The sequence below is a fragment of the Lytechinus variegatus genome, chromosome 17 (genome assembly GCF_018143015.1).
Source record: "Lytechinus variegatus isolate NC3 chromosome 17, Lvar_3.0, whole genome shotgun sequence".
NCBI classification, from domain to species: domain Eukaryota; kingdom Metazoa; phylum Echinodermata; class Echinoidea; order Temnopleuroida; family Toxopneustidae; genus Lytechinus; species Lytechinus variegatus.
This window is the reverse complement of record NC_054756.1, coordinates 23,678,337-23,815,990: the sequence shown is the minus strand read 5'-3', so window position 1 is coordinate 23,815,990 and position 137,654 is coordinate 23,678,337. Positions and strand designations below refer to the sequence as shown.

At 35.9% G+C, this 137,654-nt stretch overlaps 5 protein-coding genes across 5 annotated transcripts; 2 read left to right on the top strand and 3 right to left on the bottom strand.

Moving 5' to 3' along the window:
• Nucleotides 1-24,360: 24,360 nt before the first annotated feature.
• Nucleotides 24,361-38,549, bottom strand: LOC121430457. Its single transcript, XM_041627725.1, has 2 exons — nt 38,181-38,549; nt 24,361-27,039 (listed from the first exon to the last, which is right to left on the bottom strand). Exon 2 carries the CDS (start codon nt 25,942-25,944, stop codon nt 25,102-25,104), a length of 843 nt encoding a protein of 280 aa, XP_041483659.1. The 5' UTR covers nt 25,945-27,039; nt 38,181-38,549; the 3' UTR covers nt 24,361-25,101.
• Nucleotides 38,550-43,626: 5,077 nt separating this feature from the next.
• LOC121431318 (deleted in malignant brain tumors 1 protein-like) lies at nt 43,627-62,554 on the bottom strand. The gene is made up of 9 exons (XM_041628831.1): nt 62,205-62,554; nt 53,525-53,878; nt 52,369-52,677; nt 51,150-51,464; nt 50,280-50,606; nt 49,289-49,615; nt 48,635-48,727; nt 47,194-47,275; nt 43,627-44,779 (listed from the first exon to the last, which is right to left on the bottom strand). Exons 1-9 carry the CDS (start codon nt 62,287-62,289, stop codon nt 44,371-44,373), a joined length of 2,301 nt encoding a protein of 766 aa, XP_041484765.1. The 5' UTR covers nt 62,290-62,554; the 3' UTR covers nt 43,627-44,370.
• A 6,211-nt stretch (nt 62,555-68,765) lies between these two features.
• Nucleotides 68,766-77,096, top strand: LOC121430938 (deleted in malignant brain tumors 1 protein-like). The gene is made up of 9 exons (XM_041628374.1): nt 68,766-69,353; nt 69,859-70,218; nt 70,525-70,848; nt 70,948-71,262; nt 72,434-72,772; nt 73,170-73,517; nt 74,887-74,970; nt 75,321-75,402; nt 77,015-77,096. Exons 1-9 carry the CDS (start codon nt 69,287-69,289, stop codon nt 77,037-77,039), a joined length of 1,944 nt encoding a protein of 647 aa, XP_041484308.1. The 5' UTR covers nt 68,766-69,286; the 3' UTR covers nt 77,040-77,096.
• Nucleotides 77,097-77,746: 650 nt separating this feature from the next.
• On the bottom strand, nt 77,747-93,147 carry LOC121430940 (alpha-glucosidase-like). Its single transcript, XM_041628376.1, has 10 exons — nt 92,874-93,147; nt 91,756-91,935; nt 90,186-90,361; nt 89,098-89,223; nt 87,563-87,701; nt 85,158-85,269; nt 81,001-81,199; nt 79,948-80,130; nt 78,999-79,136; nt 77,747-78,154 (listed from the first exon to the last, which is right to left on the bottom strand). The coding sequence occupies exons 1-10, from the start codon at nt 93,073-93,075 to the stop codon at nt 77,759-77,761; spliced, it is 1,851 nt and encodes a 616-aa protein (XP_041484310.1). The 5' UTR covers nt 93,076-93,147; the 3' UTR covers nt 77,747-77,758.
• On the top strand, nt 93,135-105,244 carry LOC121430939 (neurogenic locus notch homolog protein 4-like). Its single transcript, XM_041628375.1, has 7 exons — nt 93,135-93,222; nt 98,259-98,310; nt 99,622-99,780; nt 100,295-100,399; nt 100,979-101,086; nt 102,293-102,601; nt 104,604-105,244. Exons 2-7 carry the CDS (start codon nt 98,304-98,306, stop codon nt 104,753-104,755), a joined length of 840 nt encoding a protein of 279 aa, XP_041484309.1. The 5' UTR covers nt 93,135-93,222; nt 98,259-98,303; the 3' UTR covers nt 104,756-105,244.
• Nucleotides 105,245-137,654: the final 32,410 nt, after the last annotated feature.

The window sequence follows — 137,654 nt, the reverse complement described above, 5'->3', positions numbered from 1 at the left end:
AAATTTAGGGATGGGGACGCAGGATACTAAACTAACAAGCAAAACGAAAGGTTATCAACCAAAATTTAAGGTGGGACCATCAAAATTTCTTGACAAGCAAAAAAAAAAGAGAAAAGGTTATCAATCAAATTTAAGGGGGGGGGGGGACAGGTCCCCCGCCCCCCGCTTCTGATCCCCTCTACGAGTGCACACGTACAACGTTATTAAAAGATTATGAACTATCTAATAATAGTAATAATAATAAATTATCTCATTTTCTGTTAAAAAATGATGACATTGCTTCTCTTCCGGAAGAGAACCGGATAGTAAAATAAGTGTGCTGTTGGATAAGTGCAGTCCTCTATGATACATCTACAGTTTGACCACTTGATTAAGACCGATGATGGTATTTGGAGACTCATTCACTTGTATCCAGGTGCTGGTTGCACGAAAGTGTCCTTTCTATCTTGGCTATTAGGATCTTCTTTTGTGTCGCGGAATAATAATATGCCATCATGAGGCGTATTTTGTCGAATCATTATCATTCAGTAGAAATCTCTAGCTCAGTATAAAAATATATTTTTATGAATGACCTAATTCATCGTGATTATTACGTCTTCCATTGACAACTACATGTATTTTGGTTTATGTGAATGGATAAATAGAAAAGGTTGCAAATTTAATTCTTATTTCAAAAGGTGTATCATACAGTATATCAAAATAAATCGACTATACGAAATATACTCCTTGCAAAGTCTTAGAATTCATTACATTCGATATGGAAATGACAAATTAGTCTTTATCTTTATGAATCCATTGATCTTTTTTTTCAAATATCATATTGATCAATACCTTGGCATAATTATAATCGCGAATGCATAATCAATTAATGAGGTTGAATATTATCTGCAATACTAGAGTTCTTGCAAACATTATGTGCTTTTTTCCTGATTTTACAAAAAATCAAATAAAATTTTCAATTTTTTAAATACAAAAATGCATTCTTTCAGCTTTTGTTGTTACAGATATAATTATACAGTATTAGAAGAAAGTGTTTTCCGCCAAAATATATCAGACAATTTTCCATACTCCCGTGGGCATCATTATCCCGGGTGTTGCTGATCATGAGTATTTCTACATGTATTATCTCTTATGGTTTTACTTACGAAATATATCATTTTCTTGAAGTATAATTTGTCATTATCATCATTACAGTTATCATTACCAATAGCATCATCATACTACTACTACTACTAATATGGCAAATATAGGTTTCCCGTCCAATTTCGTCAAAATGTCAACTTATTTTATGATGCAATGATTCAATTTGCAACTAATTTTAATGACCTATAAGATCAACATGTAAGTGGCCAAATACTTAATTCAATTTAATGTTATCATTCATGGTTATCTCATTTAAACATATGTAAAGAACGATCAACTTAAAAAAGCTGAAGAAGTGTTTTCAAATTCGCACCGGTACCCTCCTTGCGAGCGTATAGGAATTCAAAACCATAGTATGCAATCACTTATAGGATACAGACAGTGTTTTTCATTGGTGTGTTTTTTTAACTTCTTTTGAATAATTATGGAAATGGGTTTTACTTTGGAATTGGATACTTACCATTTTACTGAAATTTATTATCCATCTGACAACCCATCATCGGAACAACAACTCGTTTTTGTTCACCAGTCACTAAAAGAATAACCGTCTACATATCCTATAAGTGTTACATGAATTACTCTATCAAGCATAATCGAATAAAATGAATCTAACTATAAAAAAAATCATAAAAAATAGAAAATGAGATAAAGTTTGAACAAATATTGTATAACGTGGTTAAAAAATGAACACAGAACATACTATCTGAATTTGGACGTTTTTAAAGTACAAATATGTGTGTAGATAAAGGAAATTGAACAATGGTATTAAAGGCAAAATTAAACGATCAGTCCGTCGTAGCGAAATTAATTGACAATTTTGGGCCATTAATTTGAACGAATTTCTCTCTAAATTGAATTTCTACAAAATTCAAAGGAATGATATAGAACGGAATTGAAGGCTGAATGAATGGAAATGAACCATGTGTGCAGAGGGTGGACAAAAATCTTTCGAATTGAACGTCCTTTCATTAATTTAAATGCAACTCTGATGAAATTGGACTGGAAAAGCTATAGTACTAACGGTATATTTACCCAAGGTAGCCACGTCAGTTCCGAAAACTGTTCTCCTAGCGGGCCCTGCTATTATCATTTCAGTTATTATTATTGCAGCTATTATTATTACTGCAATTATTCTTGTTTTAATTACATCTAAAAGTAATTGAAAATATCTCTATAAAATTAACACAATCATCGTCAACAACCATATTATCCTTATCAATATCACTTCATTATCTTTTTGAATACACTGTTTTTTATCAAAATTATTTGACAGTTATTTCTTTTACATTCTAAAACATATTGGGTGAAAATGCTCCATGAGGGTAATTTTGTGTCCAACCAACATTGGGCATTTCTTTTGGGCATTATTATTTATCCAATGTAATGAAAAATTAGCCCATTCTAAAGTATTTGCTGCTTATTCTTTAACCTTACCATGCTTACTGCTTCCCGCATTGGGTAAAACACTGCTCCTAATAATTTGGTTGGACACATAATTACCCTCCTCGTGCTTTTTGAAACTTTGCCTAATATTTTCTTTACAGTATACAAGCAACCACAATTGGCTTTGAAATATTTTTCAATCGCAATTAATAAACGAAAATAAAATTGAACATTTTAAAATACTGTACATATCGGAAACTATGAACATGGACAACTTTCATTTCTCCTCTTCGGTTTTCCCCCTCTTTGACCCATAACCTTGTTTTGTTTGGCATGTTTTTGAAAACATTCATATGAATATTGAATGATAACAGAAATGATGAAACTAGGTTCAACAAATGTAGGGATCATTACCCCCAAAAGGGATACACGAATCTGTAATTTGATTTTAATTGGGAGAACGATCAAATTTCACCTTCCTTGTTCGCACTTGAGACATACCCGGGAATATAAAAGCCAGCGCGCATATGACATTAATTTTGCAGAGACCGTTGAACATGGGTAATTTGATATTTTCCTCCGTCTGTCCTCTCCAGATGTCGTACGATTTAAAATTTTCTTTAATATTTTTTTGGCGGGGCACATCGGTAATTATTCTTTGTTAATTGCTGTCATTGTGTGTCTCATTTACGTCAACATATAATTGTAGCATTGTAGGCTTGGGGTGTGTTAATTAGGAAATATCAAAAGAGATACTTGGACCACTCTGTAAATTACATGGGCATGGTTGATAGAAAATAGCAGACAATTTTCTTTCTGTTCACTGAAATCATTAAAATGATAAATTTGATACGACATTGATTTACTGTAAGGATTAAAAGATCAAATTGATTTGATTTTGTAAGTACCCCCATAAAAGCTTCTTCTATCAACTGTTTTTCGTATCTTGAAATTCTAAATCGTTCATATAAATTCATCAAATTCAAAGAAAGTTTGACAGATATATTTATTTCAGAAAAAAATATCTTCAATCACTGACTACCAATTTTATGAAATTCGAATCGGGGTAACAACCCATTCCGCTCAGCTTTATTTATCTACCATTGACCATTGCATAGACATGACAGAAAGGTAAATGTTGATTAGTTCTTTGCAAGAAATTACTTTCATATTCTAGTTTTAGAACTTGCACAACAAGTCAATCACTATTTTTCAGAACATATGTATATTTAGAGCATGCAAAAAGGAGTGGACGTAGACTGGGTCTTTGTTAGCCAATTTTGAGCAGAATCATGCTATAATGATGCAAATCATGTAAACAACATATCTTTTTTCAAAAGAGAGTAATTCGTGAATCTAATACCTGTATGTAAGAAAAAAATCCCTGAACCATACACAAGCCAATAAACAATGCACATGTTCCTTCACGTACATAGCACACACACCCTCCCCTCAACATACCGTGCACATATGAACACACGCACACATACACATGTACCCCACATGCTCGGTCACATGCACCGTCACACACCAATACATATTTCCCCCACTACAAAACAATCTTCATCTACACACACACTCACATACCCTCACACACCCATACACACACACACACTAAATTATCCTGATTGTGAGATAAAACTCACTTCCCGCCGAATAAAAGCGATACACTCGTAAATAAATTATAAAACAGTTTACCATATCGAAAGAGTTGGTATTCATTATCGCTATTCATCATTACAATAAGCAATCCTGTAAGTGCAACCAGGGTGGCGGATAGAATTGTAGATTGCAGATGATTGAGGAGTTTATCCCTTATGAATATTTCCCATTGAAATGACGATTAAACCGAAATGATAATAGCGTAATCGTACAGGCTTCCTCCACTGTTTATACCTTCGGGCGATAAAAGGAGCCCTGGATATGAAATTATACCGATGAGGTAGCAATGACAATGCAGAAGCTGAAACCAACAGAAAAAATGGTTATTGAACATTTCATGATATTCATTTACGATAATTCATTATACTGCAATTTTTTTTCATACCGACAATCATCTCCGTCGAACAAAGGCTACACTTGTGAATAAATAAGGATTTAAGTCGAATTCATTTCTTTCCAACAATATGAATTAATGAAAAATAAGGATAAAGAGTAAGATTAAAGTAAGATAAAGGACGAGAGATAGGCAGGAAATGAGAAGGAGGATGAAGGGAGAGGAAAAAGGAGAAATAAAAAGAGATAGGAAACGTGAAAAATTGGGGTTGTTTTATTAAAAGTATTTAAAAACAAGAATATTCACACCAATATGGAAACGTCTTTTCCACACCCCACACGCACGCACACGCGCGAATCCAAACAAGCATACATACATCCAAACGCCCACACCACATTAAGCAACATGCACGTTTATAGAAAACTTACAAAACCTGAAGACGAATATGAAAAGCAGGGTGAACAGAAATAAAAGATAATAAGAGGAGAGAAAACTAAATACCGGAAGAGAAAAAAAAACCGATTATGAAACGAATGAGAAATCCATGTTCACATTGTACACCTTTATTCGCTCACTGCCGAAGATACAGTAGATTACGAAGCGAGACAAAACAAAATGCTAGCAAAGAACAAAGGAATCGAAACTGATACATTCTTGCACTAAAACGGCACCAAAGTGATATCAACTACGGCAAAAAAACAAAAAAAAGCAAAATTAAAAGAAACTAAAGATAACTGAAACAAAAAACCTTGAGGTATCGAAGTTGTAGAGTTTCAATAACCAGTTTTCCCATTAGCCTGAAAAAGAGGTATCATACTTCGCACCTGCTCTCTGCTGATATTGAAACAAGAAACATGAAACGACTCCAAAATTTCACTACCCTAGAGTACATCATCTGGATATGTTGGAAAACAACCCGCCATAATCATGATAACGGTGATAAAATAGCGCATATGAAATAGCAAATGGTTGATGTAAGCATTTTACTACTGTTTTCCGCTTATCAACATTTATCATGTTTATAAGAACCAGCTATCGCTACCTAGGTATCTTTTGTTGGGTCTAAGGAGTACTATATCATCTTTAAGCTCTGCTTTAGGTAAAAAGTATGCCTATAGTGAAATCAATCACGCAAACTAGTTGAAACATCTAAACTTTAATGGTTTTAAAAATCGTCAATCGGGGATGTTTCTCACGCAAGGGGATTTATTATGATAAATACGACGATGACATCCCAGTCCTTGCATTCTTTACTACTTCAAAATAACATTCAATATTCCAACATCTTTTCTGCAACTTGAAGAATTTTATTTAGAAACATTATTTGAGTTCTTACAGAATTAAGATTCACCGACGCACTTTTACATCTATGAAAAATGGAAATCCACCCAAATTAAACAGTGATTATATCTTTAGCTCATTTAACCATCTGTTCATCATCATCCTCTCCCTAAGATTGAAATGAATACAAATTTTCCATAAACATACATTTCTTTAATCTCAAGATCCTTTGATGTTAAAAGTGAAGTCCATCCTGACGAAAAGTTTGTTCTAAAAATAACAGAAAATGTTTATGATGAAATTTTGGTGAAGGTTTTAAGAAAAGTCCATTCAATTTAAAGAAAGTTATTAGAATGTCAAGTCTTTGATTTGGTGATGCCATAAACAAGCAGCTGTCCCCATATGCTATGTTATATAAAATGCATAAATTTAATTTTGTAATGGTTCGTGATAACTTATTTCTCCACGTTCTTATTAGGAGCGCGTGTGAAAAAACTTGTGTTTTTTATATAATGACGGTACAATAAAAAACGTTTTCACTTTTTTGAGAAAATGACATTTCAAAAATTTGTTTTGGTCAGACGATTTGTAAAATAGCTACTCGCACATGACATCACAAATCAAATAATTGAAATTCTAATACCCTTTTTTTTAATTCTTTGATATATTTCCCAAAATATTTGCCAATGATGTTTCTGATTTTTTTTTGGCGATTTTTTTTCAGTAGAGTATTTTGCCAGGGTGAACATTCCCTTTAGTTATTTAGTGTCTTTGATGGAATACCCTTACTCATCTCACTGGTAATGCCATTCCTAATTTGCAATTATTTTTAAAATGAAAATCCACCTGACGATGGACCGTGTGTTTCCGTTCAGAAGACACGCCTTTTCCTCTCCAATCATCTTATCATAATATCCATGGGGAAATATACCTTGATAACTGGTTTGCCCTCGAGATAAAGCCATATCACAAATTTCTTGACAGGACTTTTTTCCCCCTAAACTTATATCTTCAGACAAGCATAAAGCATTGTACAAGTTCGCTCTTGTATATCAATCCATTTTCCCGAAGTAAACAAGGTTACTTCTTTGTATTTCAAATGACAAACCGCCCTTTCACAAGGTACCAAAAGCGTAATTTGAATGATGTTTCTAGTGAAAAATAAGGCTAATGAAGAATGTCTACATGTAGCATGTGTGTTAAACCAAACTAGAACATGATTAGAATCATAAACGCTAATCACATTCAAGATAACAATTGCAATCATTATTACAATTATGATTCACGTGTGAAAAGGCCAATAGACAGGACATGATATAAGATTAGCTCCTTGTTTGTAAAAAGACCCTACAAGTCAGCATTGCAAGGTGCACGTGATAAGATGCGCTAAGAACATGGAGGTATGTTAAAATTCCTCTCTCACACGATCCAGCGTTGCTTTGTAGTCTGTAGATTATTTTAATTATTTTCCATAGTTGATAACCCTTCACGATGATGATTTACTGGAGAACCCAATTTCCAATTTTTTTATTCTTGTGTACTAACCGATCGGAACCTTCAAATAATTGGACATTTTAATGTTTGAAGAAGCAACCGCGAATAGTTCATTGTTCCGATTATACATGTATAACCTTTCCATACTCAATCTAGGGCCCATTTCTTTTCAAAACATATGCATGCAGGATTTTTCTCCTGGACCCCGGTTCATCTGTTTTCGCCCCTGCTGTTTTCAAACAACCTTTGATATATTAAAAACAAAAAATGGCGTCAAGATCAAATGTACTGTTAATGCCATTGGTGCGTCTAAAAGGACATTTTCCCCTCTTCTTTTCCTTCATCTCACCCACTGCTCTCTCCACTTTCTTCGATTCTTTGTTTCTGTCTTTCTTTCTTTCTTTCTGTTGTTCTTCCTTTTTTCTTGTTTTCTTTCTTTCATGCTTTGTTTCTTTCTTTTTTTCTTTCTTTTTCTTTCCATCTTTCTTTTCTTTCCTTTTATCATCATCCTTCTTGTGCCTTTTAAAAATAATTTTTATTTCAATCTTTGTTTTTTTATTCTCGCAACTTTTTAACATCAGGTTTTCTCCTTTATCTTATTCCTTCCCTCTTTCTTACTTTTTTCTATTCCTTTCCTTCTTTTTCCCCCATGTTTAGCTGTCTTTCTTTCCCTTTAACCCTTTTTCTTTCTTCTTTCCTTTTTTCTTCCCTTCTTATTTCTATCATCATCCTTCTTTATCTAAAGGCTTTTTTTCTCGCAACTCTTCTCATTTTTCTCTTTCTTTCTTCCTTCCGTTCCTATTTCTTATCCTTTTTAATTCATTTATCTAGTTATTATTTATTTATTTCATTTATTTATTCATAGAGGACAATGTGATGATGTACTAAGAGAAATAATGCATGATCGATGTGGGGGATATTCAAGTTAATCTAAAAAGCAATGTATTCAATAAAATCAATTGCATGTCAGGGAATAACAATCAGCCGTCTTGTATGATTCGATCTGATATTAAAATCATTGCATGTACTAGTCGAACCAAATTTACATTTTTAAAATTATTTTTCATGTGGGGATAAGCAGCCCTGATTTAAAATCATGTTGAAATTGAAAATGTCTAGAAAGATTGGTAATTCTTTCCCTTTAATGTGACTTTGTTTATCATCTTGTTTTTCATTTTTAGTTTCTTTGTATACACTCTTCAGAGTGGCAAAATTCTTAAAGAGAAGATTAATTTTACCTACGTATACCATGCTTATGCCATGTTTATTATGTATTTTTGATCTCGCATGTGATGCATAATTGCTCCATAATATTGACAAATTATAGTTAATCTTTTTTTTTAAAGAGGGAACGACAACAACTGCAATTTTGGCGGGATATTTCCACAAAATCAAAGAAGTGATCTTAAACCCACAACATTGAGATAAACTTCGCCATATGATCTAAACATGGTTGTAAAAACGATACTCTCCCAATACCTTAGAATTATAACAATTTCATCACGTTAAACTTCCATATTTGATATGTTTGATGTCATCAGCTAACACCATTTCGTCAGTAAAGACATGCATGGACTGCTAACCTAACGGCGAAAATAAGAATGAACAATCCATGAGAAGTCTATCCTTGTGACCTTCCTGACACTTGACTTGTTTACAGGGACACTAATATGAAATGAATGAAGAACGACAGGCAATCCAAACACATAAATAATACCGCAAGTGTAAATAGTATTATATGACCCAATATTCTCATCGCACTTGTCTCCGTGGTGATATTCATTTCGCAACCTAATCTCAAACCCGGGAGACGAGCTCCAATGTCTTGAGATCGCACAAACCGATATATTTCATGGGTTTGTTTTTCTAACATCGGTGATAGACATTGCGTCTCTTTAAATCTTAAATAAGGACATTATCATTACCATCCTAATTTTGTCAGTAACAACTTGCAAACTTGAAAATGGATGATTGGAAATTTTGATATGTACATAAATTTGTACATGATGATGCAATTTGACAGAAATGCAGCTATAAGCTTAGTTTATTCAGTATATGTACACTTACCAGATGCACAAACTCGACGCACAACTCCCGATATTCCACATACACATCCACACACACGTCTGCGCATGCACACAGTCACAATTACAAATCACTGAATTAGTTTTTCACTATTTTGATAATCTTTTTGAAAAAGCAAACAGGATATCTGTCGTGATTTGGTTTTAAAGACCCACAATTTTCAGGAACATAAAAAAAAAATTGGGCATGCCGGTGGCTTAGTGGTAGAGTGTGCGCCTCAAGGACGGAGGTCATGGGTTCGGGATTCCCTGTCGAGGCATATCAACGACCTCCCTCCTTCCTGCAAGGTGCTTTAAAGCGTTTTGATTGGAGAAAGTTACTGATGACGTTTTATGCTACGCAGGGACTGTTGTTTTTGTTACTCTTTATTCGTTGCACGAATCTCGAAAAAAAGTCCCCTGGAAGCTACACCGCGATTTAGAGCAGTTTCATAACACGGCTACCCTGGGTGTGTGTGATACACTATAAGTATGGTAAATGGCAGTGATTTTTACCTGATTGCTAAGAAAGAATGAATGCTTGTGAGCAAGCAACCAGAGGACCGACGACTTGAGGTCCTCTCCGAAGGAACTGGTAAAGAAGATTTAAATGCCTCACCAAAGGGCATTAACGCACCAATTGGGAATCAAACCCGGGTCACCGGAATACAGAACTCCCACTCTACCGATTGAGCTATCGCGCATCATTTTATTGTAAAATATGGCTCGAAACGAGAAAGAATTGACTACGTGTGTTTCCATCCCCAAACATCAACATTGGTGCTATTTGGTGGTGGTCGTGGTGACGGTAGTGGTGATGACGATGACGATGATGATGAATGAGAGATGGGTGCGGGGACGGGGTGAAGCATAAGACCCGAACCGGTTGGGCTCATCCTATTTTTCATCCACCCCTTTTCTCGTATACATGTACCATCCGTCTAGTTGACCGTATTTTCCTCCTAGCTATCAGGCACGGATTACTCCATTGCAAATATCATTAGGATATTCAAGGGAAGATACCAATAAGATTATCATCACGTTACCTTACTAAGCATTTCAGATGGCCCGCACTGTTTTCTACCTCAGGGCATTATCATACTCTCCTTTTTTGGAACCAAAATATGCATTGCTTGGGAAGGTTACACAGTCAATATAGTCAGGTCAGTTAGCGGAATTATGTGGACACGGTGGACAAAAGCCTGATTTTTTCTCCAGACCTTTGTTTATGTATAAGAATTAAGAATGGGGTATGCTCCAAAAAATCTGGCTGCAGGAACAGTGAAAAAATGGGTGAAAATGTCAGAATTTATGAGTTCAGATTTGTCTGATATATAGACTAGCGCTAGTGCAAAACTCAATAGCAGTGCATTATTTTGCATTGGATTAGTTCTTGAATTCAGACCCTTTTTGAACAGATCTTCTGTTTGTCCTCGCATCTCAATGCACCAAGTATCTGAATGAAGATGCTAACCAAGCCGAAGGGTGACGGTGGAGGGGGTTGAATGTTGGTGTGTGTGTACATATTTTGGTCTTGGGGTAAAGGTGTGCAAGACACATTTTTTGCATGTGTTGGAAATTGTGTTGCCATGGTAACAGTGTATTATTGCAAAAATAAGGTAAAAATCTTGCAGTTAGAACCAGTTCCTCTGTTTTTAACCGATTCTCATGAAATTTGGCACACATATTGGTCTTGAGGTGAAGATGTCTAAGACACACTTTTGTGTGTCTTTCAGAAATCTTGTTGCCATGGTAACAACATATTATCTGGTGAAAATTGGGAAAAAATCTTACAATTCAAACTGCTTCATCAGTTTTCAATCAATTTTCATGAAATTTGGCACACACATTGGTATTGAAGTAAAGATGTACAAGGCACTTTTTGTGTGTGTTTCCAAAATTGTGTTGCCATGGGAACAACATACTATATGGCAAAATTTAGGTAAAAAACTTGCAATTTGAACTACTTCATCAGTTTTGAACCAATTCTCGTGAAATTTGGCTCACACATTGGCCTTGGGGTAAAGATGTGCAAGAACCTTTTTTTTGCATTTGTCAGAGAGTGCATTACCAGGGTAGCCACATATGATAGCCAGAAATGTAGGAAAACTTGTGGATCAAACTTCTTCCCCTGTTTTTAGTCAGTGCTCATAAAAATTGGAAGAAATATTCATCTTAGGGTAAAGATTCATATTAAATTCTAAATGTCTTCTCTGCATTAGAATGTGGGGGTATTAATCACCTTCATTAATATTTCTGGGTTTGGGGGGAAGGGGCAGGATTAGTCCTTTAAATCTGACATCAAAGAAGGTTAAAGGCAGTGGCCATTAGAAACATAAAAATGATAAACACTCTTAAAAAAACGCATCCCCTTAAGGGCATATAGGCTGGAGGTACACTGGGTGAATATGAAACCTTCTGCTGAAGCAGAGGAGTTCCAACACTGGCAAGCAAAACAAAATGTGTACCCCTTCTACTTTCAACAGCTGATTTTCCAAACCTTAGTTCCATCTCCCCAAGATGTGCACCCCTCCCCTGGGTATCCTGCCATACCACTTTTAGTTCTACTTCCCCATGCTCAAACCAGTCTACACCTTTGTCCCTCAGGGGTCAATGCATTTTTAAAGCTAGACATTACTCTTTTTTTTTGGGGGGGTGGGTCTTTAGAAAATGACCTCATTAAAATTACAGTTAAAGAATTATGACTAGGAAATTAACCACCCCCCCCCCCGAAAAAATAGGGGGCTGATAATACTTTTTAGCAGAAAATGCCCCCCCCCCCCCTCCAAAGGTAAGAAGAGTCCTTTGTACTTCAGACCATTCATTTGAAGCTTAATGCATTCTGATTTGATAAAAAAAATTGTTTACAGTACCCAATTAACAATTGTTTATTTATATTCTCCTACTCAGTCTTTTATCCATATTCCGTTCCTACTCTTTCTTTTTAACTTTCACATCACTCTTGATTTCGAGCTTCACCATGCCATCTCCTTCTGTTTCCTGTCTCTCTTTAAGTATATTTTTTCTAACAACATATTTTAAAGTGTACCTTTAATCATGCAACTTATTATTATAGAAATATAAATATATACAAAAATATCTGCACTTGTTTTAGAAATTCTCCGTCCCCCCAAAAAAAAAAAACCTATAAATATTATTGAAGGTGATTAATACCCTGCACTATTATATGACATTATAAAGGGGAATCAAACCCAAATAAACACTTGTTTTTAGAGGAAAATGAAAAATCAGACAAGTTTATATGTCAAAGTTTGAACAATATCGGACAAACCATAACAAAGTTGTGAACATATTCAACTTATAAACATTGGTAATCACTATACCCATGAAGACTTCAAATTTACCGCATATGTGATGTCACAGTGATTTAAGAAGGCAAGGACCACTCTTCCATGTACTGGAATAATTAATTAGCTAAAATTTTTTTTTTTTTCAAAAGTTTTACTTCAAATTATATCTTTCTTTCATGAGGACATAAAACAAAATACCGGGTTTATACTACGGCCCCAATGGAATAGGGATTTAGGAGAAAACCAAAAATCCTGATAACTACTAGTCTTATAATAATAATAATAATAATAATAGACAGTTCTTGTATAGCGCATAACACATTATAAATAACGTCTCTATGCGCTTCCAAAGGACTTGGATATTATTACCCTGGCTTTAGCCCCGCAGCCTTTTACAGCGCGGTGGCATTTCAAGGAATAAATTCCTGCCAGGTACCCATTCACCTCACCTGGGTTGAGTGCAGCACAATGTGGATAAATTTCTTGCTGAAGGAAACTACCCCATGGCTGGGATTTGAACCCACGACCCTCTGTTTCAAAGTCCGGAGACTAATCCACTGGGCCACAACGCTCCACTTATGGGAAAGTTGTCCTTGCGGCCCCACCCCTTGTCATAATTTACTTACCCAGTTGCCAATTTGAATTCTACATACTTGTAGCCTTAGGGATCTTAATTTTAAAGCAGCCATAACTATATTTTGCCTGTCCGATTTCTTTAAAACTTTCACCATTCTTATTTTTCTCCTTTTCCATGCACACAACATTATGACCAAGGCTTGATTCCCTTTTAATACTGAATATGAATCTTTACCCAAAATGAATATTTGTGTCAACTTTTATGAGCACAGGCTGAAAACTGAGAGGTAGACTGATCCACAATGAGTTTTCCCCATATTTCTGGCTAAATGTGGTTACCAAGGCAATGCACTCTCTGATGAAAGGTTCTTGCACATCTTTACCTCAAGGCCAATGTGTGAGCCATAATTATTTCATGAGAATTGGTTAAAAAAAAAAACTGATGAAATAGTTCAAATTGCAAGGTTTTTACCTAAATTTTGCCATATAATATGTTGTTCCCATGGCAACACAATTTTGGAAACACACACAAAAAGTGCCTTGTACATCTTTACTTCAATACCAATGTGTGTGCCAAATTTCATGAAAATTGATTGAAAACTGATGAAACAGTTTGAATTGTAAGGTTTTTTTCCCCAATTTTCACCAGATAATATGTTGTTACCATGGCAACAAGATTTCTGAAAGACACACAAAAGTGTGTCTTAGACATCTTCACCTCAAGACCGATGTGTGTGCCAAATTTCATGAGAATCGGTTAAAAACAGAGGAACTGGTTCTAACTGCAAGATTTTTACCTTATTTTTGCAATAATACACTGTTACCATGGCAACACAATTTCCAACACATGCAAAAAATGTGTCTTGCACACCTTTACCCCAAGACCAAAATATGTACATACACACCAACATTCAACCCCCTCCACCGTCACCCTTCGGCTTGGTTAGCATCTTCATTCAGATACTTGGTGCATTGAGATGCAAGGACAAACAGAAGATCTGTTCAAAAAGGGTCTGAATTCAAGAACTAATCCAATGCAAAATAATGCACTGCTATTGAGTTTTGCACTAGCGCTAGTCTATATATCAGACAAATCTGAACTCATAAATTCTGACATTTTCACCCATTTTTTCACTGTTCCTGCAGCCAGATTTTTTGGAGCATACCCCATTCTTAATTCTTATACATAAACAAAGGTCTGGAGAAAAAATCATGCTTTTGTCCACCGTGTCCACAAGTAGGGCATTTTTTACGCTAACAGACCAGACTAATATTCAAGAATCCGAAGCAACAAAAAAGGGACCTTGATGTATTGAAAAACAACGTACAGGTTCGTGCTAGTGAATGCATCGATTGAACAAGTAAAATGCAGGGGCTTTGTCGCGAAAGGAAAATTGCAATGAGGCATGGAATTGCATTCGGGTGAAGGGTATGAAATTTTTTGTTGTGAATTTCAATTGATTTGCATGAGCTGCAGTTAATTTCTAGCTGCAGGTAAGATATCAATCAATGATGATGTATTGGAGATTCTTTTCGATGGGATTCAGACTTGGATTATATTTGAGATACCTCTTCTTGTATCCATTCACCCGAGTTCAATCTCGTAATTTGTGATAGATTTTGGGACAATTGCATGTTTTCATACTTACACAACATGTTTTTATTATTCAGTTAAGCTATATTGCTTTTATGCTTTGGAAGTTATCTGAAAAGATATAATAGTGGAGAAAATGTGAAGTGGTCAAACTCGATTTCGACGATTGTGATAAATTTGTGAAGGAAAATGAGCTTTGGATGAGGAAAAAGAAGCAGGCGAACGATATAAACTCTCACAACAAGAGCTATCAGAAGGAGGAGAGGAGCAGAAGAAGAAGCAAAGGAGGAGGAGGAGGAAGAAGAAGAAAAAGAAAAAGAAGAACAACAACAAATGAAGAAGAAAAGGAGGGAGGAATATAAGAGGAAAAAGAAGAAGAAAAAAAAGGAGGGGGAGGATCAGAACAAAGTGAAGAAGAAAAGAGACACAATGATATCTTACATTCCATATTTACGGCATATATGCTCTAGCAAATCACTAGAGACCATGGCTTTCATAACGCGCAGGCAATCTTTTCTCGGTTTTAGTTTTCTAGAGTTTTAGAATGGCTAACCACAGTCTACTGTACGGATAACCACTTGTATTTCTATAGAGGGGCCTCCGCTTTCCCGAAGACGAAAACAGAAGGAAATGAACCCTCTGGGGTAAACTAAATTACCCTTTAATCATCCTTGAAATAAGCAGGTGTCTCTACGCCACATTTTAAACCGAAATGCACTCTAATAATTACCCTCGCTTCTGATATGTATATATTTTTTATGTGGGATATCGTGTTATATTTTTATGCTTTTACTGTTTAGTTCGACTACGGCTTGGATTGGTTTTGAATGTAATAGATGCTATTTATTGTAATCAATCATGCTTTCGTAAAAGTAGATAACACCGCACTTTCGAGTTTGATAAAACGAATGTTATCATCGTATATGTTGAACGTGCTGAATTACCTTATTCTCATTGTGTATGCTTTGAGGGGGAGTGGGTTTCGTATGCGTTCTTGCGTCTTAGATGAGCTGGATGAATGTGTGTTCGTGGTGGTTTTCTATTAATATTGAGGTCTCTAAAAATATATACATTTTTAACGAGCACTGTTTTCTAAATTTGTTTGATATTCATATTGCACATTTAGCAGTAAATTAAGAAATATTATTATTGTAAACAAAATATTTTTTTACATTCCAAATTTCAGAAAAAAATATTGTTGACATTTGTAGTATATATCACTCGTTTTACCACTTCGAAAAAAAGATATTCAACATATTTGAAAAAAAGCATATTTGAAATTAAACATGTTACCTACTTGTAAAAAGTAAGTGAATGGAACATAATGATGAAAATCCTTATAGTGTTCACGTTGCTCAAATTTATCTTTTGTTGCAGTTTGCCTGAGACCCGAATAGTACTGGCATTATCAATCGCATGAATAAAAGTAGGCACTTTAGTTTGAAATAAAAATTAACTCAACATGAGAATATCACATAAGATCCTCATTCCTATCATTCCATGATATACATTCAAGTGTTTTTTGCGGAGTCTGCCACAATACAACTTAGCGTTTCAACAATATTTGCTCAATTTTATCTGATATTGTCGCATCATTTGACAGATGATGATGTAAATAACATGATAAACGTCTTTCGAAAATACGACTTTAAAACGGTTGTCATTTACATGTATCTCATTACACATGGTAGAATAAACGAGAGATAAGAATCCTTCATCCTTAGACTGCCACGAATCAAGGAAAGAAGGATTCAATGAAGGGAAATGGTGATCTTATCAAGGACAGTGCAACGAGATTATTTTTTTTCGATTCTTAAAAAAAAAACACTGTCTTATGTGGAATATTAAAGCATGTAGTAGAACGGAAATCTTGTAACAGGCTTAGACGAATTGTAACAGGTGTACGATCATGACGATGGGGCATCCTTTTAAAAGATTATCGCGCACTTCAAACTTTGTCTGGTTTACTTTCCACTTTCCTTTCGAGGCATCCATCAATTTCAAGCTCTAAACTTTAGATGGAGGTCTCATACATTATCAAATATATTATGTAGATAATATATATATATAGCGCTTACTACATCGAGACGACGTATATATATATATATAATTTTATATACATATATTTCTGCTATTTGTTTTGAAAATAAAAAAGGGAATTTTTTCAGGTATAATTATATTTCAATCAAAGTGTTAGAAAAAAAAGTGGACACGAGTTAGCAATTCCCCAATCCGTATTCACACGCTTTGAAAAGAGTCTCGATACTTATTTATAAAGATGCTTATAAAGAAATGAACGATCCCCATAATAATAATGATAATCCGCTTTCATCTTGCGCTTAATACATCGGAACGACGTGTCTGAGCGCTTTACAGACTATTATCACGTCGGTCTTCGGATCCAATCGGTCATTCCCGCACACAATGTGTGCACATCCTCTACTTCCTGGGGTGCATTACAGTCTGTCGCCGGTGAGGCGCATACAGTACTGGACAAGCTGCAATGACATTCACATCCTGTGGATTAACGCCTTGCCAAAGGACGCCAGACGGTGGTGGGATTCGAACACACAACCTTCTGTTTACAAGGCAAGAGTCAGAATCACTTCACCACGGCTCCGCAACAAATTGATCGAAAAACTTGAAGAATTGCAACCTGTTCAATGGCCCTGCAAGAGGTAAGCATGAAATGGATCTAAACCCCAAGTATATTGTTATGACTGTGTCCCTTTTGCGAAGTCAAAGTAACGTGTCATAATGATCGTCTTGGACCCTTTTTTCCTGTTTGCACGCATTCCGTCAAAGAAAGTTGAGCGCTTTATATTTTAGAAATTATCAGTCGCCGTTTGAACAATGAAACCCTATACCCTTGTCATAACCCGTTCAGTGGTTGGTGTCTCGTGTCATGGTGCTTTGCTATTGATAGTTTAATATCGATCTGTCGGTCGATGAATAAAGTGCTTGTCATCAACAAGAGTACAAGCCTCCACGAACGCTGAGACATTGTTTATTAGATACGGACATAATCACGAAACAGGTGTGATTAAAGGAACGAATACACCAGTTAAAGCTCCAAGACAATGGAGCAAAATCAAGTGTTTCACGGAGATCGTGAAGAGTGTTCAGCATTCCTACTGGTATTAAAGAATACAGTGTCCCACAGTGTCAACCACATGTAGTGTGTTCAAAGTGCCGAACACAATGTGAAATCTCCTTCACACTGGTAAATCTGAGCGTTTCATTTAGTGCGAATCACACGCTCTGAACAGTAACACTGTCGAGGTGTCCACCGTGTGAACAAATCTTCACGCCTTTGAATTCGATCATTCTAAAAGTGTGAATTAACATGTTCACATTAGGTGAACACACTGTTTGATCACACTATATGACTGACGCTGTGCTGTTAATGACAGCTATAGTGGCAAGTGCATATAACTATAAAAATTAACGAATGAGAATATGAAAGAGAGAGTAAGACAGAGAAATAGAGGTGATCGAGACATAGATAGAGAAGGGGTAGGCTGATTTCGAAGGGTTTTTTTTGTTGTTGTTGTTGGCCTGCGTCATTTTCACATTGCTGAAATCTCATGTTCATTGGTATGCTTTATCACCAAAGTGATTAAAGCATAGTGAGATATGAACAAGAGAGGAGAAGGAGAGACAGAGAGGGATAGAAAGATAGAATGAAAAAAGGGGGTGCGTTGGTTGCGTCTTTCTTTCGTTATTTATATTGCTCTACCTTTTGTTTGAATTGTACATCATCAGAAGATGTAAACATAGTGGTATATGAAAGAGAGGGAGAGAGAAAAAACATACATAGAACGAGAGAGATTATAATTTATAGAAGGCAAAATGATACATGTAGTACGTTGATTGCACCTGTGATGCTCTTAGTTACTGCTCTAGTTTTATGTTTTTCGGTATATCATCAGTAGATGTAGAAATAGTGAGATGTGAGAGAGAAGGGGGAGGGGGATAAGCCGAGAAATAAAGAGGGAAAGGGAGATTCTTTAGGTCGATTTCACAGCGTTTTTGTTGCTCTTTGATATTTTCACCGATTTATTTTCATGTTCGTCGGTACATCGTCAGTAGATGTAGACACAGTGAGATATGAAAAATATAGAGGGGGGGGGTGAAGCAAATGGAGAAACATAAAGAGAGATAGAGAGATTGAAATTTATCCACACTGTGCTGCACTCGACCCGGGTGAGGTGAATGGATACACGGCAAGATTATTTTCCTTGAATGCACAAAGCCCCTGTAGCAGCTAGAGCTACAGCCGGGGTAATGATATAGTGCGCCACTGAATAGGCAACTAGATAAATCGGCGCCTCATAAATGCTATATATTATCATTATTATCCTTATTATTATTATTATTAGATAAAAGGGAAAAAGGTGTTCTTTGATTTTGTGTATTAGTTGTTCTTGGTTGTTTTCATTGCTCTCCCTTTTTATCATCAGTAGATATGAACATATATCAAAGAGAGAAAGAGAGAGATTGGGAGAGGGGGGAGGAAGCAGAGACGATGAAAGAAAGAAGGGTAGGGAGATAATAGGAAGAGGGATACGTTGATCCCGTATTTGATCTCTTGGCTCTTCTTGTTTGATATGTGTATAGAGCATCAGTAGCTATGAACATAGTCAAATTTGACAAACGCATCAAGCATGGCCATCTCATAGCTTAATAAGCAATTTCAAGCAGAAAAGAGATAAACATACCAAATATGGCTGTTTCTTGACCCATAATCTAACATTCTGAGTAATGTTAGTCTTGTAAAAAAAGGGCTCGCTTGAAATGATAACACACTGATTCACTACCCTATGTATTTGTATCTCAGGAACTATGTGACTTTGAAGAAAAAACCCAAGTACTTTCCAAAGATTTCTATTAAATTCATCCAAACAAATGAAATTATATTCTAATTAATTCACTGTATCATTCTCTGAATTATTTTCCTTCATTATGTATTTTAGTACCTTTTGGATTTGAGTGGACGACCTAATTAATTTTAGGTATGTCCATGTGTGGGTGTGCGTGTGGATATGTGCGTATATGTGTGTTGGTGAAAAGCTCTCTATTCTAGTTAAGCATCTTAACCTTATTATGTAATTACGTTCCTCTCTTTTTGTATTCTACAGATTAGTATATCCTATATTTTATGTTATTAATCAGTTAATCAAGTTATTCCAGGCCCCACTCACAAGCCTTGCTTTTAAAGGGGTCCTTAAACCAATTCGTCTATGTAATAATCTAAACTTGAACTTGATAGTAATCCGAAAAGCAAAGATATAGATTAATAACAAGGAGTCCATGAAAGACCTCAAAAAGTGTAGGTTAATTTTAAAGGGAAGTGGGGTGATTACGTAGCGTCCTTGTCGTTTTCTGTTATATCCATCGCTCTACTTAATGTTTTTTTGTGTTGATCATTAGTAATTAAGTCATATTTGATCAACTAATCAGACACTGTCATTTCACCCAATATAGTAAGACTTTGTTATACTTTGCGTATGACAGGAGCATTGCTCGGCAAACGACTTAATCTAATTTGAAATGTTTCCGCGCAAATTAAAACAAAACTTCCAAAATGTGACCAACAATGTATATTCAATTATTTCTTTATTTATTTCAATTGGAATGATGATAGAAACAATAAATGCCACAATGAAACATTTTGTGAAACACATATGATACTGTACATTCAATATCTCATAACACGTCTACATACACAATTGACATTTTGACATTCAAGTTGAATAATGATTTAAAAAAGAGTGAGAATGAAGAACAGTCGTGATAGTCGCGTGGTCAGAGATTATCAACCAAAACACGGGTAACATATCATGCGAAACATGCTTTTCCTTTCACAGCACTTTCTCATTTGAATAAATTGCCATTACATTTATAACATCATCAGATACTTTATTTTTGTTCTAACAATACCAGATATTCGCACTTTCACACCCATCCAAACTCTTTTATAGTTCATATTTGTATTATGCTCCTGTTAATAGAATATTTCAAGAAAGACGCCAATATTTCAATTATTATTTTTCATCATTATCTATAGTAATATTATCATTATTCTCATTACAACTATGATAAGAGTAAGTCTTCGGAATAGCACCAGAAAAGCGAAAAACCAACAAAAGCAACAATAATTCATGGAATATATATATTCATAAGATGAACTTTATCCGTTTACTGAACATGCATTATGGACGTGCTTCTTCTCGGAATGCAGGAAATTAATTTCATGTTCTAATGCTTGATGCCATTTTTCAATAACAACAACCATGTAAAAACGAGGACCACATTTCCGTTATTTCCATGGCAACATGAATAATTATGAATAGAACCCGGAGAATATGTTAAAAAACTGCAGGGAAGCTGCTTGAAGAAGCGATAACAATGAATAAATCACAAAGCCTTACATGTCTTGAGAAAACAAACGAGAAGATGGGTTGCCCTTCGAGCTCTACATGGTTTGATGTCAATAATCTGTTATGTTTCCAGGGAAATAATCGAATAGCATATACTACAACTTATATTCACACGTATTCTCCTAAATCACATTCGAGTTGGATATGCCTTGTTACAATATTTGAATGGATGATCGTTAATGATTGTAGGGAGTTAATTTCAATAAAAGTGTGAACTTTCATTTAATCTAAGAATAGACACAACTCCAACAAATAAAAACATTAATCGTACAAAATGCTCAAAACATGGATATGATGAACGATTTAAAATTATATGGGAATTCGATTGTATTGATATAAAGTAAAGATGTTGGTGTATTTAAAAATGAGGCTTTAATATTGAAAATCGATGACAGAAATCCGTTTCGTATACTACCTTGCAAAGTAAATCAGCACAGGGATGTATTTAAGAAATATTGGCATTACGTTTATCAAAAGGTAGAGTATTGTTTTTGCTTTAGGTACCTTGCGTTATACCGTATGACTGATTGCAATGCAAACTAGTCCCAAAAATAAATGGTATAAAGAAAAAGGATCGAATCCAAAGGCAGGGAAAACAATGTCATGCTACATAACCGAATCCCATGAAACAATAATAATGTTACCATCATTACGCCTCCAGCATCCTCCTTGACAACAACGAGTAGATACCCACTTGTCGATCTCGAAATTTCCCATCTCTACTTGCTCCAAAGAGCTCTTCGACATAACCATGGAAACCGAGAAAGAGAACGCGGATGACGGTTCTCCCCGCATTTTTCGTTCGCTGGCGCCCACGACATGAAGTCATCCATGGACCCCTCGACTGAGCACAAGCGATGACAGGATACGAAGGTCCTATGGATGATTTAAAGTGTAGTTGGCCGTTGAATGCAGAGATTTTAATCAATAGATTTTGGATGCCAAGCTGTGTTTTTCTTCGTCCATTATAATTGCTAGCGTAAACAAACCGCTAGCGCCGAAACGACAATCGTGACAAAATGTGAATTTAGAGAGAGAGTAAGAGATTGAAAAGACAGAGGGAGAGAGAGAGAGAGTGAGAGTGAGAGGGGGGGGGGCATGGGAAGGTAAAACAGTGTTCCTTTCATCGTTTATCGTCCATCGTATAGTCATGGTATTACATACATGTGGCCCAAAGAGGTAGAACGCCATATTGCCACAGGCATAGAGTTTGCTCATCGAAGCATTCCTTTTCTTTCCCCTGTTTTAAAGTATGAACAGCTCAGTCAGATTAACGTGTTTGGGGAATAAACGTGGTCGATTTTAATATAGATCATTAAGAGAAGCTCATTTGCACTGCAAAAAGTGCCCAGCTAATAACCAACCCTGGGCAACATACTGTCCACACAACTACTGATTAAAATCTGCCTTACTTGGGATATAAAAACTGATAATTGGGTAATGAATTTGTTCGATTGGATAATAATTGCCCAGAGTATATAAATATATATATTTACCAACATACATTACTCGACACAGTGGACAGTATGTTGCCCAACATTTTAAGTGTGTAAGTAGATGAGAGTTGAGTCATTATATTTATTTGCAGAAATAAAGTGATTGCCAGTACCTAACATCACATTGACATTACCTTGTTCAATTTGGATTCCCCGTAGGGGATTAGAAATAAAAAAACATAGAAATAAAAGAAATCATAGCAGTTTTGTTAGAAAAAAACAGTCATAACTCCGTGCATTCATTTTAATTTCGGTAATTGTATCGACAATAATAATACCCAATTTTTATAAAGCGCTTTTCCCAGAATGGCCCAAGGCGCGTTACAGCATATTATTACAATTCGCAATAACAGATCACTCGCACTAACGAAACTGAATGATCAAAGCTATAACGTTATTTCCAGTGAGAAAGTGCCCCCATTGGTCGTTGCTGTAAAGGTAGCAAAAGTTATTCCATTTCATGATCACATCTTCAGCTTATTGTCCAGTCGTTTTCATTTAATCCATGGACCTTAGTAACAGCATCTCTGCTCTAACAATCGATAAATCAATACTGGTGTATATCATAGCAAATAATAAGCATGGAGAGTGCTTGATGAAACATATGAAACAGTCAATAATATGCAAAGAAAACTGTTATAAGCTACTGTAATCTGTGTATCTGATTGGCTCACAGGAGATTATGTAGTGAAAATCCCTGACTATTTTCTTCATTAAACATTTTCCGAGAGGCACTCGCCCCTAGGATTCATCAACCTGACAACCTTCCATGGCAGCAAGCAACTTGATGATGAAATGATCTTCTATGGACGGTGTTCGAGTTGCAGATAAATTTCCTAGGGGGTCTAATTAAAGAAACATATTGCCATCTGAACAATCACACTAATCGTCAAAAAGACCATGAAATTTATGATTGTTCCATTTACCAATGGACCAGTGAACATTGTGCTATACTCATAAGAAGTTGCAAGTGAAACCCTTTTAGCCACCAGTGTTTGATAACCTTTTGTTTGAAATATGATATATTTGTTTGAAAGAAATGCCCCATCCACGATTAGATTAATTGCATATCTCTGAGAATGTTCGCAACAACATGGTTCTTATTGTTGAAACCGAAATCAAATGCTCGCTTGAGGTGAGTTGGAAGCAAAATGTTAAATATAAGCTACTTATAAAAATGCATTGCTTCGTGAATACTTGTATGAATGTTCGCTTTGTCTTAATAAGAGACAGTTTGGACTTCACTCAACATACTGTGGCAGATATGTTGATGGAGACAGGATCATAGGCTGTCCTCATTTTAAAGAACACTTTCTTTGCTTGCCCACCAATATCAAACGATCTTTCTTAAAGTCTAACATGATCAGAAAGAAGAACGTATGCTCTAAAACACATTTTTGAGCAACCTCTAAAATATCAACACCTTTTATTTTTTGACTGTTAGCTTCAACATTCACTATCTTCTGATTCGCGTTTGAAGTAGACATTTTGGAATAAGCAACAAATCGTGCTTACTTTTGGGTACATGACCAGAAAAGCATTTTTAGAACATTGATTCTATAGGATTGTGTGCAATTCGTAAGCACAAACTTTAAAAAAAAACACTGTGTGCCTCTGCTAAGAGAAAATCCTGGAAACCATCGACATTGTTTTGCATTCAGCCAAACGTCACAACTGGCGTAAGCATATGCCGACATATCTTACTTCAATAAGTGACACGGGTCGTGTGGTCAAGTGATTAGAGCATTGAACTCATAATCGCAAGGTTGTGAGTTCAAATCCCCATTCTGCAATTATATCCGCTTTGATAAAAAGACCCAGAGTAATATCTGTCGTCTACAAGGCCAACCAATCTGACTGATTAACCTGGATGTAAAATGTTTCCGAGGTAATTTGTTATATACCAGCTTGGCGTTTACTAGCAAAATGCTGTCGTGCCGAGTTCCTACGAGAGTTACCATAAACTGAAACTGATTAAGATCCTTCCAAAAGGTTTCCGAAGTTTTGCTAAATCAACCCCAGTCATTTTACAAGACAAAATACATTACCAACAATTTTAAAACACTTTGAATTCAATAATACGTAATGGTTTTAAAAGTAATACTGTATAAAAGCGATTGTACACATTTTCAGATCATTTTGAGATATGAAATTCTATTCAGAATGAAATGAAGAATATACTTTAAAGGAATGTTTTGAACATTCTGGGAATCTCTGACCAATTTCAATGATTCATCGTAATGACAACACTTCTTTACTATAAGCTTAACTTAATCTTTAGCCATGTAGGCCTGTTTCAGCTCTCACAATACAGCAAGGTTTCAACTGGCCTGAACTTTAATCATTCCTTTACCGGCTACTACTGATTCTGTCCCTGACCTTTGCGGTTGAACGTTGGACAGTTCGGAAGTATAAGGTATCCCATCCTCGGCCATGGGGTCGTCTGTAGTCTTCAAGGGCAAGTACGGTGGGAAGTTGTCATCAGGATCAATATTTATCCCGCTTGGATGCCCGGCACTCTCGGACGCAGAGGTTAGCACACTAGGTATCAGCAGGGAGACAGCGACAATGAATCCTCCAACACATAGCATGATCAGCCCTGCGAGTTTCGCTGCTTCGAGTTTGCGATTGAATGCTGCGTCCTCCTGATCTACCACGGCGACGTCAGCCCGATAGTCCACGATATCCTGTCTGGGTTTTACCAGGTAACCAATCAACAGAGCAAGCACCGCTAGGATTAGAATATTCACACCGACAAAGACACCCGCTTTCCACCAATGTGCAGCACAGGCACACCGTCTTCTCCAACACTGTGTAGAGCAGGAATCATGGCGACTATCCTTCATGGAGGATTGGTGATCAGCCCCAAGGAACAGATCGTCCTTGCTTCGCATCCCTCTCTCGGGCTCGTAGAAATTATGAAGGTAGGACCTGACACCCCACTCTGAACTTGACGATGGGGATTCGACATTTGAGCTGACCTCGCTCTCTGACACGCTCTCAAGACGTGGTGGGCGTGTTATCTTCCGTCTAGCTACGACTGGACTTTCCTTTGACGTTGAAGGCACATGTCGCGGGGCTTTGTTCGGACCATGCGATCCGCTGCTTCCATCGCCACGGGATGTTCCCGGACTATCTTTGCTACTTTCGTCGTTGCCTTCCATCTTGACTTTTTAAACTTGGTTGCTTCCACTTGGAAGAAAATTTCCTATATTCCGCAGATAATCCAGACTAAAATACAAAGGCACGGAATAATATTTTGAATGAATCGATGTATCCTGCGATACGAAGCAAGATATTGTGAAGAATAAAAAATCACACACAGTTCTTGCGTGGGTTGCCTACAAATCAGTTCAGAATTTCAAATTATGTTCCAGCGAGCAAAATGACATCGGTGAGTGACGTACACAAGAGATGGCACTTGAAGTATGGATAGTGGGGCCTTGCTTCTGGTCAAGTAATCACAAATAAATTCCAGTTAAGTAATTGCTAATACTGCACTTAAATTGCATCAAGCACCATGGTAATACCTTAAAGTTGAATATGGAATCAGCATAATCAGGTTTCGATCATATCTAGGTAGATTGATGAATATGAAGGAAAGCAATCAATAACAACTCCTAGCAATCGAAGAGAATCGTTTTAGATTACGAAATTACAATTTGTATTCATCTGAAAATCGGTAGAACGCATAATGTAGGGAAATGGCCCCTACTCTCATGAATAACAATCACACATGGAAAGTAGATCCGGGAAGAATACAGTGCTCTCATTTCGAATGCTCTCACCACATCCGAAAGTATTGTAAAGGAGATAAATGACGTGAAGTATTCAGCATAATCGAGGTCAGTTTGTTTTCAGAATGAGACTAGCTTTCTATAACTGAGGTTTCTTGTTATCCCATGACACACGATGAAGCGGCAATCTTACATCTGATGTGTCGAGGCGCCAATTTCATAAACCACTGCAAGCAGACGATAAATACATCGTTTTTTATCCCTTTACGTCAGTCCTTTCCGTAAATCACTTCACTTGTGTGGAGATAAACCACACTCTTCCTCCATCTAGTGTCTTTAGTCAGACCACAGTTATTTCAGAGTCGTGTTGATGTAGACGACTTCGGGTGGTGTATGCTTAAAGGATGATGTGCGACTCGTTTTCTGGAAGTGCGAGGGTGGATGACGTAAGTATCGTCCTGATCAATAGTGAGGATGATTAACGACCAGCAGTGCATCCCGGTAAGATGTGTGAATGGAGATCTGCAATCAATGAGGGAAAGAGAAGGAATAGGAATGGTGAATTACAGAGAAAGGAGATTTCGTCTTCGAGGTTATTACCAACCATTTGATACACGGTATGCATTCACATAATTTACCAAGTCAACTAACTAAAGACTGTCCGAAACTATTATATGACGTGATATCGGTTGATGAGGAGTCTGTTTCATTCGAGTGATTTATATATACTTACTACAAATATTCACTACTGGCCTATGCTATAAACTTTATCGGAGACATGACATTTTGAGGCATGTATATCCTGTACATTATTTCAATAATGCATTTTGGCGCATTTAAGATATAAAACCATACAAATAATCATCGCACTGGAAATGACAGAAGAACTTGGAACATCTAATCCTAGACATGTCGCCCCCACTTCAGGGTGCCTTATGATTTACAGAGTAACGACTATTTAGTATATCATGTATAACCAGAAATGCATTTGCAGAGATTACCAGTTTTAATACTACTCTGAAAATAAATGAGAAGAAAATAAAACGTTCTTTTCATTAAGAATGAGGTTCTTATATCATTTATCCAGTTCATTCTCTAATATACCCTCCCACATATTCTTCAGGAGAGAGAAGACAGGTGAAGTAGCACATGTCGCATTTATTACCTAAAAGGGAATATTTACGAATACTCACGAATTACCCATGCTTTTAGACGTGGCCTTGGAGCTTAAAACGCCCTACAATGAGCGCATAAACTGATAGACAAGGACTGAGAGTACGATATGACATTTCTCAAAGTGTGTTCATTTTTAGTGCGGTATGCAAACGTGGAAGATTTCTATGAAGGGTCAGCGAAAGTGAGAAAGAGAGAGAGAAAAGGAATTTGCATTGTCTACACCACCCTTTCATTTCTGAATATTCAGAAAAGAGTATGTATATCATTCAAAAAGGGTATATTACAAGTATTCACTTTCAAATTTCAATTTCAATTCAATTCAAATTTAGTTCATTTCCATTTTCAGGTAATAAACATAAACAACAAATATACATACGTAATATGCAAAGCAAAATAAACGTCATAACAGTTAACTTAACTCTAATTCTCCGGGGGGGGGGGCCATTATGCCCCCCCCCCCGGAGAATTTTTCGAACAATTTTCGCGATTTATCTGCTGCGCGAAATTTTTTCACCTCGCAGCTCACTGACTTTTTACATTCAAGTCTCGCGCAAATTTTGAGACCAAATTTGTGACGCCCGGGTACGCGGTTACGACATTACGCAACATTATGCAAGTGCATGTCAGACCCAAATTGCTCATAAACGTGATTTCATGTACAAATCCAATGCAAATTGCGTATTTAGCCAAAATTCATAAATGTATCATTATTTTTACTTTTACTGATTAAACTTAATTAATTTTGCCTTGTTTATGATCAGAATTATGTCTGGAACAATTTCCATTGAAAAAACAATAAAAAACAAAAAGTAAAAAAACAGAGAAATACATAAGAAATTCATAAAACAATAAAATACATAAGAAATTTATTTCCAAACCAAAGTTTTTTTGAATTACGATTGTTAAGAATGCTACAAAGAAAATTTTTACCAAAAATTAGCATTCTAGGAGCTTTATTTAGTGAATTAGAGCAAAAAGTATGATTTATGCATAAATTAGCATAATTAATTCATATAAAATAAAATCTCATTATTTTGGAAAATTTTACCATACAGCCTTGTAGATTACATCGCACACTACCAGCGTGCAAATTTTTGCGTCGGTGCGATTGGCGGCCGAGATCTTAAGGGGGGGGGCCATAATGGCCCCCCCCCGGGAATGACAAGAATCAAAATACCCCGGGAGATTTAGGGTTAATTTAGTTACAAATGATATACAGAAGTGATGGCTTAGATTACCAAGTATGTACTGTATGGCTCATACAGTAAATAGCGTTTTTTTTTTTTAAATAAAATACCATATTTAATAAAGGTCTATGTTTCTATGGCAACCCATGCAACGTGTTTGAAAATCCATCTCATGGCCATTATCATTTGAAAATAAATTCCCATTTGTCTTTATAGGTATTGCTGATGGATCGTCTAATATATGTTTTCGAACATCATGCACGACAGCTTCATTGCTAATGACCAAGCCACACCGTCGAAATGGACTCCAGACAAACAAAAGCTACTACATTACCAATGATAGATTATGTCGGCTTGCTTTAAAACTTTATTATGAAATGGAAAATATATTATTTTATGAAACAAATTTCAGAGCAAATAAGTTCAGAAAGAAATTTTCGAACAAGGTGGCAATCTGTCATATTAGCAAACATAATTATTATCAGTGTTTATTTCTTAGATATAAGTATCAGATCTCTTATTTTTCTTGCCAAATTTAATTTGGCTGAAACAACTTGATTGTATAATACGTTAGTTTGACTACATGTCTATGTATTGTGAATTATGTATCTACCATGTTGATTTACGGTTTATCTGAAAAATTGCAAATGTTGTACAGTGTAACTATGCTTTATGAAAATAAAGAATCCCGTGGAAGGGGGAAAATGGAAAATAAGTAAATAATAGATTATCGGTTGATTTGGAGTTGGATTCGTTGGTGTGGCTGCGTGAGGCATTGGGCTGCGATCAACTCCTTTTGATAACGTAGCATATCCTCCACAGACTCTAATAGCTTCATTATCCCGAGAAGCTGAATCTCTCTTTATCGAGGAAAATTGAGTCCTTGGGTTCACTCAGAAAACGTCTCCAGCCGTATTTCACAGCAATTATTACTCAGCTCAGGTGTCATGAGAAATCCATTATGCTGAGGTCCATGGGAATCAAAGCTAACAGAAACTCTAAAGCCATAATAACTAAGTACTGAAGGTAACTGACTCGTTTGATTGTCAACGGCCATGACGGTTAGGACATGGCCGGAATTGGAGAAGTGGACACATGGGGGCCTGCCTACCTGGTAAGAGCGAGAGAGGAAGGAATGGGGAAAATCTGCAGCCCCCTTGCAAAGGGAAGGGTGAACATCCTACACAGGTATGGAGAAACTGGGAAAAGAAAATCGTATTTTTTTACTAATAGTTTTCGACAATTGAACTAATTTCATACTGTTAAAAAATCCGGTATGTTTACGAGAGAAGCAGTATTTTTCGGGTACAATTGCAATGAAAATACCGTAAAAAATAGTGAAATTTAGCTTTAAAGAGTAACCAGTAAAGTGGCGGCGGAAAGTCTTCCAGCACTTGCAATGCATTTACAGTGTCTGCAACTTTATTTCCAATGTTCATGATAAAATACCTTTGAGGTACGTAAGCTATCGTAACCATTAAACTAGGACTTTAGTGCTTTTAATGATTTTACCCCTTAATATTAGGCTAGAAAACGTACAGTTCTCCTTTTAAAAATACGGTATTTTTTACAACGCAAGTTAAAGTTTTGAAAGCTGTTTCTAAAAAATGTAATGCATGCCTGAGTATAAGAAAATGTTGATCAGACTGGGGTCTCTCAGTAAGTACCCGTGTCGTGGAGGAATATGACAATAGAGGAAAGAGGACAGATTTTTCAAAAGAGTTAACATGGGAATGATGTCAGAAATAAACGGGTGAAGGTAAATGGAAAGATTAAAAGAAATGAGCTTATTGGGGTTTTTTTTTGGAATTGCATTTCCGGGTTATTTGTTATATACTCTTATGTATGTCGTGTACATTGCTTTGTTTTTAATTGCATCATGGCGGTACCCCATCCACTTTTTTTTCAAATAAAAGCTTCCAGGGGTTCCCAATGCCATGTTTTTATCAGATTTGTATAAACCTGTATTTTTATGACTGGTTGATTGATTGAAATAAATTTTGAATTGAATTGAATAAAGAATGAAGAAGAAAGAGCGAGGAATTCAAAAAGGAGAATGACAAAAAATTAGACAAAGAAGAATGAAAAAATAATAACCGAAAATAAAAATAAGAAGAATTGAAAGAAGCATATATAACGGAGGGGCTAATCTTTACCAAATTTCAAGAGATTTGTTGGCAAGTAAAGATGACATTCTGTCATTGACAACGAAGGAATGACAATTGAAATGGTCATTATATTCTAAGATGAAGGATGGATTATTTGCAAGTTGCAAATAGGTAATGGAGCATAGATAGATCAAGATGAAGATAGAGAAATGAGAAGGAGAAGAAGAAAAAATTGAGATAGAGAGACAGAGAGAGAGATAGAAAGAAAGAAAAACAGAGGGATCATTGTTGTATGCAGTGTGGAGGGGACAGTTCCTTCCTAGTAATTTTGAAAACTTACATTTCTAACTGAAAATTTTCACAAAATACTTCAATATCACTTTTGAATGTTTAAAGCGCCCCTATGGCAAGTTCGGTCGCTTCGCTTTTTCTAGTTTCTCCGATTTTGTTAAACGTCTCGTCCCCTAAGAATGACTATTTACGTATAAGGTCACGTTTGTTGTGTGTGTTTGTGTATGTGTGTGACGGAGAGAGAGAGAAAGAGGAGACGAGCGAATACTCGTGGTAGTGGAGGCCTGGGGTGGGGGTACTGACTTTGTTGCAAGAGAATAAATAGTTTGAGAGGTATTACTAATATGTGTTGCTTTTAAAACAAATATACATTAAAACTATTTAAAGTATTTACAAAAGTGATGAGTCAAGTGTAATTTTAAATATTGATAGAACTAAGCCACAAGAGTGGTCACTATCGTTGTTTAGTTATATGATCATTTGTAAGCCCTTATTCTCGTTTATCCTGATCAAGCTGAAAATCAGATCACAAAAAAAATCACGAAAAAGTGTATCACAGGGTACACAAAAGAGAGGATGATCTTTGATAAACTACTCATATTGGTTTTAAAATATCTGGGGGATCTTAACATCACGACAAAGCGCCACCGAATAAAGCAAATATGACTTCGATCTCGTAAGGGCGGATATTAAAAGCGACCGGGGCAAAGTAATTAATCTGCGACGACCAGTAAACCTTCCTCCATATTTAAAGGGAAAGAAAACCATGATAATAAGCTTTAATACAGGTCCAATAGTCAGAGAGACATTCGATTAAAAGCATAGTTACATTTGATTAAGCTAGAATCATATGTGCGTATGCCAATATGAATACAACAACAACTCAAGTCTATGATAGTCAATTTCGACTAAAACAAAAAAATAAAATGATTTTGTTTATTCATTTTTGGCCATTGGCAATTTCTGATGGAATAAGAAACAATATTCCATGTTTGACGCGATTTGATCTACGGTTGGTTCTTTAATTCATAAAACAGATAAACTTACAGATCAAATCGCAAACACATGTACTAATTTTCAAACAAGACACGAGAAACTTCAACAATTGGGATTTATCGCTTCGGCGATACACGACGGATGGAAAAAAAAAATAGAAAACGTATTGTCATATATCGTGCATGACAAAGTACAACTAAGAAGTTTTAGTCGATGATTGGTGAATCAAAACAGCAGTTTCGTCGTACCCTCTGGACAAAAAAAAATATTTGTATCTTGTTTTCTTTAGCACCGAAACTTAGGACGTAGCTGCTGTCGCTCACAAATTTTCGACAAACACATCCCGCATGTTCTTTGTCAGTTGACGGACAATTTAAATGTATTTACAGTGTTTATGAATCAGTTTCCGTTTTGTTTGCAAAAAAATCCTAATATGACAGCCGGGGCTCATAAGCATTTCACAGAAGATACATTAAAAAATACATAAGGATGTGTACATGACAAAATTACGGGTTGTGGATCTAATTACACACGTTAGCCCTCTGGATACACACGCCCATGCGTTACTCCAGAGATATTAAGATAAAAGCAGATTTGTAAACTTTATTGGCTTGAAGTGAGTGTGTGAGAGGGGGCGTGCGCGAGTGTGGGTGTGTTTACGTTTGGGTGTGTGTGGGGGGGGGCGGGTTAAGAAGGGTGTTTGTTTATATGTATGTAGAGCAGAGGGGTGGGGGAGGAAAAGAAGTTTGGGATAATAATAATAATAATAATAAAGGTATATTTACCCAGGGTAGCCACTTCAGTTCCGAAAACTGTTCTCCCAGCGGGCCCTGCTATTATTACCCGGCTAAGCTAGGCTACCTTCTCGGTGCACACAGCTTTTTGAGGAATTACTTCCTGCCGGGATTACAAATGACGGCGAACAGTCATTCGGTTTGTGTTTGCCTAAAAGCCCCATCATACCTGACCGAATGTAGGCGGACGAATGGGAAAAATGTACGAAATCCACACGAATTCAACGAATTCAAATAGAATTTCCGTCAAATCATGCGATCAGTAACTATTGTCAAATTTTATCAACGAAGGGTTGATAGAACCCAATAAGACGAAGGAACAGTGAGCAATGGTTTGATATGGCGTGCGATTAGAAACGAAGACGAGGGAATAGATCAGGCAAACCTGTTCGTTCTGTCATCGTGTTGCTTCGTTACGGGTTCTTTCGAGATCGGTCAACTTTGGCAAAGCGCGAAGAGGTACTATGCGCGGCAAAAACACACGAACGATAAACGAACGTTTACCGCAGACCAAATAAGAGATGCGAATTCAAACAGATGACCACGATTTTTCAATTCGTCAGGATATTTCAAACATGTTCAAAATTTCCGCGCGAATTCGAATAATCGCAGCTGTTAGTGCAGAAGATGTATGAACCCAAACACGAAGGGAAGATATTAATTACTATCAGTTACCATTGAAAACGATTTTTAAATGCCTTTCGCCAGCCATCGCAAGGCATATTCCAGGCAATTTGGTTAGGTGTGGGGGGGGGGCCTTATATTCAGTGTTTTGGCTCAGATTAATGCTTAAACGTTTGTTTTCTTATATATAAATTTATTGCTAAACTATTTACTAAAGGCATTGCCTTTCATTTCATATGAAAGCACAACTCTGGGATGGACAGTATTTATCTGAAGCGACGAAACTACAGTCCGGATAAACGCACACTGTTCATCCCTATAAAAAATAGAACTATCATCCATTACAATGCTCAGCTGCATTTTATTCACCTTACATGACCATCCAAGGTGAACTTAGCAACATCCCCTACGGATCCCCATTTATCCCCAAATCCTCTAAATTGCTTTTACTTCCTGTGTTTTCTTATTACAATATTGGCATTTGCTCCTTTTGAGGGGGTTGAATCAATATTCATTAAATTTCTCTCCGACCGCGACGTCCATCTCGGGCCCATGGCAACGTGCATCTATGTAATTCGTTGCTCCCAACTCCCCGAAGGTTTACGAGATATACATGACAATAAATTAGAAATAGATTGGGAATATTGCATGGAGTAGTATTTGATATTGGCCCCTCGATTCGAAACGAACCTTTGCTTGAGTAGATGGAGAAATTGTCGAGACTTTTCAATCACAAGAATCACGAGGATTATTGGCATGATTGGTGTATCTTTCAAAGCCAACTTTGCTATCATCAATCTTTCAGATTCATCGAGTGGTGATTCCAGTAATACAATCTAAAAATACCACCGTTGTCCTGATGATATAACTACGGTACAATTATACAATTATGCAATTATTGTATTGGAATTAGGCTTAGGGGCTCGGTCTTTTTACAAGCTCCGCTTTCCTTAGCAAGTCCCTCCGTTCAGATAATTTATCTTCAATATTTGTTATGAAATGTTATAGAACTGTATATGTATTATATTTAACAGGTATTTACACTGTTACTTCGATTATATCATATGTTTGAAAGGAAACAAATCATTCTAAATCTAAATCTTATACAGATATGATAGTTATGGATAGAGACATTTAAGTCTTTGAAGTAGAGACTATTCGCATAATTGGACACGGTCTTCCATGATTACCACATCATTGCTTAAGTGTGTCTTCTTGATTGATTGTTTAATGCAGTAGTCATGGGGGATTACATTACCAATACGTTTCACATCTGAAAAATAGCTTTAACATCATATTTCTTATTATAGGGTTAACAAAAAGATGCATTTGTGAAAATGAATTCAGGTGTGTGTAAAAGTGACATCAACATTACAGTATATTTTCATGGGTATTCTTAAGCTATTCCTGTCAAAGTTGACCCCGAAAAGGGAAATGTCAAAATGTGATCATAATAATTCAAGAGGAAAATGATCGATTCATATCATTCTATGTAAGATTATGGGAATGTCAGATACAATTTCCTAGGATGTGAACAAGGGGGATATTTAATTTGATTAGGATCAACATTTGAACCAGTAGGCATTAGCTTTATCCGGGCATGTACACTATACTGTAATACATGTAGGTTAATGCGATGACAGTCGTGATACATGCATATAAAATGCATCCCAGTCAACCGATTGCAAATTGGTTAATTGAGAGCTCAAATTAAAGCCTAAGTGAAATTAACTGTGTTTGAAATTCAGCAATATGTAGCATTAGCTCCGATGAATAATTCAGGGACTTCCTCATGTTCAACATGTTCAACGTCAGTTTGAGAAATGCGAGACACTGTTCTTTTATCGATCGATAAAGGTACCTTCGAGGGTTCTTGTGAGTAGAAGACCAAGATTCCGGTGAGAGGTTGTTGTGTTCTGCATTGAACGTTCAAGTTGGGTACAATGGCAAATTCGGGATGTACACCAATACGGTAAAGGTGTCCCGAAGGCGACACACGAAAACCCTCTCTACAGTCAAAGCCAGCTAAGGTTTTTCAGTCAAAGAAGGGTTGACTGATATAAGGGGTTTGTTACCTTTCAAGTTAAAAAAAAATAAGACGACATGAAATACAACACTATGGAGGTGAAAAAGGAACTTCCTGAAAAGCATAGCTTGTAAATGGGGGTTCTAGAGCCTATAAAGGGTTTTAAATAAGCTCGTGCATTGCTTAATGTGGGTTCATTGGTGGCCTAGCCGAATGTGCCCATTTCCTGGGGATAGAATAAAACGCAAACGAGGAGTTCTTTGCAGTCTTCATACTTTCACCCCTAAAGCAATTTGTATATTCAATCGTTTTTAGGAAATGTGAAAATCGATTGATGTCATAATATTTTAGCATAGGTGCAATTAAACCATATACTTTTGTTTCTGTTTATGGTAACTTCCGTAGGTACTCGGCAGGACAGCGTTTTGCTGGCAAACGCCAAGCTGGTATATAACCAATTACCTAGGAAACATTTTACGTCTAGGTTAATCGGTCATAATGGCTGACCTTATAGTGTTATAGACGACAGACATTACTCTCGGGCCTTTTTTAACAAAGTGGAGACAATGGCAGAGTGGGGATCGAACTCACAATCTTCCGATTATGAGTCCAGTGCTCTAACCTCTGAACCACACGACACGACTTAGCATAGATTAGCAAGAAATGGCATAAACGGAACTTCATATCCCCAAATATGCAATGATTTATTGTATGATAAAACGAAGCTATACCGTTGGCCAATCTCATCAAGTGCTCGCCATTATCAAAATAGAACTAAACCAGTTAATGTACGCATTTCGTGATGAAACAGTACGAAGCCGAATTTCTATCAAAATTGAAATGGCCTCAGGTGGCCAGACGTATTTACCTGAGAGGAGATTTCACCTTGCAAGAAAATTATCCAGCGGTCGGCGACACAGTTTAGCAACCAATCTCCACAAAACGATGACCAATCAAGATCAATGTTACATGCTTGTTTTATTCAGAACACTAACCAGAAACCAATCAGAATTGTTCTCTGATATTACCTATCCATCTCAAACCTTTTTACGGGATCTGGGGATCTGATTTCGTATTCAAAGATAATTCACCAGGTACATGTTCCCTCCATTTTCCATGGAAATTGAATTTTGATGAGGGGGCCTCGCGAAGAGAGGTTCGATGTGTAAACACAGCGTGGGCGGATTAAGCATGCTTTGAAGATTGTGAATTCGATTATCAACTTCGTCACAAACATGTTCTGTACCTGATTCTCGGAAAGATGTTTTGCATTTGCCTAGCTTTCGTTGTTTTCATGGTTTTGGTAAATCCTTCCAACATGCTCTACGGTACAAATCACTATTGCATTTCTGTATCAGATGATATTTATGCATGCGCCCCGAAACAACTGTTATGGGGGATATAATCTTAAAATGTGCTCTATTTAATAAATTTACCTATATTTCACAAAATGTATTTTTTTTCAACGAGACCACACATCGGTATTCATAACTTATATATTGTTTTCATTTATTTGATGCTCGATAAAACAATGGATAAAATGCCTTGCTCAAAGGCATAGGTGCCGACCCAGGGATTCGAACCCTCGATCCTCGGATCGCCAATCAAGAGCCGCGCCTTAGACCACTCGGCGACGGCACCTTCTTTGGATCAGGTGCCCTATCAAACTAAATGGGCGATATATGTCATTTTGAATTTAAATGACTTTGCATTATAAGGATCCATTTGGATACAATAATCCTCTCGTTCTATTCATAGACCCTCTTGATTTAAATCATTTTATATCCTATATATTAGGAGTGTTGATGCAACACAAAATTTAAGAAAGTCGCAGCTCAATGAAGATGGATTATAATAGAATTTGAACATACATTTATAGGGTTTATGACGTCAATCATTCATGGAACTGGCTACGGAGGATTATGTATTGTTACTGGGGGTGCTGAACATTGTCACAGCACTAGTAACAATAGAATAATCCTCCGTGGACAGAGCCCAGCATTCATTCCACTGCTTGCAAAACATGCAAAATGTGATTAATCAGGAAATATTAGAAAATATTTTTTTTTAAAGGAGAATGTATTTAAATGATGATTCTGCCTGCATAAATTTATCATGAAAGAAATGCACTTACAGGAATCCTGGATAAATTTAGATAAAACTTAGAAAAAAATGTTTGAAAATGAAAATATAAAGGAAAGAATATATTCAAATGATGAATCAACCCGCACAAATTTATCTTGAAAGAAATGCACATAAAAATTCCGAATAAATTTAGTTAAAACTAAACAACAAGCCTGTAAAATAAGGAGGGTGACTATACACGGATTACACACGAGTGGGTTCAATCAACTCCCCTATTGGCAACGATTTTACCCCTGACCTTGAAATGATAGAACGTTCGTCCTTCACATTGAGATTGTATCTTCTTCAAAATGCAATAGGATCTTCAAAAACTTACCTATATGGCATCAGCGGTTTCTGTGTGCACTGGCCTCAAATGGCAATACCTGATGTTTAAAACAACTCTAAAATGTTGATGAATCAAATACTAGTTCACCGTGTTCTATCTGCGCTCAGACGATGATTAGTAATGCCCCAGGAGGATTTTTAAAGCGCTCTGCCAATGGCACTGTACAACCCAGATGCTGATCAAACGCGGGAGCACCGAGGGATGATGGTTGCCCGCATCAGTGAACGATAATGATCCCTATGTTTATCATCCAAGCTCTTTCTCCCGTCTCTCGTCTTGTCTCTCTGATTCGGAGGATGGTTCACGCAGATTGCTGGGGAAACTGATGAAGAATCACCATGATTACTCCTGCGTGAGTACGTGGGAGCGCGGTGTCTTCATTAAAGCGCGCGCCTTGTGTGGTGCATTTGATGGGCGATGAGAGAGACGGAGACAGGATGAGGGAAGTAGGTTAAATGTAGTATTGTGTGTGTGGGTGTGTGTACTTGTATAGACGCGAGCGTGAGGATGTGTGACTTTATATGTGTGTGTTAGCTGATGTGTATGTGTTTGGGGGGTGGGAGAGAGAGAGGAGAGAGATAAAGAGAGAATGTGGTGTATAACGGAATTCGTGAGAAAGAAAATAGGACAACGAAGAAGATCGCCTGAAACATTTTTGTTTAAACATTGAAAAAATCATGATAGTAGGACAAGAATCTGGGTATAGGCCTATCAGAAAAAAAATGCTTTCAAGAATTTCATTTATAGAATCCCTCTAGGAAAAAGAAATCAATAGCAATAATATTCTCGAGTAGTACATTTTACTAGAATTCGAAATCTTATTTTTTCCCTAAAAAATATCTTAGGATGAAGCATAAATAAACCCGATTGTTTTGAAAATATCATTCAAGATTTCTCTTTCCTCGCTTGCTTGCCAAACACGTAAGATACAATTTTGCTTCATTTTACTTCGTTCGGTCTCATTTTCTATATTTACTTATTAAAAAACTCCTGGGCCCCGTCTTACAAAGACGGAAATCCAACAATGTCATAATTTTTTTTCTTTCGGAGATTTGTTTGTTGTCCTTTGAAAACAAAAAGAAGCAAAGTGAATTGTCAAGAACACAGATAGTGCATGAGTATACATCATTCTAGTAATAATTTTGAACAAACATGTATTTTAGATGTTGACATTGCTGGCCACCCATAGTTGCGATAGCGTGGAAGCGTCGTGGTGTAGCGGTTCTAACTCTCGCCTTGTAATCAGAGGGTCGTGTGTTCGAATCCCACCATGGCCTAGCGTCCTTTGGCAAGGCGTTAATCCACACTCCACCCAGGTGTTAAATGGGTACCCGGTAGCATGTGAAAGCCTATATATATAGTATGCCTAGCAATTGAGTCTTGGAACTCTTGTTGGAATGCTGCCCAGGGAGTGGAGATGGTGCATACATTGTATGCGGGCATGCAAAGATCCGATGACCGGGGTTATAATATGTCTGTAAAGCGCTTAGAGACGTCGTTCCGATGTTTTAAGCGCTACATAAATGCGGAATATTATCATTATTATCAGATCAATCGCAACTCTTTGTAAGGAGGGCCCCTGGTTTGAACATATCAGGATTAAAATCAAATTTGAATGCATCAATATGTAGTCTTTCGATGCAAGTTGAAATAGTAATTTACCATGTTTCCGAAATAATAATTTATTCAAGAAAATGCAAGAATTTTTATCCGAACACATATCTCGTGTTTTCTGTAATCATGACAAGAAATACTGAAAATTGCAGAGCCTGTTTATAGACACACAGAAATATGCTATACTCTTTTTACCAGCTACGTCATTATGATATCGTTTCATGACCGTTATCATCATCATCATCACCACCACCACCATCACCATCATCATCATTGCTATCATCATCATCATCATCATTATCATCATCAACGTCAAAATCATCATCGTCCCTACTCTTCTTGTGACTGCTAAAGTAACTTTCTGTCGTTGTGTTGAGTATGTTTTAATTGCATTTGCTTTTTTTCGTTTAAGACACAAATGCATTAGAATTGTCAGATTCTTTTTTTTTCATTTCTACATAAAAAATGTGTATTCAACTGCCATTGTTTACAAATCTCGCTTTTACTTGAACATGTTGAGTATGCTGCAAAATGTCTTCTAAGGTTTCTGGCGGATGTTGTGACGAACTTGCTCGATTCAATACTGAATGAAACAATTCGTTTGATCTGTTTTTACCTACAAAGCAATCATACATATAAATAAATATTCTCTTTTTTGTCATTCACATCATTGACACTGACGAACAGTGTGACTTTACCTTTCATTTTTAAGAGCTATGTTCCTTTTAAAATCTATGATTTTATTTTCTAAACTATTTGTGAGTATTTTATTCCATATGTCGAAGCAGACTATTCCTATCATGCATATGTATATATATATATTTGTGTGTATACATATTATATATATATATATGAACCAAAAATGAACATGCAGCAATTTTATTTCATTATCACTGCCTTAAAATGAGAAACAACCTACGACAAACTTGTACATTCCCAGCACATATTATTTTTTCTCGAGTGAATGATATTTTAGGTGTTTACTATAGAGCTAAAATTTCTACCAAAATATTAATGTAGAACAAGGAAACACATTCATAAACCCATCGACTGTCATTAGTGGACAGACATGATACCCGTGATGAAATTAAAATAACAGGGAAGTGATCATGGCATTTATTTATACTTTGTTGCTTTATTGGATCTCTCTAGGTCACCACGTAAATTACATGATACACGAGCAAATAATATATCGAATGATAACTTAAACACATGCACACAATATGCCTAGTTACCATTTCTTAAGCAGTGACGAAGCTTGTGAAAAATTAGGCTTGCGCCCGGTCACCGCTGTCAGGAGGAACAAAAAGGATGAGAAAAAAAGAAAGTAAATAATCTATAAGAACGAAAAAGAAATATAAAGAAAGTCAATAAAAGGAGATTAAAGAAAATGAAGTAAATAGAAAGAAAAAAAAGGGGGGGATATATTGAAAGGCCCGAAAGTTATAAGCAAACATTCGATTTCAGATTTAAGAACAGGTGCAATCTAAGCACTTTGCTTCCAGCACCTCCGTTTCCGATGCTATTCGTCCTTAACTTTACGTTACATCTTGATTAACCAACATAGCATCGATCGGTGACAATCATTAGTTTGCATAGTATAATTGTTTTATTTCACAAGGAAAATTTGAAAAATACGTTTTTGTTCAAAATGTCCGCAAAGCTAGGTTATACATGAACGTTTCACACATAAAAGGCTGTGCATTTTATGACTTCAAATTGTGTAATGCTTTTTAACAAATGTGACAAATGTGTTTTTCCTTGTGTTTCTGTGTGTGTGTATGTATGGTTATATTCTTTGAATCAAATCATCAACAAAAGAAGTATAAATTGAATATTTTTCAATGTTTACATGAAAATCAAAGTAGAGTCCGTGCACACATCTTCACAATACAATGATTTTTTTGTACATGCAATGTCTGAAATAAAAATGCAAAGGAGAAAAGACTTAAGCTTTATTTATGTTGGCGGAGCATTATAGACGTCTGCTGGAAATTTACATAAATTCGAATAACCCATGTGCATGTTATGTATAAACAAAGTACATATAAAGAGAAGGGTATTATATTAAAAGTAAGATAGTTGTGATGTATTGCTTACTGCAAAAAAAATCATTACACAAACCTTAGAATCACCTATTTCAGGTTATGATGCAAGCTTAATATGATAAATCAATAGTTGAAAGGTTGGAGGAGTATATACATTTTGCAAATGTCATATCCAACCTTGAATGATACTGGATCCAATAATTTACGTGTTGAATCGAACCATTTAAAATGGTAAATGCAACATTTAGCAAAGGTTGTCACTTCTCAAACCTCTCAGCTGTGATTTAAAATATCGTCTTTTTGCAGGTATCACTTTTTACGGCGAGCTGAATGTAATCATTATATTTCCCCTACAGTACGTCCGGAAAATAGCCAAATAAATACATCCAGGTACCTTAAAAGTTACACTTTGTCCATCACCTTTAACGGTGATTTATTATTTAGTAATAAGCATACTAAACTGACTACAGTCAGACAGTAGCATGAAGTTGTTCACAACCCACAAGTCTCTCTTGTAACATAAAGGTAAATAATCTAAATTGAGGGTTGACAATTTTAGAATACATGTATAAAAACCATTACACATGATATAAAAGGGCGATGAATGTAGGCTAATCATGGGGTCCCAGTCCCCCCCCCCTTCCCTTTAAAAACATATTGGGTGAAAATGCTCCATGAGGGTAATCATGTGTCCAACAAACATTGGGCATCTCCTTTGGGCATTTTTAATTATCCAGTGTGATGAAAGTTTTGCCAATTCTATAGTAATTGCTGCCTATTTGTTTTTTAACCTTACTGGACTGTATGCTTCCCGCATTGGGCAAAATACTCCCCCAAATTGGTTGGACACATAATTACCCTCGTGCTGTTATAAATTTTACCCAATATTTTTTACAGTGCCCCGGCAAGAAATGTGAAACTAAATCCGTTTAGATATATCAATATAGCAATGACAAAATACGTTTTTATTACAGATTCTACACTAATAATAGAAGTAATATAGCTTCATTGATTTAAAGGCCATAAAGCTTTTGACGAACAAAATCATTGAAGCATGGCGGATTACAAATGATAAATACTACGGCATGTAAGGAGATAGTTTTTCACGGCGCACGACGCCTTCGGGAACATAGGGAATGTATTGGCAAGTGCCTTTCACAACAAAGCAGTCTTTGTCGAGAGTTGGTAAATCAGAGCAGCAGATTCGTCGTGACCCTAGACAAATGACATACATAATATTTGCAAGTTCTGGTCAGCTCAGTAACCGCTGTTCTAGTTCATCGATTTTCGACAAAGACCTCCCAGCCGTTTATTGTTATTTGACGGGCATTTTCAACGCAATTCCTGTGCTCTTGAGCCTGTCCCCGTTGTAGCTGCGAAAAGTTCCTTATAACTACTGGATACTATTTTGCGCGCGCACTCACGTGTGAATCCAGATCCACCCTCAATTCGAGATTAGTTGAACTCTAAACTAAGAATACGAAATAAATGCTAATTACGCACCCCTTTCTGACGCCAGGTCGTCGTATCCTTACTACTCAAGGACCAATTTTTCTGCCCAAATTAATTTGAAATTGAAATTTTCAAACAATTCTTGGTCATCTATGCGCCAACCTTTCATATAATAAATAACTATCAGAATAAAGAAGAAGAATAAAAAATATCATGATGCAAATTAAAATTTTAAAATCATTTAAAAAGCTTTAAATAAATAAAAGATCTGGGTCCCGTGACACAAAGCTTAGCAATGATCGTAGGGCATTTTTCTACGTTTGATTCCATTGACTACAATGTACAATCAATCGTGAAAATCAAGCATATGATTAATTGCTAACCATTGTGTTACGGAACCCAGGTGCCTCAATTCCCTTTCTTGGGACACATTAATTTCAACTGCCTGTAAATATAACATTGGATAACGGTATAACCAATATACATGATCTAATGGAAATATTGATTAAATTTATATCAAACAGTGTCCAATTTAATTTAATCTGGTTATAGATATATTGCCTTTACGGGTAACGTAAGGTCGTTATCTGGATTATTCATTAGTGTACAATAACGCCGTTTATACAAAACTGACGATTCTTCAATAATATTATAAGCAAGAACTATAGACAAACTGCATATGAACCACGTAAATTTTGTATTAAGAATTTCCCAGCAAATTTAAATGAAGTTTCATTTAGCCCTATATGCGGGAGACGTTGCGTTGTCTAGTGCACCTCTGTCATTTGATTTGTATGCCTAAAAGGCTATTTAAAAATACAAGCACATTGCCTGTCAGTTCTAAACAGGTTGTTTAAAGAAGACTAAAAAAAACACCATAAAATGAAAGAACTTGTTGTTAGAGTTACATACTGTATCAACTTGCTTAAAATCTTAAACAGTGTTTTCAGGCATTGACATCACATGACAGAGATATCATGCATCGAAGCAAGTATTCGTTTAATGCTGCTCAATGCAGTATTAGAAATCAATTGTATAGATAAATATCCTAGAAGGATATTTATCTAGACAATTGTTTTACACGTAGCAGTCAAGACGTCTTCATAGTCCGAAGGAGGCTCGTAAACATCCAGAGGACACTCGTAGGTTGCTGGTGAGTCAGGTCGTGGTGGCACTGCTGCAGGCGGATCCCTCTTGGGAAGCTCCGGTGGAGATGGGTCTACATTAGATGTGACAGAAAGGAGCTTTTCAACCTCCTTGTCGGTGCTGTCAACCTCGTACACGGTATGATTGGTTTGTCCGTTGGCGGAGGCCGAAGCCTCTATAGCCTGGCTGCAGCTCGGACCAACACTGGTTTCCGTCCGGTCACGGTGACTTCCGGTGAAGGATTTGGCGTAGCTATTGGTTGACGACTCCCCCTTCCGTGATAGAGGTTGGAGATTCAGATCCCTTTGCGCCATTTTCATCATTTTCCTGAAGAAAAAAAAATCGGCAATTTGCAATAGAAATGAACCATAAAAGCCAATCAATTGACACTACAGAGAATACTCGCAACATGTAGCATGTCTGCAAAGACGTAACAGGAATAGGTTACTTCCCTCTGAGCCATGGCTCAGAGAGAACGGGGGAAAAATTACTGCCAGTACTACCAATTGCTCAATCGTTGCCCCCAGAAATCTAAAAAAAAAAATTAAAATGGAGAGTTAGTTTGTAAACAGTAGTATAATTATGATTAGGATTACTATAGTACCCGCCATAGCAGGCGCATGGATTAATCACTTTTGGAGAAATTGCGTTTCGTCCCGGAATTAATTTATAAATCATCAATTAAAACTTTGATTACGATGAAACATATTCTGTAAGAATATTTAAGTAATGAAAATTGAATTTCTTGTGAGAACTCTTTACGCATGGGTGAATGTGAAAAAAAGATAAAAAGAAATTCAATGAAAATTTAGTTGTTTATTTTCTGCGCAATGACTACCAAAAAGTTTGGATCTTGATGCATTGTACATGATTCCAACATGTTATCTTTAAAAAAAAATATTATAATATCATGTTATGTTTATACAGAACAGGCAATGTTTTTAAAGGGGATTTTCCTTATTTTCAAAGGCATTTTTTACTTGTTTTGCGATTGACCATTTCGACAGATCAAATTATGGATTTGTTTTTGTTCTGGATTCAATGACAAGCGTGTGCGAATGTCAAATTTCGGTTTGTTTCTTTACGGGAATATTCATGGTATTGTTTTCTACCACAAAACGAAATAGAACAATAAAGCAAAATAACACATGCAATACCTAAGTTGAAGTGTTTATTTCCTCTTGAATGACAGAGAAGAGTGACTCTGTTTGTTTAAATATACCACTTAATGACAGGAAATTGTAAGTATCTGACATAATCATTTCGTGTGATGTTCCACTTGAAATATATATCATTTATGTTGAGGTAATATTTTCAAAATGAGCATATACATGAGCGTTTTGCAACTTGATGCTATATATATATATGTCTTTAAAGAATAGGCAAGACTTCCATTTGCCTTATACATATAATACTTCGTAGCTAGCCCACATACCATTTATATAATGTAATTAATATTCGGACAGAACAAACTGACTTCGTCTTCGCTCTATATAGTTCCGAACATGTACTGTAGTGATCAATGAAAAGTTATGCAAATGTGTAGCTAAATTTCCATGTTCATATACCCGCTCATTTGCATGAATCTTGTTCGATAATTTCAGATCATAACGAAACTAGTGCTAGCACACGTGTGACCAAGCATTTGACATGTTTAAAAAAAATGACGTCGAAATCGTAGTAGATCTGTTCCCGATGCCACAAGTGACTGAAAAACAGGAGATCATTCTGGACAATTTGGCTGAAATAGCTCAGTTACAATGAGACAGAAATGACCCAAATATTAGTTTAACAAAATGGATAACATACCAGTTAGGTATTATCTCATGGGCAATTTTGGTTAAATTACCTTTCATTTTTGCTGGCATTATGATAGGCAGATTTCAAAGCAAGATATTATGTAACCATGCCTTACATAGCAGGATGCATAAATTGTATATACAAGGTAACTAGAATAGCACACTAATGAACATTCTATAAATGTATTTGTTGCATTTTCACTTTGAATGCTTTAACAAGTTGCTATAACAATGTCCTTGGCCAAATGTGAAATACCAGTCGCTAGTGGACGCATTGTTGTTGTTTTTTGTGGATATAATGAAAAAAAAATATTTGAATAATCGAGACATCAAAGTTGGCGCTTATTTTATTAGATATTAAATCACTATTTCACTTTTAGTCCGAATGACATTCTGAACATGCGCAGAATGGAACTCCGTACTGGCTTATTGGGCTGGTTTCGAAGGTCTATGAGCGCCCTCTTTCCTTCTCCGATAGATGGAAAGGAAGTGAACAAAGTTTAAACACAATCATTCTTATATCTTAGGATGTGAGGTTTCCAGTGCTTTGTTTCAACCAATTAAACTTTGTAATACTGTTATTTCCCATGCATGTGATAGTGCAGAGACCTTTTGATACCCTGTTCGATTTTCAGAAACTTTTTCTCGAAAGATGCAAGAGACTTGAACATAAATTCCCATATAGAGGCGTGTCCACTTCAAAAAGAAAAAAAATAATTATTCGTAAATTATGTTAAAACATAAGGACGTTTAGAATGAAAAAAAATATTACCATAAGTCTACAAATCTATGGTAAATACTCAAGCCAGCTACTAACGAAGTATCGTTCTTTATGCATTTACAATGATCACACTTTACTAGATTCCTGAAATCCAACGAGTCAGTGGTATGATTAATAAATGAGTTCGATGGCATAATAAGGAAGTTAAAAATGAGTCTTACTTGTAATGTAATTCTCTGGACCTCTCATAGACCAAACCAGCGAGGGCAATCAGGAAAAGCAATAAAAATAATACAACAGTACCTAGATGAAATGAAAATAGAAATGACTTATTTTAAATGACTGAATGTGCAGGAAGATTAATTTCCTCAATGTCATTCTCTGAAATAGGATCCTAATTTATTTACAATGAAATTAGTTTGTTTACGAAATAAAAAGTTCAAAATCCGAGAACAAAGTTCAAATTACGATGGTGATCTTCAACAATTGCAAGTGTAAACTTAGTCAAGTATCCTACAGTATTATAAGGAGAAGGGGTGAGAAGAGCGTCATCACAAATTAATGAAAAGATGCCCGCATATTTTCTTTTGTTGGGAGTAACATCACCATACTATCAACATGATTATCATGATAATGATTCCCAATTTATGATCGTTATTTGTATTATTTACTGGGTCCACGATATACCAAGTAATGATAATAATGATAGAAATACATGTTATACTAGCAACATTGGGATTGTACAATCATATCGGGTTATTGCGTGAGGTCAAGAGAATGTGCAACCCGAACATTCGCACCCATGCAAACCTGAAAGGTCTTGTCCAATTTTTGTGAAAGCTATAGGCCCAATATACAAAGGGTAGGATAGACAGGACCCGACGTTTCGGGTTTTCCGGAAACCCGTTTATGAATGGTCGGATATTATGCGATTACCCGACCTGACGCAATATCGCGATGTGATGGCAAAAGTGAAGGTGCTGTGGCCGAGTGGTCTATAGGCACCTGGCTATACATAAAAAGTCCGGAGTTCGATCCCCGGCCGCGGCACCTATGCCCGTGAGCTAGGCATTTAATCTACAATGCTCTTTTATCCTGCTTTCAATTAAATGGAAATGCTATATGCATTATTGGTAACTAGGTGTGCACTTGTTAAAAAAAAGTCGTAGTAATGTTAGTGATAAGACCCACCAAGACAACCATATCACCGATAATGGTGAATTATCATACCGGTTATAAAGATTATTATTATTATACTAACACTAGCAGTAATGATGATCCGGACCCCATTAATGGGTTGGACTTTGAAAGCAGAGCTGCATGGATCTTCCTGGACTAAATTCAGGTGCGGATCCATGAAGGGCAGGAGAGGGGGCGTGTGGCCATTGCTTGCCCCTTCTACAGTGTGATCTTCAACTTTGTGGGGTTTTTTGTTTGGGGGGCGGAATTGTTCCATATAGAGGTCGTGGGCTTGCCTGTTAAAAAGAACAAAATGAGCTCCCCAACTTCTTCAGAGATCCATAATCCACCCCTAGGTAACAATTCGGGAAAACATGGGTATCAGCATTGGCAACTGTCGTGTGCTTTATTTACGATGTTTTTTTATCAATGCCAGAAATATATTGCGGAGACTTCGAAATATGAGTGACTAAAGTATATTACCTATCAAGAGTGACGATAGGGCCGTCGAGTGTTCGCTCACGCGAGGTTCAGCTGAAGGCGTATTTTGGACATCTTGTAACGGGGTGGTCGATTCTAAAAAAAAAGAGAATACAGTGTCGAAAAATAAGGTTTTAATACTTACTTCTAATACAACTCTACTCCATCACTACTTTTTTTTGACTGCTACACATGATGATAAAAATGATGGTATAGTTTGAATTAATAGAATAAAAAACGCTAATTATTAGAAAATAATAATGATGATAAATAATAACAAAAAACAACAACAATGATAATGATAGCAACAACATAAATAATATCAACTTCAGAAAATACTCCCGCTGCCTGATACTACTATTGCTACTACTACTACTACTACGACTGCTACTACTACTACTATTCAGGGGCCGCGGAAGCGGGGGTTGCTGGGGGCTTCAGCCCCCCCCCCCCCTTTTCAATTACCGTGTACAGAAACGTAAAAATGACCATACGATTGTGGTTTTTGGCATGGCCAGCCCCCCCCCCCCCTCCCCTTCACTTGGAAAACCGTTCCGCGGCCCGTGCTACAATATACTTTATACTGCTTGGTAGTGCACTACTTCTTATACCACTAGTCATCATAATATCTATGACGTCAGGGTAACCAAAACTAACCATAACTTATACAGGAAACCCCAACATCCTCCGAATGGTCGCAGTCGTGGGCCCCGTAGTCCTGCCGCATGCAGTGTCCAATGTTCTCTTCTGCTCCGCTGCACTGCACTTCATCCAAGAGAATGTACTTGTGCTCTGAACCCTCATCGTAATGTCCGCAGCAAGAGTATTCCCTTGCTGCACTGTAGCCGAGCATCCTGCACACGACGTGCGAGTCCAGGATATCCCAGCTGTCATCACAAACGGTCCCCCAATGACCCCGGTGTTTCACCTCGACACGCCCTTCGTCAGGAGAAGATCCGCCGACAAGACGCACTTCAAGGTTTTCTGTGGTATTGGTAGGACAGTTCTAAAACATGAATGTCTGTCAGTGGGGTGAAATGCATCGAAATAACACCCCCAACAAAAGATCAGAAGGAACTACGCCATATCTCTTAAAAAAATTATTTAGTTTGACATCCTAAGTCCTTTCCTCAACTTCCAAGACCCATAAGGAATAAAAAGAGAACACACAAGGTGATCAAATACATTTATTACCTGTTATGCAGACAACTATTACAGCGAAAGACATCAAAATAAGACTAAAAAAATAACGCCCAAATCTTTGTATGTTTCAGTTTCTTGCTGTAAGTCTACATTGTTAAAAAGCTCTGATTTTACAGGGAAAAAAGGTGTTGCAGAAAGCAATAACAGAATCATTCTGCAAATTCATAAAACAGGATTTTTCTGCAATATACAGGTCAAAGGATAGGTCTGTTTAAAAAGGGGAAAGTGTCTTTTCTTTTAAGAAATTTGTACGGTTCAATACACCAAATACCAATTTCCTGTCATATTACGCAATCTGGTAAAATTACAGGGGTTGTTGCTAGAACTTCTTTTATTTAAGGATAAATTATCTTACAGTGTAGCTAGTTTGACAACTTGAGTCCTTTGCTCAACTTCCCTGCGCCAAATGAGTAAGAATGTTTAACAGATTAAATGCATGTTTTACCTTTTTGCAGACAGCTAATCCAAACATCATCGCCATGCGTGCAGCCGGTGACGCCTATGGGGTAAGAAACATTACACTGCATGAGATCTTCTTCCTTGCCCTTGCAGCGGGGTTCCCGTAGCAGCACCATTCCCGTCCCATTCCCGTAGGTAGTTGGTGGCGATAAAGTGTCCGCAGCACCGAAGTAGCCAAGCTTGCGACACGCCACGGAAGAGTCGATGTGTGTCCAGTCCTTCCGGCAGGCAGTGCCCCAGGCCCCCAACAGGTACAGTTCGAGACGACCCTGGTTCGGAGTTGGCCCATCGACAAGTCGTATATTTGCTGTAGCTTTGGTTTTAACATTATAAGGTATGGTTGATAAAAATAAACGATCCAGGAACTGGTGTCAGTAACCATTGACCCACCTTTTTTTCAATACAATAGGAAATTTTAAAATGCATGGTTTGAATAATTGTGATATGAATGTTGATGTGTACGTAATAAGTCATCACAATACCATTAAAGTAATTTTAAAGAATACGATTATTCATTTTAAAAAAGTTCTTTGCCAAAGGCGGAAATGCTTTGTTTATTACGTTGACGTTAGTTAAGCTGTGTTTTGCTTTTGATTTCATTTCATAATTTACTTAGTTTATTGATTCTTCGAGAATCTACAAACTGTTCATACTTTTTATTTTGCAATGTGTACATCACTTTCTCTAGGTTCAGTGTCTGTACCATTATGATATAAATGTGTTTATTTCTTCATCAGTCAATTACTTTTCATCTCTAGACCTCTTCTCGACTTTGGAAAGCAGTACTCAATATGGTGTCGAACATAATTTGAAATAGATTTGTATATATCTAAAAATGATCAAATCAAATTAGTACCTTTTCCAGAGCAGTCTACACCGGCGTCTTCATTATGTTCACAGTTATGACTCAAATATTTCGGATTTCCGCAGAGAGCGATGTGCCTTTCATCCCCGCTGCACTGGGAGTTGTCGAGGACAATATCGCCCTGCCCTTCCCCGAAAAACGCCAAGCCGTAGGACCTGTATACCTCCGGATAACCGAGCATTCGGCAGACGACTTCGGCGCTTTCCATATCCCATTCATCGTCGCAAACAGTACCCCATGCATCATCGTAGTACACCTCAACGCGACCCTCATTGGGTGAATACCCGTCTTCAAGGCGAACAGGAACTGAAATGACAAGAATATTTGTGACCATTGGCTAAAACGAATGAACGTATAACATTATATATATGTGTGTGTGTGTGTTTGTGTGTGTGTATGGGTGTGTCTGCATATTTACATACATATATATATGTATTTTTATATAATATTGAAAGAAATGAGAAAGGAATGCATGTATTTAGGCTTGTACTAGCTCAGATCTAACTTCGGCAAGCGTCTACTCATTGTTCATAAACTCATCTGCACCAAAGACAAAATAATCAAAAGTTGGTAATCTGTTTGCCGGTCAGTTAAACTCGGTGTCGCTTATCTGCTGGCACGCCTCCGTGGTCAAGTCTTTAAAGCGTTCAGAGCCAGGAACCCGGATTCAATTCCCGGCGGAGGCATTTTTTCCAACCTTGGATTCAGAATGGATGACAGCTCTGAGGGAGCTAGAGTGAAGCTACGCATCTCTCATATTTTTTTTCACTATATAAGTCATACCAAAGAGAGGTTGAAACCAATGGGTAGAAAAAAATTGTGCACGTGAACGCAATATTCATTCTTTGTAGCCAATGGTCATAATATATATATTCATATTACCATGATTACCAGACTACTATCGCGGTATTCGTATGACGTCGAAACAAAGGGCGCTTCAAGGTCTTATCGTGCCAAACACGCATTACAGTTTGGGTCATGGTCTGTGGTAAATGCTAAATCCATCGAAAGTGACCTTCTTTTATCGTATTTATCACGCTCCCATCTTTTCAATGCTCTGTCAAGGCCACATTGAGTAGGAAGCATCTTTAGAGACTGATATTGTCTCTGAATTATTTTCACAACGGTGTTGGTCGGTGGAATTACATTTTTAGTTGATAACTCGTATCGATTTTTTTTTAGGTGGGGTATAATTTTAAGAAATACTTACGTGCTACACAGCTTACGCCAACATCATTCTGGTGAGTGCAGTTTTCGACTCCAGATTCAGTAGGTGAACAATGACCAATGTTCACTTCATCTCCCGAGCAATCGAGATCACCAATCACAATGTATCCGGCACCCGCACCGAACTTCTCTGCTCCGTAGAAGCGTTCGGCGAACCCGAACCCAAGCATTCGGCACACGACGTTGGCTTCGGACACCCCGAAGTTATTCACACAGACGGTACCCCAAGAACCCTTGTGGAACACCTCGACTCTTCCCTCTCTAAAGGTACCGTCCTGCAAGCGAACGTTTGCTAAGAAGAAGGAGAAGGAGAAGTAGAAATACCAAGATAAGATCTCACGAGATCATGCATAGTAGGTTCATGGTGGAATGGAGTAGATATTAGATATGAAATTTCTCTTTATTGAGAATAAAGCCACATTTCACTTCCTTTTCGAGGTAAAATCGGATCAGACAAGGAACCTTCTCAAACGTCAGATAAGCATTTTTCACGAAGCAACCATGGATGCAGCCTTTGAGTATTGATCCGTACAGCCACCATAGACACAATAACCATGGCAATGGGGACTACAGGGAAGGTGCAATGGAAAAACACATTGCATCCGTTTAGTAAGATTCTGGCAAAAGGTGGCATTGATTGAGATTGTATATGTTAATCTACATTATGCCGTGCATATTTAAGATAATTTGATACAAATGTTTAAATCATATATAAAAGCTATGAGGAACATTTCAGGACTGTTGATATATACCAATCGTTAATGTCGTATATGAACCCATTCAGAACTGAGTTCTCTCATGTTTTTATAAAGGGGTCATTCTGATTCTAGTGGGCAATTAACCCAACAGTCTTTATAGACAGTGTCTGCCAGTGAGATCCTGCCTCACATACGCATGAGATAATACTTGTTGCTAGTGCCCCTCGCCTATTGTTTTCGTTAAAATAGAGATAATAAATATCATTCGATCAAAGAAAAAAGAAAGAAACTTACACCGAAAAGACATCTTTACGGGAACGGTTATTGGAATGCTGTTACACCTATGACATAGTACTTTGCATTTGAAACTTAACAAGATAAGAAGGTGCTGAATAAACTAGCGTCATTACCTGATCAATGATTTTTAAAAAAAAATCCTACCTTTTCCTTTACACTTGACTGTGACACTTTCGTTCCTATCGCAGTATTCGTGAATGCCGATATTCTTGTAGGGGCAGAAAGCCAGGTTCGTCTCATTTCCAGTGCATTTCAAAGAAGGTACTCGTCTATCATCAGTAAAATCAAAGTCGATGTCGCCGCTTCCGCTGCCTTCGACATCACTGGCATCGGTAGCTTGGCGAACACCCTCCGCGTAGCCGAGGGTCCGACAGACAACTTTGGCATCCGCGTCGGTCAAGTCGTCATCGCACAATGGCACCCATTTGTCATCGTTAATGAAGATCTCAACTGGACCCTTGTTTTCGCGGTTACCTTGGAACCGAATTTCGAGAGGTTCTGCAAGTAGGGAAAATTGTTTTAAAATCAATTATTCGTGTTTATTAGAAGGCTTATAAAATAAAGGGTTGATGATAGAAAAAGAGAATTAGCATGCCAATTTCATTTTCATTATGCGATAAAAAAAGGAAAACAAACAAATTGGACAAGACGACTCCGGTTATAGGTTAGAAAGCTGCTTGCTTATCAAACCTGAACCCATTATGAAAACTCACAATACTGTTTCTGTTAATAATAAAATTGGTTTTCATGTTTCAAAAGGTACATAGGGGTTCGGTGCAGCATATAATGCTAACCCACCTAACATTAATTTTGTGATAATCGCTTTTGAAAGTTTGAAAAAAAAAAATCTATAAATCAAATTAATGATACAAGAATGCCAACTTTTGCTACACACACTTCTAAATACTCGACATTAAAAAGCAAGTTGAAGAAACATACTAGTCAACATTTGGGTGGATTATGAGAGAACATTTTAAATTACCTTTTGAATTTGTGGCTTAGCACTTATTACACATAACATAAATGAAGATTTATCTTTTCAATATGTTTCATCATTTAACTTCCTACTAATATTAACAAGATTAAGGAAATTTCATTTTTTGAATAAATATCTTGACAGCAATCATAATTGTGTAAAATACTATTAAGAAGTAAAGTCATGTCCAACATAGAAACCTCTTCACACATGATAATTGCTAAGATAAAGATTCATGAACATGGTGAAGATGATGAAAATATATGTCGAAACATTCGGTTACTCGTCATAAAAAGGTCAGCAAAGACAATACTTATGCCATGGTCACATTTGTTCTACGGCGGCCGTACGGCGAGTCGAAAACAGCCGTTTTATCAATTTTGATTCAAACCACCTATATGTATTTGGACAAAAAAATGTTAAAACGGCTGTTTTCGACTCGCCGTACGGCCGCCGTAGAACAAATGTGACCATGGCATTAGGGTCCGTTAAAGAGAGAATTACACCTGTTGTTACTTTGCCATAATGGCAACTACCATGGTGATTTTGATTGGGACTGGCTGCTGAGCCATGTTACCATGGTAGTTGCCATTATGGCAAAGTTACGACGGTTGCAGGTCCTTTATGAAACAGGCCCTTGGTATAACATAAACGTTTTTTAATGCATGATAAATGCTTAGGTTAAGATTCATGAAGGCAAAAACACATGCCTTAACAAACAGCTGTCTGTCATTTACATTAATTCTATTCCAGACACCCTGCTCTCTGTTGCTATGGTGGATATCATCTTGGAAAGTGTGGTTCAGCACTATGAACCTGCATAAAGATGTATTTTTGCGGGGAAAAGCATGCCTGCCTCAGGAGGCCTACTTATTGATTGAATTTTTAAATGACATTTCTTATGGATTATAGAGAAGTGATTCAGGATGGCGGATTTTTACAAAAGTGTGGATTATTAACACTATGCTACACTGACCCCTTCAATAAGACTTAAAGGGCAATTAATTAGATCGGAAAGGGATGATTGTACTTGATAAGTTACTTATAAAATATTGTATTCATCAGATTAAATCGCGGGTAGCTTCCATGAATATAAAAAGACGACTTTTTTTAATTGATAAAGCGGGGGTTCCCTTCGTGTGTTTGAAAAGTGTGAATGTGTCGCATGCCATCTCCGATCTTGAGTTCAAAAAAATTGTTTTCTCATATAAGATGGATAGATTAATTTTATGTTCACACATTTAAAACCCCTGAAGATATGCATTGTCTGATTTGCATTGAGGCAGTGCCATATATGAATAAAGTAACGATAATTTACTAAGAATTGCCCTTTCTTGTTTGCAACTGTTAAGCCTTGCATCCTTGTGTAAAAAACATGTATCCATCCATCCATGTATGCAATTACTTGAGTTAAATCGCAATACATGCAGTCGAGTCAGCTGAATGCTTCCGTGTGCCCTTATTCTTTTTAGACAAACGGTTGCTAATGTCATTCATGAGATGCAGATGGTTTATTGGATGAATGAGCCAGTTCCCAATGATGCATTTTTTTTCCTTCATTTTATTACAATGCTTACAATTTCGATAAACGAACTTTGAATCTATTATCGCTTTCACTATACGTTTCTGTAGCGATAGCAATTTTCTTTGGCATCTTTCCCTGCTCCAGATTCTCAAGCATGCATTGTGTCAGCTGCACATTCACCAATTGCCATTCTGCGTTATGTCAGTAGTAGCCTATATACTTTAAAAAAAAAAAAAAATTCCAATCATTATTGATGTACTGATTTTTTGCACTCATTCCTGACTAGTTGCAATTGCATACACTCTAAGAATTCTGATGTTGAATCAGCGTTAGAGGGGTTGGAGGGGTGCCGGCCTTTTCCAGATGTTGCGTCCACCCTTGTTTAAAGCTGAACCCAACAGTTTTGGGTTTTGGGTTGACGCAGCATTTGGAAGATGTCGTCGCTCCTCCGGCCTTTCAACTGTTAAGTTGGCATTTTCTTTTTTTAGAGTGTAACGACGGAAAGATTGATCTCGATCTTGCATAATATGATAGCAATTTGAAAGCTTTTAGTAACTGGATAAGACCCCCCCCCCCCCCGAAAACGAATCTGGTTTGAGTTACCATCGATTTGGTGACATTGTATGAAAAAATACTTGTCAATTCACACGCTGTTCAAAACGTGTGAAAGTACTTTTTTGTGGGCACAGACTTTATATACCTTTGTTGCTGATGTTAACGTTTATACCAACACAACTTTTTTTGGTCTCGCTCCACTGACATTTGTAAACAAATAATTGCAATAACTGGTATAATCAACGACTGTATAATTCCTAAGGGAGAAATGCAAATCATTCTTATTTCCCCCTTATCACGTGGATTGGTCTGTAGCATTCTCAGTTACATCCGTTTTTTATTTTTTTCTTCTTTAATTTTTTAATTATCTTGTTTTCTTTTCTTTCTTTTTTTTGTTTATTCTTTTATTATTATTATTTCATTCACATTGTACATTAGTAATGATCGTTCTCGTATTTGGTCTGGTTCGTTTTTTTTTTGTCTCTTTTCTTCCCATTTTACTTGTCTTCCTTCAAACTTGTATTGTCTTTTTCTCTTGCACAGCACACTCTCATTTTCGTTTCCCTCTTCTTGCACAGCAACAGGAGCAGGAGCATGGCGGCGTGTCTACTCTTTTAGCGTATCTAGTGTAATTCTTCCCGGCTCCGACGTCTGATTTGTCTGACTTTCCATTCAGCTCGTTATGCAACGATGACCTGTTGTCCCTTTCATCACAACACGGCGCTTCGTCAGAAAACCTCTATTTTGATACTGACATAAAAAACTACCTGAATGATAATACTGCTGATCTTAACTCAAACTTTGACCCAAATGACCCATGTGGGCAGCTTGTTACTTGTTACAGTATTTTACAGAACAACATTTTAAATCTTTAATTAATTCTAGCAGTCTTCAAGAAGATATTTTTCTTCTCCATCTGAATATTCGTAGTGCCAATAAAAATTTCGATAAGCTAAAATTATTTCTTGATAGAAATCAGTTTCCGAAACATTCAATCATTGGATTAACTGAAACGTGGTTTTCGGAAAATCCTTGTTCTCTTTTTGCACTCTCCGATTTTAATCTAGTTGGTAATAACAGAACTCTTAGACCTGGTGGTGGTGTTGCACTTTATATACCCCAGCAATACGAATATAATCTTATAAATAATATGACTTTATCCAATGACGCTTTAGAATCACTCTTTGTTAAAATCATCAATCCAAAAGGAAAAATCTGATACTGGGAGTCTTATACCGACCTCCTAATTCTCGATACTCGACATTTTCTGGAAACCCTCAATGACTATTTACTCAATCCTTTTCTGAAAAACAAAGATTGTTTTTTTATGGGGGATTTCAACATCAATTTAATGAATTGCAACAATAACAATATCTCGCAAGAGTTTCTCGAAACGTTTTTGACTAATTCTTTCTTACCACTAATCACTAAACCAACGAGAGTGACTAACACTTCTGCAACTATTATAGATAATATTTTTAGTAATGTAACTTTTCCTACCCCCCAAGCTGGTATAGTTCTTAGTGATATTTCTGATCACTTTTCAATTTTTGCGAAGCTGTCTAAAAATAAACTTTTTAAGAATGAATCATATAATACTTCCTATCGTAAAATAACCGATGATAACATTTCTCATTTAATTAATGATTTAGACAATACAGACTGGTCGACCATTTTTGACTCCACAGAGGTTGATGTAGCTTACGACATTTTTATTACCAAATTAACATCTTGTCTAGACACCAATGTCCCTCTTATCACCCACCGAAAGTCAAATTATAAAAAAATCCCAATACATCCGTGGATCACTAAATCTATTTTACGATCTATTAATCGTAAAAATAATCTTTATTATAAATATATTTCTAAACCTAACGAAAACTCTCGTTCTAAGTACACTTGTTATAAAAACACCCTTACCACATTATTACGTATTGCCAAAAGGGAATACTACACTTCCCAATTGAACATTTACAAAAATGATATGAAAAATACTTGGAAGATTATTAATAATGTACTGAACAAAAAGAAAAAAAGCTCTACAATCACAAAAATAAAGTCAAATAATACTATTACAGACGACGCTAATAAAATCACAGGAGAGTTTAATTCATATTTTTCAAATGTTGGCAACAACTTGGCTAAAAATATACCTCGAACTAACAAATCCTTTTCTGATTTCCTTGACGACCCTAACCCCAATTCTATGTTTTTCAGCCCTACTAATTCTATGGAAATCATAAACATTGTTAGCAATCTACAGAATAAGAAAAGCCCGGGGTATGACGGTATACCAAACTTTCTTCTAAAAAAAATCATTGCAGCCATCGTTGATCCATTGGTACATATTTTTAATATCTCTCTTACCACTGGACGGGTCCCCAATAAAATGAAAATCTCCAAAGTCATCCCACTGTTCAAAAAAGGTGATAGCCAACTCGTTTCTAACTATCGTCCAATATCCTTACTAACTTCACTATCTAAAATTCTAGAAAAACTGGTCCATACCAGAACTAGTGATTTCTTCAAATTACATAACATTTTTTCAAACTTCCAATTTGGATTTCGTAAAAATCACAGTACTTCCCATGCAATTTTGTCATTTATAAATAAAGTCACCACTTCCATCGATAATAGTTGTCATACTGTCGGTATCTTCCTGGACTTCTCCAAGGCCTTCGACACTATAAATCATGAAATTCTCCTTCATAAACTATGTCATTATGGAGTTAGAGGGAAGGCCTTGGAGTGGTTCAGGAGTTACCTCACTGATAGGACCCAATTTGTATCAGTGAATAATTGCAATTCGACTACTCTTCCAATTACTTGCGGTGTCCCCCAGGGTAGCCTACTAGGCCCACTTCTTTTTATTACTTACATCAATGATATTAAAAATACATCAAATTTACTTTCATTTATACTTTTTGCTGACGATTCCAATATTTTCTTTTCCCATGATGATATTAACCAACTCGTTAGAACCTTAAACTTTGAACTAACAAATGTTACAGATTGGATCAAGGCCAACAAACTTTCACTTAATCACCAGAAGACAAACTACATGCTTTTCAGTAATAAAGTCAATACTCTAACTGACAGGATTTTCTTTGATAATTTTGTTCTTAATAATGTTTCCACTACTAGATTCTTGGGTGTCCTTATTGACGACAAATTATCCTGGAAGCCTCATATCGATAGTATATGTAAAACAATTTCAAGAAACATTGGAATTATTAATAAACTTAAACATTTTCTCCCTTCCCGCACTTTGTTAACATTATATTACACACTTATTTTACCATATATTATTTATGGAATTATTGCGTGGGGATGTGCAATACAAACACAAATAAATAGAATATTACTTCTCCAGAAAAAAGCTATAAGAATAATTTTTCAAGCACACTTTAGATCACATACTGATATCTTATTTTTTGAAAATAACATTCTTAAAGTAAATGACATATATCTTTTCGAACTTAGTCAATTTATGTTTAAATTAAGCAGGGACGATCTCCCCGCCATTTTCTTTAATATGTTCCGTAAAAATGCTTCCGTACACAGCTACCCTACAAGGCAACGTCTATGTTATCATCTTCCTTTAACAAGAACTTTATTTGCAAAAAACTCGTTTGTCTTCTCCGGGCCTGCCTATTGGAACTCTCTGCCTCAAGATTTCAAAGAATCCCCTAATGTAAATATTTTTAAACGCAAACTGAAAAAAATGTTAATTCTGAAATATTCGTCGCAAACAGGTCAAGCTGAATAACTAAAATAACTGATTTAATTATACTCAACTTTTATGTATATGTGTTTATATTATATACATATAGTCATGTATATTATTTGTTTTACATTATTTTTTCTTCTTAAAACTGCAATTAGCCAAGTACCTGCTCCTGCTGCCTGCCATATTTCTTTTCTACTTAGTGTATTGCACTGCTCTGTCCCTTCTGTCCCCCCCCCCCCTCACCTCCCCCTCTCTTAAAATATTGTATAACGTAAATATTTCTTTACATGACCCATCAGTTACGGTTTTTCAAGTGCACAAAAATTGTATTTATTTTTAAACAAATTTATTATTACGAACCAATATTTATTTGTTGTAGTTTTATATTGAAACTAAGTTAGGGGCTTGCCTCCTGTACAAGCTTTGCTTTTTTCGGCAAGTCCCTCCGTTTTACTTTCAAATACAAATGTCATTTCAGATAAATTTATTTACTCAATTGTGTTCTTTAAATTTATGATTATTTATGTATACATATTATATTTCGTAGTATTTTCGACCTTGTTTTGTTATGTTTATTATATTATTGCTATGTTCATTATACTATTGTGAAACGGAAATAAATAAATCAAATCAAATCAAATCTATTAAAGAACGTATGAAATTTACATTGCTTGATATAATTATGCACTTTACAAAAAGAAGATTTTATAGATGAAATAACAGAATCATTATTTAAATTGTTATAACAAGAAATTTTTAGCAATAACAGAACAGGCCTTTTATAAAAAGGGGGAAAGTGAGTAATATTACAGGAAATTTGTAAAGTTTCATACACCTAATACCAATGTCCTGTAAGTTTATACCCTGCATGTAACATTACACAGTTCATTAAAATTGCATGTATTCTCGAGACTGCTGCAGAAAATTTAGGTTTTTTTAGGATAAATTTTCTAACAGTGTGGGTGTACTGCTCTCATTAGACATCAAATAAAAATTTTTAATAATTTTTAACTCTTCCATTTTCGATAGGTTTTTATCAAACCTCCACTGATATACTTTGCTCTAAGATTTTCTGTTTTTGTTAAAACCGACTCATAGCCAGGTTGAACTCCACCTTAAAGCCTCTAAGTCCTCTCATTGTAATAATGTTGAGAGCCAGGATATTTTTTCTTCTTTCTTTTTGTTTGGACAGGAACCAATTCTAAATCCCCCTGTTATTTGTCATTTTTGTGTCATTCAAAATTAACTTATTCGTTCATTTTCAATACAAGCTTTTTTTTTATAACTGTCGTACAATATTTATAACTCATCCGTAGATAATTTGTAATCACATTTTGTTTTATTTTCTGTGTATTTGATGTATATTATTGGAAATGAAAAAATTGAATAATAGTTGTGATTTTTATCAGGTAGTAAAGAAAATGGATTGTTTATTTAAAAAATACAATTTATATAATCAAATGCATATTTAAAAACATACAAACCACCTTCAGTATGTATGCATATGCATGACTTTAGGATTAATCTCAATACAGATATAGCCCAATAGAATAGAAACTAATACATTGGTATAGAAAAAGTTGACCGTGCTTACTGATAAGACGTTCAACTACCTAAGAGGAATATGAATAGAGTGGAATTATAAAAAGAGCAAGGAGAAAAGGGGAAGGAAGGCGGAGAAAAAAATATAAAGAAGAATCAGGAAAGGAGAAGAGGTATAAAAAAAGAGGGAAGTGAAAATGAATAAGAAGAGAGACAAAACGGGAAAAGTTGTGAGATTGATTAATAACGAACTAACTGGTCTGTGCATCAACAATTTCAATATACAAAACCCCGATGCCAATAAATGGCAATGCAAGTATAATGTGGATAATGACGATCTAAATACTATTACACTAGCTCATTCAAGAGATGGACTTCATTATCAAAGCCTGTCTGATATTTCCTTTCCAGCTATTTTAGAACATCTTTGAATTTTAAAACATTGTCGTTCTTTATCCTCAAAGATGAAAAGGAATCTCGTATGTTATGTACTTACTATACTGCGATGGAAAAGTGTTGGCCACCACTCTTGACACAAAGAGCAGGAGACAAATGCACAACAATGTATGTAATCTCCCCATATTCCAGATGGAACCTAAGCAATCTGGGTACTGAAACGTAGTGAATGATAATGATGATAATGCGTTTCACACATGCAATAGTTAAATTATCCGAGAAGCAATGTCATTTTTCGAAACACTGCGCATGCTCAAAATCAAAGCTAAGTGACTGTTCTTGTGTGGAAGTATAAGGAAATAAGATGTAGATCTAGACAAATCATTGCTATGTCAATATGTGTACGGAAGTTAAAAGTGGCTGTCATGCATTTTCTTCGTTTTCCTGGAGTCGGAAAGGCACCACTATGATCTCATCACTTTCAAAACATGTATATAAAATGTATGATAAATAAATACAACCATTAAAGGGCAATTCATACAATATGAGGAAGATGTATGTATGCAAATTTGTTACCATGGCCCGAAGAAACAGGGATGCGGAAGTCTTCTTCTGAAACACCAAAGTATTTCTTCCAGGGTTGACATCACCTTCAGATTGGTACGTTATAACATGCAGAGGCGGACCGTGACTCGGAGGAGACAAAGCATTGGAGGGGCACAGTATTGTTCACTTACAATACAGCGCCCCTCCAATGCTTTGTCTCCTCGGGTCACGGTCCGCCACATGTATGCTGTAGAAATTTAACTGAAACCCCTTTCATTATGGAATACATTTTGCAATTGCTGGGAATCTACTCTCTCACTTCACTCGCTTGCATTCCAATGTGTATGGTCAGCCGCACTGTAATTCAACAGTTTATGACACAATTAAAACGGCCATCATAGGAATTACCTATCAGCACCAAACGTCTCCCCCACAGCTCGGACCGGGTTTACACCACTGATTTTGCATACTGTCAAATGCACATTCTGTTTTTGCACTTACAAAATTAGAACCCCCAATATCATGATCTCATTTTCGAAGCCCAACGTTTTCCTGAGAACTAATGAGAAATTGTAGGCCTACCTCGTTATTACTCACTATAATACCAATGAGATGCTTGCTCCTTCGTAGCAAATAAGTGAAGAATATAATGATGGAAAATTCCACATGATATGAATCGAACGAAGAAAAGATTTTCTACATGTGTTACATTACATTGCATTATATAAATTGCAGGAGTCAGTGCAGTGCGATCTGATCAGCGTTTAGACTTATAGTTTGCCATGGAGTTCAAAAAATGAACATCATGTACGTTTGCAACATGACAGTGAACATGGTCCCGACGGCAGAAGGCTTCCATGAATTCCTTTCTCTAGCTCCCTCCCCCCCCCCCGCCCTCTCTCTAATGCTCCCCTCTGTCTATCTTTCCCGCCTTCTTCTCCCTCGTCCTCTCTCTTTCATGCACTCTCTATCTCTCTCAGCCCCCCTCTAAAATCCTCACATCTACGCTGATTATATATCCCCGACGTTCGAACTCTCAAGATTCCCAACACTCGCTCATAAAACATACACGCACCCATTCATGTATTAACAGCGCGCGCACACACAAACACCCTCATCCACACACATGTTACCCTTCAAATAGGCGTATGATAATCACACTCGCACATCAACAAAGGGAACATGAGATTTATTCCTCCGCGCGCAAAGAATGGAGGACAGGCGTAAGTAAATATCACATGATTTTATTATTTAAAATAACTAATTAAAAATGGACAAAATGTTTTTTATATCAAAATTTAAATGATAGAAATAATGTTCATACTCTCATAATCAAGGCCTTTGGGGAAGCTATGCTGCATTTTTTATGTCATTTTAATTTTTATTATCCACACTGCAGTTCCGGTTTTTCTGGCAATGAAATGACCGAGATAATAGTTAGTCCTATTTCAGGCCATTTAACTTTTGATTAAGCTGGACAAGTACCCAATTAAAATACCTAGTTTTTATGTACTGTTGTTACTAATATCAGCGAATTAAAGCAAAGTCTGTCGTTGGAGTGATTTTTGATGATTTTTTGACGAGCTATGATAACATGTGAGTGAACGGGGGTCTGTAATACTCATGCGAGCCACAAAACGCACCAGCACCACAGAGGTGTAATATACTGACACTAGAGGGCATACTTTGTCAAGAGGCTGTGAGGAATTGACTTGGCGTCCGCCATCTTAACAAGGGCAAAAGTGGCCTTCGACCACGTATTGTCTATATGATAGTTTAGGAGAAGGTGCAAAATTATACCCACAATTGCTCAGAAAATGCTATAAGAATAAAATTTGGCATAATCATTCTTCACCTCATACTGATCATTTTTAGGGGTGGTGTCAAAATTTTGAACACTTTCCTAAGTACCGGTTGATAGGTAACAAGAGTACCATAACAACTGGCATTTTAAGGGGAGCAACCACCAGGAAACCCACTATTCCTTCGTTTCCACTCCAAAACTAATCCAAATCAACTTTCATAGATGTCCACAAGACACAACCAGGATGCTCCTCCCCCCTCCAAAAAAATAATAACATAAAAAAATGACCATAAGTCATTTATTCAAGATGGCTTCAAGATGGCCAGAAAATAAAGTCATGTTACTATTTCCTTGTAAATACATGTACATCATTGCAACATAACATCAGTGGTGAAATCTTGTCCGAGCAGTCGGGGGACGATAGCAATACATTGAGCTGAAAATTCAAAATTAAAGCGCAAACCCCGCATCAATTTCTACGGGGTACATAAATATGTACATAATGACACCACCTATCACATTCGCTGGTGACGGTGAAGAGCTATATAAGGATTTTCTTTTCGTTCATAGTTTGAATTGTGGCATAATTTGCTAAATTACAATTGGAATGAGCATGCATATCAATATGAGAGCGAGCAAAGCGAGTGAGCAAATTTTCAGTATTTGGAAGGCTAAATGGTGAAAAAAGGCGTTTCTTTTCAAATAAAAACGAGAAAATGGAGATTATACAATCGAAGTGTGGAAGTGAAATGCGGGGTAAAATATGAAATGAACCGGCGGCAGCGGGGGGTCGTTATCTCGTCACCGCTGTAGTCCCTCAGTGTTAACTTCGACTGCCTACACTAACATCTCTGGCCGATTCTACCATACACTGTTAGAAAATTTAAATAAAAGAAGTTCCTGCATTAGAGTCTCGAGAACACCTGTAATCTTACCAGATTGCGTAATCTTACAAGAAATTGGTATTTGGTGTATTGAATCTCCAAATTTCTTTAAATAAAACACCCTTTCCCCTTTAAACAGACCTGTCCTGTAAAATTTCAGGAAATTCCTGTTGTATTAATTTACAGAATGACTCTGTAATTGCTTCCTGCAAAATATTTTTTTCTGTAAAATCACGATTTTTTAAACAGTGGATGTGGTTCTCGCGCGACATAATTGGTCAAAATTCATGTCAATGTCCACTAATTCGTCAAAGCCACTTCTATCTGCTCTGGGGGCTACTCACCAAGGGGTAACACTGTCTGCGGAGGCCGAGTGGAAGAGACATCGCAAGCTGCGGAGGCCAGGAACTGGACCGACCACCGGGGCCGAGTGGGGCATGTCAGGCCAGAAGAGATGATGGGGCTCGAATCAACTATTAATATGATTATTTTAAGTTATATCAATATTCATGTATATTTTCATGTAAAAATGTTGTAAAATAAATCAAAATAAAATTTGATGTCAAACAGCAGTAGGTAAATAATTTTTCAAAAAGTCACTCCCGCGTGACACCGAGACCCATATTGCAATATGTATGTGCGAAACTCAATTGTCATGATAAACTACCTATACCATGTGAACATAAAATTGGGTATAAAAGAAATGTCTTCATATAAATAAAATATTTCTTTTGAAACAAAATTACCATGTGGATCTAGCGCCTTTTGCAAACAAACTGAAATGGATCCAACCACTTTTGAATAAAAAAAACGTGAAATTTCTTTGCCATTTTTATTCACATTTTGCTTGGAGTTTCAACTAATCTTTGGTATCATCAGAGCGACTAAAAATTTATACATTGAGACCATAAATGATTAAATTTGATGAATAACAGATCTAACCCCTTTTGCAGGTGAGCTCTTCAAATTTTAAAAATGGGCCTTTTGGTGATATTCTCACCATAAGATTTGGATCTATGTGATGTCGTTGTGTGTTTTGTAGTAAGTTAAGCAAAGCCTTTTTGAAGTGATTTATGATGATGATTATTATTATATAAGTAGACATTTTTACGCGGTTTGGAAAAAAAATCAAATCTGAAGTTCTAAATTTAGCTTTTGGGGTTAATTAGACCATACTGTTAATAGGGCATACCACGCGAGATTTTGCGAGCGCTAATCGCAAGCTCAAACTTTTGGATATTTCATTAAGAAATTAAAGTTAAACATTCTGAACAGTTCTCTTTATCATGAAAAAAGACGTTTTTAGCCCAAGAATTAATGCACGAAGCGCGAGCTAAAAATTTATGATATTCCAACCAGGAAACTGGACATTCTAAGCATTTTCATAACCAGCAAAAGGATGAGTTCCTTACTACGTAATAATTGAGACAAAAAAGAGGATTTTTCTCACCTGAAATGTATTGTGTTGTACTTCAAAAAGAGTATTTAATATCCAAAAGGGCACATATTATTCTTAAAAAGGCATTTTTTTTACCTACGGGATTTGTTATTTATCATAACCAGTAGAAGCTGTTAAAAATTACACCCTTCTCCTAAACATCCCCTTATCTTGAGCTAACATGTGACCATCACACAGTCTCTTAATCCATTCGCTCGATCTGGCAGCAATTGCTCAGGGAAAATCAAAATTTAGATGTTTCATCCAAGAGCCAATTCTTGACCACAATATACACATCTATAATCCTCCGTTGAAAGTATTACTGAATGATAGCCTGTTATTTATTTATTTTTTGTTACGAAAATGAATTAATTTCATTTCGTAAAAACGAGCCTTATTTCATTTCGGACTAACGAATCTTCGGATTAAGGAACCCTATTTAGCTTTCGGACTAACTAACCTTCGGATTAACTAGCCCTATTTCATTTTCGGACTAACGAACCTTCGGATTAACGAACCTTATTTCGTTTTCGGAATAATAAACCTTCTGATAAACGAAACTTCGATCGGAAAGGTTATGGTTTAATTAATTTTTTTAAGCCTTATGATCTACTCCCACTAATAATCATGAAAAAATGCGATCACAGCCATTTTGGATTTATGCAATTTGAACATATTTCAACCATTTGCATATCTCTGTACTTTTAGTACGTCAATTGGAGAAATGCACTGAGGTAAAAATATACATATAAATATGTATATAGCAATTTGTTTAAAACCTTATATATCCTGGAATAAGGTGTCAGGAGGCAGGAATTTACCAGGTTTTTACCACATGAGGAACATGTATATTCATTCTATAGTGCGAATAAAGCCAGTTATTAATTTTTAGGTTCCTCTATATCGGGAAGTAACACTGTTGTGTACAAATACACACTCTCAAACACCCCGCCTCTAACACGTCACACCCAATATCTAGGCTAGTCTAGGGAGCCAACTGTGTCTTGAATTATTTTTTTTTATTGTTATAGATTTTATTGCTTCAAAAGCAAAATACAATATACATCAAAAAAATTCTGCATAGACCAGCCAAGCATAAAATATTATTACAATTGTAAATTTGATATCCACATTTACTTATACTCTTAATGATTCTATTTTTTTTTATATACATCCAATGAATATTTGAAGAGCTTGATTCCCAATGGAGCTAGATCCACTTTTGACCAAAAGTGATTTTTTTTAAACATAAAAATGTGTATCTTTGACGTGGGAATCCAATGCAACATATCGCTTTTGATTTTTTTGGTTTGGGAAAGGTTGGTAAAAATTAATTTCAAATTAGAGTTTTGTTCCAAAAGGAGCTAAATCCACTATACGGTTATTTAAAATTGTTTTTTTTTCCTATTTTACTTAAAGTTATGCATTAATATTTTAGGTACATGTGGATAAAAGTTTTCACCATCAGTGCAAATTTTGCTGAAAATAACAGAATTTTACAATTTGTATGAATATTTTTGGATTTAGCTCCTTTTGGAATCAGATATCGAAAAGTTGCCGTTATTAGAAAAGATGACAAAATATCATATTTTTTTGGACCAAATGGTTGGTAGAGGAACTGTTATTGGACGGAATGGTATTTGACTAAATGAAGATAGACCATGTGATGAGTAGATAAGTTAGCAATAGACGATTCGCAATTTACTAAAGAGAATACATCTCGAAGTACTTTGACTTTTGTAGCAAATCGTTGCTCTAGCATTCTGTATACGACGTTCCGTTAAACGACGTCGCGGTATACAGGCCTACAATTAATCCATTTTATATTTCACTTTGTCTAAACATTTAGTTTTAACCGCTAATCTTACTTGCAATCGTGCCATTTTCTATAAAATGGAAATAATTAAAAGTAAGTTTCATGCGTGCATGAAATGCAATACACCCGTAAAGGAAACCAATGAAAATCACCTGCCGTGAATGGCAAACCAAATATAAACATCCGGTCTGTCGAGAACAAGGTCGACATCGGTTCCTGATAGGCCAGGGCCCCGTAACACAAAGGCTAGCGATTAATGGCTAATATTAAAGAACAATTCTGATTGGTTCCTACTAAGTCTACTGAGCGAAATTTGCCTGCAACCATGGTCTTCATAGGCAAGTTCATTTAGTGATTGATTGCCATCTTTTTTTGTTTTACGGGGCCTAGGAAGTGCCTAAACACCTACCTTTTCCTTCCTGCAGTGGCAATATGGAACTATTTCTTTTGAAAAGTCACATAATTGGTTCAGCGCATCTACACTGTGTTGTTTGTCGAAATTCTCATTCGATGAAAAAAGACAAAGGTATGTTAAGTGGAGACAAATTCTTAACCCTTAAGGTTGGTGTTCGGTGACGTATCTTTCGAAATTCCCATCGTTTAAAGTCTCGGTTTCAGACTCGGATGTCCTATCTGCACAGTGAACTTGATAAGACCAGGTTTCCCTTTTCGATAAACCTGATAACTAATTAAGATGAATATAAGTGGAGCAGCCATCTTCCATATCTTCCTCAATATGATGGGATATTTGCTTGCCCAAGGTAACTATAACAAAATATGATTTATATTTGCATTGAAATAAACGTACCGAATAGCGGCATCTTCGTCGTTAATATTCATTCTTCAGTATTCCCTTTTTCATTTCTTTACGTCTCCTTTATGTATCTTTTGTTCACTCCTAGTATACGTTTGCCAGTCTGATTGAAATACGATGTGTTATATTGGACTTGGCCTTATTATTTGGCCTTCCGTCATGACTGGTCGGAAGCGAACCCTACACATAGTCAAAAAGGAGTTGAACATTCAAAGCACATTATATAAGACCATAACTCTAACAAATATCGTTAAAACTTTTAACAAGTTATTTAGAGGTTCAAACAATATTATTGTATCATATTTAAACGACAGCCTACTCCTAGGTGGGCCTAATATAAATAAAACCAAAAGACTATGTCATAAATTGTGATGAATCCCTTTACTGTCTGTTTGTAATTACTTTCTCAGTATGATATCTGTAACTATTGTATCTATTTATCTGTTGGTTAGGAAAAACCGGTCCAGAGCCATTTGATATTCAACTATCCTATGGTACGACCCCATACGAAGGCGTTGTGGAGATTTTCATCAATGGTGAGTGGACGGCTATCTGCGATGACTCCATGGACTTCAAGACAGCTAACGTTCTTTGCCGGATGCTCGGGCATGGGTCCGCCATCAACTACCACTGTTGCGGAGAACTAGGGACTGGATGGGGCGATTATGTGCTAGACCCTGTCCGTTGCGAGGGCCACGAAAGCAGCATTAAAGAGTGTTACTATTCGGTCAAAGAGCACTATTATGACGAATCTATGATATCAACTGATTTCTGTGCCCACGAGGAGGATGTAGGGCTTACATGCAATCCAGGTATGCTAAACATTTTAAATATACAATTACGACTTCATCTGCTAAAAATCTCATTTCCAAGCAGAATCACAATTTAAAAACAACTGGCTCAAGCCACACCAGACACTACAAAACAGTGCAGCTTGATAGCCGACCTAATACAATTGTTTTAAAAAACGTATCCAGGAAATAGAAATCTACGCAAATTCAATAACCGGTTCTGTATACACCATGCCATAAATTTTCTGCAAATCTTGAGGTCCATGGACACTTTTTTGTCATAAACGGCTGAAAATAAAGTTTTGATTGATTTTCTACCTTTTTCAGCACAGGTACGATTGAAAGGCGGATCATACGGTCCAACGATGCATGAGGGGAAGGTTGAGATCCTTCGCGATAAGGAATGGTTGGCCATCTATGCAGAGTCCATGGATTTCAATCTCGCCGTCCTACTGTGTCGAATGCTGGACTACTTTACGGCCAAAGGCTTTCGCGAACACGAGCGAACTGGGCATCACAAAGATGACGTCGTCAACGGCTCGTTCAAATGCACGGGGGAAGAGATGCACTTCAACGACTGTCCGTTTTCCAGTGGCGGATTGGATCACATTACCAATAGGAACCGTGTTGCGTGGCTCACCTGTCTCTCTTGTGAGTCCCTTATTCTGTTTATTACAATTCCTACAGTATTCTCGATTAGATCGAATTCTTTCTCATCGTAGGAATATTTTTTTTTTCAATCACTTGCAGTGCCAGTCAAGATTCTTACCTCATCAAGGCGACAACAGGGGCTTGTGCAGGTATACTACGGCACCGCGTGGGGCAAAATAGCCTTCAACTCGTGGAGCATGAATGAAGCCAACGTGGTCTGTCGCATGCTGGGCCATGATGGGGCCTCGGAAGCCACACGCGTCGAGGCCAGGTCGATGTATGACTCCGTGGTTCTGGAGTGGGTTCAGTGTAATGGCACAGAGATTAACCTTGCGCATTGTAACATGTCTGAGTTTGTGAACAGAGATGCCGGGGATGATTTATACTTTGCTGGTGCTACCTGTATTGGAGAACGTAATGTATTTACACCAATTATTACCTGATTATCCAATTTCTTGGAGGGCAATAGTTTTGACCTTTCTACATGTTCCAGAAGGATTTGATAGAAATTATGGAGATTTGTTTGATAATTAGTGTACTTAACTGATACAAATATTAAAGAAAACGTAAAGAAGGGAACCTTTAATGATAGAAATTCAACGGTTGCTTGTGTTTGTTGGGCCCTTTTTTAAAAAAGGATATATTTCATTATATCGAAGTTCGAAACAAAGTTTGACTGACCAAAAGCTTATTAAGTATTTCCCCCATAACATTCGAAAAATTCATGCTTTACGAAAATGTGAAATGCATATTTGGAAAATATGATAAGATATATTGTATCATCTTTTATTCAACTCTTATGTAAAACAATATTTATCATCGTCGTTGCTTCTGTTAAGGTTTACACTAGTTGTATTATGTCTTCTTAATTCTTCATTTGACTCTTTTAACAATTATTCATTTTATATTTTTCTTCTTGCCCGTTTTTATATTTCTCTTACCTCCAGCCCGGTTCTTTCCCCACTCTAGCAAAGATTTAACGAACATATGTTGCTCTTCATCATACCTCAAATAGAAAATGCAATTGGCCTTTAAACATTGCGCACGCTTGTTAGAGAAGGGGTATGGGCACGGTGGTTTGGCAGTTGTATTGGGGACGGATTCTGGAAATCGGTAAATCTCTTGAAAGTGCAAGTGGAATTACGACAGCTGAGAGGTCTTTGTCGAAATGTAATGGACCGAGACAGCAGTTCGTCCTAAGATTCGGACCGGACGGAAAATTGTAAATATTTCATTTGTCCATAGTCCACGACGCACTTCTGTCTTGATTCACCGATTTTCGACAAAGACTGCTTTCCCATGAGGGACTTCTGACAATAGAATCTCTGTGTTATAGAAGGCGTCTGTGTAGAGTTTGCGAAAATCCCTCTGACAGTGCGAGGATGCAGAAGCGCCGGGATGTTCTGAGCCGTCAAAACAGACAAGATTTGGTCGAACCACTGTAAGCACCATGGAGCTCTCCCCTATACAAACCTTGGTCTAAGAAGAAAGTACGGGCGCCACTGTATGTGTGCGTTGTGTGTATACGTGTGGAGGTTGAGTGTGTGAGGTCCTCTTATATCAATTCCTTCTTTTATCTCCACAGCTTCCAAACCTTTCCGACTCGCCGGAGGTCGTGATCCTAGCGAAGGCAGGCTGGAATTTTTTCAATACGGCTATTGGGGAACCATGTGCGCAGTCGACTTCAACCGCTTACAGCAATACAGCATGAACTCTGCTCGCCTAATCTGTCGCAAGTTAGGCTACCCGGACGCACTGGAATCGCATTGCTGCGCACACTTTGGGCCCGGCGTAGGGGGCATTTACATTGGATTGCCAGCCTGCAGTGTCAAGGATACAAATATATTGGCATGTCCTATATGGTATGATATCACAGGCAGGTGCAATCACTTCCACGACTTCGGGGTCACTTGTCAGAAGAACCGTAAGTCTCTTTACTCACCACAAGTCTTATGTTCCACTTTTAAATATTTCATAATGTAACATTCATAAAGTTGTTGAGGATAGTAAGCCATTTAGATAGATTACACATTATTGACTTTCATCTTAGCTTGAAACCTGATCCGTAAAGTTACGCATTAGTAAGCACGCATTAATGGGAAACTGTATATTTCAAGTAAAAAAAAGACCCCGATTGTTTGTGCTACTAGTAATTTGTTTTCGGAATAATTTGTCAAACGAATAAAAACGATTAAGAGGGATTCGGTTTCAAAGGTATATGAGTCTTTATAAAGGAAATATAATACCCAGTCACCCTCCTTCCCTGCCAATTTTCTCACAAACTTTGGTTTGAATATTTCTTTTCGACATGCTGGCCAAAGTTGATCTGGAAGTCCGACTTGTTGGTGGTAAAGACCGCAGTGAGGGTCGTGTTGAAGTTCTCTACGAAGGTGCATGGGGGACAATTTGTGATGACAACTGGGACCAAAACGACGCCAACGTTGTGTGCCGCATGCTAGGGTATGAAAGAGCAGATGGTTACTCCTGCTGTTCGGGTTATGGAGAGGGTGCCGGAGACATTGTTTTCGATGATGTTGAATGTAACGGATCAGAGGCCAATATTGGACACTGTCCAAGGAACAAACTTCGATCACATGACTGTACCCATGCTGAAGATGTTGGTGTGAAGTGTTTCGGCAAGGGTCCAGAACTTGGCTCGACGACTACAGGTAAGGGATAGGGGCCCACATCGTGGTGTAGCGGTTCTGAGCCGAGAGTAGTACCAAATCTCATTGTATATACTTACACTCTCAAGGGATTTTTAAGTATCTCGACAGATAAAATCAATTCGGACAGCCTTCCACAGCAGGATTAACCAGAATTAAAATTGATGAAAGCGATGAAATCTAGCACTTAAAATGGGATGAAATAAATGTAGGTTTCATTAAACCTCTTCTACGAGAATAGCTCCCCAACATATTGGCAACTGGAAACACTAAGGACTTGCAATGTCATTATGTCTACAAAAATCAAGTGCAAGTCGCATTGATGTCCCTATCGCATTGGATAGTTCTAGGTCCGATGTGAGTAGGAGTAGATGATACGATTCAATAGTATTCCCTCAAAGACCCTGCAACTTTTGTTTTGTTCAGCTATTGGTTTTCCTCCTATCGTCGGACGGTATGTGTTTTTATAATAGTTTGTATACTGGACTTCATATTTAGCGGCGATGTCAGAGTATTTGCATTGATGTGGAATGACTGTGTAAGGTGACGTAGACTTTCCCATGCATTAGCGTACCTACGGGGTGGGGGGCAGACTGCCCCCCCTTCCCCCACCTATTGACTAGTCACAACCCATGGAAGGGACGTATCTCTGCCCCCCCCCCCCCCCGATGAGTCACAACTTATCCCTAATGAGCCACAAGTGGCTCGCTCCTTTGAACTTGAAGACCCTTTTTTGGGGGCTTGTCATTTTTTTTTCTGGTACGAATTCCTTTATTTGTGGTTCAGGACCTTTTTTTGCTTGTCAAATTCTTTGCCGGACGAATTTGCCCCGCCCCCTTGTAAAATCCTAGGTACGCCACTGTTCACATGTACAGTGTTGATATCGATGAATATGTCCCAAGCTTCTTTTCATTAAGAATCATCTTTCGTCACATCTTCCTCTTTTTTCCCACTATTTTTTCACCTCCCCACTATTAGCTGTCCCTGACCACACTCAACATACATAGATGTGGAGCGTTGTGGCCCAGTGGATTAGTCTCCGGACTTTGAAACAGAGGGTCGTGGGTTCGAATCCCAGCCATGGCGTAATTTCCTTTAGCAAGAAATTTATCCACATTGTGCTGCACTCGACCCAGGTGAGGTGATTGGGTACCCGGTAGGAAGGAATTCCTCGAATGCTCGAGCGCCGGATTAAGGTAGCCGTGCTAAAGCGGGGCAATAATAAAAGGGCCCGCTTGGAGAACAGTTTTTTGAACTGAAGTGGCTACCCTGGGTAAATATGCCGCTATTATTATTTATTATCATAATTATTATTAATACATAGATAGAGCTATGCATCATTATTAATACATTGAACTTTTTCGCCCTCAAGCTGACGTTCATCTCCCTTCCAATCTTGATGAAAATGATAGGACCAATTACAACAAATGGCAGCTCTCACCTAACAAGACACTCGGTAAGTTAATGAACGTTAAACTATAGAACTGGTGCATTTTGGTAAAATAAATTGGCACTGATGAAAGGCCAATGTTCGTTAATTGTAAGGATTTCCTACTCAAATATGGCCCTTGTGAGAAGGAAGTTACGTACGCACCAGTTTGGGGATTATTGTGTGTTCGTTTAAGTAGCTACCCTCCTTAGAATCTGAACTGAAGTCACTTCTGCATTGCCACTTCAAGCCGTGGAGCAAATCATAATAGTTATACAAAACATATACTAGATCATTTTTTTGCACTTACGTTAAATATAACATTATGTTATGTGATGCTGAGATAAATTCATAGATTTTGAATTTTTTCTCTAAAGGTCTGATAATCACCTTGATCATAATGTTTTTGATCGTTAACATTGCAATCGTAGTCCTCTCCATTAGGATACACCAATACAGGTAAGACATATATTTTTATATATTCATAACATTTCTTTAAAATAAAAATAGCCCCTGCTTTATTTCATAATTTTTTTTTTAAATATGATTGTCATCTGCCAGTATTCTGAAGTCCGCTTTAACTTTGGCAAAGGCAAAAAATTCTGTACTTAATTAGTGATGGGAAACAGAAAGTTTCACAAACTTTTCCGACATTGAGGCCCGAATTCAAATCGGTTGAACCCATGGTTTATGCAGATTCCGGTATAAATTACACTTATTTACTGCGCATAATAAAAAGAAAAAAGAAAAGTCCAATACTGATGCGCACTTTTGTCACACTGCGCCAAAGTGACGCCTGTTACCGTGGTTATCCACGCTAATTTATTCAACAGTTGAGCTAATAAATTAAGCTTGTAATGTAAATGATTAATGTCATGATCAATGGCAATTGGCTATTCATAGTCAAACCACAACTTTAGACTAGAGTTTAAATTAGACCCCAGCTCAAATTATGGATCATCGTGTTCATCATCTAGGCAAGGCCATTGCAATATCATTACTGGTTGACATATTAAATACACAAAGACAAATATCTCCACTGAATCCTGGAAGTAATATTATAGATATAATGGACTGCTTTGAGAGGCATGGTTGTTTCTAGAGGCTCAAGGGACCGCAACGCGACTATGCCCGAGGGCATGGTCTGGCCGATGCGGTACTCGCGAGCCGAATTGAAACAACCATGTCTGGAATATAAAAGCAGTCCATATATATTTTATGAACCGAATTATTAAACATTAGATCTAACGTTAGGGCCTAGTCTAGGTCTAGATCTAAAAGCCCTGGCCTTGGCCCCCAGCTTAGGTTAGGACTACACTTGACTTAGGTCTAGGCCCTTACTTACCTCTGACCCTGAAGTTAGGTCTCAAGGTCGAATATCAAAGCAGTTCCCGAGCAGTTCATACCGATAGCCCCGACTACTACTCTGATAACCATGGTTTGGTAAATCTGGGTTACTATAGACCACACTTTTATGGAGTGCCAGTTGTCAACTTATTCCCTAATCAAAAAATTCAAATTGTTGTAATTTCAGACAGTCAAATTGATCATATAGAATTGGTCGAGATCATGTAGATGTTTATGTTATCAATCATTCTTATTTTTATTATTTGATCAAAAAGAAATAACTCTGTAAATCAGCTAAGTCATATCTGTCTGAAGTTTCCCTAGTTTTTAGCTCTGTATTATAAAGTTTGCAAATTTGCATTTGATTATAAAGTGTAAAACAATTTCTTTGAAAGGCATAATTTATTTTTTGCTTGTATATAGCGCATTGAGCGTCATGAACGACTGATGTGAAAAGAATCCGCCACCATTATCATTATTAACAATGATTTTTTTTTCCTGCTGCAAAAGGTGGTCAAAATCTATTGATTCGTGAAATGGGAGGAATATGAAAATGGCAAAATATAATGTAGTATAATGAATCGACATAATTATTTCCAAAATTACGAAGTTTGATGAAGCGAGCATTCCATGGAAATGTGGCTTTAAATTCTAGATTAGACTAGAATTAAACCTAGGCTTAATCAGAATATCACCCGACATATTTTGCTTTCGTTCAATACAGAAGACGAAACACTCGTACGTATTAGATGGTCTTGGCAGTAACGGTCCTCGTGATGAGGATCGAATTTCGGATCCGAGTATCTTCTCATAGTCACCCAACGATTAGGCCTACAATGCCCGCTCTACAACCAAACGTATCCACACTGATGAAGGCAGGAGCAGCAACTGGTTCCACGTATCTTGCTTTTACTTGCATCTTTACGTGTTAGATTTGTTACATGTGCACGTTTGTAATATACACTACATCCCGTTCCACATAAATTTTCGATTCTACTACTACTAATAATTCACTTCGTTCTTCTTCGTCTTCTCCTTCTACTATTATTACTACTACTGCTACGAAGAAGAAGAAGACAGAAAAAGAGAAGGAATAGGAAACGAGGTGGTGTAACTGTGATTCCAAGAGCTGTTTCTAATTCCCCAAAAGACACATAAAGACGGAAAATACCTTTTATTAATATGCCATATCAAATTTAATGATATAATTCAGCAAATTGACCAAAACATATTGCGAAGTGAGAGGAGAAGCAAAGTATTCCCAATTGACATTTGGAAGGGAAATGAATAGCAGAATTTCAGACAATTTCTTTAATCCATAAAAAAAAATGCAATTCAGCCATTTTCATTTGCGGAATTTGAGCAAATTCTTAATAAACTTGATAAATGTAATTTCAAAACAGATAAATCTAACAATGAACCATTTTCCAGAAATAACAATGATGGTAACACAGCTTGAGGTTAACACTTATAGCTCAGTCTTCAAAAGACTATCTTTCCCGATGCCAACTACCAGTGCTTCCCCCAACCTAAGTTCCAACGCTTCGAGGTTGACCGTTTCCCCATTCCGATCCATCCTTGAACTTATCTCGACCACGCCTTCACTGGAGTCTATCGTAACCCCATTGGCTAGAAGTGCGTTGACGTAATCACCAATCACAATCGATTTCTTTCCTAAGTGAATAGCCACTAGATAAGACGGTTGTTCCGATTCGTCAGGGTTTGGTCTGCGTATAAAGGAGAAAATATCGTCGGTGACAATGCCGTAGTCCATGGCATTGGTGTGGAATGCCGGGCGCTGCATACGGATTCGGGCCAAGGCTTTGTAGAGACTAAGGACTGATGTGGGGTCTTTTTGCTCGGACTGTAAAATTAATAAAAAGATAAATCTTTGTAAACCAAGAGTTTCGACTACTGTGCACCTCTTGATAATAGTATCATTTACCATATAACACCTTTACCAACATCGGATGAATTCTAAAAGGGAAATGTTGCTTTGCTCTAGAATACTGGACTACTTAATTTCCGTCTTTTTGAAAGATTTATACTATATTTGATGGCTCAGGATGGAATAACGACTGGAATATTTCTGGCCTTTCATGAAATAACACCATCCAATATATTTATTTTCTATCCCATACCTCCCCCCCGAGAAATTTGATTGAGCAAGTCATGTCACTTACCATATAGACATCATCAATTTAGATAAAAAAAAAAACAAATTTGATCGTTGAAATGCGACTAACAAGCAGTTCATGACGTCATTGAGTGTCATTGCGTTAACAAAGTTAACATCTTCAGAAGACGTAACGCAGAATAAATTGCATTGTCAAGATATTTTTTTATTTTGTGTCTTGTTTGTGATTAATAATAATGTTGAGAGAGATTTGTGGATTTGGACTGTCCAGAGAAGCTTATGAAGCAAGCGAAGCAAAAGTTTTGATGGCGCCTTGTATTGTCAAAGAAAATCTACAGCTTACTATACATTTGTAAATATATGTAACTAATTTTTAGCTAGCGAAAACGGTGGAAATTCGGATTTCGGAAAGGCTAGCAAGCATACCTGACAGTGACAATATCAATTATACACATCCCCGTATCTCTCCCAATTGGGCATTGTTGATATTGCTCTCTCTCACTCACTGATTTTACTACATTTTATTGCCACTGATTATTATGTTTATATTTTTGGGGAAATTGAAGTGTACCTCGACGTTGACACCCATCTTGTAGTTGTCATGAACCGGTAACCATGTCTTCTCCGCGGTGCTGAATCCTGCATTCTTCTCCATGTTCCACTGCATGGGGGATCTTTCTGGGTCTCTTGAGTATTTCTCCCAGCAACACTGTATCAACCAACAGAAACAAAATGATTACACAAATACTCTTCTGCGCCATTCAAGATGGCATAAATCTTCTTCCTTGTTCGTCAATCATCTCATATCTGAACGAATCATGTTATATAATGTAAGACGTGTGGATAGAGACACCTAGATAATCCTCAGAAACAGAATGTGTCAACCAAGAGAACAATATACCAAAATACTTTCACAAGATTGAAGTGAATCCTCCTCTCTTGGCGGTGTTTGTCAGAGCTCTTAAATCTTGAATATATGCATATTGCTTATAAAATTTCCCTTACAATAAGGTGATCGAGGCTCTGGGATGTGTTTCATGAAATGACTTATCAGACGTTTTATCCGACAAGTCCTGCTTTATCTGACATTTACAGCGCACTCCAACCAATCAGAATCAAATAGATTTGTCAGATCTGACATCTTGACGGACGGACAATGTTCGTGAAACGTTCCCTAGATATGTATTTCTGTTTTTGTATTACAATTGTATCTTCTACGATGGGTGCACCGAAAATATGGGAATTCCAGATGAACCCAACCCTTCTACTGCTCATATCAACACCGACCAGGGACCGTGGAAACGGGAAGGGGAAGCTGCGGGGGCTTCAGCCCCTCTACTCCTTTTATAAAAAAAACCCGTGTACAGAAAACGTAAAACTGATGATGACTTTTTGCATGGTCAGCCACCGCCCTCTTCCACTTTCTAAACCGTCCCGCGGCCCGTGCGGTAATGATCTCTACAGATATTCCAGGCCATAACATAAGATGGTTTTCTGAGATTATTCTGACAGATACTTACAGGGTTGTTCTTGCCCCAGGGGTCTTGGGTTTCCTCAAACGTAACCTTGATGTGGTCCATCCCCAGCTCCTCACCGTAGTAAGTTGTCGGTGTTCCCGGCAGAAGGAGGCAGAGAACATTAGCTGCCCGAGCATACTCCATACCCCAACGGTATCCGATCCGATAATTATCGTGATTGCCGACCTGATGTGAATAATTGGAATATTTCACTTTGGTACGTTGAACACCTAGGTTTTATAAAAGTTTCGAACTGACGAGATCAACGAATATTTTAGTCTTATCATAAGCACTCTCTATCAATAGCTTTTCCAACATTTAAAAAAAATTGACTTCGGCTCTGCAAAGGTCATCCGGTTACCTTTGTAATGTTAATGACAATAATAATACTATTAAATAAATATTTACATTGCGTCTGTTAAAATCTAAGCACTTTACATTACAAAATATTTCGCTTCAGCTTAGAATTGCCCCAGTCAATGTCGACCGCTTTGGTGACTTAATCAATGGTTTACTTTCAAAATAAACAAATGATCGTCATTATGCACATATTGTATATGTACATTGCAGTGTATAAAAACTGAGGTACATGTACGATAAGAAGTAGGCTATTTCCAAAGTTTGTCGACGACCAAAACATGCTAGAAAATAAATCCATGCTGTTTTTGATACGCTGCTTTCATTCGCTCGGCCTGCATACCAACCAAGGCGATAAGACAAGAGAACTTTTCAAAAATAAAATGTTTCTGATTTATCCTGGGAATAGTCAGCCCTCAACACTAGGCATACACAGCAAAAACTGTTTTAACCGGTGTACATAGAGGACTACACCAATTATTTTACTCCGGTGCTAAATTGTGCTATTACATCACCTTTAGTTGTTACATTGACACTCTTTGGTGTTATGTTCAATCTCTAGGGTATACTTTTAACACCTCAGGGTGTGGTTCTCTATTAACACCAACTCTATTAACGCCACAGTTTTTACAGTGTACACACGCACACATAATGTGCACCGGTGACCAATTTGAGGATGAAATATCAAATAAAACGTACCACCCAGTTTGGCCATTTTCCATCAGGAACATTATGCATCCACTCGTCGACGAGATTGAAGATTGCAGTGCCAGAAAGATCCTTTGCGTGAAGATCCATGAACTGGAAATTCAAGGGGAAGTCGGCTTCGGGATCGTCGTCGGTGCCGTAGTAGTCAACGAGGATTGCAGGTTTATTATACGCCTCCGTCATCATAAATCTTGGGGAGAAAAAAATTGAAAGTATCCTTCATTATCCCTTTTCAACCAAGCCAGGCTAATGATATCCTACATGTATATACAACGTAATGGAAATACTAGCATTAGGGTTTATGTTAACGGTGAAACCGGGATGTGGGAGTTAGAACCCCCACTTCCCTGATTAAAGTGATGATAATAAAATGCGACCGGGGAACTTTCCTGAAGGTAAAGAGGGGGGGGTGGATATTGTCTGTTGAATATTATCTGAAATGCATGTAAATTATGAAATTTTATGTTCATTTTCGATGGTGGCTTGGGAGAAACATACGATGAGTTGTACCCCCAATCCAATATTTTGCCTCCTTTAGTTACCTTTCAAATCGTCAACAATGCACAAAATTATTACATGTGGGGTGCCCTAAGGGTCATTACTTGGCCCCTTCTTTTATTTTATTTAATAATGGCTTGTATCGTTCAGCAAAAAATCATTTTGTTTTATCATATACGCTGATAATCCAAACATTGTTTACTCTAATAGAAATCTCGATCAATTGTGCAATATTGTGAACTCTGAATTAGTAAAGGTTTTTCAATGGTGTAATGCAAATGAACTTACAATTAATTATAAGAAAAAGAACTATATGATATTTCGAAATTCCGCTACAGGCATGTTGACTTTCATCATGTAAAGGTTAAATTTGAATGATAACATTATTTCAAGAGTTGAAAGTACAAGGTTTCTTGGTGTTATTGTAAATAGTAGATTAAGCTGGTCAAAACATATAAACGAAATTGAAAACAAAATTTCTAAAAGCATTGGTATTACATACAGTTTTTAGGTTTTTATCTTCCAAAAAAAAGTATCGCGTACATCATATTACTCTTCAATTTTGCCTTATCTTTCCTATTGTAATGTAGTTTGGGCCAACACGTACCCAAGTTATCTTAAAAAGTTATGTTCCCTCCAAACTAAAATAGTGCAGCTAACAATGTGCCGTTTACAAACACTGAATCATTATATTTTCTGTGTATTCTTTGACATTGTACACTGTGAACATGCATGAATAAATAAATGTAGATAAATGTAGATGTAGAATATTTAATTCCCTTAAGCTGCTTAAACTCAGAGATATCAACAAACTTCAACAATGTATTTTTTTGTATAGGTCTGTTAACTTCCACTTCTATCAAAATTGAATAATATTTTTGTACCTACTACAACTGCCCATAATTTTGATACTCGCTCTAGAAACCAAACAATAATTAAAAAAAAACATAGAAAATTATCTTTCAGCACAAAATAATGACTGACTGGTCCTAAAATATGGAATGATCTTCCTGAAAATATTACAAAGTCCCTGTCGACATCAAGTTTCAAATACAAGCAAAAAAAAATCCTGATATCAGCAAATATTTGAATTTCCGTATAAAAGCATTTTTTTTTTGGTTTAAATTTATTATACTCTGATAGAAATCTTGATCAATTGTGCAATATTGCGAACTCTGAATTAGTAAATTTTTGTGAATGGGTAAATGCAAATAAACTTACAATTAATTATTTCAAAAATGTACCTATATCCGCTATAGGCACATTGACTTTCATCATGTAAAGGTTAACTTTGAATGCTAACATTATTTCCAGAGTTCAAAGGGCAATGTTTCTTGGTGTAATTGTAAATAGTAGATAAGGCTGGTCATAACATGTAAACGAAATTGAAAACAAAATATCTAAATGCAATGGTATTATATATCGTGTGAGTTTTTATCTTCCACAAAAAAATATATCGCGTATACTATATTGCTCTTCAATCTTGCCTTATCTTTCCTATTGTAATGTAGTTTTGGCAAACACGTACCCAAGCCATCTTAAAAAGTTATGTTCCCTCCAAACTGAAATAGTGCAGCTAACAATGTACGTAACCTATTCTATAGTATAATAACTATGCATTTGTTTTGCTACTTTGTATCATAAATGACATGTTGTTAGTATCTAATCAAGTATATACATCTTGTATCATGCGAAGTAATTCACGCCAGTTCTTCTACTACTACTACAACAACTATTACTACTACTACTTCTACTACTACCACTACTACTACTCCTCCTCCTCCTACTACTACTACTACTACCAGTGGCGGACCGTGACTCGGAGGAGAAAAGCATTGGGGGGCACAGCATTGTTCTCAAGCAATGCAGTGCCCCCCCATGCTTCATCTCCGCCGGGTCACGGTCCGCTACTGACTACTACTACTACTATACTAGTACTACTTCTTCTACTCCTACTACTACTACAACTACTATTACTACTACTACTACTACTACTACTACTACTACTACTACTACTACTACTCCTACTACTACTATACTACTACTACTGCAGCTACTTGCTCGCCTCTCTAGCCCTTTTCTTCTCCTCTCTTCTATTTATTTCCCTTCTTTTAGCCCTTTCATTTGGTATTTGTTGTTTAGGTACAGGCGTCTCCCGACCCTAGCATCTGCTGCTTTCAGGGGTTCTTTTAACCCCTTCTCCCATGTACATAAATTACATATTGCATTTTTATTCATTGTTTATATTATTCGAATTTGGACACTGGTGAGATAGTAAGATGTCGTCGGATTGTAGAGTCGTGAGCTTTAGGTTAGTTAACGATAAGCTGAAGTTAAGATTTTTAAAGATGTTGAAGATTGTTTTCAGTGTGATCACAATATGTATTAGTTCAGTGATATTAAGTGGTGAAGTAAAATTCTATGAGAATGGATTAACAGATGATCCTTTTATAAGAATGTTTGTAGGTTACAATTGTCAAAAGAAATGAAACAAAGTAAAGGATTGTTTTTTAAGGTATTATTACTGGTGAAGTGTGATACATCAAAACATTGAAGTTTGGTGATTATTGATTAGATCAATGCAGGATATTTTTTTCAAGGATTTTGTATTTAGAGACAGGTTGAGAGTTCGTTATTACACATTGGATCAATAGAGGATCATTTGTTTTTTTTTATTGTTAACCTTAGAGTCAGAGTGGTATATTATCATTCGGAAGTGTTACTATTTTTTCTCTCTCTTTAATAAACTTCATATGTTCGGCAAGAATTGAAGACGTTTTGATATTGGAATTGTTTACTGAAATAAATTGTAAATTGTGATTTGGTACACATTGAATAGATCTAACTTTTATTAGGGTTCACCCTTTGGACAGCTAGGAAAGAAATCAATCCTTATCGCAAGTCACTCATTGAATGATAACATGTTTTGGGGGTTGCCTTGGCTGGTAATTAAATCAAAATGAAACATTTGGAACAAGATAACTTGTGTGAAAACAGAAAAATCAAAGAAACAGATCAACAAAAGTTTAAGAGATATTGAAGGAATAATAAGAAAGTTGTGAGCATTTGAACTTCAGATTATTATTTTAATGTAGATCATCCAATTTGGCAATGCGACAAAGATGTGTGATGTAACATGTGAACAACTTTCACATTGCTTTTGTATATATCTCACTTAAATGCCTCTTTTGTGACATCTATCAGTAGACCATGAATCGTTTCTATAGAACGGCTGGTAATACAGATTTTCAAAGAATATATTATTGATAAAATTTTTGTATCACCATAAGAAAGAGCAAGAAGAGACGTTTGGGGGTATTTCTATAGCCCATCAATGGGAAAATTGTTCACATGTGACATTACACACATTTGTCCTATTGCCAACTAAATGATCTCCATAGCATCAGTGATCGCAATATTCAAATGCTCATAACTTTTTCATTATATGTCCAATTTTTTTCAATTTTTCTTTGATCTTATTTTTTTATTTTTCGGTTTCCTCACAAGCCCACTTGTTCCAAAGGTTTCATTCCCCTTTAAGCAGGCTTTCATTGTACCTTTCGGGAGCGTTAATTATACATCAGTTTATGAAAACTGGCGTGTTTAAACTGATAAACTGTCGACATAAAAGATATCAAAGGTTGTATTACCTGTAATTTGGTTCCGCGCTGTATTTCTCCATGACCTCCCGACGCCATGACTTCACTATCTCGTGGTGATCCGGATGATTGTGAGAATATATGTTCAGTGTGCTATGGTGTACTGGGGCTACAATAGGAATCAGAAAACAGGTGGAATTATATCTAAAAATAAATAAATAATATATAAATATATATATATAAAGATAGATAGATATATTATTTATTGATTTCATTTCCAGGCAAGAAAACATGACAGCAATAGAAACATTACAAAAGAAATGTAAAATTGAGCACCAGCCAATGCCTGGGGATCACCTAAAAGAATTGAAAATTCTGTCGAGAGGTTCTCCACATTGGCTGGTGTCAACATGGAAAAACTCAAAATAGCAATAAATTCAAACATGTAATTACTGATTACAATACTTCTATATAAATTAACCTTCATCGTAATATAAAAAAACAAGGTTATCAAATTAATACTTTAAGAAAAAATGTAGATTGAGTCAAATCAGGAATTAGTAATTTATCAAATTAGAGACAGAGATGGTAGGTCAATTTATTGAATTTTGAGAATCTGAAATGAATTGTTGTATATGACATTTGTCACGGTTATGTGCGGGTTTAACAAAAATAAAAACAGCAAAGTAAGTATATAACAAATAATGATTAAAAAAAATCAAGATTCATACCCAAAGTATACTCAAGGAAACGACTTCTTAGATATCAACTGAATTTAAGCTACAAAAAACTGTCTAACACTTGGGTCTATTTGATTTGAAATTCTTGCTCTTTTAATAATTTAGAGTTTGGTATGATGTAATATATTATTTAAACACAGAAATTCGGCATGAAGAGCTTTACAAAGCATACTTTTTTTAGAATTGAATAAAAACACTTCGTAAGAAATGCAAAGAACCGTTTTTCCTTGACCATTTGCACAGTAAAGTGAATTACAAGCTAAGTGCAACTAAAGTGATAAAATATAAATTGGATACAACATATTACTCATTTGTCAAGTAAAAAAAACACGTTTTAGGCAGAATGACTATAATGATTAACAAGAATGATCATTTATATGTATTGTAGCCAGACCGACTTTCTATCCTGACGAGCTGGTTCGTTTCGGCTGCAATATACATCCAGTTGGTGTAAAGTCCGTCTTTTTCACTTCTGACTCCTAGCTCCTTCTCAGTAAGTTAGATTATATGTCGTGGATTTCAACATCTCCGTCATTCCGTATCTCCATTACCTCAATCATTCCAGTAATTGGTATCTCCGTAATTTCAGTATTTCGGAATCTCAGTAATTTCAATACTTTAATTCAGTATCCTCACTCATCTCAGTAATGTCAGTATTCTCAGTAAATTCCGTATTTTCAGTATCTCGGTAAATTCAGTATTTTCCGTATCTCATTAGTAAAGTCAGTATTCTCACTCCTTCTCTAGTCAGTACTTCTGCTCTTCCGACCATGTATACTTGTAACTCCATACAACAAAACAACGACAAGCAGGAATCAAGTCATTCAGTTCTTATAACTTTACTGAAGAGAATGTAATGCTCACCCTGTCGCAGCATATTTCGATAAAAATTGAACAGTTTCGTTCTGTAACCACTTAATGCCAAGCATACTGCATAATTCATAATCGAGCACGATTATACTCAACGATTCTGGGGGTGCCGTGGCCGAGTGGTCTAAGGCGCCTGTCTATACATGGAAAGTCCGGGGTTCGATCCCGACCGCGACACCTGTGCCCGTGAGCAAGGCATTTAATCTACAATGCTCTTTTATCCTGCTTTCAAATAAATGAAAATGCTATATGCGTTATTGGTAACTAGGTGTGCACTTGTTAAAAAAAAATTCTGGAGGGAGATTGTCAGGCCTAAAATTTAATCATCTTTTTAAAAAAAATTAAACTCATGACACAAATCTTTACAACAACAGCAATGGTAATTGGCACTACTATTTATACCTGAACAGTAAAGAACAATTAAAGATAAACATCTAACATAATCCAACAGTTGTAAACATCGTATTTCTCAGCAGATAGTGTTTAAACACCTTTTAAAGAAAATACTTACATAATCGATCACAAACGATTAGTGAATTTCTTTGCAACTATATAGTACATGGATTAAAAATTATTCTACGCTCTTCACCGTTCCAAAAGCATGCTGAACATTAAATAAACCTTTCATTTCGTTACAATATATATATATATATATATATATATATATATATATATACATGCATGTATATGATTATATCATTATTATTATAATTTTTGTCAATATTTTCTTTTTTATTATTATCATATCTTCCATTTATATTTTGTGTTTTTTATAATAATAACGCCGCTGGAAACAGTTATGAACCCCGCCCATAAACATGATAAACCTTTTAAAAAAATCCAAACCTACCCTAGTTGCTAATTCAGAGGGCTGAAAGTTCGGGTTTGGTGGGTCATCTCTCATATAATGATCTTCTATGATGAATGCAATGGCATCTACACGCAATCCGTCTACCCATCGTTTCATCCAAAATTCAATAACGTTCTGAAATGCAAAAGAAGACTGTACTTATACTGTACTAACTTCGAATTATTAGAATGATAATATCGAAAAATTATTTTCAGATAAAAAAGCCCCATTTAATTAGAGACGCACTTAAATTCCTAGTTGAGTGTGATATAAAATGTATGACCGCTTTGGTCAATGACAATGATTTTATTTACCCATGTCACCCTAATTCGGGTATTGGGGATACTATCAGAGAACATTATGATAGATTATAAATAAAAAAATGGTCTATTTATTCCAAAAACAATATACATTTGGCAGTAAATGGCTGAAAAAAAAATGTGTTTACAAATGGTTCACATATATATAATATATATATATATATATATATATATATATATATATATATATATATATATATATATATATATATATATAATACAAATTCAAAATAATACAAGTATTAGACCTCGTAGACTCAAAATCGTTGATATGATAACAATGTTGGGTCCGTTGAAAGTAGTAAATAGATTAATCATAATTTTCCACAAATCGCTCAAAAGGAAATACTAATTTATTAAACACGAGTGCAATAAATACAAAATTCAGTAATCAATAATACAAAGTGGAAGTAGTATATAATAAATTGTTGCGCAGAAAAACGGATTATTAATGAAAATTTGAACAGATTAATCAGCATTTGCCACTAATTATGCAATAGAAAAATACAATTTCATTAAAATCTAGTAATATAAATACAAAATTCAACAGACAATAAATAGAATGGGAAAATATATTCTCGACTTTATATTCACACCAGAACACATTACACCCAGAAGAACTATATGCCGGTATGTTAAATGTAGATATTGTTATATGAATATTATTTGCATTGAAATGTTTCTATAGAAGTTTCACAAAAATCGTCATTAAGATTATATTTTGCTTAATTTGAAAGTTCTAAGAAGTAAACTTGTTTTATTTGAAGTTTGGCATTATGTTCGGAATAATAAAAACGTAATTTTGCTTTGCGGCAAGTTCTGTGGTTTTAGTAAAGTCCAAATCGGCTTCAAGTCGCAGCCGACAATGACGACATTGCAATGTGAAATTGAATTTGCTTTTATTCTTACAGGAAGGCTCGAACTCAACTGAATTCCGATGTCAGTAGTCCTTACCACTATTCTCAACTCTAGTCGCTAAGATTTTATCATCTGAAATGTTCATTTCAAATATTATTACAATTTCTTTGAAATTCGCATCGCAACGAAGAGCATAGTGTGCGCTGGGCATCTTGTATCCTTTAAATCTTTATGAAAACAAAAAAACGATAGTTCACATGTATCATGTACTCTGAAAGTGCTTTTAGCAGAAACACAGGACGGTATAAATATAACTCACATGTTGTGAAAATATGAAACCTAACTCGACATACCTTCATTTCTTCTCTTACACTAGGATCGAGGTAATTGAGGTCCGGTTGCTCCTTGGTGAAGGTGTGATAGTAAAACTGTTGCCTCGTTTCATCCCATGTCCATGTTGGTCCGTCGAAAGGACTGATCTGTAAAGTAGGGGAGTTTTCCAAAGTTAAAGATATCCGTATGGAAATACCCACAATTTTGAACCCCGACTATATCATGTTTTCATGCTTTTTGGTCTTTTTTCTATACGTTTAACAAGGTCGGCCTGAAATTTCTTCCAACCATTACCCTATGTCATGAATGGACATTTTTTACTGAAATGTTCGGAAACAAGAAATCGAACACATAATTTCTTTACTTAAATTGGTGGAAATTATAATATTGTCTAAGTTTATAAAAAGTGTTTACGATGTTTTTTTAAACTGGCATATATATGGCAAGAGAGAGTACGCTTTGTGAAGCATCCGCATTTTAGTATTTAGCCCATCGAAATAAAAAATGGAAAAAGCTCCTGTATATGGTACTGTGCATGTGAACCACAGGAAAAGTACTACATTAAAATCGTAATAGGTCCATGATTTCAGAAATAACAGTATATGGTGTCATGCCAACACGTAATGCTAAAAATCCACTAGGCCATTCGGCGCCAATTGGTTCACTGTTTGAAAATGTGTCCTTAAAATAAAAGAAGTTCCTGCAGCAGAGTCTGGAGAACACCTGTAATCTTACCAGATTGCGTAATTTTACTGGAAATTGGTATTTCGTGTATGGAACCTTATAAATTTCCTTTAAGAAAAAACACTTTTCCCCTATTTAAACAAACCTGTTCTGTTAAATTGCAGAAAATTCCTGTTTTATGAATTTACAGAATGATTCTGTTATTACAGAATCTTGTTTTTTCTGTAAAATCAGGGTTTTTTAATAGTGTACCACTTTGCACTACAAAGCGGTTTTGCCTAGTGGCATTGCAGTGGCATAAACTGGGTGGGAGGTATAGTTTGAGCCGTCGCATGGCACTAGGCGTCTGTTCGGCAACACTAGGCGCCACATCCGCTTTACAATGGCGCGAACTGGCGACGGCGTAGTGGACTCCTAGCATTACCCAGTTCGTCGGAATACATTCTCTAGGGTCGGAAGACACACAGCCAGGCTTCGGGTCCTTCCAAACAAAGTAATCCCTGTAAGGATTCCGATAGTCGCGGTTCTTCATGCTTTCGACAAACCAAGGATGCTGGTCGCTTGTGTAACCCGGAACAAAATCCAATATTACCCGGATGCCTAAATAAACCAATGAGCAAATACGCATTATCATTATTAGCCCCCTATGGGAAAGTAAAATGTTGATCACTGCTCTTATGTCAAATGACAGTTGACATTAAATCATGTCATGATTTAATGTCCAACTGTCATTTGACATATGATAATGGATGGTTACATTTTTAAGTAGAACAATGATCATAAGTTAAAGGGGAAGTTCACCCTAAAGAAAACTTTGTGGTAAAAATATCAGAAAAAATAATGAAAAATATTGGTGAAGGTTTGAGGATAATCCGTTAAAGAGTAAGAAAGTTATTAGAGTTCAAAGTTTTGGATTTGTGACGTCATAAACGAGCAGCTGCCCCATGTGTTATGTAATATAAAATGCATGAATTTCAAATTTTGTATGGTTCCTGATGACTTAATTTTGTTTTCTATTCATGATCGGGTGTGAAATGATTTGTCTATTGATATATAAAAGGTACAGTGAAAACCATTTTCAATTTCTGAGAAAATGACATTTCATTGATTTTTTACCATTCGCTATGTAGGAATGCTGCTCGCATATGACGTCACAAATCAAATAATTGAAATTCTAATATCTTCTTAATTACTTGATGGATTTTTCTCAAACCTTTGGCAATATTTTTTATTATTTCTTCTGCTATTTTTACAATAAACCTTTTGTCAGGGTGAACTTCCCCTTTAAGGTCAACTTTAAAGTCAACCCAGAGACAATCTATCGAAGGTTTTGTTATATTAACGAGTCTTGATCTATTGAATGTAAAGATCCATCGTCAGGCCCCATGATTATTTTTTGTCAACGGGTTCCGTCTACAAAAGAGTTTTGATAGATCTCATCAACTTCAACTATATATGTGATATAGGTATCTCATCAGTCATCTACAGGAAAGTTGCACAATTTACTTTGCGAACTAAAAGGAGCGCATCTAATTGTTAAGACAACGATGAATGTGTGGCAATATATCATATCTAGAAGAAATTTTGAACACACATTGAATTAAATGTTGCCATGTCTGGCTTTCCATAGTTGTGGTTGATTAGATTAATAGCAACTCTTTGTAAGACGGGGCCCATTTCGGCCCTTAGCGGGAAGTGCCACTTTCGTACTGGCATTCGCCTATCCGGTAACACAGTCATGCTGCATGCCTCGTCATATATGTTAATAGATATCATGAACGTTTCGAGGGGGGGGTCGAAACTACAGCCCCTGTGATTATTTTTTTTAGTAGTAGTAAAATGGGGGAAGAGAAGGGACAAAAACTTTTTAAACAGAGGAGTCCAAGTCGTAACGAATTATATCACGAATCAATTGCGTACAAAAACATAACCTCGTTTTTGCTTGACCCTAATCCCCCCCCCCCCCCCCAGGTCCCGACCCCTGAAATACTCACCGAGGTCATGGGCATGATCAACCAGTTCATCGAAGTCGTCCAGCGTCCCGAAGATGGGGTCGATGTCGGTGAAGTTGCTTATGTCGTAGCCAAAGTCGACGAACGGTGATCGATAGATAGGGCTAAGCCAAATTGCCCCGACACCGATGTCGAGAAAATATTCAAGACGACTTGTGATACCTGGTATTGGAGAAAGAGGTCATGAATTATATATATATATACATACATAACGATATTACATTTCGCGTGTTGGACATTGATGAGATAAAAAAAGACGTGGGATTTACGTCGAAAATTTGGACTTGGAAATAAACTCTGTTGGAACTAGTATAATGCATTACCACTTATATATGTGTGTGTGTGTAATAAAAACTCATTTTTTATACAAGAAACGTGCGAAAAGGAGTATACAGTTTGCCAACCTCCACCCATATTGGCAACTCCCGTGATCAATCCAAGTCCATGCCCACCTTTTTAATGTTCAGATATTTCTTCACTATTTTATCAATTTACACCCAACTTAGTTTGCTTTAATTTTAGATTCGTATTCATATAAACTTCCTTTTTTGTGGGGGTGGAATTGTCCTTTAACATCTGTTTATCAGCTTTGTTATTGTGCTGTTTGTGTACCGTTGTTCAGATTGTTTGAGCTCTGGTCTGCCTTTGTTATTTTATTTATTCAGTTCACTTTGTAAGCACTTCCGTTCTCTGAAAATAAGTTCCTGAAAATGGCCAAAACGCAATTTGATTTCAAAAGCTACCAATTTGGGACTGTGCTCGACTTTAAACACAATTTTTTTCTCCGATTGACCCTGTTGACCGTGGACATGTGTGAGTGAATACTATATAAATATATATATATATATATATATACATATATATATATATATATATATATATACTCTGTAAAAATGAAGGGCTAATTTAGCACTTACGCACTACGAGCGTTGATTCTCTACTTTAGATTTGAAGAAGAAAATCAGCACTCGTAGTGCAATCATTATACAAGCACTGTGAGTGCTAAATTAGCACTTCATTTTTTACAGTGTATATACAAGGCAACAGTATTTGTCTATTAAAACAAAAACTTCGATGTAAATTTACAGAAAGGCCGTTACCTTTTAGATCTCCTATACCATCTCCGTCTGAGTCCATGAAAGACCTCGGGTAGATCTGATAGATGATAGTGTTCTTCCACCATTCCCGCCATCCAAATTCCCGACCCTCGATCAGAAATGCACCTCTCCAGAAAACAGAACGTTCTAACGACACCATCAGAGATAGGCTTCCCAGCAACAGCCAATGCAACGCGGTCGCCATTATTTGTTGGAATAAATGAACATCTTCCTTCGTGTATGCCGTGTGTGTTTTTTTTTATTGGTTTACAAGGATACAAAGGGTGTTTGCTGGAAAAGAATAACTCCAGAATATAATGATTCACGCCGGACATGAACCCCAATAGAACCGGTGGGTATGTCAATATGCTAAATGTGTGTAGGTCAAAAAACAACCAAACTGATGGAGTAGTTTAACAGTCTAATTGGGTATTCAAAAAATCGAAAAAAAAATCGAAATCGAAAATAGTTAACGGTAGCGAGCGGTGATGATTTTTTTCTCTCCGCTCAACGACCGCTCCAACAACGCTCGCGCGGTGTGACCAGGCCTTTTGTGGGTTGTAGCAGGGGCAGATTGAGGTTTCGCTAATGGTGGATTTTTTTTTCCATCCACATTTTCCCCACCCGGCCCCTGATAGTGTGTTGTTGTTGTTACTTTTGGAGGGGGCAGTCCTAAAAAGACCGAAGTTCCAAGTAAATCTTAGCTTTATTCTTACAAACAGGATTTGAGTTCTCATACAAAAAATATATATATTGAGTGTGCGAAGTGCGAGCTCAATATGGATTATTTCATTTATTCATTCCTGAAATAAAACATTTTGAGCAATTTTTATAATCATGAAGAGGACGCGTATCTAACTATACAACTGATGCGAGCGCGAGATGAAATTGGACGATTTAGACAAACAACTTTGCGCGAGCTGAAATTTTTGACGATTTGGACCTTTGTAATGCTGAACCTAGTGGGTGTCGAGTGACAATTGATAAGAGCGCGAAGTGCGAACTGAATTTATTTGTTGTGACCTGAATAATTGGACAGTTAACCACTTTTTAAAATATAGATAATATAGCCGGCGCGCAGATTTTATTGAGATCTCACCCTATCTAATTCGGGGGCCTCGGCGGCACCCCCCTCAACGGTTCACGCAATGTTTTCGCCGCGCCAATTTTTACCGTCAATTCTTTCGCAGCTTTTGAGAAAAAAAATCGACACCCGGGTACGCGGTTTAGAAATTACGCAACGATTTTTTAAGTGCATGTCAAACCCAAAATTTCTCAAAACGTGATTTCGTGTGTAAAGTCAATGCATAAATATATGATCATTTTTAGTTTTGCTGGTCTAAAAGGATTTCTTTTATGTTGTTTATGCTTTTAAAAGAGCCCCCAACAAGATTCATCGAACAAACAAGGAAAAACAAGATGTTGTTTGAAGGTTTGCATGGTGGCATGTACAATCGCTGATGTGGTTTACGGTACACCATGTGGAGTGTTATAGAAACAGTGGATAGAAGAAGAGAAGAAATGGATAGGCGAGAAATTGGAGATTTGAGAGTAGAGTATTCTTTCTTGAAAGTAGTCCTGAAAAGGACTGTAAACCAGAAGGAATGAGAACAGCTTGAGTAGTAGAGCTGATGAGGAGATGCTGGCTTATATCGGCGAGTAGAGATGATTAGTAGTAGAGAGACTCGACGTTTCGGACAGGTTGACTGTCCGTCTTCAGGTCTTCCGTCTCCTGAAGACGGACAGTCAACCTGTCCGAAACGTCGAGTCTCTCTACTACTAATCATTAGAAAAATTAAATCAGCGCCAGTTCATTGTTAACTCAGTTATCAAAGCCAAGAGTTTTCCTGCGTAGTTCTGTATCACGTACAAACTTTAGTGGTCACTATATGGCGTAGGAACCCTGTATGAACAAAAAGCACACACAAATAATAATTCCTTAATGGTATAAAGAACCGTCCTCCATCTTTCTAAATCCAAGTTTGTATTTCTTCTCTTACATATTTTCACGTGTTTCTAATATTAGAGTTGATTATTTTTTAGTTTCAATAATCAGGTTTTTCCCTCAAATAAAATACCCAAAATCTTTAAGTGAATTGATTCCTTTAACAATATATTTATTACCCAATATCAGGTCAATAGGAGTTCAGGATTTGTATCTACATTGTTAAAGGACAAGTCCACTCCAACAAAAAAAGATGATTTTTAAAAAGAGAAAATCCAATAAGCATAACACTGAAAATTTCATCAAAATCCGATGTAAAAGACAGTTATTACATGTTAAAGTTCGTTTATTTCACAAAACAGTTATATGCACACCCTGGTCGGTATGAAAATGGGGAGACTTATGACGTCATCCATTCTTTATTTCTTTTGTATTTATTATATGAAACATGAATTTTTCTATTTTTTCATCATTGTCAAGTGAAACGATGATTAATTCATTCCTGAACATGAATAATAAGTATCGTTTAATATTATATGGTTTAGTCAAGTTGATCTTTATTGTCAAATCTGTAAAAAAAATGAAATATTGTATAATTCAAACAATAAAAACTAGAGAAAAAGTGAGGAACATCATCATCCGTCTCATTTACATTGTCACCGAGCTGTGCATACACTGTTAAAAAGGCCTGATTTTACAGAAAAATAAAAGAAGATTTTGCAGAAAGCGATACCAGAATCATTCTTTAAATTCATGAAACAGGAATTTTTCTGCAATTAAACAGAACAGGTCTGTTAGAAAAAGGGGAAAAGAGTGTTTTATTTAAGGAAATTTGTAAGATTACACACACCAAATACCAATTTCCTGTAAGATTACGCACTCTGGTAAGATTACAGGTGTTCTCGAGACTCTGCTGCAGAACTTCTTTTGGTTTAAGGATAAATTTTCTAACAGTGCATATCACCAGGTCAGTGTTTCGTGAAAAATAAGCGAAACTTAACATAACTTCGTTATTTTACATCCGATTTTGATGAAATTTTCAGTGTTATGCAAGTTTGATTTTCTGGGGTGGACTTGACCTTTAATGTTATGCTCTATCTAATAAATGCGAAAAGAAAATTGTATGATTGACACTAACACGCTTGCATGTGGTTACAAAGACCAGTGATATAAAAAGAAGAGAAGACGTTGATATTAGTTATAGTATTTCGATAGAGCGAAAGAGAGAGGGATACAAATTAATACTGAGCCAGATATAAAATATGTTAAATTAATAAGAGGAAAAGATATGAATATCTAAAGAAAACAAACCTAGAAATATACGAACAGTGAGGGATAGAAAAACATAAAAGAAAACAACATAAAAATAAAAGAAAAACCGACAGAGAAAGATGTAGGGGCGGGACTTTAAATTATCAATAAGCAGAAAGTCCAAGAAATTGCAGTCCAATTTTAGGTTAAAGGGGAGCTCGTTAACAAATGGGGAAAATTGTGTTCTTTTGTATCAGTGCATGGATACCTTAACCGTGTCTTAACACACTAGTGACCATGGTGACCACTATCAACGAAATGCCTTGGCTTTGATAACCAGAAATAGTGACCAACGGAATGACACTGATTTAATTTTCCTAATTGCAAACTTTATTGTTGGTGAAATACAATTAACTTAATTATTTCCCACGTGTTGTAAAAGGGAGGTGTTTGTTTACCTGGTTTCTTTATTTTATATTTTGGTGGTTGTTTACAGCAAATCTAAACTCTTTTGTCGTTCGATCCCAGGATTAAAGAGACGATACAGGCTGATAATAATATCATATGAACAGATGAATCGATATCGGACAAACAAATACTGAATTCTCATTAAAATCGGACAAAGAAATAACAAAGTTATGATATTCTAAATTTCTGCAATATTTCCGTAAATCAGAACATGCATATCCTTATGAATATGCAATGATCAAGCTGGTGATGTCATATCTCCACTTATTGCTTTGTATTTTATTATACGGAATTTTTTATTAATCTAAACTTTGTCCACTAAGGATGGAAATAATTGGATTGACAACTTATTTAACGCATAGAATATTCACTGCTGCAACTTACTTTGATATAAGAGACACATATCGTACGAACATATACGAAAATATATATAAAAACTTGTAATTTCATTTATTGATAGCATATTAAGAAAATGAACGGAATTTCGGTTAATAATGCATATCCATGATGACGTGCATATACCAAATGTTAAAAATAATATTGTTTAAGTGTAATATATAATAACTTTGTTATTTGTAATCAGATTTTTGCTGAAAATGTCATCTTTCTACATGGTGAATTCACTCCTTTTTTTTATTAAGATATGTTTATTCTGTTGCTTGGAGTATCATCTCTCTCGTTTTAAATCCAATTTATCCAATTTAAATGCACTTCCATCAGATTGCAAAAGCACTCGGCCTAAATAAAACGTAGGGAAACAATGAAATCAAAGGAGAATAGAATACGTGATTATATTAATGGCCCTGAGTTTAAATTAATCATCGCCAATGGTGCTATGAGAAAAATGGGACAAGATTGATTCTTGGAGTAATGGTTGTAATGATTTTGTTTTCATATCTTCGTTCTTAAAACAGGCAGTATATATGTCGAACAAAATAAAACTTGATAAAACTGCTCTGTGAGTATTCATTTCGGCAGAACTGGATCGAACTCGAAGATATCGCACGTATATCATTTTACCATGAAAACTGAAAACCCGCAGGCCTATACTTTCATTAACGGAGTGAACGCGGTAATGATTATGGTAAATGATGTTTATGATGTGCCGAGTGCTTGTGTTTTTTTTTTCAGTATTGATAATGCTATCACCATTGCATAATTCGATGTATAAGTTTCATTAGTATTGTGTAATTTGAGTTTGATTTTTTCATTTTTTGCATATTTTGATTTTTTCATTTTTTGCATATTTTGTATTTTTGTATTACCTAATTATTGATTCAGTTTCAAACATACATAACATCTAATTAATACGTGTATCTTTGTACATTTTCTTTGAAATTGAAGGAGATGGTATTTACGAAACATGCATTTTTCATTTTAAAAGTTTTCATCCGAGTCAAACTCATCAAGATTCAATTTCGTCAATTGAAAAATTAACCAGATAATTTACAATAAAAAAAATCCAATATTTGTTTGCAGATTTTTATGAGATAATCTACTTTTTACTCTATTTATCTTTATACAGTTTATTTTTAGCCTAAAGTATCCCCTTTAAACTTCATAATAAATGAGACAATCACGTGTGTCTACATTTTAAATGTTTTATTTGTGTGTTTTCCTTATTCATGTATATATTTCCCGTTTCATCATTGTATCAGCATTTTGTGGTAATTAATGAAAATCCATGAAAAAAAATTATCTTCCTATCAATTTTTCACCATTAGCTAAATCTGAAGTCGGTCATCCTCCTCCTTCTATTCAAGCAGTATATGCATGGTGAGTTGTAATATGAAGGTTTTTTTTCATAAGGTAACCCCCCCCCCCCCCTCCGTCTGCCGACGTACCTAGTTTATACGACAGTAAAAACTTTTCTCTGTGATGCATCTTTTGAAAATCTGTAGGTCTCGAACGTGCCCTCCCATAAAACGAAAACCTGCTCTACATCGATAGACTTGATGAAACAAATATGAATTTCAAGTGAAATTTGTACAAAAGTAATGTGGGAGGTTTTCATGTGGGACACCACATATTTTTGTTGAGGTGCCGATGGAGCATGTTCAGAGAATAAGTGATCTAAACATGCTAATCAATAATTTAAATTTTCTCAAAAGTATCATAAATCTGTTTCTTTGATTTTTTCTCTGTCTGTAAAGAAAATTTAACAGGATTTAAAGGATTTTAGTGGTTTTACTCCTCTTTAATTATTGACTTCGATATTGGAATTCCTTACTCGTTTGTATAAAACGTTCGTCCAGTAAAACCGTATAAAAAGCCGTTGGTATAGATGATAATGGTGATGATGTTGATAATGATAATGGAAGTTATAATAATGAAAACAATACTAATGCTAATAATACTTTAATTAAGCGCCTTTTTTCAGAGGATAATAAGAATCATTAAACTAAAAAAAATTACCCAATATTGGGTAAAATGGGAATATGCATGTTGATTTGGTCAAAATATACCAAATATTTTGAAATTTGTACGCACTATTACATTAAAATTTTCCCTTTAAACATGTATTTTGACTTATATCGGGTAAAATTTTACTCAATGTTTTTAGAGTGTATAACCCCGGGTTAAACTCGAACTACAGAGTGCACCATTCTATCAGTAGCGGTCATTGCATTCAAGGAATTTATTTCACTTCGGCTGAGTGCAGCAGTGCGCTGTTATTCCTAAACAAAACCATTTAGAGATGAAACGATAGAAACATATTATAATTTGCCAAAGACTTGCTAAAATTCATTATGAACACCATCCCCATCATTACCACCATCGTCAATATCTCTGTCATAATCACCACGTTCATCATCAATATTTCCGACTTCATCACTGCGATCAACACCACAACCACCATCATTATCACCACCAACATCACACATCACCATCTCCATCATCTTTATCAATACCGTAGTCATCATTATCACCATCATCATCCATCACCACCAACATCATCATCATTATCACCACCACCATCACTACCAATACCACCATCTTCATCATCATTATCGTTATCGTCATTATCGTCATCATCATCCTTATATTTTTGTTACTTTCCTTTAAACGACTATCTAAAAAATACAGGTAGGCTTGTACTCGGTGAGGGATCATGTAAAATAGAAGGCCGAGACGATAGCTGTCAGTATCTCCTTCTCGATTCTGGTCTAACTATCCAATTAGCGTTGAAGAACATGCCTTTTCGGGCCTTTAGCAACATAACCTCGCTGTACTGTGGTTTTCCAGGTGAATATGGCTTAATTTAAGTTCACCCCCCCCCCTTGAGCTTTTTTCCTACGTCTTTTTTGTGGACCTTTTTATCTTTCCTTACCCCAGATCAGTCGTTTTGAAATTAGTATACCAGACTCTATTTCATTCAAAGTCTGAGCTTAATTTTTTTATTTAAAAAAAATGATGAATGTACGTATTATTTCTTGACTATACCAAAATTAGAACCCACAACCTGGCCAGTGTACAGTAAGCGCAATATGTATGACATTCCGTCACGCTGATCGGTTGCTTGAGAAGATGCCAATTATTCTTCTTGTTTTTACGAAATTTTGGGAGAAACGTAATGTCACATAATTGGGTCAAAATGTACGTAGCCATCTTCTAGAATAATCTTGTAAGGCTTGAAAATCGTGAAAAGGGCTTATGCAACAATTGAATAAATCAAATAAGTTTGTTTAAAGCTTTTACATGAAATGACATTATAAACTTTGGCGATCCTCACAAATTACTTTATTCACACAAAATACAGATTGTTTTTCCGAACCCTGTTTACATGGGGGGCAATGCAAGGAAGAAGTTCACGGATTTAGCTGCAATTGTCGAGTAGGTTATGGGGGATTGCAATGCGAATCTGGTAAGTAACTTCTTGTATTTTCTTTTGCCTTTGAATTCTTAAGGACACCCTTTATTGGAAATGTCATGGAAATAGTTCTCTATGCGAAAATATGTAATTGAAGATATTATTTAATTCATCGTTTTTTTGTGGTTTATAAACAAAGTTACACACATGTTTTCCGTATAAGCGCGTGTACGTGCAGGTGAGTGGTGGTGTCTGTGAGGGTGTGTGTGTGTGTGTGTGTGGAGGAGAGTGAACTTTAGAAATAAGAAATGCATAACATATCTCTCCTCCACCAAAAGGATATCTTTCCTTACTTAATGGGCGATATAACATTGAATGTATCATGAGATGAAAATAGATGTCCATTGACTTACGAGGCGGGCATACGGTAAACCTTAAAAACAGTACGGTGAAAAGTCGCGCCGCAAGTTTCCAGGAATCTACCAATTAAATTGATGGGCGACTCACAACGTTAATTTGCGTCTTTCGTAAATATTGCGCTATATTCACCGTAAAATTAGACCGGAATATACGGTTTCGGCGTTAAAAAAAATACATATTTATTACGTGGGCTGTACGATACTTTTTTGCTAGCTTGTCAGACTGAGCCGTGCATAAATGGTGGAACGTGCGCGGAGGAAATCGGAGGTTATAGATGTTCTTGTCCTAGAGGCTTCGCTGGAGCTCACTGTGAACACAGCGGTATGTTATACAATCATATCATTAGTAGTTTTGTATTAAACAATTTCTTTCGGAAATAACGTACACTACAAAAGCTCTGGTGTTGATTTGATTTAACAACAGTCCGGAATTTATATATGTCAACACCAGAGAAGACAGTGTTAAACACCAGTTTTGTTTTGGTCTAACACCAGATAGGAGCTTATACAACACCAATTAGTATTAAAACAGCATCGATTTGATTGCAAACTGGTGTTGATTCAATACTTCTATGGTGTGGACATATACATATTCCCGGCTGGTGTTAAATTAACACAAGAGTTTTTGCGATGTTAATGGACAGAAGATTGTAAGTTTGAAGAGCTAATTGCAAAGAATCTTGGAATAGGAAAAGGAGAGAAATTAAGAAAAACTCGGATATTCAACGTAAAGCTACAGAATGTAGCTTTTGATGGTTTGAAATAACAGAAATTTAGGGTCTCATTTAGGGTCTCATTAGGGAATCATTTCGATTCCTCGCACCCTTATTCTTTTACTTCTTGAATCATAAAAGAAGTTACAACTTTCATTGATAATAAAACTTGCGGAGATAATGTAGTATTTATTCCCTGGCCTGTGTATGCCTCAAGGATTCAGTTATTTTCATTTCAGTCTTTAAAACTTTGATATCAGCCAAGTATTAACGTTACATGGTGTTTTTTTTCTACCATTCAATTTTAGTGTATTGAAGTACACTTTTTCCTGGAAAAGAGCTCCTCAAATTTCACTTTTTATTTCTCTTTGTTTTGTGCCATTAAAAAATATCTATCCAGTTTCTATCCAATTATTTCGAATATACATTTTCTTTAAAATAAAGAATGGTGATATGTTTTGGCAGAGAGCTAGGATGAACTAATATTGCAAACTTTTCTACTGTAAGTTGTGCATCTGTTTTCTTATAATTATAGCTCTAACTCTAATTTAAAAAATAAAGCTGTGACAAAGTTATCTATGTATAATTTGGTTTGATCAGAAAGCATTTGATCATATTTGAACATTTCTTTTTTGCCATAGTTTCCGTTTAATACATCTTTGACACGAAGATTGAGATCACACATTTATTAAGATTAACGGCTATCTCTTAGAATTTTTGTATCGGCAAATGACTTCCGAGTTTGAGGTAGGCCTCATAATAAGCGATTCCACTACTCTAATTCATCATCGCCTGTTCTGTTAATTCTGGTTTAGACATCTGTCCAGAGGAATGGGTGACGGGGAAAACAAAATGTTTCAAAGTTGATGGTTATCGAAACGAGTATTACGAGTCAACGCAGCACTGTCGATACTTGGGCGACGTCACTTTGGGAAGCGGGCATCTCGTCCAACCTTCTCTGCTCTTCATAGAAGAAGAGGAAGACTTCACATTTCTGAGTCCTCATCTCAACACAAACATGTCGGAGGGCGTGTGGGTGAATTGCTGGGATGGTAATGGACAATGGAAGTGTTATCCTGACAGTTACGGATACCTAATTGGAGCCAACCAAAGTTCGTACAGAAGTAAGCCAGCGGTAACGTTTTAATGTCCGCCGAAGGAAATTTTTATCCCAGAATCTTATAATTGTTACTCCCTATTTTACTTTCCCTATAAAATGGCGCGCTTAATCAATAATTAGTATGTTACGTTCGCTTTTTTGTTGGCAGTTATGATGGTCATTATTTTAGCAGAAAGTAAAAAATAAAGAAGCCCCCCCTCCCCCTCCACAAACATGATATGGAAATCTTTCATTGATGGAAACGGATTTCAAAGAATGAAGATAGAAAATAAAAGTGGAAGTTCACCCTGAAGAAACGCTTGCTGTAAAAATAGCAAAAAAAATTATTGGTGGTTTGAGGAAAATCCAGAATTTTTAAAATAAAAATGGATTTGTGACGTTATTAAAGGACAAGTCCACCTAGGCAAAAAGTTGATTTTAATAATAAGAGAAAAATCCAACAAGTATATAACACGGAAGATTTCATCAAAATCGGATGTAAAATAAGTTTCGCTTAATTTCACAAAACAGTTATATGCACATCCTGTTCGGTGTGCCGATGAGGGAACTGATGACATCACTCACTCACTATTTCTTTTGTATTTTATTATATGAAATATGAATTATTCTTATGTTCTCTTCATTGTCCTGTGAGACAAAGTTTATTCCTCCCTGAACATGTGGTATTGCCGTTGTTTTATGGCTCAGTTAAATTGGACCTTCATGTCAAATTGGTGAAAATTGAAATATTGTATAATTCAAACAATAAAAAAAACACAAGAAAAAGCGAGTGATGGACGTCATCGACTCTCTCATTTACATGTGACTGAGTTGTGCATCTAACTGTTTTGTGAAAAATAAGCGAAACTTTAAAATGTCATAACTTTCTTATTTTGCATCCGATTTTGATGAAATTTTCAGCACTGTGCTAGTTTGATATTTCTCTATTGATTCAAGTCATAATTTTCCTGGGGTGGACTTGACCTTTAACAAGCAGCTGCCCATAGGTTATGTAATATAAAATGCATAAAATTCAAATTTTTAATGGTTCGTGATGACTTATTTTTGTTTTCTTCTTAGGAACGGGTGTCAAAATGATTTGTCGATTGATATACTGAATGTACCGTAAAATATTTTCACTTTTCAGAGAAAATGACATTTCATACTTTTTTTTACCAATCGATATATAGGAAAGCTGCTCACATACAATGTATGACGTCACAAATCAAATCATTGAAATTCTTATCACTTTGCTTTATTCTTCGACGGATTTTTCTGAAACCTTCGGCGATATTTTTCATTATTTTTTTTCAGCTATTTTTACAATAAACCTTTTTTCAGGGAATACTTAGCCGTCGGTTTATGAAAAAAAAAATAAAAAAGGAACTGCTACAGTCGTTATGGGATTATATGAAATAATATTATCAGATGAGTACATCATATAGTCTTGAGAACAGTCATATAGGGTACTAAACCGTGAGATAAATTTTCTTGAAGAATTACAGTATACGTCTATGTGCGTGGGGTTAGGATGTGTTTTACTGAAGTGTTAAGGAGGGGCTGTATTCAGTAATATCTTCACCAGTGTCGTGAGAGTGGTTCGCATCCCCGGTTCGCATCCCTCTAAGCCAGGGGCCGTGGAACGAGTGGGGGGGGGGGGGGCTGAGCCCGAGGTGGGGGGCTGACCATGCAGAAAATCACAATCATATGGTCATTTTTACATTTTTGTACATGGTTTTTGGAAAAAAAATGGGGAGGGGGACTTCAGACCCCCCCCCCCAACCCGATTCCGCGGCCCCTGTAAGCTATGGCAATTTCACATGGATAATCTTATTTGCAAGTTTTTATCACTTTCCAAATATCTACTATTTTTTTAAATATATTTTAGTATAGGCTTATAGACTTTACTGTTATATTCAAAGCTTTGTGATCGTGTGATTTTAATAACAATATAGATAATCAATCATTATTGAAGTAAATTAACCTGTTTTAGAATATCTTTTTTTCAAATCCTCATTTTCGTGCAGACTGGGCTGATAATCTTCAGTTCACGGTAGGAAATAATTGTGCGATTATGGACCCTATCAGCGGGAAATGGTATGATGAAGACTGTTACGTGGCGAGGTTTGCTGTCTGTCAGGTTAACATTCCCTCCTTCGGTATCCATCTGCTTGCATGAAAAGATCAATTCATCGGCGGTGCTATAGGAGGCAACTGGGTCAGTCGAGATTTTCAAGATCATAAATAAATAGAGGAGGGGATAAAGGAGTAGGAATAACAAGAACGGCATGCATGTATATGATAGAGCTTGTTTGCTGTGCCATGCAGAATCAAACGTCATGATGAACCACATCGTAGCATTTAGAAACTTAATTAATTTTCGATGCTTTCTTGGCTTTCAGTCTGGTACCGGATGCGTGTGATTGTTTTGCTTTCTTGTATGGGAAGCTGGATGCCGGCTTGAGAATATTCATGTTCATCTGTCACTATATAGACTTGGTTTACGTTCATACAAACGGGTTGAGCATTTTCTTTGATGTGTTGAGTTGCATAATGTTGTATCTGGGTTTATGTCTTTGTTGTAATTGACGAGCCATTTTAACTGTATTTTTTATACTTATATGTTGTATATTATTATTTGTAAACAGCTATAGTATAATGCGCAGTATGAATACCCGGCTCGGTGTCAAAATGGCAGAGGTAAAAATGGCAGAGGTAAAAATGGCAAAGGTAAAAATGGCAGAGGTAAAAATGGCAGAGGTAATAATGGCAGAGGTAAAAATGGCAGAGGTAAAAATGGCAGAGGTAATAACATGAATAATGGCAGAGGTAAAATTGGCAGAGATAATAATGGCAGAGATAATAATGGCAGAGGTAAAAATGGCAGAGGTAATAATGGCAGAGGTAAAAATGGCAGAGGTCATAATGGTATAGGTAAAGAGTCTTCAACCCCAATGAAAAAAAAATTAAAAAGCCCCCGCATGTAAGCCCTAAATAGATTAACTAGGAAAGGTTTTAAGGTTTTTTTTCCGTAGGACTTCATCATGTAAATACCTTGGCATGATAATTGACGAAAATTTAAGTTGGAATTTGCATGTTAACGAAGTAAGAAGAAAGGTCATGTATAAATTATTCTTACTGAAGCGAATTCGTCCAATAATTACACAACATCAAGCAGAAATATTCTTTAAATCGATGATTCAATGCCACTTTGATTACTGCGACATAATATACTCTAACACAGGAGTTACGAACTTACGGAAATTACAGATATTACAAAACAAAGCTCTTAGAACAGTACTTAGGAAAGAACCAAGATTTTCTTCAGATCAATTGTTATCCATTTTAAAACTAGATAATCTTGCAGTCAGAAGAAGCAAAAGAGAATTAACAATGATGCACACAATTTATTATAATGATGCCCCAAATTATTTGTTGTGTATGTTTGAAAGATGTATTCCACCATATGGAACCAGATATTCTCACAATTTTTCAATTCCCAAAAGTCATACAAATTATAAATTAAGGAGCCTTACCTTTAGGGGATCAAAACTATGGAACTCACTTCCAGAAAATATAAAAAATATAGATAACATAAATATATTTAAGAAAAGCATAATTGCACATTTCAGATCACCTGCACATCCCTTTTCTTTTTAAGTATCCTGGATCTCGGGGGGGGGGGAGGTTTCCGTAGGTTCGTAACCCCGGTTATTATTATTTTTTTCATATATATAATTTCGTTATTACTTCACCTCTATGTGATTTATTTTCATTGCAAAATTTTCGTTTATCGTACTTCTTTGATTTTATAAGTCATTTGCCTTATTTTTGTCCTATTCATATTGTAACTGAATCTTCATTGTTATTGTTGTTTTTTATTGTTATGTTATTTTTATGCATTTTCTCTACTTTTGTTTATCATCAAATAATTTGTTTCATATGATTTTTACCTTTGCATGGACTCACAGAAGAACAGCCAGTAGGCTGAAGTGGGTATGCCGTGATTAAATAAATAAATGAAATGAAATGAAGAAAATAAAAAATAATGGAAAGGGTGACATTCTTAAAATCACAGATAGATCGTCTGCACCAAATAGATAATCTTTTGGCTAGAATATCCTATTTTTTCTGGACTCTCATGGATGGCCCTCTCATTTCAAATCGCTGTATAAGTATTCAAATATGAAGCACACTCTTGATCGCACTTGTACTTAATTCATTACAGGGGAAGTTCAACCTCGGTTAAAAGTCATTGTAGAATAGCAGAAAAAAATAAAATGATAATGGTGAGGGTTTTAGGAAATCAATCAAAGATTTAAAAAGCTATACTTTCATATTTCAATGGTGACGTCATTTGCGAGCAGCTTTCCCATATTTGGTGTATAGAAAATATTAATGAAATGTAATTTTCTAGAAAAATCCAATTTTTTTTTAAATTCAGTTTATATCAAGCGACAAATCATTTCACTGACGCTCCTGAAATATTTTTACAGCAATTATGAACCATTTTTTAGTGCATAAAATGTCATGGGGCAGCTTCCCATATATGACGTCAAACCCTTTGGGAACCTGGCATCAACTTGGACTAGCTGCATTGAGGTATTGCTCTATAAAGACTGAACAGTAATTGTATCATTTACATTTAACGTATCACATTAATCAGGGGCAGATCCAGGATTTTCCTATAGGGGGGCACATTTTCATGAAAAATGACATGCAAAAAAGTTTTCCGCCTACTAACTCGTAAACAAAATAAATGGTCTCGCTTTAAAAAGGGGGCACACTTGAGTTAGCATATTTGCTAAGATTTTAATAATTACCTCTCAGCGGGGGGGGGGGGGGAGGGGACGGGCCAGCTGTGCCCCATGGATCCGCCAGTGACATCACTGGCGGATCTATTCATCATGATCCATCATGATATGGAAATTTAAAAAAATACTTTTATTACAGAATGTTCAGTAATTTTTTTTACCCAGTTTAAATTATGAAAGTAGTTCGACGTAGACCCGAACTTGTTCGTTTCAGAGGGTTAGTGGCTGCACTCATTGGTGTTTACATTTTAAAAATCGTTGGGTTTGTATGTAAGGCGTTGTTCTGCTTACGAGCTTAAGATCCTTTCACCATGCAGTCACTAATTGAAATCATTTTGGCAAGAAAATGATTGAGTTTAGATCTTAAATGATGAAAAACAACATAATATTTAATCAGTTTTTATAGCCCATTTCGTCGACAAGAGTCCGGTCATGGATGATAATCATAATGTAGCCTATCTTTATCATCTTTACCTCTGTCATTTTTACATCTGCCAATTTTACCTCTGCCATTTTTACCTCTGCCATTTTTACCTCTGCCATTTTTACCTCTGCCATTTTTACCTCTGCCATTTTTACCTCTGCCAATTTTACCTCTGCCATTTTTACCTCTGCCATTTTTACCTCTGCCATTTTTACCTTTGCCATTTTTACCTCTGCCATTATTACCTCTAACATTATTACCTCTGCCATTTGTACCTTTGCCATTATTACCTCTGCCATTATTACCTCTGCCATTTTTACCTGGCACCGAATACCCTCTATCATTATTTGAAATAAGTGGACTCAGTAGTTAAAGGAGAGACCTCATCCTATGACCTTTGACCCCATGACCTTTGACCTTTACCCCATGACCTTTAACCCATGCCCTTTTACCCATGACCTTTACCCCATGACCTTTGACCCACGCCCTTTGACCTTTACCCCATGACCTTTGACCTGGTCAGCCATGACCTTTGACCACATGACCTTTAGCCACATTACTTTTGACCCCATGACCTTTGACCCGACCTTTGACCCGGTCAGCCATGACCTTTGACCCGACCTTTAGTCCGGTCAGCCATGACCTTTAGTCCGGTCAACCATGACCCGGTCAGCCATGACCCGGACAGCCATGACCCAAACGGCCATCACGCAGACTTCCGGTCAGCCGGTGACGTCATCCCCAGGAATTCCCCTTCGGTTATTGCGCCATATTGCGCCACCGTTGCGTAAGTTATAAATGACACGAAGCAGCGTCATATATCCACCGTGACGTCATCCCAGGGAATTCCCCCTTGGTTATTGCACCATATTGCGACACCGTTGCGTACGTAGCAGCGACGTCGCATTTATATTTTTTGTATAGGACAGGATGCAAGGCATCTATACAGTTTCATATTCAAAAAGAGAAATCCGACTCTCTCTGCCTACCAGCAGGTATATCAGGTTCTCGCGTCAAGGGGTCTATGTCGGTTTCATAATTATATGCGAAAAGTAAATTTTCACTGATGTTGTATATTCAATAGGCAATTTTAAACTTCCTTGTCGCTACTAAGATGGTTGGTGTTAATATTGTCCATTATGTACTACAGCGGAAAGGATATTGTTCAACGAGAGGCGGGGGATTTTTGCTGCCGGATCAAAATGTACGTTGGAGGATGATGGACAGAGGGTCCAACTTGGATGAACATATTTTCCTTGAGATTATATGAAAGCATCAATTAATCCATAGGATCCGTAAGAATCTGTAAAAGTCCGTAAACGTCCATTAGACTCCGTAAGAATCCGTAAACATCCGTAAGAATCCGTAGAAATCCGTAAATATCCGTAAGAATCCGTAAGGATCCGTAAAAATCTGTAAACATCCGTAAGAATCCGTAAACATCCGTAAAAATCCGTAAGAATCTGTAAAAATCCGTAAAAATACGTAAAAATCTGTAAGAATCCGTAAGAATCCGTAAAAATCCGTAAGAATCCGTAAGAATCTGTAAGAATCCTTAAAAATCCGTATACATCCGTAAGAATCTGTAAAAATCCGTAAGAATCCGTAAGAATCTGTAAAAATCCGTAAGAATTGGTAAGAATCCGTAAGGATCCGTAAACATCCGTAAAAATCTGTAAACATCCATAAAAATCCGTAAACATCCGTAAAATCTGTAAACATCCGTAAAAATCCGTAAGAATCCATAAGAATATGTGAGTAATCAAGTACCTTCGCGCGCGTTTCATGATTATGTACTAATACAAGGTTGAACGTTAATATTCTTCTTTTTCCAACAAATAATCATCTAGTCAACATGAATACTTTGGATATGTCCAACCGTTACGCTTGTTCACAATGCGACAAAACCTTTAGTAGGAAGTATGATATGCAGAGGCATGAAGAAAATTAGCATGACATTGGAGGAGAAACAGACCTATTTTCAGAAAGTCATGGCGTCCATAATATACATCATAATATACCGTTCTGTATGTGTTGTCGGATGTCAAAATAAATTGACAGCTGAGTAAAAACTTGAAAGAAACACTCATCCCTGTAAAACTGAGAGCACCAAGTCGTAGAAAAGACACGTGTTGAAGTGTAATGCGAGTGACTGTAAACGTCCATATATATATATATAGCATTATTTTTATTATCATTATTACCGGAAGCAGATGCGTATGTATTTAATAATGGGTCTCCCAGATCCGGATAGATCTCTTTATCCGGATTGGTACTGGTCCCAACGTGTCCGGATAAGAGACGTCGGACTGTACTTTGGCATTTGAGTGGGGTGTCTGGAAAACGAAGACCGAAGACCGGGGACACGTATCACACTCGTGTGAAAGCGTTTGTAGTTCACGCACGAAGCGTGTACAAAGCAGTGCAAAGTGTGTACAAAACACGTGCGCGGGTTAGAATGGACTTTGGACCTTGCCCCCTACACATGTTCTCCATTGACATAACGCATGTCCCCGGTATTCGATCTTCGTTTTCCAGACCTGTTGTTGGGTGTCTGGAAAACGAAGACAGAAGACCGGGGCCATCGCATCCGTCTAGCTAAAATAAACCATTATTATATTCAGATCAAATTCAGGAATATTCTGATATTGGATATGTAATGAATTATGATTGGTTAATGATTAATTGTATGGATATCGTAATGTGAATGATAATTGATTGAGCAATATATCGCGCTCAGCTCAGCTGGCATTAAATATTGTTTTCCAGACACCCAACAACAGGTCTGGAAAACGAAGATCGAAGACCGGGACATGCGTTATGTCAATGGTATAAAATTTTAATGCCAGGTGAGCTGAGCGCGATATATTGCTCAATCAGTTATCATTCACATTACGATATCCATTAACCAATCATAATTCATTACATATCCAATATCAGAATATTCCTGAATTTGATCTGAATATAATAATGGTTTATTTTAGCTAGACGGATGCGATGGCCCCGGTCTTCTGTCTTCGTTTTCCAGACACCCAACAACAGGTCTGGAAAATGAAGATCGAAGACCGGGACATGCGTTATGTCAATGGTATAAAATTTTAATGCCAGCTGAGCTGAGCGCGATATATTGCTCAATCAATTATCATTCACATTACGATATCCATACAATTAATCATTAACCAATCATAATTCATTACATATCCAATATCAGAATATTCCTGAATTTGATCTGAATATAATAATGGTTTATTTTAGCTAGACGGATGCGATGGCCCCGGTCTTCTGTCTTCGTTTTCCAGACACCCAACAACAGGTCTGGAAAACGAAGACAGAAGACCGGGGACATGCGTTATGTCAATGGTATAAAATTTTAATGCCAGCTGAGCTGAGCGCGATATATTGCTCAATCAATTATCATTCACATTACGATATCCATACAATTAATCATTAACCAATCATAATTCATTACATATCCAATATCAGAATATTCCTGAATTTGATCTGAATATAATAATGGTTTATTTTAGCTAGACGGATGCGATGGCCCCGGTCTTCTGTCTTCGTTTTCCAGACACCCAACAACAGGTCTGGAAAACGAAGATCGAAGACCGGGGACATGTGTTATGTCAATGGTATAAAATTTTAATGCCAGCTGAGCTGAGCGCGATATATTGCTGAATCAATTATCATTCACATTACGATATCCATACAATATTAATCATTAACTTATCAACCAATCATAACTGATCACATATCCAATATCAGAATATTCCTGAATTTGATCTGAATATAATAATGGTTTATTTTAGCTAGACGGATTGAAGCGATCCCCGGTCTTCTGTCTTCGTTTTCCAGACACCCAACAACAGGTCTGGAAAACGAAGACCGAAGACCGGGGACACGCGTAATGTCAATGGTAGTTGCAAACGGCAGTTAAGTTGAGACTGCTTGTACGTGATTGCGCAGTATGAGGTGTATTGTACGTTATAATTGTTATGTATTAATTATGCCCTAGCTGATAACGATATCCATACAATTAATCATTAACTTATCAACCAATCATAACTGACTACATATCCAATATCAGAATATTCCTGAATTTGATCTGAATATAATAATGGTTTATTTTAGCTAGACGGATGCGATGGCCCGGTCTTCTGTCTTCGTTTTCCAGACACCCAACAACAGGTCTGGAAAACGAAGATCGAAGACCGGGGACATGCGTTATGTCAATGGTATAAAATTTTAATGCCAGCTGAGCTGAGCGCGATATATTGCTCAATCAATTATCATTCACATTACGATATCCATACAATTAATCATTAACCAATCATAATTCATTACATATCCAATATCAGAATATTCCTGAATTTGATCTGAATATAATAATGGTTTATTTTAGCTAGACGGATGCGATGGCCCCGGTCTTCTGTCTTCGTTTTCCAGACACCCAACAACAGGTCTGGAAAACGAAGATCGAAGACCGGGGACATGCGTTATGTCAATGGGAGAACATGTGTAGGGGGCAAGGTCCAAAGTCCATTCTAACCCGCGCACGTGTTTTGTACACACTTTGCACTGCTTTGTACACACTTCGTGCGTGAACTACAAACGCTTTCACACGAGTGTGATATGTGTCCCCGGTCTTCGGTCTTCGGTCTTCGTTTTCCAGACACCCCATTTGAGTGTGTAAGTTCTTCAATGAATGGGTGTGTGTGATGTGTTTGGGATTGTGTTTTGATGCAGATGTAGTTAAAGGCTCTTGTGACTATAAACCGTGTCAATCTTAATCTATTATTCGTATCAATTACCTTAATTCCGACCACCAGCAAATTGATGAACTAGAACTTTCCACAGCGCTGATATGAAATTGATAAAAGAGACCAGTACAACATTTTTTTTACCCATCACTTATTCTGAACGGCTTCAATAGTTTGCACAGATTTTGCAAACATTGGTATTGGAATATGTAGTTTAAAGAGATCATTGGTTTATTTACCAAAGTGATAAGTAGGGCTTTATTACGGGATCTCCGGAATTTCGTGGTAGATAAAGGTTCTAAATAGGCCAAAAGACAAAAGTTTGCCATAAACTGCACGATGTATAATCATATAATGACTGCCTTGTTCAAATCGAGAAAAGAATATTAGGATAAGCATAAATCTTGGCACTTACATTTTGATGTATGTATAATTCATATATCATAGCGTCTATAGAGATCACGGGAAACTTGAAATTTATCTGAAGAAATGTACTATACACTGCAAAAACTCCGGTGTTGATTTAACACCAGCCCAGAATCTATATATGTCCACACCAGAAAAATGTTAAACAACACTAGTTTGGTTTTGGTCTAACACCAGATATGTCTTTATACAACACCAATTAGAATTAAAACAGCATCGGTTTGATTCCAAACTGGTGTTGTTTCAATACTCTGGTGTGGACAGAAATCAACACCGGAGTTTTCGACGTGTACTTTTAAAAGAGAAGGTGTGTGAATCATCCAGGAATGCAAAGTACAATACCAACTATCGAAAGGATCAAACCACTCGATGGCAGACAACATCAATTATATTTAAACTTGACTACTTGAAATAGGATGTAAGAACAAATAAATGGATCGAATTAATAAAAAAAGGAAAAGTAGACTAGAGCATAGAACAGAAATTGAAGTAGACGTCTCATGCAGATAGGAAGCGATAGAGGAACTACACCCATGCAATACCAATATTCATGTTGTAATAGACTTCTACTACCGATGTTCAAACTGTAGTCCATGCATGCGCTTCAAGGAAGTCAAAGTGTATAAATAATATCGCTACACCCCCTCCCTCCCTCAGTTTCGAAAACCTGAAGGGCAGACCCATGCTGTCCAGGGGTCCGTTGCAGAAAGAGTTGCGTTTAAACGCAAGTCAAAAAATCAAACGCAAGTCCCAAATGCGCGCTGTTGATTGGTTGAAAATCAAGTTACGCGTGATCTTTAGAGTTGCGATTGATTGCAACTCTTTCTGCAACGGGCCCCATAGTCTGGTCAGTTAGCGGAATTATGTGGACACGGTGGACAAAAGCGTGATTTTTTCTCCAGACCTTTGTTTATGTATAAGAATTAAGAATGGGGTATGCTCCAAAAAATCTGGCAGCAGGAACAGTGAAAAAATGGGTGAAAATGTCAGAATTTATGAGTTCAGATTTGTCTGATACATAGACTAGCGCTAGTGCAAAACTCAAAAGCAGTGCATTATTTTGCATTGGATTAGTTCTTGAATTCAGACCCTTTTTGAACAGATCTTCTGTTTGTCCTCGCATCTCAATGCACCAAATATCTGAATGAAGATGCTAACCAAGCCGAAGGGTGACGGTGGAGGGGGTTGAATGTTGGTGTGTGTACATATTTTGGTCTTGGGGTAAAGGTGTGCAAGACACATTTTTTGCATGTGTTGGAAATTGTGTTGCCATGGTAACAGTGAATTATTGCAAAAATAAGGTAAAAATCTTGCAGTTAGAACCACTTCCTCTGTTTTTAACCGATTCTCATGAAATTTGGCACACACATTGGTCTTGAGGTGAAGATGTCTAAGACACACTTTTGTGTGTCTTTCAGAAATCTTGTTGCCATGGTAACAACATATTATCTGGTGAAAATTGTGAAAAAATCTTACAATTCAAACTGCTTCATCAGTTTTCAATCAATTCTAATGAAATTTGGCACACACATTGGTATTGAAGTAAAGATGTACCAGGCACTTTTTGTGTGTGTTTCAGAAACTGTGTTGTCATGGTAACAAAATATAATATGGCAAAATTTAGGTAAAAAACTTGCAATTTGAACTACTTCATCATTTTTGAACCAATTCTCTTGAAATTTGGCTCACACATTGGCCTTGGGGTAAAGATGTGCAAGAACCTTTTTTTTTGCATTTGTCAGAGAGTGCATTACCAGGGTAGCCACATATGATAGCCAGAATTTCTGGCTATCATATGTGGCTACCCTGGTAACTTGTGGATCAAACTTCTTCCCCTGTTTTTAGTCAGTGCTCATAAAAATGGAAGAAATATTCATCTCAGGGTAAAGATTCATATTAAATTCTAAATGTCTTCTCTGCATTAAAATGTGGGGTATTAATCACCTTCATTAATATTTCTGGGTTTGGGGGGAAGGGGCAGGATTAGTCCTTTAAATCTGACATCAAAGAAGGTTAAAGGCAGTGGCCATTAGAAACATAAAAATGATAAACACTCTTAAAAAACGCTCTTAAAAAAACGCATCCCCTTAAGGGCATATAGGCTGGAGGTACACTGGATGAATATGAAACCTTCTGCTGAAGCAGAGGAGTTCCAACACTGGCAAGCAAAACAAAATGTGTACCCCTTCTACTTTCAACAGCTGATTTTCCAAACATTAGTTCCACCTCCCCAATAATAATAATTATACTTGCTTATATAGCGCTTAACACTTACTTTGTCAGAAGTCTCTAAGCGCTCTACAGTATATGCAGCATAATTACCCTGGCTTTAGCAGTGCAGCTGTTACGCGCGCTGCGTTTCAAGGAATAAATTCCTGCCAGGTACCCATTTACCTCACCTGGGTTGAGTGCAAGATGTGCACCCCTCCCCATACCACTTTTAGTTCTACTTCCCCATGCTCAAACCAGTCTACACCTTTGTCCCTCAGGGTTCAATGCATTTTTAAAGCTAGACATTACTCTTTCTTTGGGGGGTGGGTCTTTAGAAAATTACCTCATTAAAATTACAGTTAAAGGATTATGACTAGGAACTAACCCCCCCCCCCCGAAAAAATAGGGGGCTGATAATACTTTTTAGCAGAAAATGCCCCCCCCCCCCTTCAAAGGTAAGAGTCCTTTGCACTTCAGACCATTCATTTGAAGCTTAATGCATTCTGATTTGATAAAAAAATGGTTTACAGTACCCAATTAACCATTGTTTATTTATATTCTCCTACTCAGTCTTTTATTCATATTCTGTTCCTGCTCTTTCTTTTTAACTTTCACATCACTCTTGATTTTGAGCTTCACCATGCCATCTCCTGTTTCCTGTCTCTCTCTAAGTATATTTTTTCTGACATATTTTAAAGTGTACCTTTAATCATGCAACTAATTATTATAGAAATATAAATATATACAAAAATATCTGCACTTGTTTTAGAAATTCACTTGCAAATCCATGACTCAGTAACATACCATATCAAAAATATACCTATGTGCACAATAGATTTTAGCCTTATATTTTCTTTCATTTGATTTTTTCAGTATATTTCTGTGACACAGCCCCTGCTTCATGCTTCAAATAAATCATTGATTAATTGGACACCGGAAACTTTTTTTTTTTCCAAATCAGAATGTTTAAGGCTTTAAATTAATATGCTGAAGTGTAAAGGATTTCCCCTTTTTTTTTTTGGGGGGGGGGTTAAGTTCCTAGTCGTTATAATTTAATTTTAATCTTTATGTGGCAATTTTCTAAAGCCCCCCCCCCCCCAAATAAAAAATGTAAGGGGTGTTTTTTTAAGAGTGTTTAAGTTCCTCATGGTCATGGCCTTTAACCTTCTATATTTTTATGTTGTCAGTTTTTAAGGACCTTCTCCCCCCCCAAAAAAAAGCCTATAAATATTATTGAAGGTGATTAATACCCTGCGCTATTATATGACGTTATAAAGGGGAATCAAACCCAAATAAACACTTGTTTTTAGAGGAAAATGAAAAATCAGACAAGTTTATAGGTCAAAGTTTGAACAATATCGGACAAACCCTAACAAAGTTGTGAACATATTAAAGTTATAAACATCGGTAATCACTATACCCATGAAGACTTCAAATTGACCGCATATGTGATGTCACAGTGATTTAAGAAGGCAAGGACCACTCTTCCATGTACTGGAATAATTAATCGGTTAAAATTTCTTTTTTCAAAAGTTTTACTTCAAATTATATCTTTCTTTCATGAGGACATAAAACATACTACCGGGTTTATATTACGGCCCCAATGGAATAGGGATTTAGGAGAAAACCAAAAATCCAAATAACTGCTAGTCTTATGGGAAAGTTGTCCTTGCCGCCCCACCCCTTGTCATAATTTACTTACCCAGTTGCCAATTTGAATTCTACATACTAGTAGCCTTAGGGATCTTAATTTTAAAGCAGCCATAACTATATTTTGCTTGTCTGATTTCTTTAAAACTTTCACCATTCTTATTTTTCTCCTTTTCCATGCACACAACATTATGACCAAGGCTTGATTCCCTTTTAATACTGAATATGAATCTTTACCCAAAATGAATATTTGTGTCAATTTTTATGAGCACAGGCTGAAAACTGAGAAGTAGACTGATCCACAATGAGTTTTCCCCATATTTCTGGCTAAATGTGGTTACCAAGGCAATGCACTCTCTGACAAAAGGTTCTTGCACATCTTTACCTCAAGGCCAATGTGTGAGCCATAATTATTTCATGAGAATTGGTTCAAAACAAAAAAAAAAAAAAACTGATGAAGAAGTTCAAATTGCAAGTTTACCTAAATTTTGCCATATAATATGTTCCCATGGCAACACAATTTTGGAAACACACACAAAAAGTGCCTTGTACATCTTTACTTCAATACCAATGTGTGTGCCAAATTTCATGAAAATTGATTGAAAACTGATGAAACAGTTTGAATTGTAAGGTTTTTTCACAATTTCCACCAGATAATATGTTGTTACCATGGCAACAAGATTTCTGAAAGACACACAAAAGTGTGTCTTAGACATCTTCACCTCAAGACCAATGTGTGTGCCAAATTTCATGAGAATCGGTTAAAAACAGAGGAAGTGGTTCAAACTGCAAGATTTTTACCTTATTTTTGCAATAATACACTGTTACCATGGCAACACAATTTCCAACACATGCAAACATATGTGTCTTGCACACCTTTACCCCAAGACCAAAATATGTACACACACACCAACATTCAACCCCCTCCACCGTCACCCTTTGGCTTGGTTAGCATCTTCATTCAGATATTTGGTGCATTGAGATGCGAGGACAAACAGAAGATCTGTTCAAAAAGGGTCTGAATTCAAGAACTAATCCAATGCAAAATAATGCACTGCTATTGAGTTTTGCACTAGCGCTAGTCTATATATCAGACAAATCTGAACTCATAAATTCTGACATTTTCACCCATTTTTTCACTGTTCCTGCAGCCAGATTTTTTGGAGCATACCCCATTCTTAATTCTTATACATAAACAAAGGTCTGGAGAAAAAATCATGCTTTTGTCCACCGTGTCCACAAGTAGGGCATTTTTTACGCTAACTGACCAGACTACCAGTTGGATTTCATTAATTAAAAAAAATGTAACAACAACGATAATGGTTCTTACGAGTTACGGCGAAATGAAGCACACAATTTGGTTTATATTCTCTTTGCCAAAAAGCAATTGGTCCTTTTCTCAGATAGTCTAATACCATATGGGCTGAAACCCATTTAGTCTACACTACACCTAGTCTAGATTCTTGATTAGTGTATTGTCCAGTCTGGTCTTATTTCCACTTCAGCTCCTTATCATTTTGTACTTTGTCTAGCTATACAAAATATGATTCATGAATATTGTCCCCAACGTAGTTAGACGAAGTGGAAATTAAACGAAATCGATAAAGTCTAACTGGACGGGAAAAAATGCTCTAAATTGCAATTAGATCAAATTGTTAGTACAGAAACAGGGGAGCAATTCATCAATACTTTTCTCCAACAAGTTGTCAGATCTGAAAACTCCTTGGATTATGATTGGTTGAAAAGCACCGTTCCTATGGTAACTGTCGGTAAAGAGTAAGAAAGTTATTAGAGTTCAAAGTTTTGGATTTGTGACGTCATAAACGAGCAGCTGCCCCATATGTTATGTAATATAAAATGTATGAATTTTAAAATTTGTATGGTTCCTGATGACTTAATTTTGTTTTCTATTCACGATCGGGTGTGAAATGAGTTGTCTATTGATATACAAAAGGTACAGTGAAAACCATTTTCAATTTTCTGAGAAAATGGTATTTCATGGATTTTTTTACCATTCGCTATGTAGGAATGCTGCTCGCATATGACGTCACAAATCAAATAATTAAAATTCTAAAAACTTTTAAATTATTTGATGAATTTTTCTCAAACCTTCGGCAATATTTTTTTAATTATTTTTTCTGCTATCTTTACAATAAAAACTTGTTGTCAGGGTGAACTTCCCCTTTAAACGTCCTGCTTAGTTGACAATGGTTTAATAATCCAACATTATCTCCACCCCCCTCGCCATCAAACGGACTAGAATGAAAAGAGCAACAAATATCCACAAAACTGAAAAGTCCATCAAATTCGGCTTTCAAAATATTTTAATAATATATATATTTACCCAGGGAAGCCACTTCGGTGCTATTATCATTTCCCCGGCTTTAGCTGTCGGGGCTGCCTAGGCCCATGTTTGTGTTTATTTCTATCTTTCCTTTTGTTGTTGTTATTATTATCATCATTAGGGAAGGAATCAAAAGTTTCAAAATATACCGCGCATACTTTCTAAAATTGATGAAACGAGCACATATATAACTTTTTTGTCCGCTTCTTAGTAGCATCTTTTTTCCTCTGATTTCACATTCAAAATTGGCTGCCATAAAAGACGATATTTACAAGAAGGCACACAAATAATCCAAAAAATGTGGTAACTGTAGAATTCCCTTGAATTTCTTTCATTCATGCACCTGATATTTTCAAAGATGTTTTTGTGGATTTTCCGTGTTTTTCTATTAAAAAAACATCTTTTTGTTCCGGCAAACACGAAAATGATTAGATATTTCTTTACACAAGCAAGCGCATGTGAGCAAAACTTCGTTTAAATAAGACATGTAGGATGACGTCATAGATTCTCAACCAGTGAACAGACCGATGTTGAAGCAGTTCACCAACTGAACCCTTTTTACCAAAACCGTGACCATCTGATTGTGATTTTTATGCATGGTCAGCCTTCCCCCCCCCCCCACCCCCTCCCTCTCCCAAAGCCGTTCCGCCACCTGGCCTGACTGATAAGACCTTTAACCCTTAATACTTTGGTGGTGTTGAGTTCCTAGGCTTCAGTTAAACATTAATTATCTCTTGGTCCAATACAGACATTTAGATAATTTATGCCGTATACCTTGCGTGGTTCTTATTTGTTAATAAATGAAGATTGAGTACGCTCCACGCGTCAGTAGCAGAGGAGAGGGGGACAGACCTACATACAGTAACGGTGATGTGATGAGTGAATTTCTCGAAATATAATTTTGTTCTGCATTGATATTCACGGGTGTGACATATAGTATATTTGAAAAGGCGAAGTCTATCTCCTTGTTAAGTATTCTGCCTTATATATAGGGCTCTCTCCCCTGTCGATGTGGAAATTGTGGTAAGTATACATGTAGGCCTAATTGTTCTGATTCACATCACATGTAATATTATTATTATTATTATTATAATACATGTATATAGCATTTCACACGTTTGAACATCCTCTTTCTCATTATTAACAGGCCTACTAATAATACCCTGAGCTTATATAACACATATAGGCCCTACTACAACAAATCGATATTTAAGCTCTTTGCAGCAAACATGTGTAAAGAGGGAAGTACATAATATCAATTATAATTATATTGTGTATGTATTGTTCATGGCCCTGCTTTGCGCTATTACATATATATGCATACATATTATGTTTGTACATTATTAGTCAATAAATGAAGTTGATGTCCAATCATTTATTAAGATATGTGTCCAACTCGATTCAGATTGTTTACAGCACTAAAATGTGATTTTGAAATCAGATTTTCACTATCAACGTAAAATTTAGCAAACGAATTACATAAGTTTTGTCAACTTTGATTTAATTCATTTTTTTTGTCGATTATAAAGTACAAGGATTTTTTATAAGAACCGCATGGCTTGCATGACTTCAAACCATATGAAACATAATCAAAACATGTTTAAATGCTGAATACGTAGGCCTATCCTGTAGAGATATAAGAAAAATCACGATAATAGACAATTCCTGTATAGCGCGTATCACATCACGAATAACATCTCTATGCGCTTCAAACATGTCAAAAGGACTTGGATATTAAAACCTTTCTGTAGCTTGGCAGTCGTAGATACTCAGATTACAGCGCACACGCATTTCAAGGAATTAACTCCTGTCAGATACCCATTTACCTCACCTGGTTAAATGCAGCACATTGTGGATAAATTTCCTGCTGAAGGAAACTACGTCATGGCTGGGATTTGAACCCATGACCCTCTGTTCGGAGACGAATCCACTTGGCTACAACAATGAGGACATTGTTCAGTTAATTGTGTTTTTATTAATTGCCAATATAGAAATAGGCATATTAGAAAAATGAATTATAAATGGAGGCAAATCATGAAAGCAAATTATCAAGTGATGAAGATCGATGAATGCCAATATTGTAGGTACACATCGTTGTATTGATAGAAACCCTAATTCATTTAGGAAACTGAAAAAATTGATAGAGACGTGTATCACAATAATCTTACATTAATTTGTATATGATTTTAAAACATGATCATATACTGCATAGACGTATTTATGTTACCCTTTGATAATACTGCAAAAATAATTTGGAAATACTTACATCAATGTAAATAGTAAATGACAGGCAGAAAAATGGTAGAACACAACCCATGATAATAATGTTTACTTGTTCTAAAGTAAACGAAAGGCAAACCCTAATAGCAATTGAGAATAAGTTAAACTTTTGTTGTCAACACATAAAAAAAACATTTCAAAAAATATTTCGAAATTTTCAGCACGCCACCAGGTCAAATTGGGTCTTTTCGGTCATCGCTGAGGAACGCTGCAATTACCAGCCATAAGATTCAAGGTAATTCCTCGGATTGTTTTTTTCTTTATGATTTTGTTGAGAACAAAAGTTCAACTTTTCTTATTTTCAAACACAGATGAAGTGTCATGACAAAAAGCACTTCTTTAATGAACTATTTCTCCTGTTTTCCATTGAACACACCCATGCCATGTGTGCTTTTAAACACTGCATAATATAGGAAATTGATGCTAATAAAAAACATAATAGGCCTATAATTCTCGGCGAAGGTTTCTAGGTCTATTAATAACAATTTGTGGGAAGCTCATAGACTTAGATTTCATAGGCACCATAAAGTCTGAAATTGATCCGTGCATGTTCGTTCATATCTTTTTATCTAAATCATTTACTTTTAGTTCTAAAGAGAAATGCACAGAGAAGTTACATTTATATTTTCTTGGTAAAGGTTTCTAGGCCTATTAAAAAGATTTATGGAAAGCTCATATAGACTTGAATTTCATAGGCACCATAAAAGTCTGAAAATGATCAGTGCATGTTCGTTCATATCTTTTTTTATCTAAATCATTTATTTTCAGTTCCATAAAAGAGAAATGGACAAAGAAATAACGTTTATAATTCAAACAGTGGTGAATATATGCATGACATACATGAAGTCAAAGTAACATAAATCAGATAGGTTTTAATGGATAATTAAATTCTGCATAAATACATAGTATGTTTTCTGGCTTCTAATTTACATGAACCTTTTTAACATGAATGTTAATTGTACTATAAATTTTATAGTATGAAAAAATTAAAAAAATCTTTAACAAAATCAAACAAATCCGTCACAAATCGAGTGCCTTCCATGACTCTTTCAATCACAATCGAATGGAATAAACTCCATGCAGACAGAGTAGATTGCTTATCTTGGGCCCTTTCCAAAAAAATTAAATATCAGTTAGTACTTCGTGCCACTCCATACGTAGCGCGCTCTTCTAGTCAGCTAACAAAGTATTATAGTCTGCAAACAATTAAGAATAGACCGCGGATTAAACATTAATGAAGATTGCAATGATTGGATAGAAAGTGGATTAGAAAAGTTCCATGACAGGGCAAATATTGCATTCCGGGGGGGGGGCACTTCCATTGACGAGTAGATACCATGCGCGACCAGGGGGTCTCGAAAAGCACCCTGAACACGTATTTTCCATATTCTGAAAATGAACCCCTTAACAAGTATTGGCGTGTGAAATCCTACCCTTAACAAGTATTGGAAACAAAACGATATTCTTGGCAAGAATTCCCTGAAATGAACCCTAAACAAGTACAGCAATATGTTATTGTTATGTCACGGGTCCGTCGGTCGTCGGTTTTACCTTTACCCTTTGCACACCATTTGGTTTAGTACGGCCCCACCTTCCACACCTCGCGCAATTCGGACTCTAAACACATACATTTTAATTTTGTTTTATCATCCCAGCTAATTTGACCCTAAACACATAGCTTTCCTAGCAAAATAGATACCCTTTTTCATTATTTTAGTGTTTTTGACACCCTTATCATGACACGTACGTAACGTGCCCTATCTTGAAAAAGACATCCTTTTTTACGTGTTTTTTTTTTTTTTTTTTTTTTTGGGGGGGGGTCGCGCATGGTATCCACTCGTCAATGTAAGTGGCCCCCGGATTGCATTCTACTTCATAACTTTTATCTATTTTTTGTATGATATAGATAAGGCCTCATTGGAAATGAGTCATATCGGATTTCACACGCTAATCATATAAAGGAAGTTTACCTGAAATATTAAATTAATACTATTTATGTTTTTCTTGGCGGATGAAATCAATCTCTTGTTTGACTTGATAGAATGATAATGATAATAACAATAATGATAATAATGACAGATAGAATTCATGAGTAGATGGAATATAAAGAAAATACAACACAGTAGCATGTGAAGCGAAACTTAAATAGGCCTGAATGAACAGATAATTTTTTAAATATGAAGTTGAATTGAACAGTTTATTGATTTTTTTCAATTTTTAACATACAAATCAGAAAGACATAAATAGACATTTATGAGCATAAAAACAATATGAACCTATAGAGTTATAAATGGATAATATCAATAGATGCAACAGACAACATGCTCATTTGATAGCTCAGAATGTGGAACATTTCAAAAGTATGAATGATTAAGTGTATGCGAAAATGAATGGGGGGAAAAAAGACCATGAATCTAAGAAGCCATTTTTGTTTAAACGCTGATCGTTATAACACATAAATTGTAGAAATCAATACGATAAAAGAAATTCAAGGTAGGCAGAGCACATAGGCCAAGATTTTTAGTTTATAGTAGGCATCAATATGGAAATTTATTATAACAAGCTGATTTTTTTTTTTTTTGAATAGGTCCAGGAATATGCCGAGAATAACATACAAAATGTCATCATATATCCCCCCCCCCTATTAAGCAGTTAACAAGATGGCGTTCAAAATGGCCGCCGATTCTTGAATTTCTCATAATATCGCAAATAGATAACCCTAAATCAGAGGTTAGCTGTCCCGATGTTTGTTTAAATACATAAGGAACTCAATAAAATACTTGGTAAAAGAATATAGAACTTCCAAATAGCAATAAACATGATCAAACTGCTCGAGCTCTTCCTGAAATTAAAAAAAATGTCGTTTCCAATCTTATCTCACAATTGTAAATAGATATGTTTTGAGTATAATCAAGACTATAGATTATACTAGGGAAATATATGTATTGATAATAATAATATGCAACATAGCGCTTCATACAAATGCTTGTAAGCGCTGCACACTATTACAATATGGTGCGTACATAGAAATCGTGGGTTTTTAGGCCCATTTCACAATATTACTGCTGAGGTGTGCGAACAATATGCCTACTTTATTGACGATTCCTGCATTTTAAATGATATTAAATCTTCCAAACAGCATATTTGGAAGCATCTTCATTATGTCTCTGTTGATAAAAAAATAATTTCAGCAAAGATTGATTGCCCACTGGAAAGTCTATAGGCTACGTTTTCAGCCAGGTTTTCAACAACGAAGCTATACCATGTATGACTGCATTATTGTCTGATTGTCATGATTGTAGTCGAGTCGGAATGGGGGTTCCTGTGCACCATCGAAATACATTTTTAATCAACGTTTTTGTATTGCCTGAAGTGTCTAGTTAATTAATCTTGATGTTCCCTTTGCAAAATTGTGTCCCACGGTGTTAAAAATTAATATCTTTGGTGGCCCTCTTGGATCCGTTAAAATGAAAATCAATTATTTTCATATCGTTTGCACAGAGTCTTAAATGAATACGTATTTAACTATGATTTGGATATTAGAAATCGGTAGAGAGCCTGTAGAAGGAACCCCACCCATTATCTGTAGCTTGACTATTACGATGTGCGTAAACTACAAGTTCTTCAAAAGAAAGTTTTAAGATCTGTAACGAATTCAAATTATCTGGCTCCAAGTTCCCCACTCTTTTTGCAGTTGAATATGTTACCATTTAATGAAATGGTCTCGCTGAATTATGTTATTTTCATGTACAAATACCAATCCCTGCATTGTTCTTTCTTACAAGCAACTTTTGTGGTTAATTCTAAGATTCATAATACACGTCAGAGACATCTTATTCACCAACCCTTTGCTAGAATTAATGCTACGTTGAAATCATTTAGAACAAATTGTGTTAAAGAATGGAATATGTGTCCTGCTGATATAAGAAATAGCAGTACAGTGTCTCGGTTTAAGAAATTATGTCATAAATTCCTACTTGATAAATTTAAGACCAGTTATAAGTTGCACCTGGGAGTGACATGTTTGGAGTGTGAATCTGTGTGTTTGTCTGTGTGAGTGTGCGTATGCTTGCGTATGGGTAATGTTCCTGTTGTGATCTTTAAATACCTTTTAATTTTTATTTTTATTTTTTTCTCATAGTTGTTCCACGTTAAGTAAAATATCATATGCAGGGGCCCCTAATTACGAACTGTGCTTCTTTGGGGTCCCAAACCTGTTATTTACCTCATTTTTTTTTAATGTAACCATTTATTTTGTTTGTACTTTGTTCTCCTTTTGACCGGTTTGAATAAATTCAATTTAATTCAATGTCGTGCTTTCAGAGCCCCCAATGTGGCAGAATGTTCTTTTGGGTTAGTATTTTTCCCCTTTAAGTCACTTAGAGACAAAACAGTAGGTTTTCTCTATCAGCTACAAATGAAGAAGTTAGGGCATAGCAAAGCCTACCCCCTCGAGGAGCTGCCAAAGTCACCCAAACCCTTTTTTTCGTACTTTGCCCATTTCTCGGAGAATTCGCCGTTTTGGAAAGCCATTGAGGCAAAAGGTGTTTCTGCTTTGCAGTAAAGCCAACTTTATTGTTGTGTTACCACATGGAGATGACAAAGTAGGATCTTCTTTATCAGCTACGTATAAAGATGTGCTGGCACAAGTCTTTCCCCTTCAGGCGCTGCCGAACTCTCCCCACCTTTTTTTTTGCCTATGTTCCCTCTTTATTAAAAAAATGCAGTGTTTGAGCCCCCATTCATGCAAAAGTACATTTCTGCTATATAAAGCTAGTTTTGATTCTTGAAACCACTTGGAAATGAAAGAAGAGGTTTTTTTCTATCAGCTACATGTAAAAAAGTGCTAACACATCGACCTCTACAAATCAAAAATTTTATAGACTTTTCAAATCTGTCCCGTTTTTTTATACGCACTGTATAGTTTCAAAACAATAATAGTGGTTTTATTACATAGCATTAACGTTTTTTTTTACTCAATGGGGGCTCCAAAATGGCATGTTTTCCCATAAATAAGTAAAATACAATAAAAAGGGTGAGTGACTTCGGTAGCACCCTGAGGGTTTAGGCTTCGCTGTGCCAGCACTTTTTTTTATATGTAGCAGATTCTACTATTTTATCTTCAAGTGGTTAAAATCAATAAAAGTGACCTGACTGCAAAGCAGAAACGTCTTTTCCAAGAAATTGGCAAAATACGAAAAAGTATGGGGGACTTCGGCGGTCCCGTAAAGAGGGGGGGGGTTGGCTTTGCTGTGCCCTCACCTCTTTATAATGTAGCTGATAAAGGAAAGCCTACTGTTTTGTCTCCAAGTCATTTCAATAAAATAAGAGTTGTTTTTGTACATAGAGGAAACACCATCCTACCACACTGGGGGCTCCAAAAAGCACGATTTTTTTATATAGTAAAGCTACTAATTAGGAAAGGGTACCTTCCTCATGCTCTTGCGGGTGTGACTTAAGGGGCTTTCACGATTGCTCGTGCGACTGTTTGCGATCACTTGGTCACAATATATGTTGCACACGATCGCAACGGGTGTAAGCAGTCACACCACCTTTGTGAAAGGGGATTTAGACACAGAGATTGCTTTTTGGTGTCATTTTATCGCAATATCGAGTAATACATGGTATTTGCCCTTTAACTAAGCAAATTAAGACATGTATACTGTAATGAGGCGTTTTTAGTATTCTCGGTATTATATCTTCTTTCGTGTCGAATGCTAATATTTTGCAATAGTTGTTGATGTTAATGACTGAACAGATAAATATCAATGCACACGCATATTTTGTACCAAAAGCATGGCAATTTGAGGATAAATTTTCATTTATTTCAAAATAAATTGGCCGGACTGTCCAGAAAACGATTCCAACCGATTTCTACTAACCGAATCATAGTGAAATGCGTATTCATTTAAGATTGTCCCATTGTCACAGTGTGCAAAAAAATATGAAAATAATGAATTTTCAATAAAAAAATCCAAGAGGGCCGCCAAAGATATCAGTTTTTAACCCCGTGCACTGTAAAAAAATCTGTCATTAATACTTAATGAATATAAGTAGAATTTAAGTAGAATTTATAATTTGTAATTATTTTTCGTTTTTTAAGTAGTTTTAGCTTGTATTTTAATTAACTTGATTTAGTTGGGTTCAATATACATTTAAGAAAATTCACGTATTGCTAGCTTGCTTTGATTGAGTAAATCTAACTCAATTAGGCAAAGATGATTATTACTTCATAAATTCTTGTTGAATGTACTTATATTTTTCAATTAACGCCTTATTTAAATAATGCATGAATATTCATTAGACATGTTCGAGCAAGTAAATATTTGGGATTTTTTAAATATTAAATTTCCATTAAGTATTCAGCAGAAAATTTCAGATGTCTTTTTAGGTTTTCGGAAAATGCTTATATTATTCTCACTGTTTTATTTGTAAGAATGAAACAATTGCGTATAAATATCAATCTAAGTACCTATACATGTAACAGGTAAGTGAAAATGCACAAAGTCTAACATTTGGATAAAAGATGAAAATGATGCCGCTAAAAGTGGGACTTTCGAATAACGAAAGTCCACTCTCCCATTTGATTTTTTCCAAACATTTTAGTGATTGTTTTACTAAATTGAATTAAGTTATTGTAACTTAATTTTCTTGAGTGAAATGGATGCAAAGACAATAATTTTACTTAAAACTGCCAAACTCATAAATACTTGAAAAAAATTAAGGCAATTTGTTGAAACAATTTTATTAAGTAATTTCAACCAATTTTTTTCAGTGTGGGACACAATTTTGCAAAGGGAACATCAAGATTCATTAACTAGACACTTCAGGCAATGCAAAAACGTTGATTTAAAATATTTCATGATGGTGCAAAGCGGGAGCCCCATTTCCAATTCGACTACAATGATGCAGTCATACATGGTATAGGTTCGTTGTTGAAAACTAGGCTGAAAACGTAGCCTATAGACTGCCCAGTGGGCAATCAATCTTTGTTTAAATCATTTATTTATTATCAGAGACATGATGAAGATGAAAATATGTTGTTTGGAAGATTTAATATCATGCAAAATGCAGGAAACATCCATAACGTGGGCATATCGTTCGTACACCTCAGCTATATGGTGAAAATAGGCCTAAAACGCACGATTTCTATGTACGCACCATATTGAAAAGGGGGCTGAATTCACAGTCTATAATGTCATTTCCAATTACTGACATATTTTTTCTAAGAGTAGAGATATAGATGAAGAGAACGATATTATGCTTGACAGAAAATATATCAAAGAAAGTACACTAAAAAAAAAAAATTCTAAATCGATTTCCTACAAGTTTTTGAAGCAAGAAATCTCCCATGGGAGATTTTTGCTTCAAAAATCGATTTAGAAATTCAGAAACTAATGCCATGCAAATTTCATGACGTAATTTGCATATGTAAACAACAATTTCTGTTCATGAAATTTTGCAAGTCTCTTTTGCATTACGTAAACAATATATTTTTACAGTTTCATACAAAACAAGCATGGTTTGGCTAAGATATTCTCCTCTGACTTCATGCTATGTGTAGAATGTCTGAAAAATTGTGAAATGGGGCCATTTTGTAATTAGTTGAAATTACTCAATAAAATTGTTTCAACAGATTGCCTTAATTCATTTTCTTTGCATCCATTTCACTCAAGAAAATTAAGTTACAATAACTTAATTCAATTTAGTAAAACAATCACTAAAATGTTTGAAAGAATCAAATGGGGAGTGGACTTTCGTTATTCGAAAGTCCGCTCCCCCATCGTCCCACTGTTACCTTAGGGGCATCATTTTCCTCTTAGACTATCCAAATAATTGAATTTGTGCATTACCTGTTACATGTATAGGTACTTAACTGATATTTATACGCGATCGTTTCATTCTTACAAATAAAACAGTAAGAACAATATAATCATTTTCCGAAAACCTAAAAAGACATCTGAAATTTTCTGCCAAATGAGTTAATTTTGCTCTTTCTTTGATACAACAAAAGAATGAAATAGTTCGCACACCCTTATCCGAAAAAAATTAAACACACATAGATATGACACTTATTTAATGAAAAAACCCAAACATTTACTTGCTCTGATATGTCTAATGAATATTCATGCATTATTTAAATAAGGCGTTAATTGAAAAATATAAGTACATTCAACAAGAATTTATGAAGTAATAATAATCTTTGCCTAATTGAGTTAGATTTACTCAATCAAAGTAAGCCAGCAATACGTGAATTTTCTTAAATGTATATCGAACCCAAATGTATCAAGTAAATTAAAAGACAAGTTAAAACTACTTACAATATTAAAAAAATAATTACAAATTATAAATTCTACTTAAATTCATTAAGTATTAACTACTGATTCATATATATTTTTTACAGTGTATAGTGACGACGTCATTTTGACGGATAAAACCCGGCAGCAATGCCTTTTTGTAAACTTCAGTGTCCATGCCATCCAGCAATGGGGTCATTTGCTTGTCCGGTATTCGGTTGAATAAATCTCCTGCATTTAATTTTCGTACCAACTTGTGACATGTGTGAGAGAATGATGTTGCGGTGTTTTCTTTTTTTCCGGGGCTTTTTTATGTGATGTGGTGCGTATATATCAGAGGCCTGTACAGATGCGGGTGTTTTTGTGTGCGCGTCTGCGTGCGCGCCCGCAGTGGGGTAGTGTTGTCGAATGAATGTGTCGATGAATGAGTGTTGGGATCTTGGGAGAGAGTTCTTGGGAGAGAAACAGGGAGAGCGAGTGAAAGAGAAAGGAAATCAAAGCAGCCCGGCTCCTTCCCGCGTATCAAGGTCATGTCCAGTGTCATATTGGAGGCGCGCGTGCACGACGTTGCCAATATATATTTTTTCACGGTAGAACTATACCACTGTATACGTCTAAAGGGTAGAGATCGCAATGCTTAGTCTCCATGGAGAGAAAGTCTTCATTCAGTCTATGCAATGTCAATGCCATTCACGATGCAAAGAAGTCGTTTTCAATTCCCGATTCCGTCTTATTCTATCATTTGGAGTTTGTCATCATTGATCGTATCTTTTCTGCATGTGCAGTCTTTGCCACGGAGGAGCATGCACTCCATGCACACATACATATGGTCAACAATACGGTAGGCCTATGTTTTCTTGTACATCTTCTTCTACGCAGTGCTTGAAATTGAACTTAATCTGCCCCTTTTCAGATCGCTCTCATTCCCAGCTAACACAAAAACATTGACAAAATGTAATGAAAATATTTAGTCAAACATCACAAAAAATGTTTTAGGAAATTGTTTAAATCATATAGAAAATGTTTTAGGGAAATATTAAAATCATATGAAAATGCATGATTTTTCAATGCTTTAAATAATTTTCAGAACGATAAGCTGCAACATAAAAAAACACATTTTCCTAATGCATTTTAATAATGTTCATAAATTGTTGAAATGATGTCTTTCTGATGTTTTAAGTTAATGTTCTAAGAATGTTTTGATCATTTCTGAAACCATACATTTTAATATGATTTAAACATAAAAAATGTTGTTTCGTTCAATATGTTTTAAGAATGTTTAGAGAATGTCGCTAAGATGGTGTCTTACTAATGTTTCAAGTGAATGTTTTCAAAATGTTATGGTGTCAAGTTCAAGTTCATCTTTACAACTCTACCCCACAACCCATATTATGCTATCCTATCCAATATCCTATCCTATATATATCCTAATCTAAAACCTATCATTCTATATACTACACCTGTCCACTGAATTCTGCCATTCATTCCTTTATACATGTATGTGACAGCTTTCCAATACTTGTCAGATTACGGTTGATAACAATATTCTATGTTTAACCTTGAAAATTTCACCTATATGAAAAACTTATTTCATGAAAATGATATGGTAATCAAGCTACATATTTTTGTGAAACTTTTTGATGGTGAAACACGTACGTAAACATAATCACATTGTTATATATTTAAGCTGAAATCTGGGTCATTCACTGTTCTCATGAATATTCATGACTGCAACATTATATCCAGATGGTCATTCGTTTTCCCAACAATCATATTAGAACGTTATTATAAGAACGTTATAATGACGTTATCATAACTTATCGGCTTAAATAGTCAAATTTGTTTAAAAAGTCGTGAAAATAACCCCCCAAAATGTCATAAAAAAACATAAAAGATGGTTTTCCGCGACATAATTTCCAACGTTTTTATATGAAAATGTCCCTATAATATTGTCAAAATGTTTCATTATGACTTTTGTGGAACGATTGATGTAATTTCAAGCATATTGTAATAATATTTTTCAAAACACTTTTTTTCATCATGTAATCAATATTTTCAAAATGAACTTTTCTAGAACGTTTGATTGTGCTGTCTTTACATTTTGATAATATTAAAAGCACATTTTTAACATTGAAAAGATGGTATTAAGATGTTTCTTTGATTTTTGAAAAAAAAATCATGAAAATGTGAAAAAATATAGGGTTTTGAAAAACGTGAAAAGAAGAAGACTTACAATGGTATTCAATATAATATCATAATTTTTTTCTCGTGACTTTTCTGGAACGTTTATTGTTATCAACGTTATATTTTAATAATATTTCAGAAATGCTTTGTTTCTGAAAAAAATCAATAAAAAATTTATGAAAACGATTTAAAGAATGTGTTTAGAATAATTTTTTTCTGAAGTTTTGAGGAAAAAATATTTACCTAAAATATTTTGAGACTATATATTCATGACTTTTCTACAATCTTTAATGCTATTATTAAATTCTACTAATGTTTTACTATGGTATTTTATATTTCCAATGTATTTACCGTAATATTATAGAGATGTTATAGTAAAATACTTTGTTTCAGAAAACAAGTATATGATAATTAAAACACATTGAAATCATGATGTATGTTATTATCCTATCATGAAAGTTCATCTGTGTTGGTTGGAATTAAATAGAATTTAACCTGATTTTTGTTTGTTATACATTCGCACTTTGGGAAAACATGACAACTATTTTTTTTTCAAACATGTTTAGTTATTCTTTTCATAAGACATTTTCATTATTAGTAGAGAAATTTTGTTGTTATTGTCACATTCAACGCATAACATAGAATGTTAGTAAATGGTTATTTCTATAAAAAAAATCAAAATGATATGATGAAAAAAATTATTAAGGATGTTTCTCATACATCTATAACATTTTTTTAAACATTAAAATATTTGATAAACATATTAAAATGACATTTCGAGAATGTTTTGTGTTATTGTTATGATAAAAGGTTGTGCAAAAGATTAAAGACATTATGGTCCCTTTTTAATTGATCGATATATGGCGCAGCAGAAATATTAATGGCAGACAATTCACTTGGAGACAAAACACACCTCTTATTCAGTGCCGGCTGGATTATTTTTTAATTAACAGAGATTTGAAACATAAAGTTAAAATGGTGAATATTGTTAGTGCATTACGCACAGACCATTCAGGTGTAAACCTAGAAATACGTTTGAAGAAAAACAAGCGAGGGAAAGGATATTGGAAGCTTAATACCTCACTTCTCCCAGATGAAGAATATATTAAGGTTATGAAGGAAAATATCAATAATTGGAAAAAAGAGTATTCATCCTTGGAACCAAGAATAAAGTGGGATTGGATCAAGTATAAGATACGATGTTTTAGTGTGAAGTATTCTAGTAACGTACAAAAGCAGATATCTGACATTGAACAACAATTAAGAACTAAATTGAATTTACCTGAAAACAGACTTGCCATCAGCGAAGAAGAGGGTATTATTAATCAGATAGAAAATATAAATGAAGAATTGATAGAAATACACAATAAAAGAGTAGCTGGGCTAATGGTTAGGTCAAGGAGTCGATGGTACGAAAATGGAGAAAAGAGTAATGAGTACTTTCTACGATTAGAAAATAGGAATAATTTAAAGAAACTGTGTTACGAAATGTGTGTAGAAGGCCAGTTAATTGCAAATTTTAAAGATATTTTGTTCAAAAGCAGTATTATGAAAAGTTATACACTTCAAAAGTAAGGTTTGGAGCTGGAGAACAATGTAATTTGTTTCTACTACACATTTGTGTTCCCATATTAAATATTAAAGAAAGGGAAACGTTGGAAAAAAACAATTTCTAAAAGAGAATGTAGAATAGTACTGAATGATTTGGCCAAAAACAAGAGCACAGGATATGATGGTATCCCAGTGGAATTCTATTTAAGTTTTTGGAATGAGTTCGAAGATATTTTTATGGAATCGATATTATACAGTTTTGAAATAGGAGAATTTTCAACATCACAAAGGCAAGCTATCCTTATTCTGATTAAGAAAGAAGGCAAAGATGAAAGAGAACTTAAGAATTGGCGTCCAAATTCTTAATTGAATGTAGATGTTATAATACTAACTAAGGTTACTTTGCCAAACGCCTGTGTAGATTTATAAATAAATTGATAAGTGTTTGTCAGACAGGTTTTATCAAAGGATGATTTATAGGTGAATCCATCAGAGTTGTTTTGAATATCATGTTTTATACAAAAATGCTGAACATACCAGGAGGATACCAAAAAGCATTCGATTCATTAGAATGTGATTTTATGAGGATAGTACTGGACAAAGTTGGTTTTGGACCCAAATTCCAAAGTTACATCCAGACTTTTTACAACAATATAAGCAGTTGTGTTAGTAGCAATGGACATACATCTGGATATTTTGATTTGAGCCGGGGAGTAAGGCAAGGGGACCCAATCTCCCCATATCTTTTTATTTTGGGTGTGGAAATACTTTCATGTGCTATACGTCAGAATGAAAAAAAAATAAAAGTATAGATGGAGATGGATATGTAATCAATATTGTTCAATATGCAGATGACACTACTTTGGTTTTAGCAGACTTAGAATCGGCAAAAGAAGCCCTTTGTGTAATTGAAGATTTTGCGTCCTTTTCGGGTCTTGAAAATTAATAAAAGCAAAAGGAACTTGTAAAGATAACCCTATGGATATTAATGTGCCGTCTGAACCGTTCCGAGTATTGGGAATATTATTATCTTCAAATATTGATTCTATGATATCATTAAATTTCGAAAGATGTTTAGCTGATGTAAAAGTTCTGCTTAATATATGGTGGAAAAGGAATTCGGGTTTGATAGGAAAAATACAAATACAAATTTATCCACATTGTGCTGCACTCTACCCAGGTGAGGTGAATGGGTACCTGGCAGGAATTTATTCCTTGAAATGCGTGTGCGCTGTAATCATAGTAATTACGGCAGCCAAGCTACAGCTGGGGTAATAATATCCAAGTCCTTTGGAAGCGCATAGAGACATAATTCATAATTGTGATATGCGCTATACAAGAACTGTTTATTATTATCATTATTATTATAGTCAAAACTTTTGCTATATCATAATTTGTTAATTGTGGGTCAGTTTTACCAATACCAGGCCATATATTGAAACAATTTGAGCAAGCTATTAAATATTTTATATGGAATAAAAAAATAGATATATTAAAAAATGCTCTCTAATAGGCTCGTATTCACAAGGAGGTTTAAACATGATTGATATCCCTTCCTTCTTCAATGCTTTAAAGATAAGATGGATATCAAGGTTTTTTTAAGCAAGACAACTCTCTTTGGTCTATTGTATTTAGATATTTTATGAAGGAAATTTGGAGGTGAATTTATATTTTATTGTAATTTGTCAAAAAAGAGTTGTAAAATGATGGGCAATTGCCCTGGTTTCTATCAAGATGTATTGAGTGCCTTTTCCTATTTCTGTCATTAGATTTAAAGTATAAAGATATAAAAGAAGCAATTATATGGAGCAATGAAAGTGTTATAGTAGGAGGTAAACCTTTGTTTGCTAAAGATATTTTTACAGCTGGTTTATGGTGCATCTCAGACTTATATGACAGTGAAGGTAAATTTATAGATTTCAATATGTGGATGAAAAGAGGAGTGGAAAAGAAATTTTATTTGAAATGGTGTTCAATTGCTTCGGCAATTCCAAAAGAATTGAAGTTAAGATGCCTTCGTAATCAAGGAGGGTTAACAGGTTTAAAACTTGTATGTAAATTCAAAGGCAAAGATATAGACTTTATAAAGTTGACAACACAGAATATCAATTTAATTTTGAAAAGCAAAATTTTTGAGGATCCAATATCAGAAATTTACTGGAATAATAAATCTAATATAGAAAAAGATAGATGGAAGATTATCTATAAAATGCTTTTTGTGTCGCTAAGAGTGTAGAATCAGAATTATGCACCTTTTGTAAACTAGTAGGCTGAAACAACGGAGCATTTTTTTCACAGAATGTCAGCATGCATGTACCTTTTGGGAGTTTTGGGAGTTTTTTAAATGGTGGTATACAAAATTTAATATTAATTTACAAATAAATGATGAAGATATTTTGTTTGGTTTATCAGATGGAAGACCACATAACTCACCTCTGAATCAATGCTTAGTTGTGGCTAAACAAATGATAAATACATGCAGACATTTGAATATTTTACCGTCTTTTGATTTGTTCTTTGTAAAACTGAAACGAATATACAAAATAGAAAAACAAAATTGGCATTCAGAGAGTAAACAATTTTCAAAGTTTGAAAAGAAATGGAAAATTCTACATCCCTCATATATATAATAGTTTGGGCAGCTTGATGGAAAACGAAATCAAATGTGAGGTCATAACAATTTATTCCTGAAATGTTTTTTTTTCTTCTTTTTTATTTTGCTTTGTTTTGTATTTTATTTTATATTGTATATAATATGTATAATGTATAATGATTATGTTTGTTATATGTATATGAAGTTATGAAAATAAAAAAAATCATTGATATGAAGAGAAAAAATGATATTCTTACAACATACTTTTAATGTTTTTCTCATAAAGTATAACATTATAAGAACGATTTTAGTAAAATGTATTTTTTCTGAAATAATGTTAAATCATAGGATCGTAATTTAATAATATTAAATCATAGGATCACATGCTCGAACTGTAAAGAAAAAAGATCGAACATGCGATCTTACACACGAAGGAGTAATTCCGAAAATTTGTTCAAATTATTACCTCCTATTGAAGCCTCTTGATTTATTTTAATTTTTCGTTGAACTATTATAAAAACATATTTCCTCAAAGATTCATGTTGTCATAAGATTTTTGAAATCTTAGCTTTTCATAAAAAATATACATATATAAAAATGTTAGTAAATATTAAGTTTCTGAAAAAAATGTAAAAATCACATCATAAAAACATCGGAAAATATGTTAAAAATACATTTCAGTATTTTTTTAAATATAAGGAAAACATTTTTCAAAAACGCAAAAAAAAAACTAAATGTGATATAGACATAGTTTTATTCCATTTCAAGAGCGTTTGATGTTATTGTCAGAATATTTTAACAGCCTTTTGTAATGATATGTTCACATCCAATGTATGATATTATAAAGATTTTAGTAAAGTGTTATTTTTCTTCTAGAAAAATTTTAGTATTACATCACAAAAACTTAAAAATAAGGATGTTCTAATACATTTTTCAAACATTTTTAGAGAATACCAGAAAAACATTTTCAAAAATGTTTTGTTGAAATATTTTGAAAACATATTTTCATGACTTTTTCTAACATTAAATTTTATTCTTAAGAACGTTTTAAAACTGTTATTTTACATTAATTATGTAACATTATAAAAACGTTAGAATTGTTTTTTTTGGCATTTTAACATCAGCATTGGACATTTTTAAAAAATGTTTTAATAACATTTTGAAAAATATATTTTAAATGTTTTCTTGTCAGACCATCTAAACATTATATGCTTGATATCATAAAAACGTTTAATGTTTAACATAAGGGGAATAGTGTTCCATTAATGTTATGCAAATGTTTTCGAGAAATGTTTTTCGAAAGCATTTCTAAGATCCTTTGAAAATGCTTTCATAATGTTATGCGTTACCTGGGTTGTTGATTTAGAAATATACGCTCAATTTTTATATTGAAAGAAATGTGTTTAGAATGCCCAGATTCTAGGACTAAATCTAAAGAAAGAAATTAAAGTAAAAGAGATCGCGCCTTGCTTTTCGCACATATGTTTGAGACACGCAGATTGTTCTTTATTACAAATATGCTTGAATTATCCACTTTCAGATCA

Coding starts and splice junctions, on each gene's coding strand:
- LOC121430939 (XM_041628375.1), top strand. Junction 101,087..102,292: donor AGCTCACTGTGAACACAGCG/GTATGTTATACA, acceptor ATTCTGGTTTAG/ACATCTGTCCAGAGGAATGG. Junction 102,602..104,603: donor CAACCAAAGTTCGTACAGAA/GTAAGCCAGCGG, acceptor ATTTTCGTGCAG/ACTGGGCTGATAATCTTCAG.
- LOC121430940 (XM_041628376.1), bottom strand. CDS start 93,075: ATGGCGACCGCGTTGCATTGGCTGTTGCTGGGAAGCCTATCTCTGATG. Junction 91,936..92,873: donor TGGTATAGGAGATCTAAAAG/GTAACGGCCTTT, acceptor CTCCAATACCAG/GTATCACAAGTCGTCTTGAA. Junction 90,362..91,755: donor TGATCATGCCCATGACCTCG/GTGAGTATTTCA, acceptor TGGTTTATTTAG/GCATCCGGGTAATATTGGAT.
- LOC121431318 (XM_041628831.1), bottom strand. CDS start 62,289: ATGGGGAGATTACATACATTGTTGTGCATTTGTCTCCTGCTCTTTGTG. Junction 48,728..49,288: donor GGTTTCCTGTATAAGTTATG/GTTAGTTTTGGT, acceptor CTTTTTTTTTAG/AATCGACCACCCCGTTACAA. Junction 44,780..47,193: donor TCCAGAGAATTACATTACAA/GTAAGACTCATT, acceptor TTTTTTCTTCAG/GAAAATGATGAAAATGGCGC.
- LOC121430938 (XM_041628374.1), top strand. CDS start 69,287: ATGAATATAAGTGGAGCAGCCATCTTCCATATCTTCCTCAATATGATG. Junction 74,971..75,320: donor CTCACCTAACAAGACACTCG/GTAAGTTAATGA, acceptor TTTTCTCTAAAG/GTCTGATAATCACCTTGATC. Junction 75,403..77,014: donor ATTAGGATACACCAATACAG/GTAAGACATATA, acceptor CGTTCAATACAG/AAGACGAAACACTCGTACGT.
- LOC121430457 (XM_041627725.1), bottom strand. CDS start 25,944: ATGGAAGGCAACGACGAAAGTAGCAAAGATAGTCCGGGAACATCCCGT.